Below are 144,179 nucleotides of genomic sequence, written 5' to 3'. Positions count from 1 at the left end.
GAACGTGAAAACAATCTTTCCTGTCGTAGTAGAAGCAACACTAAAATGGCTTCGATATGGACGCAATAGCGACATCTGATGATAAATAACGAAACGAAACCGGATTTCTGCTTTAATCTGTGCCTTCTAAGAATTGCAAGACAAAACAGACAGTTGTTTAATGCAATTTTAGATTCCCCATGTCTCTAGAATTGCAAGGCAAAACAGACAGTTGTGGAATGCAATTTTAGATTCCCCATGTCTCTAGTTACATCTTTATCAACGTCTGTTTTGCCTTGCAATTCTTGGAAGGCACATATTAAAGCAGGATTTCTTATATCCGAAGATTTCAAATCTTCGGATTTCGTGTCTTGATTTATTACCAGATGTCGGTATTGCGTCCATATCGAAGCCATTTTAGTGTTGCTTCTACTACGACAGGAAAGATTGTTTTCACGTTCAGAGCGTTTGTGAATAGCCGCTCCGAAGATTCCTTTTAGTATAAAATACGTAAAAGCGGATACACAAACGCACTGTACGAGAAATCAAATCTTAACTGTCTTGCCCTTTATTTCGGTATACTCTTTATGAAACCAATTCGCTAAGGATTTTTGCTTAGATGCGGAGATATTTTGTGGAATGCAATTTTAGATTCCACATGTCTCTAATTACATCTTTATCAATGTCTGTTTTGCCTTGCAATTCTTAGAAGGCACAGATTAAAGCAGAAATCTGAATTTTGGTTTCGACAATTAGAAATCTTCGGATTTCGTTTCGTTATTTAACTAAAGTGTAAATCAAGTCTATTATGCTTTCCATAGTCTACTTATCGAATTCCATTTGTATTTCTTCTAATGTTTTATTCTTTGTCTCAATAAGATAATATTTTGAAAATAATGTGCCTAGAATGCAACAAAATGAACAGAATAAAAAATATCCATATAAACCTATTAAACTCAACATTAATTGAAAGTTTTTCGTTATCATAAAAGCCACGATCCAATACAAAGTTCCAGTTACAGATGTAGCCAGAAATTTTGCATTTGGTGGGAACATTTCTCCCAGAAAGATAAAAGGTAAAGCTCCAAAACCTGAATTATAACTAATAATATAGGAAATTAGCAGTATTAATGGAAGCAAGTTTAGATATACTGGAAAAGTGTAGAGAGTTTGCAGATAACTAAAAATAGTTAACAGCAATTGAGAAATCACCATTCCTACTCCAGATATTAGTAACAACGTTTTGTTATTAAATTTTGGACCAATCACGGGCAGTATAAAAGAACTAAGAAGATGAAATACACCGAGAATATTAACTGCCATTTCAGGTGTTATAGCGGAACTGAGCTTTCTTGTAAGTTGGACTCCGTAAAATAAAACTACATCAATGCCAGTTAACTGTTGAAGAATTAATAAGGTATTAACTGTAAAAAAAGCCTTTCTCAAAGCCATAGATTTGTAAATGCTAAAAAGATTAACGTTTTCGTCTTTTTCTGTTTTTGTAGGAATTTCAATAAACAATTCTTTCACATGTTTTAGTTCAACTTCTCCTTCAACAAACACCTTTTTATCAAGAAAATTTTCTTTTGTTTTATTAAATACTTCAGATTCTTTGGCTGACAATTTAAATAAAACTAAAAATAAAACTAAATTGACAGCTATTATTAAATTTAAAGTAGTTATTGTTGCAAATAATCCAACTACGTTAGAAAACAACAGACCTGAACAGGTAGAAATACTAATTAAAGAAGATTGTACAATTCTTTTAGATTTATGAACTATTTCCATTAAGTATATAGGAACTATAAAAATTGTACCAGTAACGGCTACCCCAGATAAAAATCTAGCTATATAAAATATTTCTATGATATTTCCAAAAGCTATTAGTATATTACTTAGTAATAATATAAAACCAGAAGTAAGTAAAGTTGGTTTCCTTCCTATACGGTTAGCGAGGTAGCAAAAAATGGAAGTTCCGACAGCCGATCCTAAGGTAAGACTTGATGTTATCCAAGCGCTTTCGTCAACATCAATTGGTCTACCAAACGGGCTGGTTTCATTGCTCATCAATTTTGGAATAGATGTTGATGACCAGGTTATACATGATGCGGCGGAAAATGACAGAAGAAACACTAGAAAAGTAAAATATTGTAAATTATACTTATTGTGATGATATAAGCAAAAAATATAAAAAAAATTACAATACCAACCCACGAAAAATGTATTCATTATAGTTTTATGTAATACCTACATACATATTACAATTGAACAAACGTAGTCTATCAAAAACGAGTACTTTTTTAATGGGATATAAATATTATTAAAAATACATTTATTTGTATGAAAAACAAAACAAAATAGACGTCTTTTCAAATATTGTGGTTATATTCCATTTAGACAAGACAAAAAGCTCGGGTTCGTTGGGAAAAATATTTTCATGAGATTTTTTTGCATAATCACTTTTATTAGATACTCCAAAATAAGTTACAAGAGGTCGCCCAGGCTAACAGTTATTTAAATTTATTTTAATTATTTTATTTAAACAAATTTTAACAATGTATTATTTGGCACTGACAAATTTTTTTTAAGGCGATACAGTTCCAAGACTTAAATTGTGGCAAGCTACAACAACTCGCCAGCGAAATCCCTGTTCACTAAATATATACAAATCCATCTGGAAAATCGCTACATGGAACGTTAGAAGTATGTATGAACCTGGGAAACAGGAATATACAGCAAGAGATGTTGCGACTGGAGATTGATATATTAGGAATAAGCGATACAAGATGGATCAGCTCTGGTGAACTCAATACAGACAATGGACGAATTTATTACTCTGGAAGCAGCGACACTCAACACAGATATGGAGTTGCTATGATCCTCAGTGAAAAAGTACCGAGATCAGTAACAGGCTTCGTTCCGATGTGCAAAAGAATTATAATGCTACAGATATTGACAACCCATGGAAAAATGAACTTAATTCAGATTTATGCGCCAACTGCTGACAAAAATGAAGAAGAAATAGAAAACTTTTATAGCGAACTTCAAAAACCATTACATCTCACAGCATCTAGAGATATAACAGTGATCATGGGATCAATGCAAAAATTGGCGAAGGAAAGTGTTACCCTAATGTAGGACCATATGAGCTTGGTGAACGCAACGACAGAGGAGATCGCCTAATAGAATTTTGCCAGGAGCATAATGTTATAGCCGCAAATTAATTTTTTAAATTACCCAAGCGACGCCTTTATACATAGAAATCGCTAGCTGACAAAGACAACAAAATCGTCAGAAATCAAATTGATTACATCCTAATAAAACACAGATATCGAAACTCAATTCAGGCAGTAAAGGCATATCCAAGAGCAGATGTATCCTCTGATCACAGTCTTCTTATTGCTAGGTTTCAACTTCAACTAAAAAAGACGCAAAAGAGCCGCAACAACAATAAACTTAACATACAGAAACTAAAGTCAGAAGAAACAAAAGAAAATCTGAAACACGAAATCAACACAAATCTAGATAGAAACCCAAGAAATAATTGCAACGTAGAACAGCAGTGGCAATTCAAAACAGCAGTTCAAAACCTCTATATTGGAGCCAAGTAAGAAAGTACTTACAACAACCAAATGTAAGAAAAAATAATGGATGACCGAGGAAATTCTAGAGTTGATGAATGAAAGGAGAAAATACAAAACCATCAATACGATCCGCTATGAACAGCTTCAAAACCAAATAGAAAAATTAGGGAGGCTAAAGAAACCTACTTCTCTGAAAAATGTAAAGAAATAGAAGAACTGCAAAACAGATATGATAACTTTAATCTACATAAAAAAAGTCAAATAACTAGCCGGAGTAGAAAGTAGAAGAACCTCGAATATATTGCTCGACAAAAATGGAAAGATTATATTGGAGACAGAACAGAAACTACGACGATGGAAAGAGTACATCGAGAAATTATTTCATGACCAGAGAGAAGCTAGTACATCTGTAAATGGCCAAACGGGAGATGTAGGCCCAGAGATACCCAAATCAGAGGTTAGTCAGGCATTAAACTCAATGAAAACCAATAAATCTGCTGGTCCAGATAAATTACCAAGGGAGCTATTAAAGTTGGTGAACGAGAAAAACCTAGACATAATAGTAGAAGTGTTCAACGTTATCTATACTACGGGAATCATCCCTAGAGAAATGTTGACATCAGCATTTGTGTGTTTGCCAAAGAAAGTGAATGCCAAAGAGTGCAGTGACTATCGAACCATAAGCTTAATATCACATACCTTGAAAATTCTCTTGAAAATTATCCACGCCAGAATTCACACTAAACTGGAGCTGGATATTAGTGACACACAATATAGGTTCCGCAATGGGATGGGTACCAGAGAGGCACTATTCTCGTTCAACGTGCTGACACAGAGATGTTTGGATGTTAACCGTCCTCTTTACGTCTGTTTTATAGACTACAATAAAGCGTTTGATAAAGTAAAACATGACCGACTCATGGAAATTCTAAAAAATAAAAACCTAGATGAAAGAGATTTAAGGCCAATAACAAACCTTTCTTACAATCAGCGAGCAATAGTACGAATTGAAAAAGAGGTATCTGAAGAAATGGAAATAAAGAGAGGAGTCAGACAAGGCTGCATACTATCAGCTCTATTATTTAACGCTTATTCTGAAGAGGTAATTCGAGAAACTCTGGAAAATGAAACAGTCGGCATAAGATTAAATGGAGTCTTAGTTAACAACATCAGATATGCAGATGATACAGTAATAATAGCCGATAGTTTACAAGACCTGGAAAGACTCATAAGTAAAATAGTAATGTGTAGTAGGGAGTACGGACTCTCGCTCAATATCAAAAAGACGAAGTTTATGAAAATTTGTAAAAACAACCATAATACTAACGAAATCTTGACAGTAGAAGGCCAGCATATCGAAAGAGTAAAAAAGTACACTTACCTAGGAACGCTTATAACAGAAAATAATGACTACACTGCAGAAATTAAAGTCAGAATCGAAAAAGCACGTTCTAATTTTATGAAAATGAAAAAGGTCCTATGTGGCAAAGATTTAACATTAGCTCTTAAAGTACGCCTAACAAAATGTTACGTATACAGTGTACTATACTATGGAGTGGAATCATGGACGTTAAATCTAGACACAATGAGACGACTTAACGCCTTTGAAATGTGGACCTATAGAAGAATTATGAGGCTTTCCTGGGTAGATAGAGTTACGAACAATGAAGTACTGAGAAGTATAGGTAAAGAGAAGGAAGTTGAACTAACAAATAAAGAAAGAAAGCTACAGTATCTCGGACATGTGATGCGGGGCGAGAAGTATGACATCCTGCGACTTATAATGCAAGGAAAGATAGATGGCAGAAGAAGCATCGGAAGAAGACGAATTTCATTGCTCAAGAACCTGAGAGAATGGTTTGGATGCAGCTCAAAACAACTTTTTAGAGCTACTGCCTCAAAAATTAAAATAGCTATGATGATTGCCAACCTCCGTAGCGGAGATGGTACCTGAAGAAGAAGAAGATAACAACTCGACATTAGTCCATACCTTTTAGGAATAATCACAGAAGTATACAGGGATAACACTACTTACCTAAAAATCGGAAATAGACTATCAGAGCCAATAAAAGTAACTAAAGGACTAATACAAGGATGCAGTATGTCACCCTTACTGTTTAATTTATATATTAAGGCAGCCCTCCAAAATTGGAAAAACCACTGCCAGGGAACGGGAATCCCATACGAAATGACGTACTGTTCTCCCTGAACTTTGCGGGTGACCAAGTCGTCCTAGCTCAAGATTTTTATGATCTAGAGTTTATGATAAAGCGTCTATACAGAGAATATGTAAAATGGGGGTTACAAGTCAGCATGAAGAAAATAGAAAATTTAGTTATCAATTAAGATGCAAGGTTTGAAGTATTGATAGACGAGGACGTGGAAATCAAACAAGTAAAAATTTAAATATTTAGGTTCACTAATTGCTAAGAACGGCTTGGGAGAAACCGAAATTAACCAATAAATTAATCAGGGACGTAAAATTGTAGGATTTCTGAACTCCTTATGGTGGGATTGCAACATTTCCAAGAGGAACATATAAAGAATAGGCAAACCATGGTTGAATCAGTTCTTTGTTATGGCTTTGAAGTATGGATAATTAATGCAGACCTGAAGAGAAGATTGTTGGCACTTGAAATGGATTATTTGAGAAGAAGTGCTAGAACATCAAGGCAGGAAAGAAAGACCAACGAATCTATAAGAAATAACATAAATGCTACAGAAAAAAGAATAGACCAGCAAAATTGCCAAAACCAGTTAATTGTTCAGAGTGCTTTTACAAATGTGCCAGTTATTTCAGCGAAAATTGCAGACAAAGACTATGTCGTAATTATTGAAAGTTAGATTATATAGGCGAGAAACATTTTCTTATTGCAGGTATTAAAACAGAGCCACCAAAGAGAGTCGTTGCAGTTCGTCAAAGTTTAAAAAACCCCGTGCATTTTCCAAAAAGTGTTACTTTTCTTTGAATGGTCAAGACATACAGGTACGTGAGAAATTTTTTTGTAAGACACTTTGTATATCAGCGTCGTTAATACAAGATGTTGTAAGAAAAACTAATATTCTAGGCTGTTATGCAAATACGGATAAAAGAAGCAAGCATACACCGCCAAATAAAACAAGCAGTAAAACCAGAAAAATCGTGAAGGCTCATATTAAGTCTTTTCCAACCATGGGCCCACATTATATTCGCCAAAGTTCAAAGTGTAGATATTTGGACAAAAATTTAAGTATAAGAAAAATGTACCAACTTTATATAAATGACTGTGAGCAGAAGAAACTGGAAGGTGTTAGCGAAATTACATATCAAAGAATATTTTCTAACGACTATAATTTAAGCTTTTTGTTGCTAAAAAAGATCAATGTTTAGTTTGTAATAAATATGATAGGGCTAATCCAACTGACAAATCGGATTTAGAAGACAGTTACAGAGAACATCAGAAAAGAAGAGAAGTATGTAATCTTGAAAAATAAAATGACAACATAATTTTGTTTCAATTACTTTCGATCTACAGGCCGCCGGACTACAGATTCCAAGTGGATTGACTGGACAACTATATTATTCTCGAAAATTATGCGTCTTAAATTTGTGTGTATATGAAGCCGCATTACCAAATGCAGCTTACTGTTTTGCCTGGTTAGAAATTAACGGTAGACGAGGAACTTCTGAAATAGGAAGCATTATACTCCCCTACTTATTAAAATGTGTTCCAGAATATGTAAGTGAAATAAGTTTATTTTCTGATACCTGCGGAGGACAGAATCGTAATTAGCATATTGCAGCCTTACTATTATGGGCTGTTTAAAACATAGACCATTTAAATATTACTGAACATAAATTTTTAGCGTCTGGGCATTCCTATATGGAAGTTGACTCTATGCATAGTAGTATCGAAACCACTAAAAAACACAGAAAAAACACTATGGGTTGCCAGATTACTTGTCTATTTTTCAAAATACAAGAAGAACTAAAAATATGAAGGTAGACGATAAAAAAAGTATGTATAGAACCATACAAATGTAAAGAATTTAAATACTACGACTTTTATAATTGAAAGGAGAGACAAACAGAATCTATTTTAATTATGACATATCAACAAGCTTCATTTATATCCTTACTGATACTGCACGACAGTCAACAAGAAAAAAGCATGCCAAATTTTATTGATTTAACTAATACAAGAAATCTCGAAGAACTTAAGCGACTTTATGATGCACATTTGCCAATTAGCATAGCAAAAAAGAGAGATTTGGTACAGCTATGTGATAAGGGAGTGATACCGGAGGAATATAACGGGTGGTATCGTTATTTGAAAACGGGAAATGATGTAACAGACATCTTGCCAGAGCCTGCTTTCAGTGACGAATCGGACGAGAAAGGCTAATAATAATAATAATAATATTGTTATTATTATATTCGAAATAATTTTTTTTTTCTATAAAACTGCCTATCATTCATATCAATAATAACTATAACTACAAACAGCTGTTAATAAAATTTTCAGGGAAAACCAGTTAAATGTCATAAATATCGACTAATACTTTAAAACATTGCTATTACCTAGTAAAAGCCTCATATCTCGATCACAAAACTTTAAAATATTATACTTGGTTTATTATATTTGTGTTAAATATGCTATTTGAACAGTAATTGATTTATTTAGATTTATAGGTAAAACCAGGTAAGTGATAGCATTTCCAACTTAAATTTAGGATGTCAGATAGGTGTCTTAACTTTTTCAAACTAATGACAGAATATCATTTCAGATATATGCATCTTTCACTAGCATACCTAATATCAAAAACAAGCTGACTGCTTAATTCACAATAAAAAACTAAACTTTAAAAACGTTGTTTCTCGATTTCGGTGTTCCGACATTTACCTGGTTTTCGCAGTATACCGACGATATAAAAATAATCTTTTACCATATAAAGTACCATCAATGCGCATGACGGCCACCCTTTTTTACAAAAATCTCTAATTATTTGAAGTTTCCTGTTTAGTTTTAGTTATAAATTCTCCTCTCATTTTTTCTGTTGTATTTAATGTATGCAATATTTCCGTTACAAACGCATCATCTTCTTCCCTTTTCCTTCAAAAAATTTTTAGACAACAATTTAGCTATTAGCATTTCCTTACCTGGCATATATTCTACAGTTAAGTCATATTTTAATAATTTCACCTTCATACGTTGTAATCTATTTTAGGAGAGTCTACTTCTGCTATGCCTTTCTTCATTATCGAAATCAATGACATATGATCTGTGAAAACCTTACAGTGGGTGGATCAAATTATTATGATCAGTCACAAAAGTTTAAGTTTTTCTAATTTGTTCAAAAATTTTATAATAAAATCATATGCTGCTATACAATTTAAGGTATGCCAATATATTTTGTCACTAATAACATTACTTTTTTGACGTTTACAGCTCTAGAATGGTCAATTGTGTCAAATTACGTGACAACATACACATTGTGGTGAATTTGCGCTTGGAATTTACAACTGAATTTTTATGTTTTTGTATTGTTTTTGAAAGATTAGTATCATTTTATCTTTGTAGTATGTTTTATTAATGTATTAGTGGTAATTGTGAGTAAAAAAAACTATAAATTTTAATTTTAAAGACATTTTCAAAACATTTCGATTTTTGAGAAGAAAATCATAATGGGTAAGGCTAAAGATGTCCCTGTATGTAAAATGGTGGAGATAAAGACACTTTTATTAAATAAAAAGCTTTCCTTCCCAACGTCAGATAGCTCAACAATGCCAAGTAGTGCAAGCAACAGTGAGCAATATCAAGAAAAAAATTGATACCAACAAACCCCTGACTCAACAGCGTGCCCAAAAATGTGGTCGAAAGCGTGTCAGAGACGAAAGAAAAATGAGATATATCTTCGTAAACAATAAAAAGAAGGCAAGAAGAATCCTTACGGAACTTATTCGTGAAGCTGGGGTTTCTGACAGTCCGCAGAAGGCTTGCTAAGCAAGGTTTCAAATCATGTCGCCCTGCTAAAAACCCAAAGTTCAGCATCGCAATGATGAAAAAGAGACTAAAATGGGCCAAAGAACACCAAAATTGGACAATTGAGGATTGAAATAAGGTAAATTACGTCACTACTAAAGTTTAAATCCCTATAACGACTGTTTTTATCCTTAAAAAAATATCTTATAGTTTTTTTTATTCACAGGTTTGTTTCTTCGATGAGTCTACAGTGAAGATACTCATGGATAAGTAGGCCTTCTTCCGAAGGCGAGTGTACATTGTGAATGGAATGATGAATTAACATCAGTATATTGAAGTTCTGCAAAGAAAGCTCATGCCACAAATCAAAAACTGGTTTGACGAATCGGAGGATTTTACCTTTATGCACAATTCAGCACCGTTCCATAAGGCAAAAACAGTGACATCGTACCTGAGAAAAAAGAAAATTAAAGTACTGAAGTGGCCAGGTAATTTCTCAGACCTCAATCCCCTCGAAAATCTATGGGAGCTTATGATGAGGGGGATTGCCCAGGAAACTGTCACAAATAAGCAGCAGTTAATTGAGAGACTTATTGCCACCTGGCACAGAAACAAAATAAAAGAAGACTGCCTGAGAAACACTCAAAGCATGCCAAGGAGGATCAAAGCTGTCATCGAAGGTAAAGGAGGTCACACAAAATATTAAAAAAAAATTGTTATTTAAGATCAAAGAAAAAAATATTTTAAAATTTTGTAGAAGGCCGTGTCTATGATCTATTTTTTATATTATATTCACATTATTTGACGCTTATATGCAGTTTTATTCTTTATTAAACAGCAAAATACAAAATTTTTTTAGGTGATCATAATAATTTGATCACCCACTGTAACTTCTCTACCACAAATATAATTATGAAATTTAGTACATGAAAATAGGATTGCAATTAGTTACTTTTTAATCTGGCTAAATCTGGTTTCATAATCGGTTAAAGATCTAGAAGCAAAAGATACAGGTTTAAGATTTTATAATAATGCACATCCAACACCATTTTGACTTAAATCTGTTTGTATTATTGTTGGATTATTTTCATCAAAATTTGCAAGAACTGTTGATGAGCAAATTACCTTTTTTATTAAATTAAATAAGTCTGTATGACTTCTAGTCCACATCCAAACTGTATTCTTTTTAATAATTCTTGTAATGGAGCTGGCACATCCTACAATTTTGGTATAAAATTGTGATGGTAACTTATCATGCCCACTATGCTTTGACACTCTTTTTTATTATCGTTTTCTTTTAAATTTACAAGAGCTTTAACTTTATCTAAGTCAGATCTTATACCATCTTTATCGAATGTATTTCCCAAAGATTTTACTTCAGACATTCTAGATTGTATCTTATTAGGATTAAATTGTACTCAAATATTTCTAGCATGTCTTAATACTTTATTAAGGATTCTATTATATTTTTTGAAACTATCTACAAATATTAAAAGATCATCGAAATAAATGAGACATCCATCACTATCATCAAAGTTTTTTAAGCTAATTCTTAAAAATAAAATTCAGGAGCAATATTTAGTCCGAATGAAAGTCTATAAAATTTCCAAATTAAAAAAGGAGTTCCAAATGCACAAACTCTACTGGACCTCTCATCAAGCTGAACTTGATAAAATTCCTCTATAAAGTCTAACATAGAAAAATAACATTTGTTTTTTAACTTACTGCATATCTCTTCAGTAGTAGGTATTAAACAATATTCCTTTTTAAGTGCTTGGTTTAAATCTTTAGGATCCAAACTAATCCTTAATGTTTTATCAGGTTTTTCAACTATAACCAAATTGCTCAATCACTCTGTACACACACACACAATCACGCTAAGCGATCAACCCAACCTCTAGGAACATGTGTATACCATACTAAGCATGGGATCCACATGTCCGAAGATCAAACCGGTCACACTTCGCTAGTCGAAGTGGTACCTATCTGACCCCCAGGTTTTTCCACCACCCCTCCTCATCGTGTGACATACGTGAGGAGGCTTATGATCTTGAAAGTTACTAGAGTTGCCTTGGGTAATGAGACCACTCCCGTTTTTAATTATTGTGGTTATGCCACCTAACTGTAGGGGTAGCCACATCTAGGCTTTTCTCCCTAATTACTTTACTGACTCTATAGATTTTACTCTAACTGCACTTCGGGACTTGAGTCCCTAAAACAAAAAGAAAAAGTAGCGTGTGTTCCGTCCATGGAGTCGACAGCCTGAGCTGTCGACTTCATGTTCGGAAAGAGTGTGTGCTCGATCACTCAGCCGCCGATTTGGCAAAAGTAAATTTTGTTCTCCTCGCCGGCTGGGTGTCCGATGTGGGTCCGGCCACTGAGCCCATGTTTGCCGCATATGACCTCAGTGCTCGGGTGTCGCGAGAGGATCAGTATCACTTGATCCGCCTTAAGGGCCTATTCCGCATCAGCGGTATATAGAAGGCCTGAAGGGTCTTCTATATGGAGAATTAAAGTGAGTTTACGTTAAAACGTTTAATGATTAAAATTGACTAAAAACTAACTGAATTTAAGAGAAAACAACCGATTTTTTTTTTTTTTTTTTTTTTTTGTGGGGTCTTCTGGGGACTTTAAAATGCCGGCACAATTCTTACCCTTTTATTTCTTACATGCTAAATTGTGTGGGTGGGTTGGGGTGTGCATTGCAGGGTGTATACGGCCTCCACACACCCCGGTGTATAGTGTCCTTATCTAAGTGCCTTGGCACCTGTATCCTCTCGCCAGAGTCCTAAAAGAGAAGGATTTTTTTGGTGGTTGTTTTCTGATGACTGCATTCTTTTGTTTAGACGCCTTTGCGACCATCTCATTCTTCATTTATTAGTTTGGGACCCTATATCCGGCTATTTGCTGTTTAGGTCTTCTGTGTACCGTCCTGGTGTTTGCGTTGTAGTTTGTCAGCTCTCTCAACATGCTACTTGGGTGGTTATTTAGTCCATTGAAAAGTTCGTATGCCTTTTTGTCCATTGTGTGTAGGATCCTTGTTTGTCCTGAGTCTCTGTATAAATTTCTCAGAGGTACATATCTTGGCAGATTCAGTGCGTCTCTTATTAGTTGATTTTGCGCTGTTTGTATTTTCTTCCTGTTAGTTTTACAGGTGTGTCCCCACGCAGCGGAGGCATACGAGAGGACTGGTAGGATAATGCTATTCGCCATCCTAATTTTGGTTTTGAACCTTAACTTGCTTCTTCTGCCAATTAGCGATGAGAGCTGACTTTTCAGCGCTTTGGCTCTATACGTTTGCTGATTTATGTGCTGCGTAAATGTAAGCTTTTTGTCGAGTAACACTCCTAGGTATTTGGCCTCATTTGTCCATTGTACTGGGGTGTTTCCAATTGTTAGTTCTTGATTCGGTACACTTTTTCTGTGACTAAACATTACAGCCTGTGTTTTATCTGGGTTTATGGCTATTTTCCATTTGATGCACCATCTTACGAATCTGTTGAGTGCTCTCTGCAGATGATTAGCTGCATGGTTTGGATTTCTCCAGCTAACAGCTATTGCTGTATCGTCAGCGTAAAGACTTAACAGGGATCCTGGTTCTTTTGGCGTGTCGGCCGTATAGATGGTGTACAAGTAAGGCGACAAAACAGCCCCCTGAGGCACACCTGCCTCCAGGGTCCCGACCTCGGACAGGGTTGCCCCTGTCCGAACTCTGAACCTTCTGTTGGCTAGGTATGATCCAAGGAGGCATGTCATCGCCTCGCTGTATCCCATGGTGTTCATTTTATAGATGAGTCCATCATGCCAGACCCTGTCAAATGCTTTACTGACGTCCAGAAATGCTGTTGCCGTGTACATTTTTTCGTTGTATCCTTTAGTTGTGAATTCTGTGAAACGTAGAACTTGTAGTTCGCATGAATGTTCGCTTCTGAATCCAAATTGAGCTTCTGGTATGGTGCCTAATGCTTCCGATTCTTCATTGAGTCTTTTTAATATAACTCTTTCCGCTATCTTGCTTATTGATGATAATAAGCTGATAGGTCTATAATTTTGCGGAAAAGTGCCATCTTTCCCTGGTTTTTTGATCATAATTATATGTGCCTCCTTCCATCTGTCTGGGAAATATCTTAATTTGAGCATGTTGTTTACTATGTTCGTTATGTAGACAATAGCTTTGTTGGGTAGGTTTTTGAGTGCCCTGTTTGTGATGTTGTCAGGTCCTGGGGCTTTTTTGGCATTTGATAATTTTATCAGCTCTTTGATTTCATCGGGAGATGTGTGAGTTATACCAATTCTACCCTTTCTTCTCTTTATTCTTCTAGCTGTTCTTTCTACCTCTTCTTCGAAGTCTATGTCTTCATTGGGGTTTTCGTTGTTTCTGCATGCCCTTTCTAATTCGTCCTTTAGGACTTCAGCTTTGTCTCTCTCCGTATGAACAATCCCGTTTTCTCCGTGCAAGGGAGGTATGGGTTTCTTGTCCTGTCGGAGTATTTTCGATAATTTCCAGAAGGCGGATTTGTTTGGGTCTAATTCTTGGATATAGTTGTCCCAGCTTTCGCTTCTATGTTCTCGTAGTTGTCTTTTAACTTCCCTATCTAGCTCATTTGCAATCCTTTTATCTTCTATAGTTCTAGTGCGATAGGCTCTTCTTCTTTTTCTGTTTTTTTCTTTTATTAGGTTTTGTAGTTCGGGACTTATATCTCCGAATCTTCCTTTTTGTCGGGTAGTATTTTCGGTTTTTGAGCTGGCATCGATAGCATTGTTTATTGTTATTTCTAGTTTAGCTACACTGTCTTCTAATTCTGCGATGTTGTTAATTGTTGGGATGTTACCGATGTTTTCGCTAAAAACCCTTCTGAAGTTTGACCAGTTTGTAATCCTCTTTTGGTGGGGCTGCAAATAGTTTAGTTCTATTGCACCCAGGGTCAGGACGATTAGATTGTGCGTTGAATCGCCTTCATTTAGAGATTGTATCTCGTATTGTTGACCCACGTTGTGTAGGATTGCAATGTCTAGATGTGTTGGGAGTTGTCCGTGGAAACAGGTCGGTCCTGTTGGTCCGATCACGTATGTATTGGGTCTGTTTTCGAGATGGCCGCAAAGTCGTCTTCCATTATTATTGGTTGCTCTGTCGAACCATAGGGGAGATCTCGCATTAAGGTCTCCTATAATAACTGTGGGCTCTTCTGTGTCGAGGATTAGGCTCAAATCTTCGTCGAATATCAAATCGTTTGGTCTGACATAAGCTGACACTATTTTTAGTGTTTCGTTGTTGGCCTTTAATCTGACTAGCGTGGCTTCCATTGTCACCAGTCCATCTGGTGTTGGTATGTGTTCGTGTTCTAAGCCTTTTTTAACTAGTATGGCTGTTCCTCCTGATATCGCTCTATGGTCAGTTCTATAGATATCGTAGCCTGGGAATTTGGTTTTTTTCCTTTCCACTAATTTGGTTTCTTGAAGGGCTACGATATCGAGCTCTAATCTATTGATCATCTCATCCAACAGGTTGAGTTTTTTGAAAATTCCACCGGAATTCCAGGACCCTATGCGTAGATCCTCCGTACGGTTCGCTAGCATTGTCGATTTATTTCACCGAATGCAGTCATCATCTTTGTAGCCCTGTCCATCATGGACATCATCTCCATCATTTTTTTGTTATACTCCGTGTGGAATGTAGCGATGAGTGTGGCTGCGTCATTCATTGTGGGAGCTGCTTCTTCAGGGCTTGTTTTAGCTGCTTGAGCGTAGCTGAGGCTCGTAGATGTTGTTGTTGGTTTTATTGGTCTGCTCGCCGGTTTTACTGGGGCAGGGGTCTTCTTTTTAGGAGCTTTTGAGCATCCTCTGTAGTTAGCCGTGTGCGCTTGATCGCAGTTGGCACATTTGGGAGCCGTTTCTCTACTCTTCTCGCAGTCGTTGCTGAGATGATTTTCACCACACTTCACGCATCTGGAGCTGCAGTGACAAGCCTTGGAACTGTGGTAATATCCCTGACAGTTAAAGCACTGTAGGGTGTCCTTCGTTATTTTAAGTTCGTCTTCGAAACGAACCCTCATGTAGCTTTTCTTATTTTCTGTATGTCATCCTCTTTGAGGGTGATCATGAAGAAAGGCAGTATTTGTTTACCTTCTTTTTTGGAGTACATGTTGCTGACTCTTGTTACGTCAACATCTTTTTGTTTTAATTCATTTAGAATTAATTCTGTATTTGTGCTTGCAGAAAGCCCTTTTAGTATCACCCTCTTTAGTTTCTCACTGTCTATTGGGTAGGCAATATACTCTACCTTCGGTGTATATTCTTCTAGTATTTTAACTACTCCTAGGTAGTCTTCCCTGGCTTTCGTATTTATTACGATTGATCTGCCGGATCTGGCAAATTTATTGTCAGAAAAGATACCCTGTTTAGCCGCTTTCTGCAGGATCGCTTGGTGTTCTGCGACTGTCTTTAGTATGATCGCAGGAGGTTTAGGTCTTTTAACCTCTACAGGTATCTGAGGGGCATCGTTGATTTCTTTATCAACTTGGGTTACCTTTTGTGGCTCCAAGTTTTTCTGGGCTTTTCTTTGCTCACTTCTTCTCTGGGTGTCTTTAGCGGCTTTAGTGAGCGCTTCGTCGTTCCTTTCTTGAATCTTTTGAGTTTGTTTTTCAACAACACTCAAAGATTTTTTTGGATTCTCGCTACTGTTTGTTGGTTTATCAGTAACGGTGCCTTTTTTTGCTTTTTCTTTTTTTTGGACTTTTGTCCATCCTGCATCGTTTTTTTCTGTTTCTTTTTCCTGTGCTTTTTCCTTAGGCTTTACTGCACCTCCAGACGTAGAGGGAGTGGTTTTTTCCATCTTGTGTGGAGTTTCCTTTGGTTTGTGTATCACCCACATTTCTGCATCTCTTTTCTTTTCTGTTTCCATCATTTTTTCATTCCTCTCGGTCAGAGCCATTATATGGCCGACCAATTTCTTAATTTCTTCGTCCTTTGCCTGATTTTCTTTTCTTAACTCAGTCATTTGAGTTAAGAGGTCTTGTATTTGGGCTTGTGCTTGTTTTTCTCTTTGGCGGCTCTCTTTTTGGAGCTGCCTGATTTGCTCAGTCAGTAGATCTACTGACTTATAGAGGCCACTGTCGTCCTTCTCTTTTGATTTTTTACTTGCTTCCTCTTCTTCTGAAGAGTCAGCGGTAGCAGGCCTTTGTCGTTTCTTTTTTTTGCCTACCTCCGGCTCGGCATCGTTGCTGGTGGAGATGATGTCCACTTTGGGGGCTTTCATTTCGATGAAATCTAATGGGGGCGGGGCTTCTGCGCTTAAAACTGCGTCAGACTTGGCGTTCAGTTGTTCGTCCGTCTGAACGTTCAGGGCTTCGTCCAACTGGACGTTCAGGGATTCGTCACCTGCGTGACATCACTTTTTTGGGGGGGTATATCACTCATAGTGCCGTAAGGCAGTGAACATAACTAGTTCACTCCCTGATTTCTCAGGGAGGGATCCTCTTGAAGTTTCTCTCACCTCAGAGGCAGGGGCCGTTTCTGTCCGACTTAGAATACAAATTACTAAGCCTTACAGTGTCATCCCTGTCGACCCACTGAGATGAACCCGTATTTTTCGTAAACACGAAGCTATCAAAAGCCTCCTACGAGGAGCCCATAAAGGCAACCCCTCGAGGTTTAACTTAATGACAGCCTCGCATCCACTCTTCGCTTATTTGAAAAACAAGTGCCTGTGCCACGCACGGTGTCTTACACACCGGGAGCTGAGAAGCTCCGTTGACAACAGGTCAGTTGTCCCCACCTAAGCACACTTCGCTGACTCGCGTCCGTATCGTCCGACTGCTAGAGCCGAACTTGACTGATTGATCCCTCAATCACTCTGTAGGACCCTCACATTTAAATTTAATGCTACGTTTTTCTAAATCTAACAGTTGATTTTCTAATCTTTTGTTAATGGCTTAAGGGACCAAAATTCTCTTTGAGTTTTAGTTTACATTTTTGAGAACATCTACCTAATCCAGTGAATACATACAATTAACATTTTGTTTAATAAAATCTACTTTTGTTATATTTAAATCTATGTTATCTACTCTTTTTATCAAATCTAAATCTAAACATGATTTTAAAGTATCAAACCAATAGGTTTTATTTTAAAGCCCCCATAAGCTTCTAACCTCATTTTGCACTGATTTATCTCATGATTTTTATTAATTTTTTTCAAAAAGTAGATTAATGTAATGTTTACCTGTGAGCCTGTATATTTTTAAATTCTATTCCATATTGCTCAATTACTAACTTTTCAGACCGTTTCTTATTTTCTTATTTCATTTACCTTAATTGGTGTTACCATAAATTCTTCCTGTTCACTGTCCATATCTACTTCTTGAATCTCCTGAACTTCTCTTACGATCCTGTTGTTACACATTTTATCGAAATGGTTGTAATACAAACACTTATTGCACATTTTATCAAATGCTGGATACCTTCGGAACTCATGAGTAAGACCACATTTTCTGCACTGACCCCATTTCCTTGAGTTTTTCTCTTGTTCCGATGTTCTGCTTCTTCCAGTATTAAAGTTGTTGTTTGAAGCTTTTTCTCTTGTCATTTGATGACCATTTTCCCCTTTTCTTCTTCTAAATTTGCCCATCTTCTAGAGACGTTGATAACAATGATAACTACATTGACCTATCTTACTCTAGACACAGCAGCTCGAAATAGATCAGTTGGCGTTAGACCAGTCCACTTCCTAATATTGGCCAGCCAGGATGTTTTAGTACATCCTAATTTCGTAGCTGTGATCCCAAGTATCCTAAATATTGTAGCCCAAATAGCATATTTTTTTCAGTCTTTCTGACGGTGTATCGCTTATTGTAATTTGGGTGTTCTTACTAATAATCATAATTTTAGCCTTTTTGCAATTTAGTTTTAGGCCATATTTATTACATGTTTCTACAACGTTATCCATCATCCTTTGGAGCCCCTGCGCACTATCTGCCAGCAACACAGTACCGTCTGCATATCTAATATTGTTTATAAGTTATATATGTTAAATAATGCTGGTGACAATATCCAACCCTGTCTAACTTTTTTTTCGACTGTGAAGATCTCGGACAGTTCATTTTCTAATGGCACTGTTGCTTTTTGTTGGAGGTATACATAAGTTTAAGATCAGTCGTATATCCTTACCATCGAGTCCTGATGTTTTTAGGATATCGATTAGTTTCCCACGTGAGACTTTATCAAATGCCTTCTAGAAATGAATGAAACGTTCATACACATCGCAGCTGGCATCTCTGGCTCTCTGTATTAGAACTTGCAAACTAAAAAGTGCTTTGCTTCCCCCGTTCCGAGTCCTGCTCTGAGACCAAATTGAACTTCACTCAGGTATTCTTCTACTTTGGTGTATATGCTCGAGTGAATGATAGTAAGAAGTACTTTAAGTACATGGCTCATCAAACTAATTATTCTATGTTCTTCACATTTTCTAGCATTGGATTTTTTAGGAAGTGGAATGAATATTGATAGTAGCCAGTCTTTTGGTAAGTAACCAGTCTCGTAGATGCTGTTGAATAGCTTCGTAAGAGCTGTGATTTAGTGTGCCTCTAATAGCTTTAAAATTTTACCATGCACCTCATCAGGTCCTGGTGATTTTCCATCTTTAATCCGCTTAATATTTATTGATTGTTTCTAAAACTAGTCTATCCCTGATCATTGAGTCTAGAACATCTCCATATTTACAATTTTTTGCCAATTTACGTAAGTTAGTAAGCTAAGTATCAAATAGCTCTCCTTTATCTTGTTTTCTATTGTAGAATAAAAATCTTTCGTAAATCACATTCTTTTTAGGAGTGAAGTACTTCTCTAATTCACCCAATACTGTAACATACGATTTTCTCTGTGCATCCATTAACTTTAAGGTGGTAAACACATTAAGTCATTGATCTCCCAAAAAATTTAACAGTAGAGCAAATTTTACTATTTCTTACTATTCGGCCTTTTGCCACTGACCAAGAGGTAAATTTCAAATGACTGTTTGAATCGCCGAAATTTTCCAGTCACGTTACCTTCAAATGATAATGGTTGAGGTATTCTTAACTCGATATTGTTCTAATTCTAACAACTTCTTGTTTTCGTTTTAGTTTAGAAGTAGCAGGCTTGATTGACCACAAGACTGCCGCATGTAATAATGTTTAATACTGACTGTTGTACATCTTTATTACTTTCTTGTATAATGATAATCTATGTATTCTAAAATGCTTATCCCTATTTCTGCCATGAGACCTCGTGCCACCTGTCCCATGTCATTGTCCTGTCAGGACTTTACATTCATGAGCTACTCAGTCTCATGACATTAATCATTCAAAATGACGTGACAAAACTGTTAAAAAACTAGTCGAAATCATGTGTTAATCATAACTTCTCAGAAATTTTGAATTCAGTGATTAGCGGCGCGTAAGCAAATATATTTCCTTGTTGGTCACTTTACATTGTAACAATACAATATTATATTTCTCCTTATAATAATAAAAATAATACATTAGATCATCAAGCTTATAAAAAGAGTTTCCATAAATCATTATTGCAAATACAATACTCTCCGCAATTAATTCTACGTGTTCGACAGTACGAAAAACAGAACGAAAGGCAACTATCAAGATTCGAAGTTTATTTCTGTGAAAAATTTAATTCCCTTGACTGTCAAAATAACCGAGATAGCCTATTTAATAGCGGAAAAAATCAATGTCCTAACATTATATCGAAATGTGTTTATACAGTGAAATAAAAAACATATGAATCACCAGCTGAGTTAATAGCTGAATCAACGATTACTGCAACTACGCAACAAAGCAAATACTTTCATTTTACAAGCGTCAATAAAAAACTGAAAATTTCGCCAAAGGAAGAACGGAAATAAAAAGTAAACCTTTAAATTTCATGGTATGGAACAGGAATGATAACACAGCCCAACAAAATTAAAAAATTGGGTGCTTGGCAACTAACGAATTTTAAATATTTTTCATGCTTTTCTTTCAAAAATATCCTTTTTTATTAGTTTTTTTTTAAATCGACTGTATAATTTTAACTTTGTTCGAAAAGATATACACAAAGGTATCAGAAGGTCTTACAGTAAATATGATAGATGATATTTTTGTAGACTTAAGACACCAATCGAATATAATAAACGTTCGTACCAGGAGAGGAACAAATGCGGATTCTGATCACTACTGGGTCGAAAGTAGAGTAAGGGCCAGAATTTTAAACATAAAAAACGAAAATGGGTTCTAAACATAACTGAAGAGTTACTAGGCATGGACGGTAAACAAAGAAAAACAAGAGCGAATAACTCGTTTGATAAACAATGAAGAAGAAGATTATAACAGAAAGAAAAAACAGAGCATAAATTTACTGATGCAACAGGGGTATAAAATTCGACAACCAGAGGAGGAATATAAACAAGTACGTAAAAAAAAGAAAATCCACCGCAGAAAGAAGAGAAAAAAGTTGAACAAAGAACGAAAATAACTAAATAAGCCAACAGAGACAAGAAAATTTTACCAGAAATTAAACAAAAGCAGAAAAGAATTTAAACAAAAGATGTGAAGAAATAAGGAGATAATATATTGACAGAACAGCAAGAAAAACTAAAAAGATGGAATTCCTGAATGCAACCAAAAATGATTTAGACTATATTGATATAATAAATGTTCAATAAACCGCCCAAAGTAGCCAGTACGTTATTATCAAGAAACTCTTGTAACACCCGGATAAGTTTCAAAACTTTTATACAATTATTCATGAACCTTTGCGATCTGCTAAAGAAGCACTGTACAATCAGGGACATCAGATTGCGTGAATCAGTTTGTATACAAGATAGCCTAGTACATTTTTGAGGTATAAGTCAACAAGACATATTTTGTTTCAAACTATTTTTGCATATAGGTACACCTTCATTTAATTTACAATTTACAAGTTATTTATGTTACGTTCTTCACATGCCCGAACTCAATTTGTCAGTGCATTACCACCCAAAACACCGATATATCGATTCGGCGTGGCAAATTCTACTGATACGTGTCATATCGTGATAGTTACATAAATGTCTAACGCGCAATTTATAACACAGATTGGTGACATGCAACTAGCAAGAAAAATATCAGTAGCATCTTATCATGCGCACATGTGTCTAAATCAGAAGTAAATGCGTTACCAATAGTGCCATCGACTGCACTATATTACTTTAATTAGTCAGCGTAAAAAGGACTAGAATTTTTTCTGAATAGTCGACTTTAAATACGTTACGATACTGAGTGTTACAAAATCTGTATATTCCAGTATACCAGAAACTACGCAATATTATAAATAGAGCAATTTTCAAATAACCTTTTAGCTTTTACTTTTTAAAATAAATTAATTTTTAAAAACTACTTTTTGCAATCCAAATTTACAATTGGCGCGGTAATTAGGATCCGTACGTTTCTGAAAAGAACATTTTACATACTAAGTGATATAACTTGTTTGGTTTTTGGTGTTTTAACTTCACGCTTATTCACATTGAACCTATACGTACCAGTGGTATTCAAAGAGAAGTATAAGCCTTTCTGTAAAAGCAAATGTTCGAAGAAGAAGGCGAGGTACTTCTGATATCTTTAAGTACTTTTTCTTTTTGCCTTTTCTTTGTTAAATAGTGGGGAGAGATAGATTAATGGAAGAGATAGATTAGTGGAAGAGATAGAATAATTCTCCAAAATGTTGGAACAAGAATCCAACTAAAAAGCAATTTAGCCCAAAGAATAAGTAAGGATACTATTAAAGAGTAGGCAGATAATTTGTTGTATTTAATAACATGCACCTTAAGAAACTCAGTTCTCTTGAAGATTGCTTAGCATATGTCGACGAATTTAATATTTTTAAAAGTTTGTATGGACATTCCAGTAATAATTTTTCAATAAAGAATAATAATTTAAAACCACAAAATTATTTTAATCAATCCTAACAGGCCAACTCAGCCTAAAAACCATTATCGTCTCCTAAATTCTAACCCCACACATACACATTAGACAAATCCCACTTGGCTTTGCTAGCAGAATCGGCGCAATTGATTTAAAACATAGGAGTTTAATATTAGTTACTAAATTTTTAAGTAAGATCGTTAATATTAAAAACCATCCCTTTGATTTTATCCCTTGTTAACTTGTGGAATAAACTTATAATCAAACCTAAAGGTATACACCCATAGGTATACACAAATCAAACCGCTTTAGATGATCGTTTTATATGAGTCAACGCTTTGGGGGATCATCATTTAACAGCGGTACAAACAACAAATCAGCTTCAAGAGGATCGAGGCAATAATGTAAGTGTATTTACAGTTCGTTGAAGATTACATGAATTTGGTTTGCAAAGTTGCAGACCAATAACTGTGCCAAATTACTTCCACGGCACAGAGTGGCTAGACTACAATTTTTCAGAGAACATTTACATTGGAATTTATGACAATGGAGTAATGTTCTTTTACGGATGAGTCGAGATACTGTCTTCACTCATCAGATGGGAGAGAACGAGTATGACGTCGAACTGGAGAGAGATTTGCGGAGTGCGCTTTCAGTCCCCGCGTTAGCCATGAAGGGAGTTCAATGATGGTATGGACAGGAATATCTCGAGAGGCGCACACTGAATTGTGACTTATTGAGGGAGTAACACTCTCCCTTTCAGACCATTTTCTTTTTGTATATACTTCTTGTTTTCGATTTTTCGATACCGACGCCATTTTATTTTACAATACCACACTACTTCGATCCAAGGAAGTTGGTTAGCTTCCTACTTAACTTAGATAAAACCTGTTGATACAAGTGTACTTGGATGAATAGGTGACATAATCATTTCAGTGTTTCAAAGTACAGCTTTAACCCAGTACACTTGGATCGTGTCTACCCGCTTTTAAAAAAATTATATCGTGTCTACAAAAGTAAAATAATAAAATTTAAAAAAATTGTTTATTTATGCTCAAGAAACAAATTTGTTAACAATACATATTAATTAAAAAAAAACCCCATTACGCAAATTACATTAATTAAAACTTTAAATGTCTCAACATAACAAAATGATAATTAAATGAATATTTTACTGCAACCTGAACGAATCCAATTGGCTTTGTTTCGTTTATACTAAAATAACCGTTACAAAATTGTATTTTACATCTGGTACCATACTTAGCAAGTTAATAACATTACGTAGTTTTCCGTAAAGTTTGCATATCCTGAACTCTCTTTTGTTAGCCACTTGAAGTAAAATAATAAAATTTAAAAAAATTGTTTATTTATGCTCAAGAAACAAATTTGTTAACAATACATATTAATTAAAAAAAAACCCATTACGCAAATTACATTAATTAAAACTTTAAATATCTCAACATAACAAAATGATAATTAAATGAATATTTTACTGCAACCTGAACGAATCCAATTGGCTTTGTTTCGTTTATACTAAAATAACCGTTACAAAATTGTATTTTACATCTGGTACCATACTTAGCAAGTTAATAACATTACGTGGTTTTCCGTAAAGTTTGCATATCCTGAACTCTCTTTTGTGAATAACACATCTAGAAAAGCAAGTGAGTTGCTCTTTTCCTTTTCCTTGATGAATTGAATTAATTATTCTTTACTGTTGATGTTCATCAGGAATTTATATAATACTTTTGGTGCGTGAGGCCAAATGAAGAACACATCATCTGCATATCTCCACCATACTCTAGACTGCTGCTCATGTTTATGCACAATGTTTTGTTCTTATTCCTCCATGAAAAGATATGCTAATGATGTAGAAAAGGATAAACCCTTAGTAATAAAATGATAAATGATCCCTTAGGTTAGTATCAACTTAATAATGAAAGAAATTTAGAAAAAAGTAAATTGCAAAAGATAAATACGTCAGGAAGACCTAAAGGAATTTGGGTAATAAAAACATAGTTGTATTGAACTACTACAATGAAATATTGTACAAATTTAAAAACAAAAAATGTCAAAGCGATTTTAAAGGAGTACATAAACGGCATTTTTGATGAGTTAGGCGTCTGAAATTATTAAAAGTACATATTAAGATTAGTAGATTTTGTGAGGTAGAGAAAAACTCTATGAATATACTTCTAAACTACAGCTTCCTAATAAATTAGAGAACAGGTTATCGAAGTTTAAAGAATAGAAGATGATTTACCTAACATAAAACGTCTAGGTAAACTAAACTTCCTAAAAATGGAAATAGCTGCGCGATATGCTCTAATCACTGAAAAACCATCGTTAAAACAAGAATACATCTTACCGGTGGTAGTAGTGTTCATAAAAATAGTAACAGATTGTAGAAATAACTTTAAACTGTTTTATATTTAAAAAATAGGTTTATAATTTAAATAAAAATAATTCTTACGGCTTTCGAGAGTCCAGCTTGACCAGTCAATACTCCAAGGAAAGAACATTTTTCGAAATTATAGCTACGTCCTACTCAACAATACGCACGAAGTGATTCTTCTACGTAATAAAAGCATTCATTGCTTTTATAGTACATAGTTAGCTTCAAATTATGTATCGAAGACTGCAGACGTAATACAAAATTTAGCAGTCATTGTTTTACTTAAACTTATTTAAAAAAGTTCAAAAAACGTCAGCATTTGTCTACGTTGTTTTAGCCATAATTCACGACGTATGATTTCATTAAAAATTATGTATTATATTCCATAATAGACGTTTCAGTACTGAATTATTTTATGCATTATGTAAAACATGGTTGATAATAAGAAAACCGTATGGACCTGTTGTTTCTTTCGTTAAATATATTACTAATATAACCAGTAATAATCACTGATGGTAAAAAAGTTTATTTTTTTCTAAATATATTCAAAGTGTCTATTATGCATCAGTTTGTGAATTTTTCACGTATCTCACAGTTAACCAAAAACTCAGTTCACAATACAATAAATGTGCATGGATCAAGCTTATTTAGGTTACATGTGAATTTTTCGTGCCTTTTTATTACGAGACTACGAGAATTACGAGAAACGTAAAATTTTTTACTATGTGTTAACAAAGGTGCTTTTGTGAAATCTTAATATTGATTTAAAATAGTGAAATGAGTTGAAATTATGTACCTCCAATATTGGAAATTGATATACTAGTTTCATAGCAAAAATGATCATAATTATTTGAAATATGTTCTTTAGACATATTTTAGTAAACTCCAAAGAGATTTAATCCTTCTACATTATGGGCGCACTATTCTCCATGTTAATAACTAATAATATTCATATGATTCCGAATTTTCGTCTAAGTGCTATACTAATCAGTGAAGGCTGAAAACAATTTCTGTGTAGTATTCTTCAGCCAGGAACATTGCCTACGGCCAGGTCCTCTAGGAATATTTTTTCCTTCTATGGTTAGTTTTAAGACCTCAATATCACTAATGACAAGAGATTTGTTTTAGGTATGCAATCTATCTCATCATGATTAATGTCCTCTAATTTTTTATTTTTCTCAAAACTTCATAATTTGTGACGTGATCATTGCTAAGGCCTTAAAGCGGTTTATTATACTTACTTTTATGGTCCATATAACAAGACAGAGTGCAAAGTAGCATTTTTGCAAATTTGAGCATGATTGTCATTATAAGGCTGCGGTTGCTTAAAAAGTCTGTAGTTTGAAGGCAGTTTTCATAGCCATTTCTACAGTTTACAAGTTATCTATAGCGCCCCCAACTATTTAAATTTTATTATTTATTTTATAAGTTTCTCAAATAGAGTTATAGGTAAATGATAAAAAGATTTCTAGTGTGAGCACTTTAACTTATAAATGTTCTTTTACACACAATCCATGTTAAGTTGTTGTAGATATTTATTAAGACAAAGATTGGGCGACCGGTTTCGCTGTTTACAAGTTACACAGTATTCTCGGGCCCTTAAGAAGCTACAGGCTGAAATAGATGATTTATGTAATGTGTATACAACTCAAAAAATTCATTTAAAGTGGTACTAAGATTAAATTTTAAAACTCTAAAATTAAAAAGGCGGCGACGATCATTCGAATGTCATATATTCTTTTATATATATAATATATATTTGTGTTCGTGTATGTGTTTTTACTAAGAGATAACAACCAGTAAAACAAATTAATACCTATTTTAATGCATTTGAACAGTCTTCAGTATATATTTTTCGGAAGATATACATAAGTTGCATACAATAGAACTCATAGGCAACATTTGTCAAAACTCAGCTCTATACAGGGTGGTCCTTAAGTAATTGTACAAAAAGAAACAGTAGATTCTACACTTTAAAATATTAAGATTTAAACCAAATTGCTTTAATGAAATGTTGATATTAAGAAAGATACAGGGTGTTAAAGTGCAAATTAAAATTTTTATTTTTGGCTATAACTTTCATGCTTTGATACTAGTGAGAAGACACCTTATTTTAAGATTTCATTAGTAATTTAAGTTAGAAACAAATTGATAATTGGTCTTACTGACCAGATTTTAATGTTTCTTTCATGTTGTAAACATTTATGCATAAAAATTTGGGTACTTTTAAATATGAGAAATTATAATTTGATGCACATTTGGCATAAATTTGCACTTAACTTTTTGGCTCTTTGAGTTACCTGTATTTGTGATAAAAAATATTAAAGATACATTATTTTAACAAAAAAAAGGTATACCTATTAATAACTTTAAAACTCAACAGTTTTCGAGATAATCGCATTTTACAAATCAGCTGCATAATTCTGATTTAAGGCAGTTACTACAGGCAACGAAGGAAAAATGGACAAAACAGTAATAAATCTAAATTTTGGTATAAAATACCTTTAACTAAAGTTAATAGTTAACGAAATATTAAATAAAATAAATATATCAGCAGGATAATTAATAATAGGATTTAACAAAAAACAGAATAATAGAATTTTACATCAAACATTTTATGTTTTATTATTAAGAAAAAGTTAAACTAAATAACAAAACTTTTTGTTAAAGTAAGTGTTCGATATGTCCACCATTTATATTATTTCATTTGTCAATATATTCCATAAAAATCATCTCATATTAAATAGCATCATTGGTTCTAAAGAAACTGCTGCAGTATTTATTTCTTCCCATAGTTGGTTGCAAATGGTTATGGGATTTTTTAAAGACACGTTGTTTTAATATGCCCCATATACCAAAATCAAGCGGATTAAATTCTGGGCTACGTGGTGGCTATAATATATAATGGATGAATATTATCCTTTTGGATACATATCTAAATCTTATGGTATATTATGGAACTACAATCATATTTATCGCAGAGGTTAAATAATGTATTAAACTGTGATGTATCTCATTCATTGGTTACTTATATACACACGGAATAACCTATCGATGACATTACTTATTTGTATGATTACGTTACAGCTTACGAATAACTATAATTACATATCGAACAAATGGACTATTATGATTAACTAACTAATATTATGCTAAACTAAATTACCTGTGAGTTTACTATATTTATAACAATATCGGTTATTAGGCCAACGTTGATGTTTTTGTAAAAATGCTGAGTCTTTAAGGTTAGATTTGTAGCAAAAGTATTATGAAACAAGACACATATGTGTTATTCAATACTTGTGCTTTAGTTTCTAATTATTGTCCTAATAAAAATGGGTAAACAATTTACGTAATAAATAATAAGTATTATTTTGGGATTTTTTATAAATTAAATAATTATATCAATATCTCACCACATTGCCAAGGAATATGACTGCCTTGACCAATCAGACGTTCAGAAAAGGTATATTTAACTATGTTTTCACTGCCTTCTCTCTGAAATGTGGTGGTGTACCATCTTACATAAACCACATATTTTGGGTTTTCAGCATTTTACAATAGGGAAAAAGTAATACAACGCCAGTAGGTATAGAAACTTAAGAAGCGATAGAAAAGGAAAAACTGTATACATGATGACGGCCAACTTCTGAATACGGACACGGCACCTAAAGGAGAAGATGAAGAATATTTTCTCCAATAAGACATTTAGCAGCTATAACAAAAATTTTGTAATGTTACGTTATCATCTTTGAGTTGTTTTAATAAGAATAACCTAAGAATTATGCTTATCTACAGGTATTCAGTACTTTACCGTACAAATATCACAACTAAAAATTATTATCCAGCTTACTTATAAAATGCGATTTTCTCAAAAACGGTAAAATTTTGAGGTTACTAACAAGTATACCTTTTCTTTGTAAAAATATTGTATGTTTAATATTTTTTTAACACAAATAGAGCTAACTTAAAGAGCAAAAAAGTTAAGAGCAAATCTATGCCACACATGTGGCATATGTGGCGACCTCTATCAGTTACATTAATGTATGTATAAAATTATAATTTATCCTACTTAAGAGCGTCCAATTATAAATTTTTGTCCAAAAATATTTACAAACTTAAAAGTTATAGCTAAAAATAAAATTTTAAATTTCTACTTTAACACTCTGTATCTTTTTCAATATCAACATTTTATTAAAGCAAGTTGGCTTAAATCGTAATATTTTAAAGTGCAGAATCTACGGTTTCCGTTTGTACAATTACTTAAGGACCACCCTGTATATACCAGTTAACATAAAACTGAAACTGGTTCTTCCGAAACACATTTGACGTTATATAGCTAACTACTTTTGTATCAATTTTATACTATTTTTTAGACTTTTATACTACTTTTTTGTCAATTGATATTATATACTATTGCTAGCTAACCTTTTATATTTTTATATTTTTGTATAACTGACTATTAACTAAGCCCTATATACCATTGTTCAAAGTAAAATACTTGCACGTCACGATTTATACAAAGTGACGCCACTTGTATTTAAAATCGTCTAGAACGTCAACCTTAGAGTTCAAATGTTTCTAACACAGCTAATAATACGAAACCCATACGGAACTGCTCGATCTTTCATGGGCGTCAACATGGTGTAATAATCAGAAAAATTCTTATATTGAAAATTTTAGAATTATATTGATTAAATAACCAAAAACATTTGTTATTATTAATAATATAAATTTTATGAAATAACTCTTCAAGTCTAATATTGCACAAAATAATAATTTTAATTAAATAGATTAGATAATTGTACACAACTGATACCGGAATACTTTAAATTTTATTGACAGTTCAGCGTGTGGCAAAAGTGTATAAAGTGTTGCCGCTTTTTTATAGTAAGAATTTTGTTTATGTATTGATTTCTTACACAATTTGGTCATAATATAATATATATTAATAAATTATATTTATAAATACATATTAAATTTAGACTAATAGCTTTAAAAACTAATTATTGTTGTATATTGTGACTGTGCTATGTCAAAACAAATAAATAGTCTGTAGAAAGCAGAGAAAACTGATAAGCTTTCATATAAGATAGATAATTTTGAACCCGCCATTATTGAAGAAATAATGGCGGGACGTCTTTACTATTACAGCTCTAAAAGAGGTAAGTTTAAAATTTAGAATATATAATTTTGTATTAAAATGTTTTCTTATGTATTTTAGTGTGTTGCAGTAGTCATGAAGCTAAGTGTATTTACTGTTAATATAATAGTTTGACAAATAGTTGACATTTTAAAAATTCCTCATTTACTAACTATTCTGATGTTTTGGCAACGCTGTGGGGTTCTGACGTCGTAAATCTTGAATGAGGTGCAATCATTTTTATGTGAAAAATGCTATATATTCTTAGTACCTATCACTTTAAATGATTTTTTTTTTTAGTTGTATACACATTGGCTTACAAACAGCGAATCTATATCTTCTATTTTGCCTTTAAGGACCGGTTATAATATTTTTTATTGAGTTCCCCTCACTATATATGTTCTAGATAAGACATTTTCTGGTGTCTTAACAATTCTCTATCTGTGTTGACTTTTCTTAGTAATTCCTCATAAGTTTTTCTTGTTGTCCAATGTATCTTAAGCATCCGTCTATGAGTCCACATTTCCAATGTTTTAATTCTGTTCATGCTCGATACTTTTAGTGTCCACACTTCTGCTCCATTAAAAAAATACAGACCAAATATAGCGCTTTCTTGTACTCTAACAGCACTCTAACATTATTGGTCTTTGTTCTAAATCGAGATAAATGCTGCAAAGCAATGTCTTTATTTTCATAAAAATAGTTTTATTCATTGCTATTCTGCGTTTTATTTCTGTAATGTATTCCTCTTTAGGACTGTTGGACATAACATAAAGCTACTTACGATAGGTTTTATTAATTTATTAAGCTTTATAAGAATTGTATAACTTAACCTTAATTCAGTTCACATGTAGTCCATGACCTAAATCTATTGTCATGTGTGGTTGTCATGTCACTGCTGTCACTTAAGGTTCCGTTTGCCAAGTGCAACGTTGCCAAGTATATCCGTACATGAAAACCATACATAACACGTCCCCTTTAATAAAAACAAAATAAACAAAAATTAATTCACATAATATATCATAAGTACATAAATAACAATAATTCACAAATATATCAATAGGTAAATCTATCAGGAGGGCGAATGACTCTACCACTTCTGGAGGTTTTCAAACCAGGTGAAGTACTGTATGATGTAGAAGGTACATTAATGTCATTGATGGGTGATGTTCTATTAGATGTTGAAGGTACATCAATATCTTTGATAGTGTTATTTGTTTTACAGTCCCTTGTATCATCAGGTACATCAGGACAAAAAACTGCTTTCATATTTCCCATACTTGTCCTTCCAGTAGTCACAATATCATTTTCATGACTAGTTTTCACATATGCTTGCTCACAATTTGCATTTGCATGTTGCTGTGCTTCTGACCGTACAGGTCTAAGATAGTGTCTATTACGTCTATAAGCAGTATCATTTACTTTAACCATGTAATCCCTTGATCCTTTCTTTGCCATAACCACTCCAGGGTTCCATTTCCTTTTCTTTTCTTGAAGTAAAATTTGTTGTCCTGATTTTAATTCTGGTAACCTATTTGTTCCTTTGTCATAATAGTGTTTTTGTTTTCTTTGATTTTCTCTCAATTGTGTAAAATATCTTTTATTAGAATGTCTGGGCTTTAGAAATTCCATACTGACTGGTAAGTTGGTTCTGAAATTTCTTCCAGTTAGCAACACACAAGGAGCAGGTAAATTTTGTTTTGGAGTTGTATTATAATCTAATACAGCTAGAAATGGATCTTTCTTAGTTTGTACAGATTTTAAAAACAAGTTTTTTATTGTTTGTATTGTTCTTTCCACCATGCCATTGCTACGAGGATATTGTGGACTTGATGTTGTTACTTCAATATTATATATACGGACAAAATTTAAAAATTCATGAGAGCTGAATGGAGGACCATTATCAGAAAATATTTCACAAGGCAGTCCATTAATAGCAAACAAATTTTTTAATTGTGTTACAACACTGCTAGCCGTTTTGTTCATTAGTTTATTAACAATTGCAAACTTCGAAAAATAATCAACCACAACTAAAAAATCTTGTGAGGCTACTGTCATGAAATCAATACCAATTTTTTGCCAAGGTATTTCAGGTACATCATGTGATTTTAATGGCTCCCTATTGTTGCTCTTATAGCTCATTTGACAAGTCAGACAGTTCAGAACAATGTTTTCTATATCCTTCATCAATCCCGGATAATAAATTGCTTCTTGAGCCTTCTTCTTACATGATACTACACCCTGATGAGACGGATGTATAACATCAAGAAATTCACCCTTCAATTCTTCAGGAATAATTAACCTTTTTTTATAAAATAATACATTCTTTAATAAATATATATCATGTCTGTCAGACCAGAATTTTTTCACCTCAGAAGGTACAGAGCTTTTATGCTCAGGCCACCCATTTAAAACATAATATTTAACTTTTTGTAAAGATGGGTCAGTATCAATTGCATTTTGCAATCTTTTTTCATTTTCTTTTGATGTTGCTACAATAGAATACACTTTTAAATTATTTTCATCATCTATAAAATTAGTATTTATGGTTTTATTCAAAGGATCTCTACTTAAATTGTCAGGAACTTTGAGATTTTTACCAGGAACATATTTGAGTGAAAATTTATATCTCATTAATTGCATTGCCAGTCTTTGGATCCTAGGTGACATTTCATCTAAAGGTTTTTTTAACAAACCTAAAAGAGGTCTGTGGTCTGTCTCTATTTCAAAATCTATGCCATAAAGATAGAATGAAAATCTTTCACATCCATACACTATACCAAGAAGCTCCTTTTCAATGTGGTTATACCTCCTTTGGGTTGGAGTTAATGACACTGATGCAAATTCAATTGGAAACCCATCTTGCGAGACCATGGCCCCCAAACCATATGGGCTGGCATCAACAGAGAGTATGGTCTTTTTGTCAGGGTTAAAATAATGCAAAGTAGTGGCTGACGCCACAAGATTCTTTAGTTTATCAAAACATGCCTGTTCATTATGTCCCCAATGCCACTCATTGTTACTAGAAAGTAAACATCTTAGAGGACTAGTGTGTTCTGACAGGTTTGGTATAAATTTTGCAAGATATACTATGGTTCCCAAAAAACGTTGTAATTCTTTTTTATTACTTGGTGGTGTCATTTTTGTAATGGCTTCTGTTTTATCATGATCAGGTGAAATGCCAATATTACTAATCTGATGACCTAAAAATTTCACTTTTGTTTGACAAAATTTAGATTTTCCTAAATTCAAAGTTAAGCCACTCTGTTTAATTTTTTCTAAAACACATTTCAAATTTTTATCATGTTCATTTTTAGAACATCCAAAAACCAAAATATCATCAAAATATGTTATTGTTCCTGATATACTATCTAAAAGTTCAGACATATATTTTTGAAAAATTTCAGGTGCACAGGTAAGGCCATATGGTAATCTCAGATATCTATAACGACCAAAAGGTGTAGTAAAAGTACATAAAAGTGAACTTTCATAATTCAAAGGCAACTGAAGAAAAGCAGATGACGCATCTAATAATGTGAAATAATTAGCCCCTGAAAGCTTAGCAAATAAAGTATCTTGAGTAGGAATTGGAAACCTTTCTCTTTTAACATATTTATTTAGATACACAGGATCCATACATATTCTAATATCAGATCCCTTATTTTTCGGAACAACTACAATAGGAGTTGCCATTCTGTGGGTTCACTAACTGGTACAATAAGGTTTTTACGTACCATATCATCAAGTTTATCTTTAACTTGGCTCCTTATAGCCAGTGGAATTTTTCGTGTCCCACTTATGAATGGCACTGCATCACTAGATATATTAAAATACCTGTTGACCTTTCCTACACCTGAAAAAATGCTCTTATAACTATTTATAATATGGTTTGTTTCATTATCTATCATACTAACACTAGGCTGATCACAAACAATTTGAAAGTCTCTTGCTGCCTTTAGGCCTAATAGAGATTTTTGTTTATCATTATCTAAAATATAGAACAGACAATCTTTAAATATTTTCTTGAAAGAGCAAGGTATATAAATTTTACCAACAACATTAATAACATGTCCAGTATAGCTAGATAATGAACTATTAGTATTTTCAAGCATTTTATAATCAATATTTAAATTTTTAAAATCACTACTGTTCAATATGTTGACTTCACTTCCAGTATCAACTTTTAAAATACTCTCTTTACCATTAATAATGATTTTTTGGAACCATTCTGAAGAGTTCGGATTAATTTCATTAACAGTCCACACTAGTACCTGTTCATCAGTTAAATCAGTGTCAGAATTGCTACAACTACTATCTTTATCATTGATTTCATGGACTTTGTTGTTATTATCAGGACAAAATTTACAGTAGTGTCCTTTTTTGTTACACAAAGAACAATATCTGAAAAATGCAGGACACTTACCCCTAATATGCTGAAGTCCACATTTATAACACTGAATATAATGGTTACCTGTATTTTTGTCAGTAACTTTGTGGCTTGTAGACTGCTCCTTCTCATACTTTGAACCATACCTTGACTGTCCTGTAGATCCAGGTCTGTTTTCAGGTCTGTTTTCTTCATTTCTTTTCTTCACAACACTAACACTTTCACTTTCTTTGGATATTTCACGTTGAGTAACAGCACTATTTTCCATAGCCCTACAGATGTCTATAGCTTGTGCTAGTTTTAAATCAGAACATTGTAATAATTTTTCTTGAATTCGTAGATCATGTGTACCCAAAACAATCCTGTCCAAAATTAAAGTATCCTTTTCTTTAAACTCACATGTTGATGCTAATTGTTTCAAGGCAGTTACAAACTGATCGATACTTTCATTTTGTAATTGATCTCTTTTAAAGAATTTAAAATGTTCATAAATTAAATTCTTAAGAGAGCTGCAGTATGTATCAAACTTACACAAAACAACATTGTACTTCTGATCATCTCCAACATTTTCATACTCGAAGGTATTGAATATCTTCAGCCCTTCATCTCCCAGCTGATTTAGGAGAATAGCGATTTTTATGTGGTCTGGTTTTTCACTTTTGCCGGAGGCTGTTAAAAATAACTGGAACTTTTGCTTCCAAAATTTCCACTCGTGAGAAATATTATTTCCTTGGAAACTAAACGGTTCTAAGCCTTTACAAGTATCTGTCATCTTGATTCGAGCACAGTATAGCTCCTTTACTTACATATATTTTTTATAGGCTTTTGTCACATGCACCGGCTTTTAACACAACTTAACCTATCGTCACTTTTCCGCTGCCACCATGTAATGTATTCCTCTTTAGGACTGTTGAACATAACATAAAGCTACTTACGATAGGTTTTATTAATTTATTAAGCTTTATAAGAATTGTATAACTTAACCTTAATTCAGTTCACATGTAGTCCATGACCTAAATCTATTGTCATGTGTGGTTGTCATGTCACTGCTGTCACTTAAGGTTCCGTTTGCCAAGTGCAACGTTGCCAAGTATATCCGTACATGAAAACCATACATAACAATTTCCATGTTTGGATCTACTTAATCCGTTATGACAGTTCACAAATATGTAATTTTGTAAACTTTAACAACTTGGACTCCATTTAACTAAAGCCTTGCATCTATATGTGGGTTACGACTTAAGACTAAAAATTTGGTTTTGTTATAATTTCTTTTAATGCCCATTTCCTGTCCTACTTCGTGAATACTATCAAGCAGAATTTATATATCTTTAATATTTTCAGACATAATTACTGTATCGTCTGCGTATCTAATTACATTAAGTAGTTCCCCATTGAGTTTTATTCCATAATATGGCTTTCTCTCAAGTGCCTTTTTAAACAACCGGTCCAAGTAAACATTGAGCAATGTTGGGTACAAAATGCTATCTTGTCTGACTCCTCGTTGTATGGGGATTTTGTCGGTGTAGTTGTCTCCAATTCTTACGGTAGCAAACAAAGAAGGACTTGAGCCAATCCATCTCAGTTGGTGTATCATCTATTCTGCATCATAAGCATTATTACTTTTAACATGTTTTATAGCGTTCTACCTTTGATTTCGTAATTTCTAGGCTATTTTTGAAACTCAATAATAGCTTATGCTATTTTAGAAGACTTAAAGTAATTTAATTTAAGTATGTAATTTTTTCTAGTAAATATTAACCCACTGACACAAACTAGTTTTATTGAGTAGCGACTGCATCATTTAAGCTGTGAGCCACTGTATAAAATATTTACGAAGTTATAATTTATCATTATATTATATCCCTTACGCTCCATGATGTTACAATTATTGTGTGAGTCTAATCCAAATGCTGTTTTAGGCTTAAAATCAAATTTTGACCAATCGCTCCCGCACGACATGACTGTGCTAGGTGCGAGTAGTCACGCTGAATCGGTACCGTTCGTCTCCCTTCTCATTCTTTGGCGTGATTAGAGTATTTCGGATGTATTTCGTAATAATTTAGACTTGTGTGTATTGCAATGGCAAAAAATAGTAAGTATTACTAAGAATGAGTTTAAAACATGTTTGATGGGTGTAATACCCAGGAAAAGTAACACCGAAGAGGAAAATCCTGAACATTCTACGAGCAAAAATGTACCTTCCGTAGGCATAAAATGGACCAAAGATTCATTCGCAAGCAAGAATATTTCGAAAGAATCCAATGGGACTGATGATATCAACGACTTTTTGAGTCCATTTGTTTATTTCGGTCGATATTTATATGATGATTTTTTTTAAATAGGAGCAAAACTAACTTCGCAATACCATTTGCAAGAGACTGGCAAGGAAATAAAACCAGATGTTTCTCCCGAAGGAATCAAACAATTTTTTGGTATGAATGCGGTCATGGGATGTTTTCCCAGTTTTCCCAGGAAGTTTCCCAGAATATACCTTTACTGGAGTGTAAAGTACCGACTACCAATCATAGGTGACGTAATAAATCGAGACAGATTTTACAAATTCAAACAAACTTTCACGTTGTAGATGATTTATCGGTAACTGAAGATATAAAACAACAAAATTGCCTTTGTAAAATTCAGCCGATGATAGATAGAGTAAGAAAAAGATGTCTAGAAATTCAGAGACTACGTGGGACGTCATTTTCAATTGATGAACAAATGATACCCTTTTTGGGCAGGTGTCCAATACGACAATTTGTAAAACATAAGCCGAGACCTGTTGGCCTAAAAAATTTTGTTTTTCTTGTTCTTGTTCCTTTTCTTCGCCTAGTAGAAACCTTGCCTTCGGAAAGTTGTGTCTTCTTTGATAGATATTTTTCGACTTTGTCATTATCTGAAAAATTGCTTGAACTGAAAATAGAAGAAACGGCAACAATTATGCCAAACAGAACAAATGGATGTGTATTTAAAAACGACAAAGAAATGAAAAGAGGTCAGTCAGAAGAATACGTAAGAAGTGACAAAAAGGTATGCTTGACAAAGTGGAAAGATAGTAAATCCGTAATTATGGCTTCCACGGCTTTTGGAGTAAAACATTTACAAAACGTCAAGAGATGAAACAAACAAGAAAAAAACATGTCGAAGTAACTTGTCCAAAAGTTGTTAACATATATAATGAACAGATAGAAGGTGTCGATGTATGCGATCAAATGATTGACAGAACCTTTTTAAAACTCGTAAATGGACTTTTAAAACTATCCTTCACTTATTTGATTTATCCATCGTTAACAGCTGGATGGAATATCGAAAAGACTGTAAAAACAATAAATACAATACAAAAGATATCTTGGACCTGCTACAATTTCGGTTAAATTTGGGTGAATTTTTGATCTGTGGAATAAAAACCAGAAGACCAGAAAGAGACAATGAAGATAACACAGAAGAATCCAGTATCAAAAGGGTTAAGTACGCTTCAATGCCCTGTCATGACAAAAGGTATGATGGGTTTGATCATTGGCCTGTTCATGAAAATCAAAAAAATCCTAACACATGTCGTCTAGAAACCTGTCAAAGTAGATCAAAAATAAGGTGTAGTAAGTGTGATGTTTATCTTTGTTTAAGTAACAAAAAAAACTGTTTTGTTCAATTTCATTGCAAATAACTTTATTCAATAAATTTGGTTTAATTTTTCTCAAATTGATTTCATTATCACAATAATTGTGCTAGCTATCTGTGTGCTACTGTATGACACAATTGTGCTAGTCCTTGAATCCTTTCAAATGTCACTTTGAAAATTATGCGAAAGATTTGACTTCTTATTAAGGTATAAACTAACATTATCCTAAAATTTTAACTCAATATTTAAAATCATTTACGTTCGGGAGCGTAAGGGATATTATATAATATACAAATTTTTGTTCTAAACATAATTTATTTAATACTAAAAAACTTTTTTGACTTTTTTAAATTTGTTCAAATTTAGTCAGAGTATATGGAAAAATTGATTATAAATAACATTTGTTTAATATTATTTATTATATTTTAAATAAATAAATAAAAAATAATATATATTACGAAGGAGACTTAAAAAAAGATTTGTACATCCATAGTTATTAGCTGTTTGATTTGGTTATTATTTAAAATAAATGTTATTGTTTTAAAGATGTACCTCAGTTTAAAAAAAAAATAGCAAATTTGGTCCAGAATAACCCGAGATATGTCATTTTTTTCTGAGCGCTCTATTTTGAAACGGTAGTGTTGGATTTTTTGAAGAGCCCGGCTGACATTTCGGTCGATTAGCCTTACTTCTTTTACTCTAGTCGAAACGCAAAGTACTCACTGTTTCCAACACTTCTTTTTTTTTTTTTATTTAAACACAAAACCACATCAACCGCTCAGGGTTATTAGTGGATATAACAAATACATGAAATATTACATTAAATGAAATTGAATAACTTAATGTCTTTTAAATAGCTTAACACTGTCGAAATTTTTTTGGTGAGAACTGTCTTGAGATCATCATCTGTGAATCGGTGGGATCTTCTTTTTTCCTTGAATTGAGGACAATCAAGTAGGATGTGTTTCACAGTCAGTGGGTTAGAGCATGAAGATAGCTACTCCGCCACTTCTGTTTAAACAGTTTTTAATAATTTTGTTTGCTAAAAGTTTTGTTTAAACCTTTGACTTTTCTTATAAAATATTGATTAATATCAGCCCTTAATGTTGGTAATTCGCGTAACGCTAATTTAAAAAAAAGGTCGTCTTGGCTCGTAAAAGTCCTAGAATATTTTATTTTATTGTATAAGTTCTGTTTTTGCAGATTTCAAAATATTTTTTAGTCATTTGATTTGAACTAAATTCTACGGAGTTATGGTAAATGTTTATAAGCTTAAAGAGTGCTATTTATTATTAAATAATTTTGTGTACATATTTTTAAATTTTTATTTCTATAGGTTAGGTTCTATAGGTATCTCGACTAGCCTTAGAAATTAGCTCATTTAAAAAAAAATTTTATACACAAATTACTTTTCTAAAAAACTGTACAACCGATCTGGCTTATGAGGTATGCCTTATTACTCCGTGCCCTTATATTCAACCTTATTTCAATGAGTCTCTAATATCTGTTTATTTTTAATTACAGATGCGGCGTGTTCAAACATGTTTGGTATAATGGTAGAGCGTGAAAAAAGCAACGCAAAAAAAAAATTTAATAAAAATATCCCCACCGTTAACAACACCAGCATGCCAATTAATTTGAATGATCAATCGGAAGTCGTGAACCAAGAGCTGCTATCATTAGTAATTTTGTCCAACATAAAAAACAACAGTTTAGTAACATTTGAGAATGTTCAACTTAAGGTTATTAACATGTTACCTGATACTGAAAAACCTCTTTTACCTGATCTAAATACATCCAATGATGTAGGTGAGAATCAGATTACTCTTTATTATAAATTACAGCCATTGTCCATTGAACCAAAAACTCACCAATGATAACCAAATTTGTAGCACCTCTTAAAATAATAATTTCAATGAAATTGATGATAGCAATGTCCAGCTGCCACACATCTGTTGAAATCAGCATCATTGAATACCCAGTAAAGATTAAGAAAAGAAAAAAACATTTTCAAGTGCAGGAATCAACTTGGTTTGCACAAAAAAATAAACAATTACGAAAAATAGGAAAAGGATATTTAGGCAGAAGAAAAAAAGAAGGAAAATAAACCTATTAAGAATCAAGGGAACCTCATGCTATGAAACCGAGATGTCAATGCAAAAAAACAGGTGCCATAAAAGGTCTGTCATTGACAAAACAAGACAGACGTCAGATATTTAAAGCATTTTGGAAAATGCCCTTGGGGGAAAAAAGACATTTATAAAGTCACGTTGTTTCTCTCGCTCCCAAATGGGCAGATATCGAAAAAATCTGAGATAACAAAACGGGGACAAACGCTGCAATATTTTTTAAAGGTCAAAGACCAGAATCTTAGAGTGTGTAGAACCATGTTTTTGAATACGCTAGGAATCGGGAGGTGGACAGTTCATCATTGAAAAAACATTTCTGAAGCTCTCGCTCCAAGTATTTAAGAAAAAACTCTTTAGGGCCAGAAAAGTCACTTTATATGCATTGTAAATGCTTAACTGAATTTCTAAACTCATTGCCAGCTATGGAATCACACTACTGCAGAGCTAGCCCCCAAAAGAAATACCTATTAGCAGAATGGAAATAAAAACAATCTCTCTACGAGCTATATGTTAACATGCAAATTAAAAAAAATTAAACCGATATCAATAGCCACTTTTTGCAATGCCTTTAAAAACAAGAAATTTGCCTTGTTTCACCCGAAAAAGGATGAGTGTGAACAACGCATCTGTTTCAGAAATGGAAGTATTTTAGAAGATGAATAGAAAGCACGAGACAGACGGTCCTGCAAGTGACACAGTAGTTTCGTTGATTTTCGCTTCGTAATAAACTTCAAATAATTGGGGAATTACAAGTTAGAAAATTCAACAAAGTTCAAAAATAAGAGTTAAAAGTTAAGTGCATACAGGTGATAGTAGTGAATAAAGGAAATACCATCAGACAAGTAAGATTTAACCATTTTAATAATTTTAACAAGTTTTGAGTAACTAAATAATTGTATGAAAGATTAAAAAACTGGTTTTGGCGAATGTTTTAAGTCCGAGGAGTCGACCCGCTTAGGCATTCCTACGCGTTTTTTGGTTTCTTGGCAGATAAGAAAGTAATTAGTGCCGACAAAAATTAAATATTAAAATAAAAGCCTCATAAGTTTATTACAAAAATCCGGATCCGGCTTTAGAATAAATTAGTTTAAAGTTAAGATTAGAATTAAATTAAATTAAAATAATAAATATTAATTGTTATTGTAATAAAAAAGTTTAATTAATATAGGAAAATACTATATTGGTGTATATTAATATAGAAAATATATATTAATATAGAAGGTAACAAAATCGAATGAACAGCAAAAGAAATAAACCAGAACACGATAACTCATCCGACGAGGAGGAAGCCTTCAAAAGAAGCAAAGCTACGTTAAGAACACCTCCAAAGGATAACATAAAAAATCGCGAAATGGAAGAACTAAAGAAACTACTAGATGAAATAAATAAGGAGATTAAAACGGAAGTAAAAGAGCTGAAAACAAAAATGAAGGAAGAAAATAAGGAGATCAGAAGATATATAAATGAAGTTAAAGAAGAGATAAAACTAAATATTGAAAATACAAATCGTAAAACTGGAAATAGAAAGGGTGAAGGAAGAATAGACAAAAGAGAAAGAAGAACTGAAAAGAGAAAACGAACTAACCAAAACCGATAACAGAAGAATTAAATGAACTAAAACGCTCACTGGAAATATTAGACAAAGAAAAAAGAAAGAAGAATATAATCATTAGTGGAGCAATAATAGACTCTGAAGACCCAAAACATTGAAAGAAGGAATGACTACTATGTTAAAAAATCATCTTGAAGTCAAAACTAATGATAAAAGAGCACAAAAACATGCTTAATTGAACTAGAAAGCGAAGAAGAAAAAACAACAATCTTAAGAAACAAATACAAACTTAAGAATGTGAAGACCGAAAAAATATGGATTACAGAGGATCTCACAAAACGAGAGAGAGAAAATGAAAGCTTCAAGAGATAAAGCAAGAGAAATGAGGGAAAATGGAAAAATGGTCAAAATAGGATACAATAAAATCACAGTAGACGGCAAGGAATGGAGATGGTGCTATAAAGAAGAAAAAGTAGTGGAAATAGCGAGTACAAAAAACTACCAGAGCAACATAAAAAGAACCAAGGAGATATCAAGCAACGAATAGAAAAAGAAGAATTACAAAATAAACCGAACAATGATGATAAATATTTAGTTTTAAGTAGTAATAGGAATAGGATTATAAATGTAAATGATAAGTATCCCATTAGAAATACGACTTGTGATAGGAATATGGGTATTAGGCATACTAACAGTAGTGATCATATTAAAGTTAGGGGGAATATCAAAAATGGGCATAGCATTAGTAATGAAGGTAGGGAAAAATTAAATATTAGCATTAAAAATAAAAACGGTAATAAAATAAATAACAGATATAATGTTAATACAAAAACCAGGGAGCATGAAATCAACGTTAACACCAATAATGGAGAAGAAAAATATAGTAATAAGGAAATATATCTAAACAAGACAAATCATATAGAAATAGCGATATGGAATGTGACATCTCTGACCGGTAAGGAAATAGAAGCTACGGAAGAAATGGAAAAAATTAAGGTACAAATAATGGGAATAAGCTAGACAAAAAAGATAGGGAAAGAACACATCAATATCAATGAGAAATATAATCTATATTATTCCGGAGTACCACAGGGTCACAGAGCAAAAGAAGGAGTCGGTATAATAGTAAATAAAAAAATAGAATTAAGAATAACAAACTGCGAAGCAGTATCATCTAGAATAATCACAGCACAAATTGAACTAAAAGACAAGATAGGAATAATACAAATATACGGACCAACAGAAGGTAATGAAGAAGAGATAATGATAGAATTCTACAACGAACTCCAAAACACATTAGACAAATTAAGAGAGACAAAAGAAAAATAATAATCTTAGGCGATTGGAATTCAAGAGTAGGTAAGGACATTAACAGGGGATTAGGATGCTTTGTACAATATGGGGAAGAAACATTAAATAGAAATGGAATTAAAATGCTGTAATTAAAATGCTGTAATTCTGTCAAACTAATGACTTGATAATAGGAAATACATTCAGTCAACAAACCACTAACGACAAATATACATTTGTGGCTGAAGAGAGAAATGTGAAAAGCTTAATCGACTATATAGTCTATACGAGAAACCTAGAACAAAATATAAAAAACATCTTAACGGAAAAGGAACCGAAACTGTCTACACAACACACGATGGTCACTGCAAAACTGGAGGATAAAAAATTGGAGGAAGTGGAATAAAAGAGTACAAGAAAGTAAATGTAAACAAACTAAAGATAGAAAGTATGCGAGAATTTTACACGGATTAAACTAACAAAAGACTGAGACAAATAGAGTGCCAAAAAGAAACATGGACAATGAAAGCAAGATGGAATGCATACAGTGAAGTATTAAAGTCAACAGCAACTGAAGTGCGTGGAATCAAAAAATATAATAAACAGTTAAAAAGGACAAGATGGTGCAATAAAGAAGTGAAGACAGAAATAAAAAAGAAGAAAATCGCATGGAAAAAATACATCGAAACGGGATTAGAAAAAGATAAAGAAAAATACTATAGGCAGAGACGATTGGTAAAAAAGACAGTCACACAAGCAAAAGCAAAAACATGGAAAGAATTTGGAGAAGAACTTCAGGAAGAATATATAACAAATAATAGAAACTTTTGGAACGACAATACGACACATAAGGCAAGGAAAACGAAAGGAAATAAACGCAGTAAGAGATACTTCAAACCAAATACAAATACGCCAGAAAAAGTAGCTAGGGTATGGAAAGAATATTATGAGAAAAAATTTGATACTGAAGTGATAAAGGAAGACAATATAATCAATGAAGGCGAAGAAAACACAGATCTAGAGCAAATAAGTAGAGAAGAAGTAATGGAAGGATTATCAAATATAAAATAGGCAAGGCAGGTGGAGATGATGAAATTGAAACGGAAATGGTAAAACACATGGGAGAAGAAGGAATAAACTGGATATGGAAAATATATAAAGAGGCGTGGAAAAAAACAAACAATCCCGAATTCTGTTCTGTCCCTCGCTTGCATTTTCCAGTTGCCGACTCCGATATTCTCGGCATCTTGTGTTATTAAATGGCTATCTCCAAAATTAGCACTTTTCAGCTAATAACCAAAATATATCTTGTAAATTTTATCAGCATCTTGTAAATAAAGACATTTCTAAACGAATACAGTTAATAGATTAATATTTTAAACAAAATTGTTTTTTTGCTCTCCTGTAAAATTAGTTAAAATGGACTTAACAGGTTAACACTTTAAGGTGACGACATCTTATTTTTTGTATCTTTTTTTCTGAAAAACTTATCTGTTGACATCAAATACCTAAATAGACAAGTTTTAAAGGTATGAGCAAAATAATAAGTTTGACGTTTTGATTGTTTATTAAAAAATAGTTCCATTAAAAAATTTAAGAATTCCTAGGTGAGAGTATTTTTGTACTACCTTATACGAAATATTTCAACTGTCAAATGCATCTTTACCATTGTGACGATAAAAGATTTATTATTTAATAATTTAATTTTTAATTTAATTTAATTTCTATTTTTAACTTTTGGGTAACCAGCAACCACTGCCCTATAGAATCCAATTTAAGCATTCTTTTTCAGTGGTCGGTATTGGAGATTTGGCATAGTTTTATGGTTTTAAATTGTGGTTAATTTCTATTTATAATAATTACACTAATAAAATGCCAGAAGAAAATAATCATATAAGAAATAAGGCATCAAGCAAAAAGAGTACTTGGGTATTAGAAACATTATCTGATAAAAAAATAAAGTAACAGTTCTGGCATATACTAGCAATAATGGATCAAGGTATTCAAAGTAACATATATCAAGATAAGATCCTATTTTACCTGGATTAACGCCCATTCTACTTCATAAACATAAAACACTTAAATGACAAAAAAATTCGACAGCAATTTACTGTATCGTGTTTAGTATTGAATATCTTAGCTTCTACTGGTTGAAAGGTATTTTACTCTTTTACTCGATATGTTTAATAGACATAATTGTTTACATATTCTTTCGTAATATAAAAACATGAATGGGCTTAATAATATCTAATCATAACATTAAAAATAATATTTAATGTTTTCAAAATAATTATTTAATTACTAAAAAATTGTGCAGTTTTAAAATATTCATTAACTGTAATATGTACCACTACATTATTATAATTATTATGTTTTGTGTAACGATAAGACTACCAAAGAGAATTAAAATACTATTATAAAAATAATACCTCAATCAACCACGGGAGCTTATCGTCTATGCTTCGCCTAACTCAATATCTCAAGTGGGAGTTCGTCTTGTCTTAAACTAGAAATCAAACCATGAACCTTTAGCTGATAGCAAATAAAATAATCTTTAACTTATCATATTTATTAAAAATAGGAAACAATCAACCCTGCTAATGATTAACAATGAATATAGTAAGGGTGATACTTAAGGCAACGATGGCATCAATGGGCTGCTTGCGTGTCCTCCCAATTAGACGGTAGGTTCTCCTGAGATCTGCAGTTATTTCATGTGTGTGTGGCCTCCCAATTAAGTGGTTAGGTCCTCCAATAGATTCGATAAATTTTCAAATATGGCCAGTAAAATGATCATCATCATCATCATCATCATGCAACCTCTTCTGTCCACTGCTGAACATAGGTCTCTCGCATTTTTCGCCACTCTTCACGGTTCTGTGCTTCTTGTTGCCATTTCTTGGATATTCGTCCAATGTCGTCCATCCAGCGTGTTAATGGTCGTCCTCTGCTGCGCCAGTCAATTAGTTTTCTGGTCCATCTTGTGTCTTTCAATCTCGCTATGTGACCTGCCCAATTCCATTTCAGCTTGGCTATACGTTTGACGACATCAGTGATACCTGTTCTTTTCCTTAAGTCTTAATTCCTTATTTTGTCTTTTTTTGTCACGCCGAGAATTGATCTTTCCATGCGCCTGTGTGCCACTCGCATTTTTAGTGCTGTTGTTTTTGTTAGCGTGGGAGTTTCTGCTCCGTATGTCATAATAGGAAGAACGCATTGGTCAAATATCTTCCGTTTCATAGCTATCGGGATGTTGCTCTTAAAGATGTCTCTTAGTGAACCATACGCCGCCCAAGTAAGTGTTATTCGTCGTTGAAATTTGCAGGTCTGGTTGTCCTTGCCTATTCTGATTTTATGACCAAGATATATGTACTTTTCTGTCAATTTTACCACTTGATTTTGGATGATTAGGTGTTCGCTGGGAACTAAATTTGTCATAAATTTGATCTTACTGATTTTCATTTTTAGACCTATTGTTGAAGATACGTTTTCTAATTCTTGTACCATTTGTTGTGCTTCACCCAGATCTTCGGTAATAAGTACTATGTCGTCGGCAAAACGCAGATGATTGAGCATTTCCCCATCTATTTTTATTCCTCTATTTTCCCATTTTAGCATTTTAAAGGCGTATTTGAGGACCATTATAAATAATTTAGGTGAGAGAGTGTCGCCATGTCTCACACTTCGCTTGATATGAATTTCTCTGGTGGTATCATGTAGTTTTACACGCATTGTGGCGTTTTGGTATAATGTTTGTACTAACTTTGTGAGCCGGTAATCTATTCTACTATTGTTCAGAGCAGTCATAATGCTGTCTAATTCCACAGTGTCGAAGGCTTTTTGAAAGTCTACGAAGATAAGTACCAGTGGTCTGTTATATTCTAGCGTATATTCGTAATTATTCGGGTAACCATTTTATTTTAGTAAAATGATACGGCCAATTAATACAGCCAATAAACCGTGAATATGGCCGATAAAGACAGCCAATAAACCCAAGAGAATGTTTAAGACCATAAAATGAAGCTTATAATAATTTTTGCCTTCTTTTATAAATTTCAAAAACAAGCAAAAAATTATATTCCCACTACGTTAGAAAAGCCGATTGACAGAAAGTAGGGAGACTAAACTGAAGTTTGCACAGATGACATAGGTCATAAGCCTATGAAGGAATTAGCTTTTCTGTCAACATAGAACAGAATATGTAGTCTACCGGACAGAAAGAGAGAAGGCAAATATTTATTCTACCGGAAAGAAAGAGAAAGAAAAGGAAGACAGAGGGCATCAACTACTCTTTGAAGAAAAAATAGTAAAAACGAGTCTGAAGGCATGAATTACTAAATTAATAAAGAAATTAAAATAAAATAATTATTTAACTATAAATTAATGAAGATGTGACGTTTATAACGTTACAATTGATTTAAACACTAAATTACTATGAATATGTACTAATATAAACTACTCTTTCGCAAATGACTTTTTTAATCCTCATTAAGTAATATAGGTACTAAAAAATGAGGAGATGAGTCTGTATGAAATGAGGTTGGTTAGTGATTTGTCCTTTTTCTGGAGCATGATTGTATTAGCGACTTTTCCAGGACATAGAAAGTAGCAGAGTTTTAAAGGGGCGTTAATTTTTGCATCAGGTTTTGAGTGATGCTCGGTGGAAGTTATTTCACATTCTGGGAATCTTGTTAGGACCTAGTGAGTTTGAGTTAACTATGTGCCTCCCGTGGAATGTCATGGAAGTTTTGTTAATTGTTGGGGGTTCGAGTCTTATCTCTTGGGTTTATCTCTCAGTAGTATTAGGTATGGCAGCATCGAAACTATGGCCGTTCGAAATAACGAAGATGTATTCTTTAGGCCTTCTGTTGGGTGAAACAGGTGAGAGGGGTTTGATGTCTTTAGTTTAGTTAGGATTTAAAATTTTTATTCAGAATACACCGCCAACTGACTTGTCAAGGCCAGTAGTGACCTTCCGCCATGGTTGACTTTAAGGTGTTTATTTCTAAGCTTAATCTGTGCCGAGATTTAGTTATACGGGTATTAGGTAAAACTGACGATTATTTACAAACGGTTTTTTTTTTAAAACTTTTTTTGAAATTTTTTTGAAACCTGTTGATATATGCAACTGAAATTTGGTGAGTTTTAGAAATAGTTATTACTAACTACAACTAAAAATTTTATATTCATCATTGTTCATCCAGATAGTTTAAATTAAAAATCATTTCTGAATTTCTCGTTTTATTTGTGACAAAAAACTGCTCTTGCTTATTTTTTATATAAGCTACTCAGTAAAATAATACAAAAAATACAAGACAAAATATCAAAAGACCCTAAAATATAACGTCAGAAAGTGTTAATCAAATCAAATATTATAGCCCTAGAACTAAAGGATAAAGAAAAAATACTAAAATACCAACTAAACAAATAACTATTGACCAATTTTGCTGCTATGACCACTCCATCATTCGAGCTATGAGTTCTGCCCATCTTCATTTTAGTCTGGTTATCCTTTTGATAACGTCAGTCACCTTAATTCTTCTCCTGACCTCTTCTTTTTTTATTTTGTATCGTAGAGTTATACCTAACATGGATCGCTCCATTCTTCTCTGTGTAACTCTGAGTTTGGTAGCCTAGGCTTTTGTTAAAGTAAGTGTTTCTGCTCCATATGTCAACACTGGGAGGACGCATTGAGCAAATACTTTTCTCTTCAGGCATGTGTGCAGCTCACTTTTAAAAGTTTCTGTCAGTTTTACATATGTTGCTCACCCAAGACCGATTCTTCTATTCAGTTCATGGGTCTGATTATCCCTGATGATTATTTTATGTTTTAGGTATTTATATCATTACAAACAAATACAATATATCATTACAAACAAGGAAGTATTCATATATTACTAAAAGTAACGAAAAGAATAGTCCATCTCATATCCTGTGTCAACTATATTAGTGTTGTTGATGATTATGTTTATAATGATGTCAAATCATCATTATCATCATCCAGCCTTAAAAATCCACACTCCACCTCTCTTGCGTCGCTCCCATTTAGTTTTTATTTAACCTTCTTAAATCTTCAGTCGATCGTGAAGGTTCTCGACCGACGCTTCTCTTGTATTTTCTTGGTCTGTATTTCAATAATTTCTAGGGAGTTATTCCTAATATTAATTGCTCTGTCCTTCTCTGTGTGACTTTTAATTTGGTACCTAAAGCTTCTGTTAAGGTGAGTGTTTCAGCTCCATATGTTAACACTGGTAGAGCGCACTCACTTTTAAAAGTTTCTCTTAGTTTTCCATACGCTGCCCACAAAACCAATTCTTTCCTTCAATTCAGGTGTCCTTGCCCAGTGTGATTATCCCTGCAAATTTTAATTTCGTGTTCTAGGTATTTGTAAATCTGCGAGTTTTATTTCTTGTCTACCAATAGTGATGTTCTGGTTGGGCATCAAATTTATTATTATTTTTGTTTTTGAGATGTTTATATTTAGATCTATAGCTTCTGTAGCCATAACATGTTCCTGTACCATCTTTCTTGTCATTTTTAGGTCTTCAGCTATTACGACGGTATGGTTGGCGAAACGATGTTTCGATATTTCACATCCATTTTTCTGCCAATCAAAATTCTTAAAACCATGTTCTACTACCGTATTAAAAAATTTAGGCGATATTGGGTCTCCCTGTTCTAACTTTATGCTATTACTGTTAGTACCTATGTAAGTCGACGATATATGTTGCTTGTTGGTATGTATTGTATAATAATTTTGTATATTTATAATTATTTATCCTGCATTGTTTATGCGCCTGTAGTATTTTGCTTTGTCTACTGTATCAAAAGCTTTGTGAAAATCGATGAATATTAGCACTAAAAGTTTATTGCATTCTACTACTTTCTCTATTAGGATTTTTATGTTTTGTAGATAGCCGTAACTTTTTCAAAATTCTGACTGTTCTCTTAGTGGATAGGTCTCCAGTTTCATTTCCATTTTTTAACTATTATTCGCGTAAACAATTTGTATAAAAGGCGTCTTATTCTTCTTTTTATGTAGACATTGTTATAGACTTTTGTGAAGACTCTGTTTTTAAATGTGCCTCCAGTAAGTTGTCGATTATTTTTAATTTTTGTCAGGGCTTTTTTAATTTTTGAGTTGGTTATGTTGGGCACTAGATCTGATTCTTTGTTTATTACCCCTGTTGTAATGAATTTTATTCACACACACGGTACAGGTTGTTGAACGATTCGTTCCGTCGTTTTTGTGGTCTTTCTACTGATCGTCTTCCTATTGGGGAACCGTCTCTTGCTGTCTTTACTACTCTATTTGTTGTCATTCAGCTTACATTATCGTTCCCGTATAAAAGGCTAAGGAGGTTAATCAGTCGACAATTCTCTAAATTTGCTTTACCTCCAGCTTTATGTAGTAGAGTCATTGTAGCGTTGTTCCAGTCTGTTGGAATAGTGGAGCGTGGTGCTTCTCTGAAGGCAGATATTAAAAAATAGTGTTTAATTTTTTTAAGTAATATATTTCCCTCAATTTTTATGACTTTTGACATCTGACTATTTTACCTTCTGCCTTATTATGTATTATTATAGCTTATAGTATTTCGCTGAGGTTCGATTTTTTTTATTTTCATCAGGGCCTTTTTTATTTCTGAGTTGGTTATTTTGGGCACTAGATCTGATTTTTTCTTTATTACCTCAATTTTTGCTATAACTGGAGATTGTGTATTATTATATTTTTTTCGCAATGCAGAACAAAGAAAAACAGGCTTGAAGAGAGGATGAGACACTTCAGTAAATGTGCATTGAATTATTAAAAGCTATGATTTGAATGAACTTTACTTACATGCACGTTACATCTTAAAACATTTCGCCATCTTTTTTGTGTTTACTTTTCAGTACAGCTGTAGCATTTCGATTTACCTTGTATATGTTAAAATACGGAAAAATATTCTTAATTTTTTTGCATCGCTGAGATTGATAACATAAACATTTTTAGTCTCGTTTATAAAACACAGATTGGTATTTCCTTTGATATTGATTCACCTATTGGATATTACGCGTCAAATAAACAGGAATCTTTTCGCTGATGCGGACAAGAGACCGGTTTTGGGAGAATGAATTCACTTTACGATGGACTACGATATGAGTCTGGATTTGGGAGAAATAACTCTCGGCGTGTAGTTCTTCAAAGCCGGCAATTTTTTTGAGTAAATAGGTGAATTTGAGCTCAAGGTGCTATGTGACAGTCTTTGTTGAGTTAGTCAATAACCGATTTGTTATGCTGTGTCCTATGTGAGGAGTTTGTAAAGCAGCGTTTCCAACATTTTGAGAGGTCCCCATGGTTTTAATCAGGAATCGAGCGGCCGAGTTTTGAAGAATGCATTTTGTTGTCATCCAGGATAATCCGAAGCCCAATTCAGTGTTTTACCTCCCCAAGATTTGTTTATTTTGTGTTCCCATGGGACAACCCAGACCATTTGCAATTTGTGTGGGACAGTGTTTTTGATTCGTATCTAATCCCAAGACTTTCTTAAAGGAAATACACCATTCAGTGATACAATGTACTATTTGTTAAAATTTTTCAAGATAAAATAAACATTTTTTCGTTAATAAAAATATTTGCTTATGACAAACCAAAAAATTATGATCAAATAAAATTATAAATTTTATGGATCAACTAATTGGCATATTCTTTTAAATTTAACTTTAATATTGAATTAATATTTCAAAAAGGTTTAATATTTCATTTTGACATATGACAGTCAGTATTATCCTTTTCTGTTATTTGGTACATAACCATAATTTTAATTCTGTTTTGCTTAAAGGTTAACCTCAATGTAAGTAATGTTGATTAAAATTCTGATATTTTGATTTATAATAATTGTTTAAATTGCTACAAATAGCGCCACTGTTAGGTTTGTTGATAAATTTTGTTAATATTATTTGTAATAGGTAACTGTTGATGTGAAGTAATAATAAATATGTAATGTTTCTCTTTAAACCAGGAGTTTAAAATTATTTCTTTAAAAACAATTTTTACCCTTTAAAATTTTTTAGGAAAGAAAAGCCTTTCTTTCTATCCAGTAAGAGAATTCTTTTAAACTGCGTCCAATTTAAATAGTTTAGGAATCTTGTTGTCTTTGTTATCCAGGAAATCTCTGTAAGTATTTTTTTTATTCCTTTCTTTGTAGTTACCCCCTCCAGTCCCTCAAATAAAGACACTCACTTACGACCCGAGCTCTCCAAACAAATCAAGGGTAGCCGTTCGCAAACGTTTCAGTTTATTTGCTTACCTTATCTCGAACCCAGTAATTGCTCAGTCCCCACTTTCAGCTCCATATAAGCAATTATATATTGTTACAAGTGACACCCAATATGGTAAGCAAATTAAATCGTTACACAGCACGCACCCACATGTCGGATTATACTATGCTTTACAGAACGAGAGGTGAAAAATGACGCGCTAATTTGAAATATATTTTTAATTTATATATTCTCCCTACCTTGAAAGGACAAGCTTTCAAACAAACAAAGTATTTTTTTACTAAATATTTAATATAGAACATGATAAAACACTTAAAAATTAAAACAAAGTTCAAAGGTCCATTGACAGTTTAAATGGTAACCACTCGGACCACACCATCTGAGTCAATATGCAATGATTGTGATCCAATTTGTATGTTGTACTAATTCTGCTTCCACTTTTGTCTTTACTGCAGCTTATAAACGTACTCCAGAGACCAACGTTGCTAGAGGTGCTGTCGAAATTGGTAGTAGTTGAAGTGATAAGACTCTATTTGACGGAATATTAGCGATATCAATTTCTGACACGGATTTGATTAATCGTTCAATTAAAAAGTGAGCAGGTACGATAAGAGCAAGGTCAGAAGGATCAGAAGACATGTTACTTAGAGGCCGGGAGTTAACGATTCCTTAAACCTAAGCAAGTATTGTAGAGAAGTCTTTATAAGTTAATTTAGATAGTATTATGACAATACACGTACTAGATGTTTATTCCAGCCTCCCATAGGTCTCCGAAATATAGATAAAAATAAACGAACTAGCAATCATAGCCTGTTATATATCACCTAATATAAACATGACACAATATGCTGAGCGGGTTGAAAAAATCATTGAGGCGTCACAGGGAGAAACAACATATATAATAGCTGGTGATATAAACGCCAAATCCATTCTTTGGGGATCACCAAAAAATGACAAAAGAGGAGAAATTTGGAACGAATGGATCTCCTCCGCAAACCTGACTGTGCTAAACAATGGTAAACCCACATTCGAAAGAGGTGAGTCGCCAAGTCACATAGACATTACACTAGCGCCAACAACTGCGCCAAGAAGATCTCGGGATGGGATGTGCTTGATGATAATATCTTCACGTTTCACAAGTACATCTCATACGAAGTCGGCATTAAGGTCATAACCAGGCACGGCAGGAAATTACTCGAGTTCGATAAGAACAAATTCAGGAATCAGATACGGAACTTACAAGAAGAAACTACCAACTTTAATAACTTTAGAGACAACATAATAAAAGCACACAAAGCGAGCAGCAAATGTAAACATGTCACATACACAATACCATACTGGTGGAATGAAAACATTCACCAAAAGCGGAAAGAATGTCTTAGAATCAGGCGTACGGCACAGATAAATTGGACCCAGCAAGTTAAAGAAGAGTATAAGAACGCCAAAAAGGAACTCAATAAATTGATCAAATGGGCTAAACGTACATGCTGGCAGAACTTGTACGAGGCATTGGAGAACGATATATGGGGCGAAGCATACAGGATCGCCAGTAAGACGCTGAGTTTAGAGACCCCATATAACCTATGCAATGACAAAAGAAGGGAAATAGCGAATACCCTGTTTCCTAACAAGCCTATTAACTACTTCGTCATGAGAGACTATGAGAACTGTCCCAAAGAATTAACGGCGGCTGAACTCACCAGAGCCGCCAATTCCATAAAAATAGGGAAATCCCCTGGACCGGACCGTGTGCCACCAGAGGCGATAAAAATACTAGTGAATGAATGCCCAGAAGCTACTAGAATAGCACTCAATGAGCTGTTAACAAGACAAGAATTTCCAGACCAGCTGAAACTAGCTAAACTTACACTAATACATAAACCCGGTAAAAACCCGGACGAAGCCAATTCGTACAGGCCTACATGTTTATTAGACTGTCTGGGAAAACTATACGAAAATATTGTCAAAAATAGCCTAGAAGATGAATTAAGTGAAAGAGAGACTATCTCCAATAGACAATACGGATTTAGAAAAGCTAAATCAGCCATAGATGCGGTAAAAAGTTTAACTGATACTGTAAAAAACACAAAGAAAAGATGGGCTATACTGGTTATGTTTGATGTAAAGAATGCCTTCAACTCTGCCAACTGGCAGAGCCAGTCATAACAAAACTGGAATCAGCACGAGTGTCAGGATATATTATCAATATCATTAAAAGGTATCTTACTAATAGATACGCTACAGTGGCAAAAAATACAGAAGAGAAGTTAACAGCCGGCGTACCGCAAGGTTCTGTATTAGGTCCGTCACTCTGGAATATATTATAACGGGGTACTAGAAATAGACTATGGTAGAGATACTCTAGCTATTGCATACGCAGATGACCTGGCTATACTAGTCATGACTGACGTGAACTGGAAAATCGAAGATAAAGTCAACACATGCTGCAGAAATGTCAACAGCTGGATGGCTAGAAACGATCTCGAACTAGCAGGAAGCAAAACGGAAGTGGTCATACTAAAAGGACCACGACGAAGACCCGAGATGACTTTTCAAATTGGTAGTACTATTATAATGCCTACAAATTGTGCAAAATACCTAGGCATATACATCGACACAGGCCTAAGGTTCACAAAACACCTGACAAATGTAGTCCAGAGGGCGGAAGAAAGAACGGCAGCCCTACAAAGAATCATGCCGAATATAGGAGGCCCAAGCCGCCAAAAACGAAGCATGTACCTGCAAGTGGTACAGTCTACTCTCCTATATGGAACCCCCATTTGGGCAGACGTACTAAATTACAAAAAGTACAGAGTCATGATAACCAGAGCCCAGCGAAAGCCTCTATTAAAAGTTACAAGTGCGTACAGGACTACTTCAACGATGGCCCTACAGGTAATAGCGGGCACGCTCCCTAATCACCTCCTAGCGTAAGAACGGCAGGCGCTCTATAACTCTCGAGACGGCCACCTACCTCAGGTCAGAGCCGCCATTCGAGAACAATTACTAACAGAATGGCAAGCAGAATGGGAGGCATAGATAGACAAGACACAATGGACCAAAAAACTAATAGCCAATGTGATAGAGTGGTACAAATGTAAGTTCAAACGAGTAAATTTTTATTTTATGCAGTTCCTGACCGGACATGGATCTTTCAGGTCTTACACGTATCGTATACGAAAAACCAGCGATGATAATTGAGTCATATGTAACGTAGAAGAGGATGCGGAGCATTGTATCTTTAGGTTCAAGGTGTCTGCGTCGGAACAACATATAATGCGAACAGAGCTAGGAGAGATATCCTCTGACAACTTAATACGTGTCGCTATAGAAAGCAGAGAGAACTTTGAATTTCTTATAGACCAAGTAACAAAAATTATGAAGAGAAAGTCCATGATAGAGAAAGAAACTGAGACAGGATGAGAGTGATCTGGGGAAATCCACCTCCATTTAAAACTAGTTATCATTGTATATTATGTATGAATATGTAGATATGTGTATATGTGTATTTGTGTGTACGTAGGTGTGTATGTGTATGTACGTATGTATGTATTTACATATGTGTGTAATACACTTGTTATTACATACATATGTATACTTACTTATTGTTACCTAGTATTACCTAATACCTAGTATTCTTATACCTTATTGTTACCTTGTATACCTATACATTCCATATACTCTCCCTCTGGTATTGTTACCTAGTATTACCTAATACCTAGTATTCTTATACCTTATTGTTACCTTGTATAACTTTACATTCCATATACTCTCCCCCTGGTTCCTTACCGCTCTTAGGTAATACCATCGGCAAGGCCATGTCACTATTTTACATACATTTTTCTTCTGGTTCCTTACCGATCCTAGCTAAGAACCAGCAACAAATCTTCATTATCAATTCAGGCAGCGCAAGGCATCTCTAAGTTTTGTTCGCTAACTGAACACGTACGGGGGTGTCTTGACGAAGAATGGGTGGTTTTAGTTGGTAGGCAGGGCAACAGATAGGCATCCGTTTGCAGGACCTCCTCTACACAGGGGGAAATGGGCTCAGATGTTTTCCTCTACCCTGAATCCAACACACGCCGAGCAATGGTATGGTGTTTAGAACATTTCCACCCTCATCAAAAAAAAAAGGTATCCGAAATAAGGCGAATGGGCAGGTATAAACTGCCAATTTAGATCAATATTTGCAGAAATATCAGATATGTGAGCATGATTGGTTTTGAGAAATTTATTTAACTTTCGTAACTTATTGTTAGAACCGACAAAATTTGTACAGTTATCATACGTAATTTGTGCGGTTTCCCTCACCTAGCAATAAATCGCTTTAATGGGTCTAAAAACGACTGAACTGTTAAGTACGTAACAAGCTCCAAATAAGTCGCCTTTACAGCTAGACATACAGACAGACAAACATTTGCCTTTTAAGATTAGTAGTTTCACCCTCGTTTAGTTTTGAGGAAAAATGGGCCCGCATAGTCAACTCCTGTCACAGAAAATGGAATAGTTGGAGTAACACGTGAGGCTGTAAGATCTCCCATTATTGAATATATCTGAGTAAACTTCATACTAAAACACCGTACGCATAAGCATATGTTTCTCTAATCAGAGAGAGCAAATTCTGAGGGCCAGCATGAAAAAGTTAAAAATTAGTTGACCGGAACACCAAAGTCGTAAGCTAATGACACGCAGGTAGTAACATGTAGTGTTTCCTATTAAAATCAAAATGAGAATGATATAATCTTTCTTTTACTCTTATTATGCCCATTTCACCTAAGAAAGAATTAGGGCTGATAAGCTTGCTTTTCGAAGAGAGAGAGAGAGAGAGATTTATTTTTTTATTTCTTTAAACGAGCAGTTGCATCAAAGAAGCTTTCTACTTGAACTAATTTAATCAATCACTAAATGGAGGAACGTTATTCTTCTGAAATAAGGAAACTAGTCTATCTGAGAGAGTTGTCATTAACTATAGTTCCTTGGTTAGACTTAAGAATTTCTTAAATAGATATTTAAAAGGGTTAACTAAAAATAGAGATTAAGTCAAATATTTGGTTTCAGGAAGAACTTTAGGAAGGCAAACTTACGAGCAGGCCAACCATCTTCAGGACCCACCAGGAATGTTGGGCCATGCTGCCAGAGATTACAAGAACCAAGAAGACCAGGGTTGATACCTTGAGATAGAAGATCAGCTGGATTGTAAGTTGTACCGATGTGTCTTCAATTTGCAATTTTCGTTTTAGACTGTAATTTGAAAATACGATTACCCACAAACGTTTTGAGCAAGAGAGGGAGTTTTAATCAAACTTAAGACAATGGTTGAATGTTTCCAGAAAAATATCTCATGAAAATCAATGTTGAAGGATTGGTTTACCTTATATATAAGCTGTGATAAAATAAGGGTACAACAGAGTTCCAGACGTGGGACAGATTTTCTTAAGAGATGCTACTCTAAATTAAGCACATAACAGATTGACTGATGTATGACCGTGATCGTCGACACGTCTAATATATTATGAAGCACCATACGCTAATTTGGTGGCATCAGAAAATCTGAATCTCTCGATAAATAGAATTTTGTAGAATAGTGTGTCTGTGAATATTTAATTCGTTTAAATAAAAAAAGTTGATTTGAGTCCGTCTCTTGAAGTAAAATTAAATTTTTAAATGAAATATTTTTATTAGCAGATAATAAATTAAATAATAAATAAATAATTGTAAATCAACACAAATTATACAACAAAATAGATTATCACTAAAAGTTAATATCACAGTCATTTAATAAATATAATAAATATAAATAAATATAATAAATACTAAAAATAATGATAAATAAAGTTAAATAATATAAATATTAAATTAAAATAATAATAAATTAGTTAATTTAAATAATTTTGGTTGTAACATTTGACGAACCAAATTTACATATTGACAAGATACCTAATTTTACTTTCTCGTAAGTGAAACACTCATTATACATATTGAGTTCAGATTAATTGTTTCTATCAAGCCTCATGTCATAAGTTTAAAAACTTGATCTGTGAGGCCTAAATAAACTAATAACAGACTCATATTTTTTAATCAATTTTGTTCTAATTCATGTTGTATTCCTCCCAAAGTCTTGCCCTTAATTTCTATCAAGTAAGAAAGCATACTATCGAGCAAAATACAAAATATCCAGAGAAACTTAAAATTTCGAGAAATGTCAAGGAGTTTTTAGTAATAGCAAACACAACCAACCAATAAATTGTAGCTGTTAACGAAATTATACTAAATTTTTTTTTGCTTGTAGTATTTCAGTTAACATTAAGAATGGAAGGGGTTTAAATCCAGTACTGTAGATAATAATGTAAAACAATAATAAAAAAAGAGGTAGAATATTTAAAGCAAAAGGTAATGGATAGATACCTTTAATGTATGTAAAGATTGCCAAACAAGCTTGAAAGAATGTTATTCCAAGACCAGAGAAAGTGAATAAAGACTTTCTGCCAAATTTAGGCTTAAGTGCTATAAGTAGAAAACTACTAAACAAGTGGAAAAGCCTTAAAATATTTACAGATACTTCCGAAGTAATATTTGAGTCCAAGTCTTGGAAGAGTTTTATTCCGTAAAACAGTAAAACATCAACTCCAGACAGCTGCTGGATTAAAAAGAGACTGTTAACAATTATTAAAGATTTTTTAAAGACTTTAGATGAGTAAAGACTAAAGATATTAATAGATTCGTCTGCTTGTTGTACAAATTGCATTTCCAACAAAAACTTTGTAACATGTTTTTGATCTTTATTAGTAGCCTTTAGAACTGTCTCTGCGAGTACTGGCTTTTTGCATTTTAAATAAAAATTTATTGTCTCTTTACCAAAGACTTTAAATATTATACAAAACACAAATGATAGCAGAGCTGAACTAAGGCTCATTATGGAAATGCTAACAAAGGGCCCAACAATATTGGAGTACAAAAGACCAGTGCAGACAGCTGTTGATGCGAAAGTAATGAAAAATACTCCTTTTGATTTCCCTGCTACTTCTCCCATATAAACAGGAACTAAAAACATAGATGACGTAACAGTAAATCCTAGAATCAATCTAGCAGAATAAAAGGTCTCTACAGTAGTTCCTAAAGCAATCAATAAATTACCAATAAGTGAGCAAATCACAGAGAATAATAATGTACGTTTCCTTCCTACAGTTATTGCTAGATAGCTGGCGATCCAAGTTTCAACAGCGCAGCCTAACGTCAGCAATGAAACTACCATGTCGCTTCATGAGTTTCCAATGCTCTACCAAATGGACTGGTTTCGTTGTTCACTAATTTTGGCATGGCTGAGGATGACGAAGTTTGAATTGATGCTCCGAGGAACATAATAGGACATGCTTAAATACAAAAATATACAATTTAATTAAATTAAATAACTATTAAAATTGTCTAAAAGCAAGTTTTTTATTGCCACAAAATAATTTTTATATAATATTAAGCGGTTCTTCATAAAATAAAGATCTAAGATAACTAACAGTATTTACGATGAAAATAATAATGCGCAGTGTAAGAGTCGTTTAATTTTATCAACTATTTTCAAAGAAAACAAGACTGTATATTATATACATTAAGGATAAACTATGAAATATACGAGAATCAATGATTTATCTTAATAACAAAAGTGGACAATGAAATCATCGGTTTTTATTAAATATGATAAAAATAATAGTTTATTTGAGTTCCACATAAAAAAGATACGAAAGAAAATTTAAGAGATCCTGACAGCAGAGATAATGTTCGCATATTCTATTCATATATTTATCTCAAAAGTCAAATTATGCAAACCTAAATGGAAAGCTGTAATTAAAACATTTATATTGAATCAATTATGATTATAATTTTTCGACTGTCCTAACAACCATTCAAGTTTCGTCATTTTGTGTCATGTGGAACAATTTCACCCAATCATGTCAACATTAGACTGATAATTGCATTAAGTGCAATTAACAATCCCTATGACAACACGATCGAGTTTGACAACTTCATCCAAATGAATTTCAAAATGTCACGTTTCGGCAATGAGAATGTTCAAAGTATAAATACGCTAATCAAAGAAAAAATTCCCAGAAATACAACCTACAGTCACAAATATATTTGGGGAATATTCATGGAATTTTGCTGCGGACGAGAATATGAGTTGAATGAACATAGAAGCTTAGAAGAATTGGCGTTGATACTAAAAGATTGGGCCGTCAATATGAGAAAGAAAAATATGAGTTCATTTATTTTAATAATTGTACTTTCACTAACTGTACTTTTAATAAATAAATGTTTCGTTATGTTGAGTTATGATTTTTTTTTTTTTTCGAAAAATTATCCGCCGAATATCCCTCGGACATTGATGAATGCCTCATAATTTGATGACAAATTTCTCAAGCACGTTGCTTGGTAACAGCACGAAGCCGAAGGCTGAGCTTTCGATTGTCATGAAATTATCTCGTCTGTTATCAATGTCCTAGGGATATTACTACTGAAAACAGTGAACCTCAAAAATTGGATAATTATTGGTCACTTATGGTAGTTAACTATTTACGATTGATTGATTTACCGCCTCAAATTAGTACTGATTTTAAATCATTATTATCAGTTGACATATAATTTATTTAAAACCTAAGCTACCTATAAAACAGATTAAAATATCGGGCAATAAAAATTGTTGGAATATTTATTTTTATTGTCCTCGATATTTTTATTGCTTTTTTATATTGCAATAAAAAAATGTTATAATTATGTTAATAAACGTAATTAAGGGGAACAACTCAAATATGTTAGAAGGACAAAAATTTACATTAAAAATCAATTTTGTGCTGATAACGCAGGAAAAGTAAAAATACGAACATTTTAACGAAGTCTTCCCCAGAACAGAATTCTTTTTGTTGTAACTTAATTTAAAAAATTCCACAATTTAAAATAAATTAAACAATTTTACTAAATATAACAAACCGCATTTTTATAGAAGTCAGAAACAAAAATAACACTGCATACGTCGACGGTGGTACGTAGTGAGTGGCTTTACAAATGAGGACAAAAAATCGAATTAACAAAGCTTAACTTAAATGCTGATTTAAATAAATAGAAAATGTTCCTTAGCATGGGCAGCATTCGGCAGACTACGAACAGTATTTAAATCAAACTTAGCAAATACTTTAAAGTCAAAAACTTTCGATTAGTACGTGTTGTCGGTACTGACATATAAAACTGAAACATGGGCTTTTAACAAAAACATAGTTCAGCAAGTCCAGTGAAGAAATAAGAAGGCGAACAAAAGTTTTCAGATATATTCCAAAATATTGTCATGTTAAAATTGGACTGAGCAGGACACATAACAAAATGGAAGACAACCGTTAGACGAAGCGAATTATTGAATGGTGACCAAGAGCAAACAAGAGAACTAGCGGCAGACCTCAAACCAGATGGACTAATGACATCAAGCGAATGGCTGATCACGAATGTATGCAAAAAACAACAAACAGATGTGAATGGACATACCTAAGGAAGGATTACATCCGACAATGAATGAAATTTCTGGTAATGATGGTCATTGCATGCTGCATAAGATAGACATCTGGCCTGAAGATAATTTGCTATAGGTACACGGCACATTAAGAAAAGAAGATGATGATGACACATCGCCGATTTGAAGCACGAAAAGAATACGATTTAGATAATCTAGGTCAAGGTCCCCGAGAGTACAAGATAGTACTATTACGAGTATATCCCATCTAATATTAAGAGTCAATGTCACAATTTGCCAGGCGGAAATAACGGCAATACATCACTGCGTGGAAGAAATGGAAAGGCAAAAAGTAACGCACCGTTCAATTGTTATCTTTACAGATAGCCAGGCGGCGCTTGAGGCACTTAATTCTATAGAGGTCAATTCTAAGGGAATTGACTTATAAAAATAATATTATGGGATTGTGTGGAACCTCTAAATAAACCATTTTACCAGGTTACGATAGTCTGGCTACTAGAGCAACAAGATCAATGGCCAAACAAGGTTCACTATTGCCACGTTGATCGGAACTGTTCTGCGGCGTTGCAAAAGCAGTTGCAAGAACGGCTACAAAAAATGGGTAGCACATAAATTTTTGGAATGATGGAGGAATTTACCAGTATAAAGACAGGCGAAACAATTCATTATAGAATATTCGTCAACATTTACAGTAGACCTAATAAGCAAAGACAGGAAAACAGTCAAAAGTCATAAAGGTCTGTTAACAGGCATTGTAAGCTGAATAAATAGTTGGAGCTGATGGGATTGACAGATGGTGAAATATGCAGATTTTTTCACATAGAGGAAGAAACAGCAGAGGACATTTTGTGTCAGTGCGACAGCCTGGCTAATGTAAGGTTTTTTACATTAGGCGAAGAAAAGTAACCACAAAGAGCTACACGGAAGGTTCAGTATGAAAGCTATTGGACCATTTAAAAAAAATCACGCTAGACAATTTTATCTAGGATAAGAGGACCATAATAGATCTGAAAAGGTCGCAGTGGATTAGGCCAAAAACCACATTATTCAATATATCTATCATCATCAGTGGCGTTACAGCTCTTTATGAGCCAAAGCCTTCTTCAGAACAATCCTCCATTCGCCCCTATCTCTGGCAACTCTTCTCCATGCTCTAATTCCGATAGACTTCAAATCATTTTCTAGGTTGTCTTGGTACCTAAGTCTCGGTCTTCCTCTTCTTCGTTGTCCGATCGGCCATCTTCGGTCAAAAACTTTTCTGACTATGGCATCTTGCAAATACAAAAAGCAAGAGCAAAAGCAAAAAAAACACATAAGAGAAATATAGGTAATACATAGTTAAAACAAAGAACTTACAAGACCCCATTTTTATAACAAAACTACTGCTACAAATCAAAAATTACAAAAAAAACAAAGAGGATCTATATATGATTTACTAAAATATATCGAGAACCATGGATAACATCAATACAACTGGAAGAATCGATTAAACAAAGGTCCGGAAAAACAGGAACAGTAATTATATAATTGCACCCTATCTAGTAAGATAATCACCTTAACATGTAAACAAAGACAAATATATTAAAAACATTATTGTGTGTTAGGATACGCGGTGAAGGAACCTGGATAATTACGAAAAGAAAAAGCAGCAAGATAGTTGCAACAAAGATGGAATATTTTCGAAGATGCTGTACAGAACAAAATATAAACATAATAAGAAATGAGCAAAAAGATGGAGAATATTGACATATATAGATGATAAAATAATGAGTGGTATAAATGTAAAGGAAATATCGAGGGAAAGAAAACACTAAGAAGGAAAATACTATCGTGGTTAAGAAACATCTGATAATGGACAGGGTTAAATATAAACTCATTTTGTAAGAAAAGCCGATTTTTTACTTTAAATATTCAGCCAGAATTACTACAGTATATTATTTACAACAATAATTGAAGACTATATATTATCTTTTTAGTTCTTGTTTTGAAAATTCAAAAATGGCATCTTTACTTCCACTTAAACAAAACTATAAATTTTGTTGATTTGACAACTTCACATAATTAAGGTAAACAAGAATCTGCATTGGATACTGGACAAAAACCAAAATCGCTGTCGTCCACTGCGTCAACTAGTTATCTCTTAACTGTCCTTCCAATTGACGACGTCAGCCTTTTTTGGTCACTTTGATTCGGGCATATGCCCTAGGTGACTTAGTCGTTGAACTCTGAATTTGTGCGTATATCATACACAGTCACAAATGCAGAATTAATTTTTATTGGTTTCTCTGAACACACGTCAGCGGCGACGGACAACAGCTGATGTGAACGTTTGATTGCTACGCCTAAAGACGGAAGAGATCGGCAAGCACCGGTCGGCTCCTCAGTAGTTCAATCTTCGTACACGGTATACGATGGACGACGACGATATTCCACTGCTGTGGTGGTATTTAAGACAAAGAAGTAGAAGACGACGTAAAAGACAACATTGGGTGCATCCTATTCTACGAGAAAGATTTTTAGCGGGAACATTTGAAACATTAATGGGTGAATTAGTACTTCCGAATGTCTATTTCTGCTTTTAATGATCTCTTTGGACGAATTACAATGGACATATTAGTTCAAAATACACGATTCAGGGAGTGCATTTGTCCACAACAAAGACTGTCCATATGTTTAAGGTAAATTTTTTTGTTTAATTCTAAAACTAATTCTTTACATTGCTTTGTTTACATTGTTTTAAATTAACAAAATAAATTTTACTAAGCAGTAGTTAAATGAAACACAAATTCAATTTTTGAATGTACGTACATTAATAAATGACTAGAGTCCTTTAAAATATATATCCAAGTCCTGTGAATTTGGTGATTGTACAGTGGATGTTGTTGGTGAAGGTGGAATCCGTTGAGAATGATAAGATGATTGAGTGGTTGGTGATAGAGATTGTATGAAATTTGTCGTTTGCTAGTTGGCTTGATAAGATATTTGAGAGGTGGGCGCTGGTGATGGTATGACAGCTGTCGGCTGCTGGTTAACTGGATTTTGTGTATAGTATCCACGATATTGATCTTGCCAGCCAGTGTTTTGAAAATCATATGTTTGGTAACCTACTCTATTTCGGCCTTTAATTTGTTGTATCAGAGCTAAGACTCCTGCTTAAAACTCTAAAGTTTCATCCATCGTGAACGAATCCACGGCAGGTAGCATTTCTTTGAAAAATAATAAATTATAATTTTCTTTTTCCTGTTTCATCCTAGAGTCCAGATATTTAGCCATCTTGTCATCGATCCCTTTGTCTTTCGTACTCCTACGAGTCGTGTACAAAACTTTTTATTACTACTCGGACAATTTTCTACATGTTCTTTGATGCTCGGTACGGTGCTTGACGTTTGAATTGACTCTTCGGTGGGTCTCAGCTCATAAACCTTGTTTAAAAACATCAATTGCTCTTCGTGCACAAAATTTCGGGACCTTTTAGCGGCAGATCCAGATCTTTTTCTATCATTCTTTTTAGGGTTTAGGGAACTCCATTATTCGTATAGGGTAGGAGTTTCCACTATTAGTAAAATAATAAAAGAAATGAACGCCATTATTTGGAACAGATTACACACAGATTTCATGAAGTTGCCTGATTCGGAGAGAGAATGAGAAGCCATTGCAAATGGATTTGAAACAAAAACTTTCCTTATTGCCGTGGACCGTTGACGGAAAACACATTAGAATTATAAAACCAAGCAATATTGGTTCTATGTTCTTTAATTACAAAGAGTATTACTCTTTTGTATTACTTGCTGTGGTCGATTCAGAATACCGATTCAACTTTATAAGTGTGGGTTCATATGGGAAGGAATGTGATTCTACGATACTAAAGAATAGTATGTTTTGGCAGAAGGTAAATGATGGTTCATTAAATATACCAAAGCCTAGACCTGTACATGAAAATACATATGATGAATTACCGTTTGTACTTATTGGCGACGAAGGCTTTGGTTTGACATAAAATTTTTTAAGACCGTATGGAGGTAAACATTTAAATCATAAGAAAAAAATGTTTAACTATCGATTGTGCCTTTGGTATTCTAGCCAACAAATGGAGAATACTGCATCGGCCGGTAGATCTTCAAATAGAAACGGCGATCGACGTCATAAAAGCTTGTACACTTTTACATAACTTTATTAGAGATAAAGACGGCGTTAATCTAGAGCATAGCCAAAATCCTATTTCTACGGAAAAAGATGAAATAATACTAATTACTATTTAAATGGGCATAAGTCACAATTAAAGGTTAAAATACGTTTATTGACGTTTCAATTTCCACTTCGGAAATCGTTCTCAAAATACAAACAGTAGTAAATTAAACAAATTTTGTTTTTTGTTACTTAGTGAAAAATTCTTCTAATAATTTAATTTTATCTGAGTCACCTATATTGACAATTCAGACATACATTATACATTTTAAAGTAGGCGACATTAAAATGATATTGCCAATATTGTTAAGTTGCGTTCCTGGGACGACTTTACTTATAAGATATTTCATTCGATTACATGAAATCAACTTCAACTTAAGAATATCCGGCAGAAAAGATCATAACATGTAATTCTAAATAATAATAAATTTAATATTCTATTAGAACAAAACAGTATACACACTTTAGATAACCTAAATAGAAATAATGACATTTTAGTGACAGTTGCCAATCTATCAAATAGAAGGGGAATGCAACTGTGGTAATGGATAGAATTCAATATGAAAACAAAATTAAAGATCTAATAATAAGCGGACCTTATACAAAATTAACAAAGGATCCAACAAAGCCTTTGGAAAACAAAATATATAGAACTTTATTCAAGTTTAAAGATTGTTTACCCAGTTATCAGAGAATATTAATTACACCTCATTACAGTAAGACCCCTCATTTTTATGGAGTACCGAAAGTTCATAAAATGAATATACCACTTAGACCCATTTGTAGTACCATGAATTCTCCTTGTAGTGAACTATCAAAATTTTTATTAAATATCTTAAAACCCATTGCAAATAAAAATGACACATTTATAAAAAATACACAACATTTTTTAAATAAATTATCAAATATTGAATTTAATTCAAATAATACTTTAGTAAGTGTTGCGTTCTGCACATACGATGACCTCAATATAACAATTGGGGTCATACTGAAGGGGGAGGGAATGATATTCTGTTCAATCTAGAACTCGTTGGTTTCCCCTTTTCGGATTGGGTATGTATATTCAAATAAAGAAAAGAAATGAAACCCAGTGGACTGTATAAAACTCTATTTTAAAAAGAGGTGAAATTAAACATAAATATACACAACCCAATATACAATTATAACTAAAGAAGGATATAAACTTAAATATTAGTTAACATGAAACAACACCAAAAAGATAACCATTTACAAACCAAAACAAATATGTTGATGAATAGGTTTTAAGAACACATTAACAACAAAGAAATTTAACATTTCGATTGCTGTGGTTGAGTTTGATTAGAAATAAAGCATAAATTGATATTAAACGTTAACGAGTGAAAGATATACGCACATATAATAATATACTTAATCCGTGGTAAAATGAATAAACGTTGTTAATACAGTTACACAAAATGCAATCAAACATAACATAAGTATATGAATTATATTAAACTCAATTCAAAGTATATATTCAAATACAAATACAAATATTAATAAACTCAATTCAAAGTATAATCGGTAATGACAAAATACGAAAAAATAAGAATACAGTAAATATTACATAAAACAAAACAAATGCAAAACGTCCAATTGACAAAGTTCAATCGCGATCGCGGCACATATGCGATAAAGTTCCAAACAAATATCAAATAAATATACCAAATGCACGTACTTTATATATCCAGCAACATAGATTAATGGTGTATTGTTCCTTACCCAATGAAAAGATAGCACTCCGGCTACTTCAAAAGATGTCTTCACCGACAAACAACAGGAACCACAAAATTCCTAGTGCAACTTTTCTGCATCAAACGACTTTCTCGGTCAAAGGACCGATGCCAAGTATCTCAGATACCTTTAACCCAAACGCCCATACACATGTGTGTGGTTTGGGTTTGAGAGATAAAACTCGACTCTTACTATTCTTATCTCAAATACACGTCGGTGTCACTTTGCAGATGGCCCGTCTCGTAGTATGTAGCTTTTTTAACACAGATGCACCTTGTACATGGAATCTTGATATACGGGGAGAATCAAAACTACCACAAAGTCTGTTAATATTATATAAATGTTTATATATCGTTGCGTAACTGCAACAGTAAGTTTTGACATAAATAGTTTATTTACGAATGTGCCATTAGATAAGACTTTAAATATAGTCAAGACAAAATTAGAGAGTGATGATACATTGGCAAATAGAACAAGACTAAATATATCAGCTATAATGGAGTTAATAACATTATGTACTGATAATACATATTTTCAACTAAATAATGAATTCTATAAACAAAGTTTTGGACTAGCAATGGGCTCTAGTTTATCTCCATTATTAGCCGATATATTTATGGAAGATTTTGAAACAAATATTATTTCTAAACAAGATTTAAAACCATCAGTATGGTGGAGATATGTAGATGATGTATTCTCAATATGGCCTCATGGATCAGAGTTGTTGGACACATTCCTAAGTGATATAAACGATAAAGAAGAGACAATAACATTTACCATGGAAAAGGAATATAATAACACATTACCTTTTCTGGATGTTTTAATCTCTAAGAACGATACTGGATACGAAACTCAGGTATATAGAAAACCAACACATACCAACAGATATTTAAATTTCAAATCAAATCACAATATTAATATTAAAAAGGGAATTATTAAATCCTTATACGATAGAGCCAAAATTACTTGTTCTAACGAAAATTCGTTCTTGGAGGAAAAACATTTGTTAACATCTGTTTTATTAAAAAATGATTATCCTTTATCGTTTATAAATAAGGAATTTTCAACAATCGATCGAATAGAACAAAACAACAAAAAAGAACGAGATCCTACAGCATATACAAGGAATAATATGAGGAAAATAACAATACCATACATAAAAGGATTATCGGAAAAGCTTAAAAGGATAGGAAATAAATTCAACATTTCAACAACATTCAAAACAACAAACACGTTGAGATCTATTTTGTCCAAAACCAAACCTAACAATGAACAAGAAAGGACAAGGAATTGCATTTATAAAATACCTTGTGAATGCGATCAGTTTTATTTAGGTGAAACATCAAGGCCATTAAATGTTAGAATAAGTGAACATCAATCCTATATTAAAAATAGAGAATTTGATAGATCTCAAATATGTAAACACGCATGGGATAATGAACATAAGGTTCAATGGAATGATTCAAATATAGTCCTAAAAGAAACGGATGGTAAAAAGAGGAAAATCAAAGAAGCGGCTCTAATTATGCTAAATGAGACCAATTGTATCGCGAATTTCTCGGCAGAATGTAGTAGGATCTGGTTACCCATATTGAAAGTTATTAAAAGGAAAATACCAGTATTGGTAAGTCAGTAACATATAGAGAATACATCATTTATGTTTTTTAAATAACAAACATATAAAATCGGAATTTGGTGTTTATTAAAGGTAAACTAAATGCACGATCAAATACTTACCATGTCGGGATAGTATTATGAGGTTTTTTCCTGGTTTTTCCCTCATAATTTACTATGGAATCACTAACAGGACAATTTTACTGTCATCATGGCATGTATTTGTCTTTTTAAAGACGAATTACATGTTATGATCTTTTCTGACGGATATTCTCAAGTTAAAGTTGATTTCATGTAATCGAATGAACTATCTTATAAGTAAAGTCGTCAGAGGAACGCAACTCAACAATATTGGCAATATCATTTTAAAGTCGTCTACTTTAAAATGTATAATGTATGTCTGAATTATCAATATAGATGAGTCAGATAAAATTAAATTATTATAAGAATTTTTCACTAAGTAACAAAAAACAAAATTTGTTTAATTTACTAATGTTTGTATTTTGAGAACGATTTCCGAAGTGGAAATTGAAACGTCAATAAACGTATTTTAACCTTTAATTGTGGCTTATTCCCATTTAAATAGTAATTAATTTAAAATGCCACAAGAAAATAGCTTCAGAACAATATTATGAAATAACACATCTCAATATACAAAGTAGAGGTGGTCCTAATGTGAATGTGATTCGAACAGCATTTGCCGATTACTTCGTGTCTGATATTGGTTCAATACCTTGGCAGGAAGCAGCTGTATGAATATGTTTTTACCTAGATACTATTTATATACTTCCCTAGACATCCCTTAAAATTTATACATCCCTAGAACTTGACAAAATAAAAGTTTTGACAGAAATCCAAATACAGGTAGTTTTTTGTATCGAGTTAAAGAAAAAATAACCTTTATGTCACTTTAAACAAAAATATTTCTATACATTGATTAACTTATAGCTCACAAATTTCTAAAATAATAGAATAAGTACCTATATTCATGTCAAGAAGAATGTGCTTTCATCGTATACCTACCTACTTAGTAAATAAAAAATAGTAAATCAAAAATTTAAACAAACTCACCAAATTTTTTTCTTTCTTATTCTTCAAGTTATTCAAACTCAGGATTTAATATTGTACATATTTCGAGCCATGTTGCTAATCTTAAGTTTTTATCTTTATGTCCTTCTGACGTTTTGTCCCACAAGACAGTTTTATTTTCGATAAGTGATATCGATGCAGACGTATCTAATATCATTTTTCACGAGCGTAGAAGCCGAAATGATGTTTGCAGGGTAATTCGCGTGGACCGTGGGTTAAGAAGGGAAGTACATCGGTGCCGTCTGATCGGCAGACCCGTTCACATTACATCCGACCCGGGCGTTTAGACGGCTCTTCGCAGTGGCAAAACGCCCGTCTAGAAACTCGGTTCCGTCCTTTTTCTCGGAACCGTCTTAATGTGAACAGTGTCATTATTGTATTGTCACTGGCATATCCGTCTCGTCAGACGGGCCGAGAAAACAGACGGTCCGTCATAGTAAGAACGGGCTCTTAGCCTAAGGTTACATTGGATGCGTAAACGTGCGATCTTCTACACGTGCGCTCACGTATGTCAAGGTCTCGTTCAAAAACTTCTAAACCCCATTCCACCCAAAAAAGAAACCTTGCCGCCGGATCAACCCAAAATCTTTCTACCTTTCATTAAAGGTATCACTGACAAGATCAGTAGAACTCTTATCCCTCTTAATATCAAAACCATCTTCACCACTCACTCCAAATTGTCCAATCTCGTCAGATCCGTAAAAGACCAAATCCCCAATGAAGACCATGGTGTCTACGAGATACCTTGTTCCAGTTGCCCACGTACATACGTAGGACAGACAAACCGACGAATCTATAACCGTATTTACGAACATTCTCTATCAGTCAAACATTCCGATACCACTTCAGCCCTAGCCCAACATCATATTCAGACAGGCCACAAAATAGATTTCGAAAAAGCAAAAACCATCGCTCGCATCCGCTCATTAAGAGCGAGAATCATTCGTGAAGCTATCGAAATCGAAAAACGGCCTAACAGCTTGAACACGCGCGATGACGCGAAACGTTTGCCGGCAACATGGCGACCCCTGCTTCAGCGACCTCCCGCCCACACCGCTCAGGCCACGTCAGTTCAGACCACGTCAGCGCATACCGTTCCCGCGCATACAGCGAGTATAAAAGCAGCCACACAGGGTAAGACTGGTTGTCACTCGACACTGAGGAGTAGGCAGATTAAGACCTCAGTGCCGAGAGACAGTTCTTGCAATATAGAACACGATACTGGTACGTCTCGAGTGAGGGGAGTAGGCAGATTGAGACCCCGAACTCGAACCGAACCGTATCACTCTTGATAATGGCTCCAAAATGGGTGCCGAAACGTCGAGTTTTAAATTTTCAACGCAGTTCTTGCCGAGAACTCAGTAATTTTCATATATATATATATATATATATATATATATATATATATATATATATATATATATATATATATTTATATATTTATATATATATATATATATATATATATATATATATATATATATATATATGAGAAAAGATGAAGAAGGTGAATATGCGGCCCTTTTCGAACAAATAAAGAAGCAACCAGCAGATTTAGAATGTCATTAAAATTTGAATATTTACTCGAAAAGCTTCACCGCAGACTTGAGAAATACTCGAATTTTCGTAAATGTATCGAATCTGAACAAAAATGAATGGTAACCCTTAGGTAATAAAGTATAGATAGGTAGTAATATTCCTTAACCATTTATTTATATTTTCTTAATAACAACATAGTCTTATGTAACAGTGTGCAAAAATCGAGTTGCATTTCCCTACTGTTCGCTGTTGAATGAAGCATTCCACATTTCGGGGTACTCTGTACTATTAGAGGTTATTGAAACCGATGTCCCAGTAGAATCTGCGGAGTAGGAACGGTAGCTTGATGTGGATTCGAGAGTTGACCCAAACCAGACTACATATTAATTTGTTCGTTTAAAAAGAGTTGCTGAATATTCACACGTATTTGCAAATTTCTCACAGGTGTAAGTTGTTTAAAATGTGGTAAAATACGCATTAAAAAGTGGTAATTACTATCAGTAGCAAGTGACGATCGTACCGAATACGTTTCTAGCTTTTGTTGCTTAAAATAGAAAAGTTGTTCATATATATTATCGGTTTTTGTCTCTTAATTGGTTTTTGTGCTCATTTACCATTTTTATACTGCTAGGAGTTCGGAAATTGTCTGTCTCATTTACTGTTTCAAACTCTTCTACATCTGTCTCATCTTTGTCAGCCTGAGTATCATCGTATATGGTGTCATTAGAGTCACCATCATGTCCAGTATGTGTTTCCTTATGTTTTACTCTAATCGTTATATTACCCTTCGATGGTCGTGCAGCTAAATTATCTTTTAGAAAAACCATCATTTCAAAGTAGCTTTTTAGTCATTTAGAACCATTTAGCTTTTTTTGAAATTCCTCCAGCGTCTCCTAAACGACTGTTCTGTACTTTTTATAATTGTAATCCACAAGGAAACTAAGTTACTGTAGCTGGCTGTATACCATGTATCACAAAAAATGTGTTAAAATTCTTTATAAAAGGTATATAATTAAAAAAACCCAATCGGGCTATGTCATGAAGACAAAACGTTTTCAGAATCTATATTCAATATCTAGGTGTACATATTTTGAGCCACTAAATATCTGGGTAAAAACCCCTTAAAAGTTATAGGTTACAATTTAGTTTACATTATTTAATCTTATATATTAGGATATTAAAGTTACCAGTAGATTTGATAACATGGTAACGTACGACTCCACATGAAGTTGCTGGTTCTGAGACAAAGTGTCTACGAGGACTTGATGATAGCAATAGATTTACTAGGGAGGTACTATCTCTCCCATTTTGGCCTGTTATGTGATGGATCATTTACTGGATATGATGATCCCAGAATTATCCTTCTATATTCATTTTGTAAAAAATATGTGGATGACTTAATCCTTGCTATTCCTAGTAATGGTTCCACAGAAATTCTACAGGTATTTAATAGTTATGACCCTCTACTAGATTTCACAATCGAACATGAGGATGATCTAGGGTCAGTCCCCTTTCTTGATACCCGGTTCATCAGAACCCATAACAACTCCCCGATAATCGACTGGCATAGAAAACCTTATAGTTCTGGACGTTTCCTTAACTATTGGTCATATCATCGTCATTCAATAAAAATCAATTTACTAAAGCAAATGAATGCTAGAATTACAGCTATCAGTGATCCCTCTTTTCATCAGAAGAACCCGAGAATCCTTTTTAACCTTTTTATCGACAATTCGTACCCAAAACACCTTGTCACCAAGATATTATTCAGTTTGCCCCGAACATAGTACGCCAAAATGATGAGTTACAAATTACTGTCATAAGCAGAGAACCGAATGCCAATTGCATATACAGACTGACAAGATTGTTCAAAGATAACACCAATTTAAAAACAGCCTTTAAAACCTCATTAACTTCAAGATCTATATTTTACAAAGTTAAAAATAAGAATGACATTAAGGATTGTTCCAACGTTGTCTACCAGATTCCATGTAACAACTGTAATTTGGTATATATGGGACAAACCTCATGCAAATTAGGTAGTCGCTTAATTAGTCACCGGAGTGGTAGCAGATTATATCCTGAAAGATCTGCTCTTGCGGAACATGTTTACAAAGAACATCACAAAATGAATTATGAATCGGTCAGAGTTTTAGCTACAGAGTCCAACTATACTAAAAGACTATTCTTAGAAATGCCATTCATTTCTCAGAATGCCAATGCAATGAACAAAAGGAGTAATACAAATAAATTAAGCACTATTTACTCCTACTTATTATATTCGGATAACCATTCTCAATTCCAATTATGTCTCAACAATTGATTCATTACAAAATTCCAGCTTTCAGTAATCTTAAAATATTTAGTATACACCTATGGTTTTGGTGTCATTTGGAATGTCCAGGAATGACATCTATTCTTAACCTCACAATACACAATTAGCCGGCACACGTGGCTTTTAAACTGTGTTTAATTGTCTCTTTCTTATGTGTTAGTGTATAGAATAATTTGTCAATTTGGTCTTCTACACCATGTATTTTTTAGTATTTGACAAATCTCAATAACGTAAGTTCTAAAACCTTTACACCTTTTAATATATGAGGCGCTCCGTGGACAAACGGCGAATACGCCAAATCGGCATTTTGAGAAAAACGCGATTAAAGTTGAAAAAGTGTTTTTAATTCAATAAGGGCGAATATACACGTCATCAAAATTTTGTAATGCGGTTATGTAAAAACTATTTTTTTTATAAAAAGTTTTGCTTGTTAAGCAAATAAGATCACCCCATCTAAACCAAAATTATAATTCAGGATATTGAAAAAAGTTTTATTCAAAGGATATGATATAAAAAACATTTTTTAATAAAAAATTGTTCTGTTTAAGATAAATCAAAAACTAAAAAAACACCAAACAATAAATTATTAATTCAAGCAAAAATCCATAACATCATCCTGACTTTCTCCAGTTAGCGTTGCCAAATTGGTTTGTGATTCTTGGAGAGAGATCAGCTCATCAAAGAAACTCCTATGATGAAGCGGTATGTATGGAAGAAGTGACTTGATGTCTTTTATTTTTTCCTCTGAAAGTTTTATAGGCTGTTGGTATTTAGGAGACAAAACTGCGGCAGATAAATCAAACAAATGGCGTTGATATTCTCCTACTTTTCCTTTCTGCAAAACAACTTGTTCGGACAAAACATTTTGGTACGTTGGTTATATGAAAAACCCTTGTTTGAACAACTTGGAGTAAAGAAATACTTTACCATCTTTAAAACTAGCAGTTGATTTTCTTTTTGTAATTAACTTCTGAAGAGCAGTGAAATCAAAAAACATTGATGATGTCATTTTTACTACTTTGAATGGTCTGACCTTCCTTGATGAACGAATTAAGTCAATATAGTGGTCTTCAGAATAAACATCAATATTTCGAAGCCTTAACTCAATGTGACCAAAATCCCTGTCACAAGGTAATTATGAATGTCCAGGAATCATAAAGTAATGTTCTATGAAATCAAATTTTAATTCATGAATTTTTTTCAAACAAGCTAAAACAATGTTCATATTTTTGTTCTGGCCGCCACAATTGTCACTAAATAGCACAACTTTTTTGACTTGATGATCCATAGAATCAAAGTAATGGGACAAGCAACTTGCTATTTCATATGAACCACGACCTCCAGTACTTTCATTCCACATGTACATAACACATTTTCCAGATTTAACATCATGGACTGCAAAATTGTAGGTCCAAAGCTTCCTTTTGTAATACTGTACAGATGTCGTCAGTTTAGGGGTAGGGAGAGTTTGCTGCAGATCTATACAAATTGCTGAAACTGAGTCTTCATTATTACTTTTATAACTTTTAAGTATTTTTTGAACTGCTTTGGCTCGTCTTAAATGAAGTTCCTTGGCAACTTGTAATTGGTTACGTTGTAAATCATCACAATTTGAAAGTTCCATATCTGTTTTGTCACAAAAATTACAAGTATCCGACTTAGGAGGGTTGAAACCAATATTGAATTTTTTATTAAATGTGTCACGATAGAACCGTGAGCTGACAGGTTCAATTAAAGGGTGATTTTCTGTCATCCAGTCACAGTACAGGTCATACAACTTGTTTATGTTTAAGTCTGTGGAAAGGTACTTTCGGTAAGGGCTTTTTGCTCTGCTGTAATGGCTTGAACATTTGGGTAAACTATTTACATGTAACATTACAGTTTCTTTCATTTCTACACTTACTTTGTTAACTGGATTTTTATTTCCTCTTCTGTCCAATTCTACAGTGCCACTTGTGGATACTTTATTCAAAACAGTTCGAACCCTCTTTTCAGTGACACCATGAATCGCATAGAATGCTTTTCTGCAGACTTTAAATTCATTGCTTTCAAAAAGTACACTGTACTCAATACTACGTAACTTTCGACTAGGTCGATTTTTAATGCGACAACGGTTGACAGAAACAGATTTCACTCTTTTAGATAAGTAAGTGTTTTGTAGGTTATACTCAGATAATTCCCAAAAGTTTTTAAAAATTATACTAATTTTCTCCAAACCTACTTTCTCAAAACATCCACAGGAACAGGGACTTCCCACAGTCCGCTTAGGCACAAGTTTTCTGTTTTTAATGGTGCTGTATTCTTCACCTGAGTTTCTTTTAACTTTATTCACATTCTTTTGCCACGTGTCTTCAGTTTTCGACCTTTTTCTAGTGTAGCCTTTGTTTTGGTCTTCTGTAAACTCGCTTTCTGACATTGTAGCAGTAAAATTTTAAATTTATTAGTAAAGTAACTCAAACTATTCAAACTGATCAAAATAAAAACTACTTGTTTTGACAAGCAAAACGACACTGTAGCTTAAAACGGTAAAAATAAGACGGAAATCACGGAAATTTTATTCAGAAATTTGGCAAGACAGAAGTGGGAGGGCTAGCTGTGTACCGACGTAGCGGTGGCGTATTCGCCGTTGTTCCACGGAACATTTACCATACTTTTTAAGATTCATACAGTTTGCTTCCGTTAAGTCAACCTATTATAGTTCTGAATAGAAAGGACGAATAAACCATGTTATGGTGGTACATTGTTCGAATAATGATCAGGCTATCCATTGCATTAAAAAAAAACTGTAACTGGCGTATTCGCCCTTTTTCCTCGGAGCGCCTTATATGTTTCGAGGATGCTTTACTAATAGTCGCACTTTATTTCAGTTTTTCCTGATGATGAAAAACATTTTCGAAAGCTTAAAACTTAGTTAAAACTGTACAATTATTTCACCGCTGCTTATCCCAATAAACCTCAAAGAGCTCCGTTTATATATATATATATATATATATATATATATATATATATATATATATATATATATATGTATATATATATATATATATATATATATATATATATATATATATATATATATGTATATATATATATATATATATATATATATATATATATATATATATATATATATATATATACTAAGGTACACTCGAAGAGTGGTGGGTTTTTCGGTCAAAGTGGAGAAATAAAAGACAAAGAGGTGGCTACTTCATCTATTTATTGAAGACGTTTTGCTTTCTGTTCCAGAAAGCATCATCAGTTTATCTAAAAAGAAGAATATGAAACCAAACATCCATAGAGAAGTTAAAACATGTGTGTTACCTTACAAAGACATGTAGCAGTCATTGATATTAAAAATGTGAAAAAGCTTACGATACTGAACATTTAGAGATAAAGTTGTATAAACAATTAATTGGAACTAGGTATAGTTTACAAATTAACAGAATTAGCACAGCAAAAGAACATGTGATAATCATACATGTATATAAAAAAAGTTATTATGAAAACTTAAGTAAAAAAACATTAAGACTTTGATGTGTAAAGAACTAGAGAAATCATGAGAATGCACTTTCAACAATTTATTTATAATCAGTTAAATTTTAATTTTGACTTTAGGTAACATTATTGAATTATTTAAAATTAAAATATAGTATTAAAGATAAAAAATGAAGTTACCAGTCTTTAGCTTACTCAATCTCGCAGGTAAATGAATTAACAGGTTTAAAACCCACGCAAACAACGTGAAAAGACATTTCCTTGAGGTCAAAATGACAGAACAGCAAGGCGAAATACCAACCTCTAGTACAATAGAGCGGTACAGTCAAAGAGTATGATAAATTTGGTTGACAACTTGTCGTCAAAAAGCCAAAAAATGAAAGAAAAAGGTGGTTAAGATGACGCGATTGATTTGTTAACCAAAGAACAAAGCATGCGAGGTCAATCCAAAATATCATATATTATAATATTTACGTTGTCACTGGTTATCCAGCCAACAGATGAAGATTAATTCAACTTCCACAGTCCAAGGTTCATAGCATTTGGAACTGTAAATGAAAAAGATTCTATGAATCAATTTCAATTTTAAATTTTACCAAACAAGTTAATCAAAGAAAACAATTACTTTATGTATGTAAAAGTGATATTAACCAAATAGTTAATAAAGTGTAAGTTGATGGATCTAAGTTAATAAAGAAAGAATAATTTATTTTATTTTTATTTTTATTTGAATTTATTAAATATGAAAATATGATAAAAACACCTTAAGGGACAATTTAAAGTAAACAACATATTAAGCCTAATTCTGCAAAATTAATGCATGATAAATTTGGCTCAAGTTACTAATGTCAGTTCTCTTATTAAGAGTATTTGGGTGTTTTAGTATTGAACACATTTCTAAAAACTGTTTTTTGACGAGATTGCGTTCAGTGCCAAGAATTTTAACTTCATTAAAGTTCACTTCGTGCTTAGAGTTAATAGCATGCTGGGCAAGAGCATAAGTATGCTTAGATAAGTTAATATCACTGCGGTGTGTCGTAAGACGTCCTCTCAGTGATCTCCCTGTCTGACCGATGTAACATGAGTCACACTCAGCATAAGGTATATGATAGATTACATTAACTTGTTCCAGAAGGGACAGAGGTGTTTTAGTTTTACAAAACAAATGAAACAAATCTGAAAACAGGTATGACTTGTCTGAAAAAAGAAAGATAAGGATATATGCAAGGTAAAAAAAAAGAAAAGCGAAGCGCAATGTAGCTACTGCTAAGGAACGATTGTCTGCATAGCTGTATAAAGAGCTGAAAGGCTATTAAGAACCGATGTTGTAATAAAGCAAAGATGGTATGAGGACTTTAGAAAGTTGTTAAACGAAGAACACAAATAGGATAGAGAGGATGCGAGATCGCAAATACGAATATAATACCGGGGATAGCGAAAGAGGAGGTTACGGATAAATAATGGTAAAGCAGTAGAAACTGATGGAATATCTGTGAGGGTTTGAAAAGCTATAGAGAAGTAAAGGGTTGATGTTATATTTTAAATGATGAGTAGGATATATGAGGAAGAAAGAATGCCCAATGCATGGAGAGAGAGAGTGTGATTGTATAAAAATAAATGGAACATTCAGGACTGTAAGAACTGTAGAGGGATAAAGATAATGTCACAAATATTTCTAGAGCGAATATTAAGGAGAAAGAGAAACACAGATCACTAGGAAAATTGCGACAGTTGACAGAGAAGTATGACGAGAACAAATGAGAGCTACAATTGCTATATATATATATATATATATATATATATATATATATATATATATATATATATATATTGTTATGATGTATTGTTTGTTTGAATGATGAGCAATGAGTATTTTTTAATAATATAGGGTTTTTATCGCGGTTCTCAAAGAATTAGTTTGTAAGTACTTTTTTAAATTATCTTTATTATATCTATTATGAAACACACATATATATCTAACCTAGCCAATGTAAATTTAAAATAAACTATCTTTAAATTGAAATTCTTATGAAACTAATTAAATTCTATAGACAATGTAAAATTTAAACAAAATATCTTTAAAATTGAAATTGTTATGACACTAACTAAATTATATTAACAAAATTTTGTATCTTTCTGTCACTGAATGCCTAAATGAACTGTTTTCCACTATATAGATTATAATCACCACTCAAATGTCTTCTTCTCAGCTTCGGTTATCCCTGTTTTTGTGAAATTACTTTTTCCAATTATCAGCTTCCACCAATTTAAGATATTTTTCTTCACAGCATTTATAAACCACCAAGCAAACCAGCAAACAGCATTTATATTTATTCTTCTTTTCAATATACCAATATCCAATTATTATAAGTTGATTTATACTTATCTCCAATCATAATATAATTTTAATTCCTTCCAATATCCATCCAATATTCTTCTAATATACTTTTATAATCTTCAATAATTATTTGTGTATAATTATAAATGTGCATTAAAATATATGCATAATTTTTAATCTTCATTTAACTCACTATAATAAACAATTGGACTATTTGTAACTGATTGACTGACTCCAACTAACTTTCATATTTCTTACTAAACTTTCTGACTGCTTGACTTAAACTTTCTGACTGCTTGACTTAAACTTTCTGACTGCTTGACTTCAACTTTCTGACTGCTTGACTTAAACTTTCTGACTCCTTGAATCCAAATCACCGGGTATTTATATCTTTTTGGATGTTCCAGAACCATCTCGTAAGAAATCATGTTCCATTTGTTCTATTAAATACCTGTCTGAATTTTCTGGAACAAACCATTTCGCAAACAAAGCCATCTCCGGTGATCTAGAGAATTCCTTACTTATCTATCGAGAATTTTGTTGGCATTTAGGCTTTTCAGATCAGAGTATACATTTAAATCAGTAACTTATATAAATTAAACATTTTAATTTAATAAATTACACATTTTAAACAACATATTATCATTATAACCTCACTTTATATTCGTAATTATTCTTAAACGTCACTTCAGAGTATGTATATCTGGTTGCCTAGTCACATGGCTCACTTAAATATATCTACAACATCATAATTACTAAAAAAATACTTTTTATATGCTAATTTTTTAAAAATGCCCTCACATAAATATATTTTTATTAAATTCTCTAGTATATAACTTCTTAAAATAACCAAATACTTGTTATATCTAAAATTATCTAGTATATAACTTATAAATTATTTTCTTTAAACACCAATCATATCAATACCCCAAAATAATATTTAAAATAAATAATTTACTTATTATTTCTTTAAATATTAATTTTCTTATCTACATACCTTAGTAAATTAATAATTCAATTTTTTTTTTATTTAAAATGTGTTCTATTAGATACATCCCTGTTCACTGTCTATGTCAAACTGTCATGTCAAATGGAAGTTTTGTGTTTATATTTTTGTGTTTACTACATTTTACCATGGATGTTAGGATACAAATCTAGGAATTATTTCCATTCAAAAGGCTTTCATCCATATAAATTGGTAAGTTTTACACTTTATTATATTAGAAAGACATTTATAAAATCAATTTTGTATCTAACCCCAAATTATGATTTTTAGGGTACAAAATAATTTCCATATGTACAAGACTACAAGTATGATGTCAAATTGATTCACAATAATGAAATCTACCATTTATTTAACAAATCAAGTCTATTGAATAAAATGGATATATTAGTAACAGTTGTTATTATTAATGTTAAAAGTATAGAAAACATTATTCATTCTCTTCATAATACTTAAAAATGTCGTTGATATGGAACATGCCTCGTAGTCTGTTCTCTGCATCTATTAACACATAACTATTTAGTCCATTCTGATTTTCAATTCTGTATGGACCTTCAAACATTGGTTGTAATTTCTTACAACGATTTTCTTTAACATTACTTTTTCTAAGTAAACGAATTAACACTTTATCTCCCTTTTGAAATGTGATTGGTTTTTTTATTTTTCGATTTTGTCTTCTGATATATTTTTCAGCTTTCCTCCTAATTCGGTTATTCACTTTCTGCATTACTTGTTCTAACATATCCTGATTATATTCACTAATCCATTTTCTGTTTCCTATATGGCCAAACATTAAATATTCTGGTTCTTCCTCTGTATTTAAATTATGTGTATTATTTAAAAAATATTCTACTTGTGGTATATGTTGCTGCCACGTTTCATGTTGATCTTGGCACACTATTCTTAAATATTTTATAACTTCTTTAATATATCTTTCTGCAGGATTTGCCTGAGGATGTCTGATACTTGTAAAATGAATGTTGATTCCCTTTTTCTCACAAAATGCTCGAAATTTTTGGTTGTTAAAATATGTAGCATTATCTATTATGCAATTTCTAAATGGTCCTATTTCTTCGAAAAATTGATTAATATATAATTTCAATGTTTTAACATTTGTTCTAGAGCAGGGATATAGTTTAATAAATTTTGTATATAAATCAACTATCACTAGTATATGCTTTTTTCCTGTTGGACGGAACTAAATTTGAAATAAAATCCATGGACACTGTATTTAGTTTTTCATATACAACATTAGATCTATATGTGTTCTGGTTTTTGAAATTCTTTTCTTTGTTTATTTGACATATTTGGCATTAGGTAGTAATTTCTTTTGCTATACTTATGTCATTCTTTGCAAAATAATTGTCCCTAAATAGCATCCATAGCTTTCTTGAACCAATATGCATGTAACTATTATGTAAATTTTTCAATATTTTCCTTGCTAAAGTTCTAGTTATTACATATACTTCTATGCCATTTATTATTTTATAATAAACTCCATGTTTCTTAAGGAATTTTTGTTTTTCACTCAAATTGATCTGATCTCTTATAATTTCTTCTTTAGAATATAATCCTGTACTTTCTACTAATTGGTTTAATCCAATTTTTATTGTTCGCTGCCCTTTTTGTGATGTATTTTCTAACCTTGATAAAGCATCTGCCACTATATTGGATTTTCCAGAAATGTATTTGATTTCAAAGGAGTATTCACTCAATATTAGACTCCACCGATGTATTCTACTGTTTCCATATTTGTTATTTAATATAGATGTTAAAGCTTGGTGATCTGTTTCTATTGTAAATTCATTACCCAACAAATAAAATCTTAATTTTGTGACACAATGTATAATACTTGCTAGTTCTAATTCTGAAACTGAGTAACCCTTTTCATGTGGCTTTGTAATTCTTGAAATGAATTGTATTGGGTATTCGACCCCATCATGTATTTGTAATAATACCCCTGATAATCTCTCTATGGATGCATCTGTTCTTAATATGAATGGCTGTGTGTAGTCAGGATAATATATTTTTAAATTTGACAGAAAAATGTTTTTAATTTCTTGGAATGCTAGTTCTCTTCTCTGATCCCATCTCCATTTTACACCTTTTCTCAGTAGTTCAAGTAATGGAATTTCTTTTATACTTAGATCTGGTATCATCCTTTTATAATAATTAATTATTCCAATAAATCCTCTTAAAGTTCTTAAATTGTGTGGTGTTTTATATTCCTGAATGACTTGTGTCCGTTCTGGATCCATTTCGATTCCCTTAGTGTTAAGTTTATAACCTAGATATATTACTTCTTTTTGAAAAAATGTACATTTTTCTTGATTTATTTTTAGTCCAACTTTGTCTAATCTATTTATTATAATTTTTAGGTGTTTCTTATGATCTTCAGCCGTTTTAGAAAAAATTAAGGTATCATCAATATAGTGAATTACAAAATGTTCATATTGATCCAAAATATCATGAAGACATCTACATAGAGCACTGCAAGATGATTGAAGTCCAAATGGTACTACTTTGAATTGATATACTACTCCATCTATCTGAAATCCTGTATACTGTCTACTTTTTCTTTCTAGAGGTATTAACCAAAAGCTATGCTGTAAATCAATTTTAGTGAAAAATGACATTCCTGTAATTCTTCCTAGTATTCCATCTATACTCATCGGTGCTTCAAATTGCTTTTCAGTGATCTTGTTAATATTCCTTGCATCCAAACATAACCTGATTTCACCTGATCTTTTACGTACTACTACTATTGGGTTTATGAAACGTGTATCTGCCTTCTCAATGATTCCATCTTCTAACATATTATTAATCGTTCTGTTTACTTCTTCTCTGTATTTATATGGTATTGGGTATGATTTTGTTTTAAAATCTTTTTCTTCTTTAACTTTTATACTATGGATATAATTTTGTGCAATTCTATTTTCTTTATTGACAAGTCCCTTGTGTTGCTGCAATATGGAAACGACTATTGATTTATATTCTTTAGGGCAATTAACTTTTATCAGATCTTCTTCTTTACAAATAAAATTATTCTTCATTATGTACTCATTATTCCTTGCTTCCAATTTTACGCACTCCACCTCGTAGACATCCATCTGCTTAAAATTTCCATTCCTTAAATATTCACTACAATAATTATTCTTTACATTCTTTTGGGACATTTCCCTATCATCAAAATACATTTCTTCTTCATAAACATCATTATTTTCTTTTAATAATATCCTATCAACTCTTATTCCTTCTTCCACCTCATCTTTCTGCATAAATTTAATTATTTGCCCTTCCAAAGTTACCATTTTTTCTTCAAAATCTATCTTTACTTTCTTCTTTTCCAATTCATCATTTCCCATTAATATATCAACACATAAATCCTTGACAATAAATCTTTGCATATTAATTTCTTTATTAAGAATATTAATTTTAAAATTGGCTAGTTTATCAATTTCACCCAACTTCTTATTATTTGCACCAACAATTTTAATTTTTGGAATCTTTATTATATCTGATAGTTTTAATGTATTAAAAATAAAATTCTCCGAGACTAAAGTACTTTCTGAACCAGTATCTATCATAATTTTAATCATTTTATTGTTGGCCAAAGCATTTATATAAATTAAATTAATAGATTCAATAATTTTATCTTCATCAAGAGAAATAAATTCAGAAGGTTTTTCATAATAGCAATGGCCTAACTTGTAATTCAGAAAGTTTACTGAACAAAATTTTGATTATTAGAATTGTCAGATTGTATCTGACCATTTGGATCTGATGTCTTTCCCTACTATGACTTCTACTCACATTTTCCTGCCTTGTACTACTTCGTTCCCTGTCTTCGCAGCTTCTATTCCTTCGAACACAATTTACCTGTCTGTTATAGTTAGGTCGCTCTGTATTTCTTCTATTGTTAAAATCTTGTCTATTATTATTAGTACTGTTATTAAAATGTTGTCTATTATAATTAGTATTATTATTAAAATTTTGTCTATTATAACTAGTATTGTTATTAAAGTTCTGTCTATTTTGATTACTGTTATTATTATTAAAATTTTGTAAACTATCACCATACCTAGTATTATTGTTATATGATTGTCTATATTGTTGATTATCATTTTTATTATATTTAAAGTTATTATTGTTTTTTTTGTTGTTATTATTATTACTTGTCATATTACCTCTTTGTATTCTTTGAATAAAATTAATAAAACTCTCTATTGTTTGAATATTTTGTACAGTTACTGTTTGCATCAAAATGTCTAGATACTTTTAAGACCGTTTCATCCTCTCTAAGCGGTGGTTCTAAATATTTTGCAACTGTTATCAGTTTCAATGCATAATCTACCATATTTGATTGTAAATTTTGATTATACTTTCCAAAATATAGAATTTCTCTAAACTTAGCTTGCTCTAGTTCACCCCAATAATAATTTAAAAATTTATTTTTCAATGTTTGAAAATTATCTAAATCATTTTCAATACTAGCAAACCAAGTTGCTGCATTGTCATTTAATCTCATTCTAATATAATCTTTAATATCTTTAATATTATTCACAAATCTTAATTTATGTTTTAAACTATTTATGTATACTCTAGGATGCAAATTTTTTATATTACCAGAGAATTTAATCCCAGTCTCATTTGTTAAATTTAAGTAAGGTCTCCCTATGTCTCTCATTTGTGAAATATCATCTATTCTCGGTTCCACATTTCTTATTTGATTACTATTTATTTGGATATTTTGTTGTATATCCTCTAATTTTTCTTCTGCGTTTCTCCTGTCTTCGTTAATTTTTACTTCTAAGTTACATTTCTGCAACTCTATTTTCTGTTCTATATCTATCTTATTATCTTGAATAATCCTCTTTACTTCTGTCCTCTCATTGTATATCCTTTTCTTGTAGTCATTCCGTATACTTTTTATTTCATTTGCTACTTTTTTCTCTGCAGCTTCAAGTTTTTTATCCATTTGTTTTTCCATTTGTTTTACAATTTTATTATTTTAATCTTCTATTTTCTTTTCTAATTTTCTATGATTATCTTCCAATTTCTGCTCCATTTTTTTCATGTCTTCTTTGACTTCTTTTGAATTCTGTTCCATTTTTTGTTCTATTTTTCTCATGTCTTCTTTGATTTCTTTTGAATTCTCTTCCATTGTCTTGTTCATCTGCATCATTAATGACATCAAAGCTGCCATATTGACATTTTCCTCTCTTTCTGGATTCATTTCTGCAGTATCTTGTGGAACTTGAACTAAACTCTCCTCTTGTATAGGTTGTGTTTCTACTTCCACATCTTCTTCATTCTTTTTGCTTCTTGTACCTTTCTTTCCTTGAGACATTTTGAGACTTTACTTGTTCAAATATAATTAAAAATAAAATCTATAATTTTTTCTTTCTACTGATAATTAATTTAATTATATGAGAGCACTTATCTTCCCAAACTAATTCTTTTAAATAGAGAGCCCCGCGGTGGGCGCCAAATTGTTATGATGTATTGTTTGTTTGAATGATGAGCAATGAGTATTTTTTAATAATATAGGGTTTTTATCGCGGTTCTCAAAGAATTAGTTTGTAAGTACTTTTTTAAATTATCTTTATTATATCTATTATGAAACACACATATATATCTAACCTAGCCAATGTAAATTTAAAATAAACTATCTTTAAATTGAAATTCTTATGAAACTAATTAAATTCTATAGACAATGTAAAATTTAAACAAAATATCTTTAAAATTGAAATTGTTATGACACTAACTAAATTATATTAACAAAATTTTGTACCTTTCTGTCACTGAATGCCTAAATGAACTGTTTTCCACTATATAGATTATAATCACCACTCAAATGTCTTCTTCTCAGCTTCGGTTATCCCTGTTTTTGTGAAATTACTTTTTCCAATTATCAGCTTCCACCAATTTAAGATATTTTTCTTCACAGCATTTATAAACCACCAAGCAAACCAGGAAACAGCATTTATATTTATTCTTCTTTTCAATATACCAATATCCAATTATTATAAGTTGATTTATACTTATCTCCAATCATAATATAATTTTAATTCCTTCCAATATCCATCCAATATTCTTCTAATATACTTTTATAATCTTCAATAATTATTTGTGTATAATTATAAATGTGCATTAAAATATATGCATAATTTTTAATCTTCATTTAACTCACTATATTAAACAATTGGACTATTTGTAACTGATTGACTGACTCCAACTAACTTTCATATTTCTTACTAAACTTTCTGACTGCTTGACTTAAACTTTCTGACTGATTGACTTCAACTTTCTGACTGCTAGACTTAAACTTTCTGACTCCTTGAATCCAAATCACCGGGTATTTATATCTTTTTGGATGTTCCAGAACCATCTGGTAAGAAATCATGTTCCATTTGTTCTATTAAATACCTGTCTGAATTTTCTGGAACAAACCATTTCGCAAACAAAGCCATCTCCGGTGATCTAGAGAATTCCTTACTTATCTATCGAGAATTTTGTTGGCATTTAGGCTTTTCAGATCAGAGTATACATTTAAATCAGTAACTTATATAAATTAAACGTTTTAATTTAATAAATTACACATTTTAAACAACATATTATCATTATAACCTCACTTTATATTCGTAATTATTCTTAAACGTCACTTCAGAGTATGTATATCTGGTTGCCTAGTCACATGGCTCACTTAAATATATTTTTATTAAATTCTCTAGTATATAACTTCTTAAAATAACCAAATACTTGTTATATCTAAAATTATCTAGTATATAACTTATAAATTATTTTCTTTAAACACCAATCATATCAATATATCTATATATATATATATATATATATATATATATATATATATATATATATATATATATATATATATGTATATATATATCTATATATATATATATATATATATATATATATATATATATATATATATATATATATATATATATATATATCTAGATCTTAAGAAGGCGTACGATACAGTTCCTAGACAAGAGCTACGGAGATGTATAAGAGAGAAATAGGTCTCTGAGAAGTACGTAAGCTTGGTGAAGGATATGTATGACGAATCGTACATTAAAGTAAGTGTCGGATTGACAAAAGTTTTTCGGTGATGATTGGTTTGCATCAAGGCTCTTTACCCTACCTGTTTAATTCTGCTATGGATGTACTAACAAAGAAGCTAAGAGAGGGGTCTCCTTGGTTAATGCTCTTTGCTGCGGATATCGTGTTAGTAGAGAAGAGCAAAGAAATATTAAAGGAGAAGTTATAGTGTTGGAGGGCTACTGAAGAGGGATGACTTAAGGTTAGCAAGTCAAAAACGGAGTATATGTGTTTAGGAGAAACAGGAATGGTTGGAGACATCAATTTGCTTAGAAAAAACTTGGTCGAGTGGAAGGATTCAAATAAGCTCCTACGTAACGGAAAATGGGGCAGTAGATTGAGAAATTGCCCACTGAATAGAATCTAGTTGGTTTAACTGTAAGTAAATAAACGAGGCATTCTGCGATCAAAAAATTGAAGAACGGCTAAAAGGAAAGATATACAAAATATTGGTGAGGGCTGCGTTGCTGTACGGCGGTGAAGTGTGGGCTGTAAAGAAGATTCAGATTAGGTAAAGAGTCGAGGTGACTACAGTCTCAAAACAGTTTCAAAAACAAAGATGACAATGGTTAAATGACGTCAGACGTAGAAATGGAAACTATTTGGGACAAATGATAGAGCTGTTAGAAGAGAGCTAGAGGAAAACTGAGGAGAAAATAGAAGAACTGTATGGCAAAGGACTTGATAGGGAAAAGTTTAGGTAAAGAAGACACGATGGACAGAAATGAGTGGAGAAGAAGAGTAAGCAACAGTGACTTCTGAAAACGGAAGTACTAAGGAAGAAGAAGAAGAAGGTGACTGTACACCCTTTAAATGATTGAGTAAGTAAAATAAAATAAGTCTGTATAATTGTTTTTATTTATTAAATTACTATAAAGTGATTAACTTTAGCAAAAATAAATTACATACACTGTGTGTCAGCCAAATGGAATAAATTTGCTAATAAATAAATCAGAAATTGTTCAAAAAACGGTCGAACACGTCGATTAGTATCATTTAGAAAAGCAAATGATTTATTTGTTCAAAGTCGCTACCACTGTCTTAATACTTCTTGTCCATTTAGGTCTTAAAAAAAACCCTTTAAGTAAAAAAAAAACAAAAAATTCTTTACTTTGGTTTAAAACGCCAATGTTTTATTGTTCCATGACAGAGCAGTCAGACAGTAGTTGTCAGTGCTATAGTCGTTTAAATTTCATTAACCGCAAGCCAAAAAAATGGTTTATTTAACAGAAATGTACAAAATTTACAATTATACAGATGATTGGGTATCGAGATAAGATACGGAAGCTATACAGATCATAGGTCTTTTTTTCATAGATGGCAATTTGAACGGCGACAATTATTTATCATTGTTCCAAAATAATGTAGTGCCAACGTTGGCCAACTTGTATCCTGATCCAGGAAACCCACAAGTTCCAGCGAATATGATATGGTTTCAACAAGATGGAGCACCACCCCACTATCAAATCTATGTCCGGCAGTACCTCAACCAAATATTTCCAAATCGGTAGATGGGAAGGCGAGGATCGATGGAATGGCCACCACGACCCCCCGATTTAACGCCATTAGACTGTTTCTTATGGGGATATGTGAAAAGTATTGTATACAAAACTAAACCCACTGACTTAGCTAATTTACGAAGATGAATAACGCTCGCGATTAGATCGATCACATCTAAGATGTTGAGTAACGTTAGAAGAAATCTCTATTCACAGTTAGGGTGTTACCAAGACGTTCGTGGGGAGCATTTTAAACATCTGCTACATTGACAGTATTGTTTAAATTTGTATTATTTAGAAGTTTTTTAATAAGTTATAGCGACTTTCGGCAAATAGATCATTTTCTTTTTTAAATGTGAATTTTTGCATTTTACTTAATATTTCCAAAACAGTCAAAGATAGGTTTAGGATATTGTATTCAAAAAATGTCTAAAATGATCTAAGGAATCCAGAAATTAATTAATATACAGGGTGTTTTATTTAAAATAAGCAAGTTGGTATTGGCCACCGTTATCTGATACACCCCGTATAAAAAGTTTTTATGGAAAAAAATGCGCAAATATAAATACTAATCGACGTATTCGACCGTTTTTTTGAATACTTCCGCATTTATTTATTAGCTAATTTATTCCATTTGGCTGACACACAGTGTATATTTTTATAAATATATTTTACAATATGTACAACTTATACATATATATATATATATATATATATATATATATATATATATATATACACTCTTAGTCTCTACATAATACTAAATACATTTGTTCAAACGTATGTCTTATATAAAAATAAGTTAAAAGTCCTCAGTTATAACAACTACATAATCACAAAAAAATATAAACTGTTTAACTAAAATGTAAATCAAGTCTATTGTGCTTTTCATAGTCTACTTATTGAATTCCATTTGTATTTCTTCTAATGTTTTATTCTTTGTCTCAATAAGATAATATTTTGAAAATAATGTGCCTAGAATGCAACAAAATGAACAGAATAAAAAATATCCACTTAAACCTATCAAACTCAACATGAATTCAAAGTTTTTCGTTATCATGAAAGCCACGCACCAAGACAGAGTTCCAGTTACAGATGCAGCCAGAAATTTTGCATTTGGTGGGAACATTTCTGCCAGAAAGAGAAAAGGTAAAGCTCCAAAACCTGAATTATAACTAATAATATAGGAAATTAGCAGTATTAATGGAAGCAAGTTTAGATATACTGGAAAAGTGTAGAGAGTTTGCAGATAAATAAAAATAGTTAAGAGCAATTGAGAAAGCGCCATTCCTACTCCAGATATTAGTAATAACGTTTTGTTATTAAATTTTGGACCAATCACGGGCAGTATAAAAGAACTAAGAAGATGAAATACACCGAGAATAATAACTACCATTTCAGGGGTTATAGCGGAACTGAGCTTACTTATAAGTTGGATTCCGTAAAATAAAACTACATCAATGCCAGTTAACTGTTGGAGAATTAATAAGGTATTAACTGTAAAAAAAGCCTTTCTCAAAGCCATAGATTTGTAACTGCTAAAGAGATTAACATTTTCTTCTGTTTTTGTTTTTAAGGGAATTTCAATAAACAATTCTTTTACATGTTTTAGTTCAACTTCTCTTTCAACAAACACCTGTTTATTAAAAAAAATTTCTTTTGTTTTAGTAAATACTTCAGATTCTTTACCTGATAATTTAAATAAAACTAAAAATATAACTAAAATTGCAGCTATTATTAAATTTAAAGTAGTTATTGTTGCAAATAATCCTACTACGTTAGAAAACAACAGCCCTGAACAGGTAGAAATACTAATTAAAGAAGCATATAAAATTCTTTTAGATTTGTGAATTATTTCTATCAAGTATATAGGAATTATAAAAAATGAACTAGTAACAGCTAACCCAGCTAAAAACCTAGCTATATAAAATATTTCTATGATATTTCCAAAAGCTATTAGTATATTACTTAGTAATAATATAAAACCAGAAATAAGTAAAGTTGGTTTCCTTCCTATACGGTTAGCGAGGTAGCAAAAAATGGAAGTTCCGACAGCCGATCCTAAGGTAAGACTTGATGTTATCCAAGAGCTTTCGTCAACATCAATTGGTCTACCAAATGGGCTGGTTTCATTGTTCATCAATTTTGGAATAGATGTTGATGACCAGGTTATACTTGATGCGACGGAAAATGATAGAAAAATCACTGGAAAAATAAAATAATGTAAATTATACTTACTGTGGTGATAGAAATAAAAAATATAAAAAAAACTACAATACGGAAAAGGTATTTATCAGAATTTTATGTAATACATACGTATTACAATTAAACACACGCAGTCTATTACAAACGAGTATGTACTTTTATGACATAAATAATAATTAAAATGCGTTTATTTGTAGGAAAAACAAAAAAAAATGGGTGTGGCAGTCCAGTGGGACTGCCGGTGGAAGTTACACTTCTATACACGCATTCGCCGTTACAAATTTATTTGGGAGTCAATCTGCACAATCATTACATATGTAATTCTATAGGTAAGACATAGCAGAAAGAGAAACAGAATTAATAACAACTTACTAACAATGAAGGATTGAATTAATATTTTGATGAAAATGTATATTTTTATTTTCATATATGTATGAAAGGAGTTGAATGCAAAATTTTTTTACACATACTGTGCAGTAAAATTCATTGTTTATTTTGTTATTAATATAATAATACAATACAAATTAAACTGCAATATTCATAATTATTTAAAAATGACAATAATATACATAAAAAAATACACTACAATACAGTGCAACATAATTCCATATATGATAATACAATAAAAATTAAAATGCAATATCCATAAGTATTTAAAAATGACAATAATGTAATAACATTAATAAAAAAGTCCTCCCTGACTGGGAATCGAACCCCGGTCTCCCGCGTGACGGGCGGGGATACTGACTACTACACTACCGAGGACATAACACAAATGTATTTCAAAATTGACAGTTCTGGATCATACAGTGATTTATTGAGATTTGAAATACAAAAGAATAATATATTTATGAACATTTAATAAATAATACAAAACATATCACATAAATAATAATAATAATAAATATTTTATTATATGTATAATATTATATGTATATATATATATATATATATATATATATATATATATATATATATCTTTATATAATATTTATAATATTAAATTATATATACAAAAGGAACATTTTTATATTCGAGAGAGGAAGAGAGAGAAAATATATCTTCTGTCTCTCTCTTACTCATTATCTTACATATTTAATGGTTTCACAGATTCACTCCCATACAAATTTCCAACGTGGAGCGAGCGTATAGAAGTATAACTTCAAAAAGTCCTCCCCGACTGGGAATCGAACCCCGGTCTCCCGCGTGACAGGCGGGGATACTGACTACTACACTACCGAGGACATGACACAGATGTATTTTAAAATTGACAGTTCTGGATCATACAGTGATTTATTGAGATTATTATTTTGAAATACAAAAGAATAATATAATTATGAACATTTAATAATTAATACAAAACATATCACATAAATAATAATATTAATAAATATTTTATTATATGTATAATATTATGTGTATATGTATCTTTATATAATATATAGTATTAAATTATATATACAGAAGGAACATTTTTATATTCGAGAGAGGAAGAGAGAGAAAATATATCTTCTGTCTCTCTCTTACTCATTATCTTACATATGTAATGGTTTCACAGATTCACTCCCATACAAATTTCCAACGTGGAGCGAGCGTATAGAAGTATAACTTCAAAAAGTCCTCCCCGACTGGGAATCGAACCCCGGTCTCCCGCGTGACAGGCGGGGATACTGACTACTACACTACCGAGGACATGACACAGATGTATTTTAAAATTGACAGTTCTGGATCATACAGTGATTTATTGAGATTATTATTTTGAAATACAAAAGAATAATATAATTATGAACATTTAATAAATAATACAAAACATATCACATAAATAATAATATTAATAAATATTTTATTATATGTATAATATTATGTGTATATGTATCTTTATATAATATATAGTATTAAATTATATATACAAAAGGAACATTTTTATATTCGAGAGAGGAAGAGAGAGAAAATATATCTTCTGTCTCTCTCTTACTCAGTATCTTACATATGTAATGGTTTCACAGATTCACTCCCATACAAATTTCCAACGTGGAGCGAGCGTATAGAAGTATAACTTCAAAAAATAGACATCATCATATAACGGGGGTCCTACGGCGATTGTCGCTTCCCGCATTTCAGCATCCATCTTTTCCTATCTCTCCAATCTCCCTCTTCTAAGCCTCTAGATTGCATTGTTTTTGTAATTTCTCTTCTCCAGGAATTTGGTGGTCTTCTTCTTTTCCTTCTTTCTGGCGGAACATACATTAAGGCTTTCTTTGGCCACCGCTCCTCCTCCATTCTCATCACGTGACCATACCATTGTAATTGCCTTCCTTGTATTCTATCTGAAAGAGTATCTCTAATTCCTGTACGGTTTCGTATTTCCTCATTCCTGATTCTTTCCATTCTCGATACTCGACATGACCTTCTAAGATAATCAATTTCCACAACGTCTACTTTATCTCGTTCATTCTTTGTCATCGTCCAACATTCGGCACCATATGTGGTAATTGGTTCTACAATTGCTCTGTATACGCGAAGTTTGGTATGCATCTTTATTTTATTAGACCACAGTAATGAATTCAGTATTCGGATGCACTTTTTCCCTTGCTTTATTCGGTTTTGTACATCTATCTTAACTCTGCCATCTGCTGATATGATGCTTCCTAGATATTTATACTGGTTGCAGCCTTTTATGACTGCGTTTTCAAGCCTCAGATCTGTGGTATTTCCTCCAATTTTTAAATATTCTGTTTTGCTTATGTTTACAGTAAGCCCCCATTCGGCATATTCCTCAAATAATTTTCGATTCATATAATTTATATCTTCCTCATCGGTTGCAACCACCACCTAATCATCTGCAAACAACAATGTATACAGAGTTTCTTGTCCCACATCGATGCCCATAAATCTACATTTATTTCTCCAATTCCTCAATGCTTCTTGGACGTATATTTTAAAGAGTGTCGGTGACAAACAGCATCCTTGCTGTAGGCCTTTAGTGACTTTAAATTCATTTGAGGTTCTGGTTCCAATTTTTACACAACTAACTGCATTTTCGTACAATTTATATATCGCTCGGATATACGTCGAATCCAATCCGGACCTTTTGAGGACCTCAAACATTTTCTTTAACGGGACACTATCATATGCTTTCTCAAGGTCTATACATACCAAATGGGTCTCTCTACTTCTTCTCAAAAAATAGACGTATTTTCAAATTATATTGTGGTTATTTCTCATTAAGAATAGTAGATAACCAAAAATTCTAAAAAAATATTACAGTAGCTTTACAACCATATTAATAATTTTTATACAATTTAATTTTGTAGTCAGTTTACAATATTAGTTACATTATCATTATACAATGTGATACAAATTGCAGTGATGACGTCATCGGCTCTTTTTTAAATGTAACACCCTGTATTTTAGGACATTTTTAGATCGATAAAAATGAGCTGATTTGGATATAATTTGAAAGATATGGGCTAAGAAAATTAATTTTTATTGATTTATAATATTAATAAATTATAAATAAATTATAATAAATAACTTGAAAGTAATCCATTAATTAATACATGACTTAATCTTAAATGTTCGAATTGTAGCCCTTGTTGTATTTGACAGCAACCCAAACGTTGTACAAATTCTTGTAGAACCTTGTTTATACTTTCTTGAGAAATATTGTTTATTTCTTTATGAATTCTTGTTTTTAAGTCTCCAATATTTGTAGGTTTCGTTTTATAAACAACATTTTTTAAATTATCCCACATATAATAATCCAAAGGATTGAGTTCTGGCGACCTCGCTGGTCATTCAAAATTTCGTTTAGGTTACTTCGAACATCTAAAGCATAATGCGCACCATCCTGTTGAAACCATAAACTTTTATCAAAACCTCCAAGATTAATTGTAGTGGGGAATAAATTAACTAAAGTAGGTACGAGATACCCACTTAAAACCTGAAGGTATGCTGACCCGTTTATATTACCTTCGAAACAGTAGGATCCAATGATTTTATTTCTTACAATGCCAGCCCATACGTTTACCTTTTGCGGGTATTTTGTATGATGTTCCCGCATCCAGTTGGAGTTTTCTTTTGCCCAGTATCTACAATTCTGACGGTTGACCTAGCCATTTAATTTGAATGTAGCCTCATCAGAAAAAATAATATTTTGAACCAAGAGAGGGTTTCGGTGGCTATTATCCATCATTATTTCGCAAAATTGTATTCTTTTATCTGGATCATCCTCGTTTAATTCCTGTACAACTGTGCATTTTACGTACTTTACTTACGTGTACGTACTTTGTGTACCGATGTTTTGCAAACATCGAGATCACTACTAACCTTACTAACAGAAGTGTGCCCATCTTATTCAAAAGCAAGTAGAACATCTAATTTTGTAACAGAATTTACAAAGGGACGACCTGATTTGTGTGCATTTTCAACCGTACCAGTTTATCGAACTTTCTTTTCAATATTACTTACTGTTGACTGCGTGATGGATATTTCTGGATATTTATCATTAAATAATTTACACACTTCCATCTGAGTTCGCGATTTGTCTCCATACCCAATCATCATAAGTATTTCAATTCGTTGCTTTACACTCAAATTCATTTCTACTTAAAATTAATTCTAAGCAATAGTACAGAACATTCACGAATTAATACAATTATTGTACTACTTAATTGTTATTGAACGGTACTAAAAATAATTACAGTTTACCAAAAACTAGAAGTAGGTAGGCTAATTTTTTGCAATTGATAATAAATAAAATGAAAAAGACAGTCAAGATCTGATTTCACGTACAAAGCGTCTATGTATATGTTTATACGTATTTCGTCTTAATAAGGCTCATCAGAAAAGATATTCATAGGCGTTCTCAACGTGAAAAATATTCTCCTGTCTTTAAGAAGCAACACTAAAATGGCTTCGAAACGGACGCAATAGCGACATCTGATATTAAATCCGTAATATTGTTTCAAAACACAATTCAGATTTGTGCCTTAATCTGAGCCTTCTAAAAATTGCAAGGCAAAGCAGACGTTGATCAAGATGTTAATAGAGACATGGAGAATATAAAATTTGCATTCCACGACATGTCTCCTCAACTAAGCAGAAATCATTAGCGAATTGTTTTCTTGTACTCATACAGAGTAGATCCGAATAAAATGAAAAAGACAGTCAAGATTTGATTTCACGTACCAAGCGTCTATGTATCAGCTTATACGTAATTTGGCCTTAATAAGGCTCATCAGAACAGATATTCATAGGCGTTCTCAGCGTGAAAAATAAATCTTTCCTGTCTTTAAGAAGCAACACTAAAATGGTTAATGATTTCTGCTTAGTTGAGGAGACATGTCGTGGAATGCAAATTTTAGATTCGCCATGTCTCTATTAACATCTTTATCATCGTCTGCTTTACCTTGCAATTTTTAGAGGGCTCAGATTAAGGAAGAAATCTGAATTGTGTTTCGAAACTATTTTACGGATTTATTATCAGATGTCGCTATTGCGTCCGTTTCGAAGCCATTTTAGTGTTGCTTCTTACAGACAGGAAAGATTTATTTTTCACGTTGAGAACGCCTATGAATAACTCTTCTGATGAGCCTTATTAAGCCGAAATACGTATACACAGATACATAGACGCTTTGTACGTGAAATCAAATCTTGACTGTCTTTTTCATTTTATTTGGATCTACTCTGTATGAGTACAAGAAATCAATTCGCTAATGATTTCTGCTTAGTTGAGGAAACATGTCGTAGAATGCAAATTTTAGATTCCTCATGTCTCTATTAACATCTTTATCAACGTCTGCTTTGCCTTGAAATTTTTAGAAGGCTCAGATTAAGAAGGATTAGAAGATTTTAGAAGGTTCAGATTAAGGCAGAAATCTGAATTGTGTTTCGAAACTATTTTACTGATAATAAATAATTTATTTTCTAGGTTTCTAGTTCGTCAGGTGTGACTCTCGGCGGGAGGTGCTTAACGCAGTTCCTGGCAATGTTATCAGGCCCCGGTGAATTTAAATTTCCGATTTTGCCGAAGTGTTCGAATGTTTGTTGATCCATAGGTGCCCTGATCGGATGTTGGGGTAGGGGTTGCTAGTTCTCTGTTTAGATAGGGTTTTGAATTTTGACCAGAAAGCACCACCGTTACGATAACCATGACTGGAGGTGAAAGCTAGAGATTGCAATTGCTGGATCCAGCATCCAGCAATCCTGCTATATCCAGCGTTTTTTTATATGCTGGATCCAGCAAACCATGCTGGATCCAGAAACGTATCAAATTTTAAATAAGTTACTTTATGTCTTCATTAGCCTCTTTATTTAAAGCCGTGAGTCGGCAACTTGCTCTATCGTGCTAGCAGGTAGGACGTGCCACAAGTGCGATTGAACTGCAATATCGCGTCTCGCGTCGCCCTCTTTCTCGACTGCACCGCCTACGCCTACCCATTGACTCTTAGTGTATGTTCACACAGACTGCTATGGCGCGATCAGCGATGCTATGCTTTGCTATGCTATGCGTTACATAGCAAGCTATTATCTGTGGATGTTTCAATACAATGATATGCTTGTAAGCTAGTCGCCACCGTAGTCTTTTCTGTGTCGAACGTGACGATGGAAAGAAAACTGAAATAAATATTGGCGGAAAAATTCATTGTTAAAGTACAATATTTATTATACAAATAAGTGTTTAAATAGAAAACGTAAATGGGTTCATAAAATTAATAGAGAGAAGGCGACATTTAGAGAGTTTTATTATTTACTTGCCAAACTAATTATGCAACCTGATAAATTTCGAGAATATTTTCGGATGTCTTTTGAAACGTTCGACTCCATTCAGAGAGGTATAACTTCTTACGTAAAGAAAATGCACACAAACTGGAGAAAACCAATAGGCGTTAGAGAACGGCTTACAATAACTTTAAGGTAAGTTTAAATATTACAATAGTATATCCAATATTTTCATAAATCTACCAAAAAGTACAGGGAGTCCCGTTCTCACACGCTCACACTTCAGAGTTAAAAACTTACATAGAACTAATTAGATTTTCTTGGGAAATATAAATAGTGGGGTGTTTATCCAATATGGTCTCCCAATGGTGCAACACTATTATAATCCGTATAAAAAATACACAAGAATAATAGAGAACTGTTTTATTAATAAGATAAGATATACACATCTTTATAGTTGTAAATCAAATAGGGTGGAATCTGAAGTACGTGAACCAAAAGAAATCCCTGCAACTGTACTCATATGGGATTGTTCCTGTTCTTGTTGTTGGTTGTGAACAGTACAATTATACAGAAGCTCTTGCATCTTCCAACGGAACCACATTTTAGTGTCCTTACGCATTATTTTTAAAGGTGGGTAGAAACTCATTAAAAAATTATAATCTTCATCATTATTATGTTTTGAGTCAGTTGCAGAGTCTAGTAACTCTAATTTTTTTTCTTCCAAAGGTATGAATCTCTCGATATCCAAATCATCTGGGATGACGTATTAGGTTGGAGTTCTTCGTTATCTAATGAAATATTGTCGTTAGAGGTTTCCGTATTACCCAGAATATTGTTCAGTTAAAATTCCATTATCTTGTGATAACAGGTCATACTCACCATTAAGTGAATCGCTGTGAACATTCTCAAACATCATATCTTACTTCAGTTGATGGTAGATTACCAGTCATGTTGCGACATGCCATTAAATCTTTTAAGAAAATTAAACTTTTATAATATGTCCAAGTGTGTATTTATAGGAATTGTTTATTAATAGCATGAGCAGCATTTAACTTTTATTGTCTTGATTATTTGGGTATTTTGATAGTGGAAAAATAATTATTATTTATTAACAACATTCGTTAACATTTTCATATAATATTCAGAGTTCTGTTTAAACACAGTTTTGATAACCCATACTAAACTAATCTTTTTGGTGAAGTTTTTATTTTCGGACAAAATGTTTTTCCAATTACAAACACCTTAAATAAGCAAGAGCATATGTAGTAACATAATTATTAATAAACATTAATTAATATTTACTTGTTACTTCTAACTTTCACTGCAACCTCAACCCATAATTTATTGATTATTGTTTATTAATTTTTCCTAGTCCATATCGCCCGCTAGACGTGCGACTGCTGGCGATGGAATCAAACATTCTTGAAAACCAAACCGAAGCGCATACTAGCCGCTATTAGCATCGCATCGCATCGCACTAAATCGCGCGCTATTTGAACAAGGCACTTACGATACAAGTGTTTGATATCATCGCATAGCGAAGCATCGCATCGCTGATCGCGCCATAGCAGTCTGTGTGAACGTACACTTAGACCTCTTCTATTTTTCTAATTTTTAGTTGACTTTCTGCTCTCGCCAGTAAAATGTTTTCACGCCTAATAAGTGCCTCTTTCAATCTGCTGTACTGCCGTGCGTGTTGTTTGGAAACTGAATGGTAAGCAATTTAACTAAATATCTAATAATTTAGCATAATTTATGATTAGATTATCACTTGATGATTTATGTAAGTTAATTGAATAAGAACCGCCAGTCAATAGTAAACACTTCCATCTTAACTATCAACACCGATCTTATCACAGTGCAAGTGCGATCTTTTACAAAAATATTTATTTTTGCCCATTCCACAGCAATTTTTTTGCCAACAACCTTTTTTCTTGCGGTGGACATGGTATCTAGGTCTAGCTTCATCTGAAATCAAAAAATCAAAAATGTTCTTGTAGTTTATAGCTCTGGCTAGTGAATACACAAAGCAATTAAAGAAAAAACGAAATTTGAAAGTTCTAGATAAGTCTAAACACATTTTCGACCCCAATTTTTACTCATTTATTCAAATTTGATTTTCTAAGTATTTTTTTTGTATAAAACAAAAACGACGTAACCTATTGAAAATTCCTTCGTTTATTTACTAACCAGAGGTATAAACTACAAGAAAATTTTAAATTTTTTTATTTCAGATGAAGCTAGACCATGTCCACCGCAAGAAAAAGACTGTTGGCGAAAAATTACTGTGAAATTAACAAAAATTAATATTTTTGGCTGAAATTCTTTTTTCAGAGTACTTCAAGTAGGATATACTTTTATATGTCTTAATTACAAATAAAAATAATTTTTAGTTTCTGAGACATAATTTTTATGTAACCCCTTAATTTTTAGTTTTTTTTTTTATATCAAAACATTTAACAAATATAATTCGTCCAGATAAAAAAACAGTCTATAAAAGGCTGCCAGTGGTCATGCTTTTTCGCTCACACTAAGACTAAGGCTCACATATATCAGGCGTTCTTGTTTTCTCATTCACGCTCACGTTCAGATAGCCGTTGCCATTTACAGTTTGTTTCTTTATCTGGACGAGTTATATCTACACCTTAATTCACAGACGTTTTTTTTTCTTTTCAGATTTAATGCTGCTCCAATTACTCCAATATTAATTAAAATGTCTCTTGAAGATGATAAAGAAATTGTGGGACTTTTTCACAAAACTGGATGAGAGGCGAAGTGCAAGATACTCTTTATGCTCAAAAAAATTGATGATTAGCAACAGCTCAACAACAGGCTTAAAAGGACATCTGAAAAAGATAGACAACGTCTCTTCTTCAAGTTTCAGCACCAGCACGTTTATACTAGCTCCCAATGCCCCCAAAGCAACCTCATAAAAAATTAAGATAATCAGGAAGTAGTTTCGAGCAAAAAGTCGAAGAAGACTATTGATTCCTACTTTAAAAGAGAAAATTCTATGGAAGATATGGTTACTAGGAGGGTTTGCAAAAATGGTTGTAGCTTGAGTTCATTTTGTACCTCACCCGACTTGAGACGGTTATTCGCAAAAAGTGGATTCCAATTACCAACTTCTCCGAAAAGTAAGAGCGATAATTTACAGGTATGCAGAGAAAGTATAAGCAAATTGTATAAAAAAATTGACTAATTTAAAACAAAAAGGACAAAGATTTTCGTTGAGCTTCGACAAGTGGACCTCCCAAAAAAATCACAGATACATAAATCTTAATTTGCACAATGCAAAACATTTTAATCTACGTTTGATCAGAATTGACGGCTCGTGCACTGCCGAACACTGCATTGAGTTAGTGGCAGAACGGTTGAAAATTTTCGTTTAATGATTGAATCCTACACCATTGGTATCACAACCGACGGCGCATCAATTATGGTGAAAGTTGGCAAGCTCGTGCCTTGCTATCAACAACTGTGCTATGCACATGGAATTTATTTGGCTGTAGTAGACATGCTGTATAAAAAGACACCTAAAAGAGAACTAGAACAAGCAGCAATAGACGACACTGATAAATATGAAGGCTAAAATGAAGATATGGAGACAGAGATGAATGGAGAATTGGCAGCAATAATCGAACCAACATTGGCGAGTCTTGTTGAATTGATTCTTTGTTACAGCGATCTACTTTATTAAAAAATCAAAAAGAATACGAAAAGTTGTTAAAACGTTTAAAAAATCACCTACCAAAGACGACATGTTCTTGCAAAAATGTGTCAAGGAAGAGAAAGGCAAGGAATTAAGTTTGATTCTGGACCGCCGCACCAGATGGAACCGTTTGCTCAGTTTGCTGGAACGTTTCTACAGCCTAAAAGCGATAAAGCAGCATCGATAAAGCGTTGATAGATATTGATTCTGCGATAAAATTCTCTGCTGGCGAGTGGTCAATATTCAATGAGTTGATCGCCACTCTTCAACCGGTAAAAGTGGCTGTAGAAGCTCTTTGCAGAAGAAAGTCCACTTTGATAATGACCGACACAACCTTCAAATTTGTCTTAGACAAACTAAATAGTCAGGACTCTAGCCTTAGTGACAAGCTATCGGAAGCACTACACAACAGAACTGCGTAATGGCGCCTCTCTGAAATTACAGGTACATTAGTGTACTTACAAAATCCAAAAAAGTATAACGAAGGACTAAATAATCCTCATTATTTCCCCATGCCGAAAAAGAATGCAATGCGACAAGAGACGAAAAAATTTGTTAAGTCGTATAAATAAACAAAATTTGTTAAGTCGTATAAATAAACAAGTGATCGTTATTATTAACATACGATTAATAACCGATGTAATAAAGAATAATGAAATAAAACATATACAAGTATTTTCAGTAATCGCTTTATTGTAAATCAAGTGAATCATAATTATTAACAAAAATCTGTTTTATTTTTATTGTAGTGCTTTATGATATACAATGTTTTTTTTTGATTACCTGGTGAATACACAAACAAATCTGATGGTTTTCCAACACGAACACAGGTAAGATCTACGGAGCAATCATAACCCATTTGGTGGTGCAATGATTTTATTAGCAGGAGATTATTTCAAACATTGCTAGTAATTCCACACTCAACGCCAGCTGATGAGCTCAATGCATGTTTAAAGTTCTCCAATTTGTGGAAACTTGTCACAGTATTACACTTAAGCAAGAATATGCGTGTCCAGTTGCAAAATGACCAATCTGGAGACATATTCTATAAAAAACTCATTGACAATGGTAATGACAAATTTCCTATAGACACCTTGACTGGTTGCATTAACTTTCCTCAAAGTTTTTGTCAGTTAGCTCGATCAAAAGATAAACTTATTCAAAAGATGTTTCCAGATGTTGCTCAAAATTACAGAAACCATGATTGGTCGAGCGAACGAGCTATATTGGCTGCTAAAAACATAGATGTAAATGAATTAAATTTTAAAATTCAAGAACAAATTACAGGCGAATTCAGGATATAGTTGATTCAATCATTCAATCGTTGATTGAATCAGTTGATTCGGCTACTAACCAAGATGATGTCGTTAACTATCCGCCTGAATTTTTAAACTCGCTGGATTTACCAGGATTGTCTCCTCACAATCTTCAAAAAAATGTTAGGTTAGGTAGTTATAATGTTGACAAATATACCAACCACATCTTTGCAAAGGCACACGGTTAGCGATAAAAAAATTATTGAACAACGTAATAAAAGCAACTATACTGAAAGAAAAGTATAAAGGAGAAGACTTTTTGATACCACGTATCCCAATGATTTCGACTGATGTACCATTTGAATTTAAACGACTACAGTTTCCAGAGCAGCTTGATTTTGCTATCATCATAAATAAGTCTCAGGGGCAATAAGTAATTAGGTGTTTGTGGTATGAATCTAGAAAACCCATGTTTCTCACATGGTCAATTGTATGTTCCCGTGTTGGAAAACCATCAGATTTGTTTGTATATTCACCAGGTAATCAAACAAAAAACATTGTATATCATAAAGCACTACAATAAAAATAAAACAGATTTTTGTTAATAATTATATGATTCACTTGATTCACAGCGATTGCTGAAAATACTTATTTTCGTCTTATTTCATTATTTATTACATCGGTTATTAACCCTATGTTAATAATAATAAATAATTAATTATCTCTGTGTTTTGTCATTGAAGCACCCACTTATTTGTACAATATTTGTCACCTTTAGGTTCCCACTATCCCTTTAGATTATTTTTCAATCAGGTTTGAACCTTAAGTTCCCCTCTTAGTTTAAAGCCCTCTGGCAGATATCCCAGTCGGGTTTTTAGTGGGTCCAAAAGGGTGGCTAAAATTCTGGAAGCGAATATATATATATATATATATATATATATATATATATATATATATATAACCAAACAACACAGTTTATTAGGGCTACAGTCAGTAGGTTTGGCCGGGATGTTATAGAAACACTCTTTTGACTTTTGGTCGAGTTTTCGGAATTCTTTTATTTCTTCTTCAAGACACTGTAATTAGAAGAAAGTGCAAATATTTACAACATATCTAAAATTGTCTTTACAACTTACTAGTCGTTAAGATTATTTTTCTAGAGCTACGACACTCAACATTTAAAACACACATATAAAATATAACATTTAAAATAATGGACTTTACTTTTTAAAATTTAGTTGGAAAGTTAAAATTTTGTCAGTGACATCTTTTCATGGTGTGTTTTGACTGATCCATAGAGAACAGAAAAAAAAACAAAAATAGTGTGATTAAAAAGTAATTAGGAGTTCCTGCTATTATATTACTGGAAGTAGTATCTTAAACTTGTATTGATAGTATGCAACATGTTTTGTATGCTGGTGTATTACGGTGTGTATATGTAAAAGTAAATTTTTATTTTATTTTTGATGTTTTGTCAGTAAGTAACAATAAATGTTGCTCAATTTATCTATGTCTAACTTTTTATTTATACAAGACGTATTAGATTTTATGAAACACATTTCCAAGAAAACACGTTTTGAATGGTTTTTTTCTTTAGCCAGAATACAGGAATCCTCGAAATTAAATTCATGTTTTAAAGTTAATGCTTGTTCTGTGAGCGAACATGCGTTTATCTTTTTGGTTTTTATGTCGCTGAGATGTGATACACGTTTTTACAGTTGGCACACGGTATAGAATAAACAACATTCGATGACTCCTGTATTGTGAAAGGATCCTTTGTCTTTGTGTACAACTTCGATACCGTTTTCACATTCTTAGTTGCAATTTTTAAGGCAATAACATTTTTGAAAATGTTCAATAGCTTAGGTGTGAGAACTGGAATATAGGGTAGGCAACCATACGTTATTTTAGATTGTGGTAGCTCTGATGTGTTCTGTGTCAATGTCTGTGTCAGTTGTCGGACCTCATTCACCTCATTATTATGAAAATTTTGGTTGTCAGAAAATTGCAATGGAAAAGGAGAACCAAAAATGAGTTTATTCAAAGCCCTGTAGGATAGGAGTTCTCTTGTAGTATAGATCTCAACTTTTTTAGTCCCTTGTCCCTGAACTCGATGTGTGATAAGTTGATAACCCTAGTTTTAAGGGCCAAAACCCATTTTTTTTGTCATCTTAGATGGATGTTGAGACTAAAAGTTTATAAAACGGTTACTAAAACAAGGTTTACGATACCACTCCGCCCTTAGCATGCCATCACTGCCACGATGTATAAGCATGTCTAAAAACGGAATCATATTATCAGCTTCTCTCTCAACCGTAAACTTTAAGTGTTCACACTGGGCGTTAAAAGTGTTTAGAACATCAGTTACTTTGTTTTCAGGGACCGATAAGATCAAATCATCTACATATCGTTAGATAAAAGGTATGTGAAAAGGTATCTTTTCCTTACATGTTCTTATGAGTTCACCCAATACAAAGTTACATAGTATGGGGGATATTTTGCTGCCCATTGGAGTGCCAAAAATTTGTTTAAAAAAATTACCATTAAACAAAAAGATGTTAGAGTCAAAAATGAATGTTAAAATTCTTAAGAAATCATCTAAACTGATCTTGGTATGCAGAGAGATGCTGTTCCAGTTATTTTTGATTCTGTTGAGAATAGCATCTAGTGGTAGGTTTGTAAATAGTGACACAACATCTAAACTAATTAGTATATAGTTATTCGGAACTTTAACATTATTAATGAAGTTACTAAATGTGAAAGAATCTCTAATATAGAATTCATTGGATTCGTTGTAGGAAATTGTGAGGATATCTGTAAGGTGTTTAGCAAGTTTACTATTAGGAGCATCAATGAAAGAGACAATAGGCCTCATTGAAAGAGTGGGTTTGTGAACTTTAGGAAGTGTATAAAACCTGGGTGCAACTGCATTGTAAATTTTCAAAGATTTTGCAACTTCTGTTGTTATGGATTTGGAAGAAGCTAAATCCGAAACCAGCTTGTTCGCCTTTTGTTGGAGGGTGCACACTGGACTGTTCTTAAGTTTGATGTAACTTTTTGTATCATTTAGTAAACTATTGCTTTTTTCAATGTAATCATTCTTATACATTGCCACTGTTATATTTCCTTTGTCACTTCTAACAATGTAAATTTCTGGATGTGATTTTAAAAATTGTTTGCACTCATTGTATATTGTATTCAAAAAGTGTCCTTCTTTACTTGTTTTGTGTAGAAAGTTAGTCATAACATTAGTGCTTTGAGATCTCAAGATGTCCTTCTCTTGGGGTTCTAGACCAGAAATAAGAAACTTAATATCTGAGAGAAGAGAAGACATTTTAAAATCTCTAGCACTAGGGAATAGGCAAAATTTTGGACCCAAAGACAAAAGTTTTTTGACATTATAAGGAAAAGTGATGTTAGTTAGATTTTTGAACCATTTTTCTTGGAATGTTATTTTTGAAAATTGATCTACTTTTATTTTGTTATAAATTGATGTACTTTCTTTTCTATGTAAGTAATATCATTTATTGTTACTGAAACTTCCAAGTTTAAGATTTTAGTTTTTAAATTTGAATTAAAGTTTTGAATTTTACTACCTAATTTACTTCCTTTATGATGTAACAAGTTATTGATGTTAAACTTTCAATTCTCTATGTGTGCAGGAAAACAAAGATTATTTCTACATTTTTGAAGGAAAGAAAGAAATTCTGGCTAAAGAAAAAAACCATTCAAAACGTGTTTTCTTGGAATTGTCTTTCATAAAATCTAATACGTCTTGTATAAAGAAAAAGTCAGACATAGATAAATTGAGCAACATTTATTGTTACTTACTGACAAAACATCAAAAATAAAATAAAGATTTACTTTTACATATACACACCGTAATACACCAGCATACAAAACATGTTGCATACTATCAATACAGGTTTAAGATACTACTTCCATTAATATAATAGCAGGAACTCCTAATTACTTTTTAATCACATTATTTTTGTTTTTTTTTCTGTTCTCTATGGATCAGTCAAAACACACCATGAAGAGATGTCACTAACAAAATTTTAACTTTCCAACTAAATTTTAAAAAATAAAATCCATTATTTTAAATGTTATATTTTATATGTGTGATTTTAATGTTGAGTGTCGTAGCTTTAGAAAAATAATCTCAACGACTAGTAAGTTGTAATGACAATTTGAGATATGTTGTAAATATTTACACTTTCTTCTAATTACAGTGTCTTGAAGAAGGAATAAAAGAATTCCGAAAGCTCGACCAAAAGTCAAAAGAGTGTTTCTATAACATCCCGGCCAAACCTAATGACTGCAGCCCTAATAAACTGTGTTGTTTGTTTATATCGACAGTCAATAATATCCAGTATTTTTCTTATATATATATATATATATATATATATATATATATATATATATATATATATATATATATTACATAAATAGAGACAAAGGGATTATCGTCGTAAAATGGGTTTACAATAAAGTGGTATTGTTAGTAAAAGATACAGTAAAATTTCAAAAACAAAAATAGATGTTGCATACCCTTTCATTGTAAAACAGTACAATAAACATATGGGGGATATAGATACGCCTAATACATTAATGAGTATTTATAAATCTCCACACAAAACTAAAAGATGACACGTTAAAATATTTGCCTATATTGTTGACATATGTGTAGCGAATGATTGGTTGTTGTAAAGAATAGACTGTAAAGCTTTAAACATAAAGTTCATACCTCTGAAGATATTTAGGTTGGACATTGCAAAAGCATTATGTTAAGTTGGAAAAGCTTCCACAAGAGAAAGACTAAGATTGCGTCAGAGTGGTTTTCCAAAATAAGCTGTCCAGTAGTTGAACGGCCAAATGATTTAGCAAGATTGGATTCTTATGCACATTGGCCAATACATACCACAAAAAGAAGATGTAGGTATTTCATCAAGGGAGCGAATCGTCTAAAGTGTGAAAAATGTAATGCAAGGCTCTTTCTCATTTAGGAGATAAACTGTTTCAAAGCCTTTCATCAAAAGAAAAAATTGTAAACTGCTTTGTTTCCTAGTCACCATATAGTTGTAATAATAAAAAGTTTTGTAAGTTTTAAAGTTTATTTTGCAGACCTTATTACCATATAGTTATATTCTGTAATTTGTTCCAAGATAATATAATATTTATATATATATATATATATATATATATATATATATATATATATATATATTAATAATATTTGATAATATTTGTTTCTGATATATAAATATCAATATTTGATTATACTTAATATTTAGAAATTGTTTGTAAAAATAACTTAGTTTTTAAAGCCATTTTAAAGTGGTGCTTGATAAAGGTTCTAATACACAATGTTACCTTATAATTACATGTACCAATAAAGGGTTAAGAATATTTAAAAACAGTGATTTTGTTGTTCATGTTGCAATAAGTTTGTTGTTTATCTTCCGATTTTAATTTCGTATATCTTATTTTGTGTATCTTTTTTTCTGAAAAAGTTGTCTGTTAACGTCAAATACCTAAATAGACAAGTTTTTAAGTTATAAATAATGAAAAATAATAAGTTTAACGTTTTGATTATTTATTAAAAAATAGTTCCACTAAAAAATTGATGAATCCCTAGATGAGAGTATTTTTTTACTACCTCGTACTACACATTTCAACTGTCTAACCCGTCTATACCGTTGTGAAGAAAAAGATTTGTTTATTACTAATTTAATTGGTCCATTTTTAACTTTTGACTACATCTAACCAACAACCGCTACCCGATAGTATCCAATTTAAGCATTCTTTTTCAGTAGTCGGTATTGGAGAATTGACCATAGTTTTATAGTTTTAAATTGTGGTTAATTCCAATTCATATTAATTACACTAATAAGATGTCAGAAGAAAATAAGCATACAAGAAATAATTATGCATCAAGCAAAAAAAGTACTTGGATATTAGAAAAATTGTCTGATAAAAAAATAAAGTAACGAGATTACTATCCAAAGTAACAGTGCTGGCATATGCGGAGAGAGTGGTAATAGTTGTTATAATACTAGCAATAATGAAGCAAGATATTAAAAGTAACTTATATCAAGATAAGATCCTCTTTTACCTGGATTAACGCTCATTCTACTTCATAAACATAAAACACTTAAACGGCGAAAAATTTCGACAGCAATTTACTTTCTTGTGCTTAGTATTGAATATCTTGGCTTCTACTGGTTGAAAGTTATTTTACTCGATATGTTTAATAGACATAATTGTTTACATTCTTTCGTAATATACAAAGATGAATGGGCATAATAATATCTATTCATAACTTTAAAAATAATATGCAATATTTTAAAAATAATTATTTAATTGCTAAAAAATTGTGCAGTTTTAAAATATTAATTAACTATAATCTGCAAGACTATTACTATCATGATTATTATGTACTAATATAACTACTCTTTGGCAATTGACTTTATTAAGCAATATAGGTACTTAAGAATATACATACATATAAAGGAGAAATCATTCTGTATGAGTTGAGGTTGGTCAGTGACTTGCCAATTTTCTGGAGCATGATCATATTTTTACTTTTAAGTACAAAGAAAGTAGTAGAGTTTCAAGGGGGCGTTAACTTTTTGCATCAGATTTTGAGTGATGCTCGCCGGAAGTTATTTCACACAGTTTCTGGGAATCTTGTTAGGTTCTAGTGAGTTTGAGTTAACTATTTGGCAACTGGTTTTTTTAGTATGTTCATCCATATGTGCCTCACGTGGAATGTCATAGAAGTTTTGTTAATTGTAGGGGTTTCGAGTCTTATCTCTTGGGTTTATATCTCAGTAGTATTATGTATGGCAGCATCGTAACTAGGGCCGTTTGGAGTAAGAAGATGTATTTTTAAGGCCTTCTGTTGAGTAAAACAGCTAAGAGGGGTTTGACGTCTTTAGTTTAGTTAGGATTTAAAATTTGTATTCAGAATGAACCGCTGACCTACTAGTCCAGTCTAGTAGTGACCTTACGCCATCGGTTGGCTTTGATGATGTTTATTTTCAGCTTGATCTGTGCCGAGGTTTGGTTATATAAGTGTTAGTAAATTTTAATATTGTTCTGAAGCTATTTTCTTGTGGCATTTTAAATTAATTACTATTTAAATGGGAATAAGCCACAATTAAAGGTTAAAATACGTTTATTGACGTTTCAATTTCCACTTCGGAAATCGTTCTCAAAATACAAACATTAGTAAATTAAACAAATTTTGTTTTTTGTTACCTAGTGAAAAATTCTTCTAATAATTTAATTTTATCTGACTCATCTATATTGACAATTCAGACATACATTATACATTTTAAAGTAGACGACTTTAAAATGATATTGCCAATATTGTTGAGTTGCGTTCCTGGGACGACTTTACTTATAAGATAGTTCATTCGATTACATGAAATCAACTTTAACTTGAGAATATCCGTCAGAAAAGATCATAACATGTAATTCGTCTTTAAAAAGACAAATACATGCCATGATGACAGTAAAATTCTCCTGTTAGTGATTCCATATAAAATTATGAGGGAAAACCCAGGAAAAAACCTCATAATACTATCCCGACATGGTAAGTATTTGATCGTGCATTTAGTTTACCTTCAATAAACATCAAATTCCGATTTTATATGTTTGTTATTTAAAAAACATAAATGATGCATTCTCTATATGTTACCGACTTACTAATACTGGTATTTTCCTTTTAATAACCTCCTCTTTTAATATGGGTAACCAGATCCTACTACATTCTGCCGAGGAATTTGCGACACAATTGGTCTCATTTAGCATAATTAGAGCCGCTTCTTTGATTTTTCTCTTTTTACCATCCATTTCTTTTAGGACTATATTTGAATCATTCCATTGAACCCTATGTTCATTATTCCATGCGTGTTTACATATTTGAGATCTATCAAATTCTCTATTTTTAATATAGGATTAATGTTCACTTATTCTAACATTTAATGGCCTTGATGTTTCACCTAAATAAAACGGATCGCATTCACAAGGTATTTTATAAATGCAATTCCTTGTCTTTTCTTGTTCATTGCTTCAAGTTTGGTTTTGGACAAAATCGATCTCAACGTGTTTGTTGTTTTGAATGTTGTTGAAATGTTGAATTTATTTCCTATCCTTTTAAGCTTTTCCGATAATCCTTTTATGTGTTTATTTTTATTTATTTTATGTTAGTAAATTAGTGCGATAAATTTCAGGGGGTAATGTGAGTGGGAGTCAGGGGGAGTGAAAAAATAATGACAGCTTACTAGATAAACATATGTCCGAAAATACTTCGTTTCCGAAATACGGAGTGTTAAAATTGTTCTTACAAACTGATGATTTATCTATTTTTTTGAAACCGGTTGATATATGCAAATGAAATTTGGTGAGTTTTAGAAAGAGTTATTACGTATTTTTTGACTACAATTAGAAATTTTATATTCATCATTGTTCATTAAAATAGTTTCAATTAAAAACCATTTTCTCGAATTTCTCGTTTTATTAGTGACTACTTCACTAGACTATTTTTAACTGATAAAACGTCATAGCAATGCCACGTTTCCTACTGACTTAACTACTTCCTGCTCGAGATTTCTCATCGACAAAATTATGACAGATCCGTCACAAAGATCTCTGGTAATTCTATTGTTGTCAGTTTAACACACGTCATTGAGGCCTAATCAATTTTGAACAGATATAATGAATCCAGACGAAAAATCAAGATTTGCATGATAGTCAGGTGAAGAAATCAAAAAATTGGTTTCGAAAAATGTCCCATTGAACACGCATAGATGCAGAAGCTCTATTTGGACCCAATTTTCGGAGTTCCTACGGATAAGAAATTTTACGTTTGAAAGATGCACTACCATAACGGAACTTGCAAACATTTTGGAGGATTATGCCTTTAACAGGAAAAAGGCAATGACAAGTCGTCTGTAAAGTCAATGTGGAATACTACAGTAAAAATAATACAAGAAAAATATTTTACGGAGTACGGTATAAAAATCGACCCTTTCACAGATATATCTTTCAAATGTGCAAGATCGGCCAGAGATACCAAGCAGAGGCAGCTTCAAAGTGTTCAAAGAAAAACAGAAAATTCTGTTCAAAAGCATTATTCACCGAAAACTATTGAAAATCATCCAAAACTACGACGAGGAAACCCCCGATGGAACAGAAAAAAAGTTTTTCACCTTTGCTCATTTGAACTCGCTTGGAGAGGCAATGAGGCCGCAAACCGCAAGATTTACTTTTTCCAGAATGAATTTGATGTTATGGGAGAATTTACGGGCCGAATTTAATACAACAGCATTTTTTTCCAAAACAAATCAAGGCCGTTCGAAAAGTTTGGCAAGCAACAAATGGCTGGTAAGAAATTCATCAACCGAAAATGTACGCCCAGTTAGATTATTTTTGAAATTAATGGAAAAAAGGGAACCAAAGATTTTATCAGACAGACTCTTTCTACTGTTCAGCCCAACTGGAAGGATGGATCTTGGTTCAAAAACTGTCCTTGGAATCAACACCGTATCTAAGTGGATAAAAATGTCAGCTAAAAAAATTGGAATAGACACAAAAAAAACATAAAATAACAAACCATTCTCATCGATCTTTAGCTGTGTCAGCCTTGTTCAAGCAAAGTGTTTCTGAACACGAGTTAATTAAATTAACGAGTCACTCAAATGCAAGCTCTCTAAAACTATATCTGCAGCTAAATTCCAGTTACCACCAGAAGTTTCTCAAAATCTCAGAACAACTAATACAGTTGAACTTTCGAGTTCCCAAATGCTACAGGTTGATAATACACAAAATCATGCTTTGGTAGAAAAGAATGGACAAACTGAAAAGTGTAAATACGAACTTAAAAGTTCTCCGCATTTTAAAGTTTAATTTGGAGTAAAGAAGTTTACTGTGATTTGTTAAGTGCCATCGCATATAGAGGATTCATCATGTCCGTAACATCAGATGGAAGTTCCAAAGTAATTAGCTCTGTACCACAACATACCAACACATTTAAATCCTACTCAAAAGTTCTAAGCCAACATACATACCCTAGTCCCGCACAAGCGATCGTTTTCTCTTCAAATGATGGATTACGCCTACAGGACTACCTCATACAACCAGGAGCACTTATACAGTTCAAAAACATCTTATTTTCTTCAAGGCTCTCCAATAATCGAGTATGCATGTATCTAGTGAACAAAGAAATTGTGGACAACTTTATGCAGGTATGTGATGGTGTACTATTAATAAATGATAAACCAGTTCAAGCTAGAAAATATATAACTCCAGCGGATAGGTAAGTTCTATCAAATGTATGCCTCTTAATTCCCCATGATATTCTTATTCACGAATTAGAAAACCTAGGTCTCAAGCTATTGTCATCAATGACCTTTACTCGTATTAGCTCTACCTTAGCGGTATTTAATCATATTTACAGTTTTAGAAGACAAGTTTTTATTAACCCTATTATAAATTCTTTACCAGAATCTTTTTTGATTAATTACGATAACAAATCCTATCGAATTTTCTTATCCTAAGATAATCAGTTATGATTTAACTGCAAACAGAAAGGACATAATGCTAATAATTCTAAAAACCCACAAACTCTCAACAATCACCCACACCTCCAACTATTTGAACATCGTTAACCACTCCTTTACAAATGGACACCATAGAAAAACTTCCCAATCAGCAATCTACTTCCCTTAGAAACAGTACAAATTCTGAGCATGTCGAACCGAAAGAATCCTCAGTCACCAATACCATTACACTTCCAGAAAAGAACAGCGCTATACTACTAGATATTACTCAACAGACAAGCCTCAACTAGGCTTGGCCAAGCTATGTTCAACTATGTATGGGGCAAAACCCAAGAAAAGTTCTGTGACTGACCTAAAAACGACAATAGATGAACATTCACCACCTATATCCTTAATCACGACCAATTTATGGATCTGTTAGAAAACGCACCAGGTTCTCTAAATATTATCACCACTATAACTAATTATACACATGATTATACTGGATTACTAGGAATGATTAGTCACTTATTTGTTCACATAACAGATAGATCTCTTAAAATCAAATGTACCAAACTTAAAAAAAAATCACAAAATACCTAAATGACTCTCCACTACCGACAACGAAAATGACGTTTTACTTGACACAGATCCAGAGTCTTAATAAAATTAAAACTTTTTTTATAAGTAGAAAGTAAAAATAGCGTCCTTTAGTTCAATTATTCATTGGAATATAAACGGATACTATAATAACTTACCGATGTTAAAAATTCTACTATCAGATTATCTCCAGATACTATTTGTCTTCAAGAAACGAATCTTGTTTTCATAATTATCAAAGTTTTTCAAAAAATAGATTAATCCAAAGAATAGCAAGCGGTGGAGTGACAATTCTTATAAATAACAAATTAACCGCAAGTAGGTTACCCCTACAAACACATTTAGAAGCTGTAGCTATTTCTCTAGAAGGGACCACAAAAATAAATATTTGCACGATTTACTTACTCCTAGGACAACTAATTGATAAACAGGACTTTTTTAACCTCGTGAGACAAATACCTTCTCCTCGTATTTTAACAGGTGATTTTAATTCTTACAACAGTATTTGGGGTTGTACATATGATGATCAAAGGGGACTTATTATTGAAGAATTAATAGATCAGTATAACTTATCACTGTTGAATGATGGACGCCCTACAAGATTCATTATACAAACAGGCGAATCAACGCCCTTGGACTTAAGGAAAGCGGATAATAACTTCTCTGCATTAATGACATTAAACAGATTAGACTACACTTATAACAGTGATCATTACCCAACAATAATCACCAATAACTTGTTCAAGCCCAAAAATGGAAAGAACACCTCTAAGTGGAAAACGAAGGAAGCAAATTGGACATTATTTGAAGATATCATAGAAAAACATGTCACAAACTGTAAAATTTCCAACAATATTAAAACAGACATCGAAACATTCAGCATCATCTTAGATGCAGCCGAGGTAACCATTAAAAAAAACTGCACTTGTAACAGAACATAAACTAGTTCCTTGGTGGAATGAACAATGTAAGACATCGACCGAAGCTTCCAAAAAACCCTTTAACAAATACAAAAGACATAAAACACTAAACAATAAAATATAATTTGAAAAACTTAAAGCTAAAGCTCAGTTAACAATAACTTCAAAAAGAAATTCGTGGGCTCAATTTGTGTCCAGTATAAACAGTAGGACCTCTATGTCTGAAATGTGGAAGAATGTCAAAAAAAATATCTAGAATATCGGCTTATAACAAAATATATATATATATATATATATATATATATATATATATATATATATATATATATATATATATATATATATATATATATTTAGAGATTCTACAGTATTCACTGCCTTCCCTCGCTCAACCGTTTCCATCTCTCTCTGTTGTTCCATTCTCCATCGTTTAGGCCTCTCTTACTCATGGCGTCGTCTACTTCGTTCCTCCAGGATTTTCGGGGTCGTCCTCTTTTCCTCCTTCCTATGGGGCTCCATTCGGTTATTCTCTTTATCTATCTGCTGTCGCTAGTTCTTCTTACATGTCCATACCACTTTAAACTTTTTTGTTCTATATATGTTAGTATGTCTGTTTCTATTGATGTTCTTTGCTTTATTTCGTTATTACTTCTCCTATCCATTCTTCTTACTCTGCAGCATCTTCGCAGGCATTCCATCTCTGTTGCTACTATCTAACTGCTGTTTTTCTTGTTTATGATCCAATTTTCAGCCCCATATGTCATAATACTTCGCACTAATGTTTTATAAATCTGCGTTTTTGTCTTCATATTTAGGTGTCTATCCCACCATACTGAGTTAAGTTGTCGGATTGCTGTTCTTGTTTGTCCTAATCTTTGTGTAATTTCTTCATCTGTTGTTGCCTTTTTCGTGATTATAAACCCCAGGTATTTGAATTTATCCTTTCCTTTGATTGTTACGTTGTCATCAATCTGTAGATCTTCTATGTCTTCTTCACTTGTAGATAGGTACTCTGTTTTCGCGAGGTTAATATCTAGGCCAGCCTTGGTATATTCTTCTTGTAGTTTCTTCATCATGTAGCTGAGGTCATCTTGGTCTTGTGCAATCACTACCTGATCGTCTGCAAAGCTTAACGTATATAGGTATTCGTTCCGTACCGGTACTCCCATGCCTTCGCATTTTCTTTTCCATGTAGTCAAGGCTTTTTCTAAGTATATTTTGAATAGGGTTGGAGATGTGGAACAACCCTGCAGGAGCCCTTTTGTTGTGGTGAAGTCTCCTATGATTCTTGTTCCCATTTTAATGGACACTTTATTTTCTTTATACAGAGCTTTCGTAGCTTCTATGAGCTCCGTCTGTATTTCTAATTTGTACATTACCTCCCATAGTTCTGACCTTGGTACAGAGTCATACGCCTTTCTCAGGTCCACAAATGCCAAGTGTATATCTCTATTTTTTGCCTTTTTCTTTTCCAACAGTTGTTCCAGTGTGTATATGTGGTCTATGCATGATCTTCCTGCTATGAAGCCTGCCTGATCCTCCCCGATTTTGCCTTTTATTGCTTGCTCTATCTTTTCTCGCAGTATCTTCCCATATAATCTTCCTATTGATAATATTACGCTTTTTCCTCTGTAGTTTTCGCATCGTTTTCTATCTCCTTTCTTAAATATAGATGTCATATATGCCTCCGTCCATTCCTTTGGGAGCTGTTCTCCATTTATGACTTTCTGAAATATCCATTGTATCATCCGGTGTAATTTTTTTGATCCGCATTTTATAAACTCAGCTAAGATGCCTCCAGGTCCCGGTGCTTTCTTATTTTTGATTGCTTTTATGGCCGTTCTCATTTCCCTATCTGTTATTTCTATTTCGTGTTGTGGGAATCTGCTTCGTCTTCGCCTGTTTTCTTTTTCAATGAATTGTGGTCTTTGTTCTGTTAATAGTTCCTTGTAGTAGTCCTTCCATTCTTTGTCCTGTATATTTCCCAATTTAATTTTTTCTTTTGAGTTTTGTTTCAATCCTCTCAGTACTTTCCATGACTCCGAAGTTCTTGTACCTCCTATATATGTTTCAATATTTAAGCAGATTCTTTCCCATTCTTCATTCTTTTGCTGTGTTATTTGTTTTTTCGCTTCTCTATCTTTTTCTCTATATTCTTTATTAACTTCATCGTTGTTTGTAGTCAGCCATTTTCTGTATAGTTGCTTTTTTTCTTCAATTATTCTTTTTGTTGGTTCATTTATTTCATAATAGTGCTGTTTATTTGTTATATGTTCTTTTTCCTTAAGGACTTCGAATGCTGCTTGCTTTATACTCACCTTTATATGCTCGTATATTTCTTCGATGTTGCCGTATCTAAATTCTATTCATTTTTAGTCTAGAAGTTGTTGGTATAGTTCTCTTATTGATTGTTCTTGGAGTAGTTCTATATTGTATTGTTTTTCTCTTATAGTGTTTAATGGTTCTTCTGTGGATGGATGTGGATGGGGTCTTGTTATGTTTCCAATTAATGCCCAATTTTGCTGTCAGTAGTCTATTCTTTCAGTTCCACATTCTGCTCCTCTTTTGACTCGCACATCTTTGATCTTTATTGTGGTATCTTGTTTGATTATTATGTAGTCTATTATCGATTTCAGCTTTCGTGTTTCTTGCGTCCATGTATATTTATGAATATTTTTATGTCTGAAGAATCCGTTGGTGATTTTTAGGTTGTTTACTTTGCATAATTTAATCAGACGTTCTCCATTATCGTTTTGTTCATCCTCTCCAAATCTCCCTACTACTTTATCGTTTTCTTTCCTTCCGGTTCTGCCGTTAAGGTCTCCTGTTATAATTATCTCCACGTTCTTTTAATTAGCTCTATTTGATTTTGGAGTTGTTCCGTGAAATGTTCTTTTTCTACTCTCGGAGAATCGTCTGTTGGTGCATATACTCCGAGTATCACTGTCTCTTTACCGTATATGTCTATATGCATTTTAATTATTCTCTCGTTGATTGGTTCCCATGTTCTAACCCTGTTCTTCCACTTATTTTTGATTAGTATTCCCACTCCTGCCTTTGCTCTACATTCTTTATTAACTCCGCCCCAGCAGTGGATATGGTCTTCTATTGTTTCCGTTCCATTTCCTTTCTTTTTGGTTTCTGTTGTTACTAGTATGTCGATGTTGCTTTCGAGTAAGAGTGTTTAAACTCTTTGATATAACAAAATTACTCAACTAAAGACAGATAATAGAATAATCACAGATGACTTAGAAATAGCAGAAGAATTTAATAATACAAGCAATTATAATAATACTTTTATCAACTTTAAACAGAACGAAGAATGTAATGTAATGATACAGTTTGTAGATAACACAGATGCTTTAAGCTCCAAATTTAATATGAATTAATACAAAGTCGCACTAAACTCATTTAAAGGAACTAGTGAGGGTCCAGATAATATCGCAATGGTTTTTCTTCAGCATTTACCTGAGAACGCACATAATCATCTTCTTAACATATTTAATATTATTTGGACAGAACAGAAATTTCCAACAGCATGGAGAGATTCTATTATAATACCAATTTTAAAACCAAAATATCCCAAGACAGATCCTCAGTCTTATAAACCAATTGCACTAACATGTACTGCATGCAAACTGTTAGAAAAAATGGCCAATCGTCGTCTCCTCTGGATCCTTGAAGATCAAAATATTATTATTCCAGAATAAAGTGGTTTCCGACAAAATAGATCAACTCTAGACAATGTTATAGATATAGAAAGCAGTGTATATGAAGCCTTCTCTCTTAATCAAAAATGTATTGGAATATTCTTCGACATTGAAAGAGCCTTTGATACAGCTTGGCGCCACCATATCATCAGATTACTGTACGATTTAGAAATTAAAGGACACTGACTTGCATTTATAAAAAACTTCTTATATAAAAGGTATATGCAAGTTAGAGTAAATGGTAACTTTTCGTCAAAAGTCGAATTAGAAAATGGAATCCCTCAGGGATCTGTGATAAGTCCTACGCTATTTATAATTGCCATAAATGATGTTCTACGTAATTTAAAACTTCCTCTTAAAGGCCCCTTAGATGCTGACGATCTCGTAATATTTGGTCAAAGCAAAAACTTAAGCAACCTCTTACAACTTGCACAGAGTTTCTTGTTAGATATTGAAAAATGGTCAAAAAAAACTGGATTTATTTTTTCAAAAACAAAAACTAAATATCTAAAATTTTCTAAAAACAAAATCAGTACACCAATCACATTATATCTATACAACCAATGACTACAACAAAAAGATTCGCTAAAATTGTTAGGATTTACTTTTGACAGAAAGTTGAATTAGAAAGAACATATTAATAATCTAACATAAACGTTACAGAAAATTAAATTTGCTAAAAATTCTAGCACACAAGAATTGCAGTTCAGACAGGAGTACATTGCTAATTATATACAGAACTATTATAAAATCGCAACTAGACTACGCGGCTATAGCTTACGACTCAGCATCGAAATCAGTACTTAAAAAGCTCGACACTATTCACAATACAGCACTCAGAATATGTCTGGGAGCCTTTTGTACAACACCGATTGTAGGTTTACTTTGCGAAGCAAATGAGTTGTCGTTAAATAATAAAAGAGCTTACCTTTGTCTAACGTATGCAACTAAAATTAAGGATAATGCAAAAAATCCTGCCTATAGAAATACTTTTACTGATAATTTCCCAAACCTTAATGCAAATCACCGTTCTGTTAAACCTTTCTATAAAAGAATAAAAGACCATTTGCATCTGTTTGATATTGTCATTCAAAAGTGAAAATAGCTGTGATGATTACCAAGCTCCTTAGAGGAGAGGTTACCTAAAGAAAAAGAAGATATTGTCATACCTAAATGTCTTCCATACACATATGACCATAATCCACCTTGGATTTAAAACATACCATCATATAACTTTGAACTTACGTCATTTGACAAAAACTCCACTAATCATGATTTAATTATTTTCCATTTTATAAAAATCTTTAGTCGTTATAAAAATCATACCCAGATATATACTCATGGTTTAAAATCATCCGAAGGTGTGGGAGCGTCTGTAGTAACTCCAGAGAAGGTCCTTAAATTCAGAGTATCTAATGTTAGTACTATCTATACAGCTGACCTGTATGCTCTTTATCGCGCAATAGAACTAATCAATCTGACAACAAACTGCAAATATATTATCTTACCAGACTCACTTAGGACCATACAAAGCATCCGACAACTGTATCCAAAAAACCCGCTTTTAATAAAAATTAAAATGGTCCTTCTTCAGGCTTATATCAATCATAATGAGATAAATTTTATTTGGATCCCATTCCATATAGAAATAAAAGGCAACAAAACTACTGACCGTAGTGCGGAAGACGCGATAGTGAGTGACGTTTCCGAAATCGTCAACACATCGGTATCAACGGATATAAAAGCTGACATAAAAAAATCAATCTTAAGTGCGCGGAAAAATAAATGGAATGTGTCGAATTCAAAATTAAAACAAGTGAAACGCAGCATAGAGACATTGAATGTGTTATCTACGTCAAGAAGCCAAGAAATATTAGTAACGCGCCTCAGACTTGGACGTACTAGGTTAACGCATGATTACGCGAACCTCCGCGATGTGAAACGTGTAATACTAATGTAATCTAATCGTTATGAAAAGGAGACCAAAAAAGTGGCCTCTGATGGTGGACATATCCGGAAATGCGAATGCGCCAAATTTAAATTTCATGACCCTTCACAATAATCATACAGTAGTGTAGGGGTGCTAATTTATCTATTTATTTGTTATATTACATAATAGTAGTATTACACAATATTAATACATAATACACTTTTTTTAACACTAGAACATAATAAAGTTTTAATTAAATAGTAACAATAATAGTCTAAAATGTGAAACAATTGTTAAAAAACTTCAATAGAAAATACAAATAATCTTTCATGTGACAGTTGGGACAAACAATAACATCAGCAATAACATAACCCAACTAAATTTGATTTTTTGAACAAGGAAAGAGTCTCTCTTTCCTTGTTTAATGTGGCCTCTCAAGATGGCACTTCCTGTCTAACAATATTTTTGCCCCCACTACCTTTACATTCCCTCTTTTGTCTTTTTGCTCGATGAATACGACACTAACAATAATGCACAAACTATGTGAATGTCCCCTCTACAATCAACAACGAAGTAACAACAAGATACCAGGAACACTTCTAAAAGCTCTAGGTGCAGACTGTAACTTTAACAATACTCTGAATTACTTGAAAGACATTAATAAGTACCACAATATTTAATAAACCAAATTGTAATGCAGTAATTGCACCTAATGTAATCCATTAATTTTTCGCAAATGGCCATTTGGCCGATGCGATTTTCTAAATAAAAAAATGGACAAACTACTATAGCTTATAATTATTGTACATTTAATATTGTTAACAAATAAATAAAGATTATGTTTCGTCCATATGGTGCATTAATTATCTCGTGAAATAATCTTGTCGAATATCATTCGAGAGAAAATTATTTACCGGCAAAATTTTGTTGTGGTTTTATTCAAGATGTTACCTTTTGGCAATTTTCGCTCATGAAATTTTGACAAAATCACTCGACTGGTGTCTCCATATCAATCGTAAATTTTCTCTTATGATATTGTATACAAAAAAACTGCTCTTGCTTATTTTTTATATGTTACTCAGTGAAATAAAATAAGAAAGACACGACAAAACATCAAAATAGCCTGAAAAATAACGTCACAAAGTATTAAACAAATCAAACATTTCGGTCCTAAACTAAAGGGTAAAAAAAATCGGTTGCCTGAAAAGTCGGTTTTACGGGCGAAGATTTTACGTGACAACGTCTTTTTCTCGGTAGAATATTTATTGATATGAATATTATTAAATTGCACAATAGGAACAAGGAATTGCCGCTATAAACTCAGTTTCTCAACTTTTGTGTCAATCTAACAATTAATCAATCAATCATAGTTTACGATAATGAAATATTAGTGTACAATTATTTACCTTTATTGTTGTAGTTGTTGTAAATGACGAATCTACTCACGAATTGAAGACAAATCTCACGATCTCACGATTAAGGTCTTACATCTTACTTTAAATTTTTTTTTAAATTTCAAGTGTTTCTAATAAAATGCATGGGAGGAAATCAGCTTTTTTTAGATTGTCACCTTGAAATATCCATAAATTGACTGTATTTTTGTATCAAAGTGGGCTACTCCAATTAACTCAATTAATATACACAAAATAATATAAACAAAGCTTAAAAGGTTCTTTATGCTTTGAAAGTGGTTTATAAACAACTGAATTGTAATGTATATTTTACCGCCTTTAATAAATATGAAGTATAGACTAAATTTTGTGTAAAGAACAAACATTCAACAGACCTAATAGTAAAAACATATTGATTTAAATGTGAATTTGAGATAATGTGCTGACAAAATGTTAAATCCTAAGAAAACAAAATTATGTTTTTATGTATATTCATTATACTTAATACTCTTGGGTAAAATACCTCATATCATATATGTCTTTAGACACAGTTAATAATTTTCATTGAATTTTAAACTATAAAGAATGTTTACAATCATTGCTCAATATTAAATGGATAAATCCATAGCAATATTATAAAAGAATATAGGTCCCTAGGTAATTTCCTAAAATTATATCTGATACTGGTGGTTCCCCCTAAAATAGGACACTGTAAGCACTCCACATTTTCACTACAGACACAGCTGACGATACTTTCAACGATTTTCAACTTTAGCGATTCAACGCGCCTAATTCTCTAGTGCCGCGCGCAGCGGACCGATCATGTTTGAGTGGGAGAGAGACGCAAGGCATTCGCCGGTCCGGCGGGTCTCTCTCTCGTTCGGTGACTCACTGTAACAGACGTGAGCGGGCGTTACACTTTTTCTTAAATGACTCCGAGCCACAACCTAATTTAAGACGTTGTCACGTCAAAAAAGATCCTAAAACACCAACGAAACAAATAACTCGTAACCAATTTCTCTACTATGACCACTCATTCAAACTAAACGAAAGAATGATATTGCCCCATATACAAAAAACAATAATTACAGACCATCTCTTATTAATCTCAAATGCAATATATGATTACAAAACAAGGAAATATTCATATATATATATATATATATATATATATATATATATATATATATATATATATATATATATATATATATATATATATATATATTACTAAAAATATGGCAAGGAATAGTCCATCTTATATCTTGCGTGAACTTTATTAGTGCTTTTTGATAATAATGTTTATAATGATGTTAAATCATCATCATTCAGCCTCGAAAGTCCACACTCTACCTTTCTTGCGTCGCTCTCATTCAGTTTTTATTTAACCTTATTAATTGGTTAGTCCATCGTGTAGGTTTCCGATCGACGCTTCTCTTATATTTTATTGATCTGTATTCCAATAATTTCTTTGTCCATCGCACATCCGTTATTCTGGATACATGTCCCCCCATATCCATTTTAGTCTGGGTATCCTTTCGATGATGTCAGTAATCATGGTACTTTTTCTATTGTTTTACTTTGTCTTGAGGCGTTATTCCTAACATTGATTATAGTAAAAGCTTCTGCTAAGGTAAGTGTTTCAGCTCCATGTGTCAACAATGGCAGGACGCACTCACTTTTAAAAGTTTCTCTTAATTTTCTATACGCTGTCCACAAAACCAATTCTTCCCTTCAATTCATGTCTCCCTGCCCAGTGTAATTATCCCTGCAAATTTTAATTTCATGTTCCAGGTATGTGTCTATCTATCTAATCTATGAGGGTTATTTCTTGTCCACCAATAGTGATGTTTTGGTTGGGCACCAAATTTGTTATTATTTTTGTTTTTGAGATGTTTACATTTAAATCTATGTTTTCTATACCCACAAGTTCCTATACCATCTCTTTTACAATTCTTAGGGTCTTCAGCTATTACGTCTGTATGGCAGGCGAAACGTAAGTTGTTTAGGTATTTTCCATCTCTCTTTATTCCCTTTGTCTACCAATCAAAATTCTTACTTAACCATGTTCTGCCATTACCACTAAAGGTATATTGCATTATATGTACTACTTTTTCCATTAGGATTTTTATGTTTTGTAGATGGTCATTAGTTTCGTAACTCTTTCAAAATTCTTCCTGTACTGCCGTAAAAAACTTGCATAAAAGTCTTCTTTTTCTTCTTCTTTTTATGTAGACTTAACTCTGTCTGTTTTTAAAAGTTTCTCCAGTAAGCTGCCGTTGCGTCGTTTTCGTGATCTTAATACTGATCGTCTTCCTATTGGGGAACCGTTTCTTGCCGTCTATACTACTCCATTTTTTACCATACGACTTATATGATTATTCCTGTATAAGAGACTAAGGAGATTAATCAGTGAATAATGCCCAAAATTTGCTTTATCTAAATCTTTATGCAGTAGCGTATAATATACGTATACCATCGTAGCGTTGTTTCAGTCTCTTTGAAAAGAGGCGCGTGGCGCTGCTCTGAAGGAAGATATTGAAAAGCAGTGTTTAATTTTTTGAAATAATATATCTTCTTAAATTTTTATTGCTTTTGACATTTGAGTATTTTATATTCTGCCTTGAACAAAGACAGTAGACGCGATAGAACAAGCAGCAAAACTGAAATGGAAATTGGCTGTACACAATGAACGTCTCAAAGACGGACGATGGAACAATGCCATTGGAAAGTGGCGTCCATATAATGCAAAGAGATCAAGGGGAAGACCACAGATGAGGTGGAAAGATGACATCAGGAAACAAGAAGGTCCCACATGGCAGAGAACAGCTCAAGATAGGGAAAGATAGAGAGAACTGGGGGAGACCTACATCCAACAATGGAAGGATAGAGAATAGGTTCAAAAAAAAATAAATATATTCTGCCTTATTATATATTATTATAGCTTATAGTTTATTTTGCTGGGGTTCGATTATTTTTATTTTCGTCGGGGCATTTTTAATTTCTGAGTTCTGAGATTATATCGAGCACTAGATCTGATCTATTCTTTAGTATTCCTGTTTTTACTGTAACTGGAGATTACGTATTGTTATATATTTCTCGGACTGGAGCACGAAGAAAACAGGTTTAAAGAGGAGGATGAGACACTTTAGTAAATGTGCATTGAATAAATAAAAACTATGATTTGAATAAACTCTATTCACACACGTTACAGGTTGTTGAACGATTTTGCCATCTTTTTTGTGTTCGCTTTGTAACACAGCACGCAGCCACATCAGTCGGATTATACTATGCTTTACAGAACGAGACGTGAGAAGTGGCGCGGTAATTTAAAATATATTTACAATTTATACATGTTTCCTACCTTGAAAGGGCAAGCTTTCAAACAAACAAAGTATTTTCTTACTAAAGAACATGATAGAACACTTAAAAAACAAAACAGTTATTATTATTTTTATATAATAATATTATTGTATTATTTATTTATTATTATAATATAATAATATTATTTTATTTATTATTATTAATAATAATAATGATTCATAATATTTTTGATGTTTATTCACTTGAATATTACTTGGAAGGGAACATACTATGTACTAAAGTTCTTTTCAATGGTCCATTGACAGTTCGAATGGTAAACACTGAGACCACAACATCTGGGCTCATATGCAATACTTGTGTGCCAATTTTTATGTTTAACTGATTCTGCTTCCACTTTTGTCTCTGTTGCATCTAATTAATGTACTTCAGAGACCAGCGTTGTCAGAAGTGCTGTCGAAATTGCTAAAGTCGTTAAAATATTAAGAGTCTATTTGACGGAATACGAGTCATATCAATCAATTTCTGGCACAAATTCGATCGACTGTTCAATTAAAATGTGAGCAGGTGTAATAAGACAAAGTCAGAGGAATCAGAACACATATGACTTAGAGACCGGGAGTTAAGGATTCCTTTAACCTAAGCAAGTATTGTAGAGAAGTCTTTATAAGTTAATTAAGATTATTACAATACACGTACTAGATGTAAATTCATAGAGTTTATTCCAGCCTCTAACAGGTCTCCGAAGTAAGGCGAATGGGCAAGTATAAATTGCCAATGTAGATTATTATTTGCAGAAATATCAGATATATGAGCATGATTGGTTTTGAGAAATTTATTTAATTTTCGTAACTTATTGTTAAGACCGACAAAATGTGTAACTTTTGTCGGTTCATTGAGGGAAATGTGAGAGAAACCGCAGAAATTACACATCTTAAGTAATTTGTGCGGTTTCCCTCACCTAGTAATAAATTGTTTTAATGCGTAACAAGCTCCAAATAAATCGCTTTTACAGCTTGACATGCAAACAGACAAACATATGGCCTTTAAGATAAAGAGTTTCACCCTCGTTTAATTTTGAGGACAAATGGGCCCACATAGTCAACTCCTGTCACAGAAAATTGAAGAGTTGGAGTAATACGTCAGGTTGTAAGATCTCCCATTCTTATACGAGAACACCGTACGCATTAGCCACAATGTTGCGCTAACCACAGAGAGCAAATTCTGAGGGCCACCATGAAAAAGTCAAAAATTAGTTGACCGGAACACCAAAGTCGTAAGCGGATGACACGCAGGCAGTAACATGGAGTGTTTCTTATCAAAATCAAAATGAGAATGACGTAAGTAATACCCGTTTCACCTAAGAAAGAATTAAGGCTGATAAGCTTGCTTTTCGAAGAGAGAGAGAGATTGATTTTTTTATTCTTTTAAACGATCAATTTCATCAAAGAAGCTTTCTAGAACTTTCTAGAACTTTCTTGAACTAATTTAATTAAACACTAAATGGAGGAACGTTATTTTTCTGAAATAAGGAAACTAGTCTATCTGAAAAACTACACACATTGTCTATAAACTTGTCATTAACTATAGTTCCTTGGTTAGACTTGAGAATTTTTTAAGTAGATATTTAAAAGGGTTAACCAAAACTAGAGATTAACACAAATATTTAGTTTCAGGAAGAACTTTATAAAGGCAAACTTACGAGCAGGCCAACCATCTTCAGGTCCCACCAGGAATGTTGGGCCTTGCTCCCAGAGATTACAAGAACTAAGAAGACTAGGGTTGATACCTTGAGATATATGATCAGCTGGATTGTAAGTTGTACCGATGTGCCATCAATTTGCAATTTTGGTTTTAGACTGTAATTTGAAAACCCGATTACCCACAAACGTTTTGGGCAAGTGAGAGGGAGTTTTAATCAATTTTAAGACAATGGTTGAATAAGAGAAACATCTCTCATGAAAATCAATGTTGAGGGATTGGTTTATCTGATACATAAGCTGTGATAAAATAAGGGCAGTTCCAGACGTGGGACAGATTCTCTTAAGAGGTGCTACTCTGAATTTGGCACATAACAGATTGACTGATGTATAACCGTGATCGTCGACACGTCTAATATATATTGAAGCACCATACTCTAATTCGGTGGAATCAGAAAATCCGTGAATCTCGCGATAAATAGAATTCTGTAAAATAGTGTGTCTGAAAGTACTTAATTCATTTAAATAAAAAAAGTTTCTTTGGAAGTGTAACCCCTGGTTTGAATATCAAGAAAAACAAATTGCTCCCTATTTTGTAAGCAATCATTTCTGCATTATATTTTTGTCGGTAATAACAACGGCACCGAGAGGTACAAAAGGGTAAAAATTTGACCATTTTTAGAGAGGATGGATAGCTTAGATACAGTTTTCAGTAAATATGTACAATCCACTCAATAACATAAAAATCCAGAAAGTCTTTGTATTTTCATTGGAACCTAATAAAAGTAATATGAGAATTTAAGTTATGCAGATTGTATAGAACCTTCGGTTGTTTAGAGACCCATTTATGTAACAAAAAGATAAAGGAAGTTTAAAGGTAAATACCGAATAAACTATCTGCAGACTACGAACTTGTTAAAACGTCATCGACGGGAAAGTCATGGCCAATAACTTTGTAAGCCTCTGGATATTCATCCACAGAATCAAGGAATAGTTGATAAAGACAACGTTAAGGGAAAGAAGCAGAAGAATAGTCTCCCCCATGGACCGGTTAAGAATCTGGTCTACGCCACTTAGACGTTAGAAGTAATCAGCTATTTGTTGAACTTTATTTACTTTTCTAAAGTTGGCGAAAGATAAATACCATGCCCACCGTCAATTATTAAACTTTAGAATATTAGTCCTAAATCCTTGTTGTTCCTAATATATTCGCATCTTACTCCTTAATATATTTGCTTTTATCTTCTATTTTCGTAAACATTTTAAAAGTCGTGACATATTATCGTGCACGTTGCGTTTCCAGCACATAGCGTTTAGTTTCCGAAAAATATAATTTAAGTGGTTTTAAATATGAACAACGCACAATGTTCGGAACATAGCGTTTCAGGCACTTAACGCTTCCGTTCAGTATATCCGAAAACAATATTTTACTGATGCCGATGACTACCTAACGAGTCGTAACCGGTTGGTAAGGATAGTGTGCATTAGATGTCCGTCGTTCTCTCCTTGTTGTTTATTTATGAATTTGTTTGATTTTGATACAGAGTATTTAAAAAAATAATTTTCGAGGCTATTTTGTCATTTATGAATGTGTTTTTATTGCTTTGTGACAATTAATCACGGAAGTGATAAACAATTAGGACTTTTGTACGGAAGTGATACCTCCTCTTTATAAAAATACTTTTTGGTTTGATATGTATGGCTTAAATGTGGTATTTTGTTTTTTAACTGAAGCTGAAATTAAATTTAAAACATATTTAAACTGAATCCTATTCATCTAAAATAATTGTTAAATCTATTGATTATTATTAAATTCCTAATTGTTTATTACTTCCGTGATTAATTATCACAAAGCAATAAAAAGACATGCATAAATGACATAATAGCCTCGAAAATTATTTTTTTAAATACTCTGTATTAAAATCAAACAAAGACCTAAATAAACAACAAGGGAAAAACGACGGGTATCTAATTAACATTATCCTTACAAACCGGTTACAACTCGTTACGCAGCCGTCGGCATCAGTAAAATATTGTTTTCGAATATACTGAACGGACACGTTAAGTGTCTGAAATGCAATGTTCCAGACAGTGTGCGTTGTTCATATTTAAAACCATTTAAATTATATTTTTCGGAAACGCTATGTGCTGGAAACGCAACGTGCCCGATAATATGCCACGACCTTAAGAGCCAAGTTGATCAGAGTCCGTCTTTTGAAGTAAAATTAAATTTTTAAATGAAATACTTTTATTAACAAAAACAAATAATAAATTAAATAATAAATAAGTGTAAATCAGAACAATTTATACAAAAAAATAAATTATCACTTAAAGCTAATAACACAGTCAATTAATAAATTTAATAAATATAAATAAATATAATAAATACTAAATATAATGATAAATAGAGTTAAATAATATAAATATTAAATTAAAAGAATAATAAATTAGTTAATTTAAATAATTTTGGTTGTAACACTTGACGAACCAAGTTTACATATTGACAAGATACCTAATCTTACTTTCTCGTAAGTGAAACACTCCTCATACCTATTGAGTTCAGATTAATTGTTTTCTATCAAGTCTCATATCATAACTTTAAAAACTTGATCTTTGAGAACATGACTTTAAATAAACTAATAGAAGACTCACATTTTTTAATCAATTTTGTTCTAATTCATGTTGTATCTCTCCCAAAGTCTTGCCCTTAGTTTCTATCAAGTAAAATCTCAAGAATATTACCCCCAGAAAGCATACTATCGAGCAAAATACAAAATATCCAGAGAAACTTAAAATTTCGAGAACTGTGAAGAAGTTCTTAGTAATAGCAAAAACAACCAACCAATAAATTGTAGCTGTTAACGAAATTATACCAAATTTTTCTTTTGCTGGCAGTATTTCAGTTAACATTAAGAATGGAAGGGGTCCAAATCCTGTATTGTAGATTATAATGTAAGATACTAAGAAGAAAAGAGGTAGAATATTTAAAGCAAAAGGTAATGGATAGATACATTTAATGTATGTAAAGATTGCCAAACAAGCCTGAAAGAATGCTATTCCAAGACCAGAAAAAGTAAATAAAGACTTTCTGCCAAATTTAGGCCCAAGTGCTATAAGTAGAAAACTACTTAACAAGTGGAAAAGACCTAAAATATTAACAGATACTTCTGGAGTAATATTTGAGTCCAAGTCTTGAAAGAGTTTAATTCCGTAAAACAGTAAAACATCAACACCAGACAGCTGCTGGATTAAAAAGAGACTATTAACAATTATTAAAGATTTTTTAAAGACTTTAGATGAGTAAAGACTAAAGATATTAATAGATTCGTCTGCTTGTTGTACAAATTGCATTTCCAACAAAAACTCTGTAACATGTTGTTGATCTTTATTAGTGGCCTTTAGAACTGTTTCTGCTAGTACTGGCTTTTTGCATTTTAAATAAAAATTTGGTGTCTCTTTACCAAAGACTGCAAATATTATACAAAACACAAATGATAGCAGAGCTGAAATAAGGCTCATTATGGAAATGCTAACAAAGGGCCCAACAATATTGGAGTACAAAAGACCAGAGCAGACGGATGTTGATGCAAAAGCAATGAAAAATACTCCTTTTGATTTCCCTGCTACTTCTCCCATATAAACGGGCACTAAAAACATAGACGACGTAACAGTAAATCCTAGAATGAATCTAGCAGCATAAAAGGTCTCTACAGTAGTTCCAAAAGCAATCAATAAATTACCAATAAGTGAGCAAATCCCAGAGAATAATAATGTACGTTTCCTTCCTACAGTTATTGCTAGATAGCTGGCGATCCAAGTTCCAACAGCGCAGCCTAATGTCAGCGAGGAAACTACCCAGGTCGCTTCATGAGTTTCCAATGCTCTACCAAATGGACTGGTTTCGTTGTTCACTAATTTTGGCATGGCTGAGGATGACCAGGTTTGAATTGATGCTCCGAGGAACATAATAGGACATGCTAAAATACAAGAATATACAATTTAATTAAATTAAATAACTATTTAAATTGGCTAAAAGCAAGTTTTTTATTACCACAAAATAATTTTTTATATAATATTAAGCGGGTCTTCATCAAATAAAGATCTAAGATAACTAACAGTATTTACGATGAAAATATTAATGGGGAGTGTAAATGGTAAGAGTCGTTTAAGTTTATCAACTATTTTCAAAGAAAACAAGACTGTATATATACATTAAGAATAAACTATGAAATATACGAGAATCAATGATTTATCTTAATAACAAAACTGGACAATGAAATCATCGGTTTTGATTAAATATGATAATAATGCTAGTTTATTTGAGTTCCATATAAAAAAGATACGAAAGAAAATTTAAGAGATCCTGACAGCAGAAATAATGTTTGTATATTCTGTTCAGATATCTCAAAAGTCAAATTATGCAAACCTAAATGGAAAGCTGTAATTAAAACATTTATATTGAATCAATTATGATGGAAACAGTGAACCTCAAAAATTGGATAATTGGTCACTTATGGTGGTTACCTATTTACGATTGATTGATTTACCGCCTCAAATTAGTACTGATTTTAAATCATTATTATCAGTTGACATATAATTTATTTAAAACATAAGCTACCTACAAAACAGATTAAAATATCGGGCAATAAACATTTTTGGAATATTTATTTTTATTGTCCTCGATATTTTTATTGCTTTTTTATATTGCAATAATAAAAAGTTATAATTATGTTAATAATCATAATTAAGGGGAACAACTCAAATATGTCAGAAGGACAAAAATTTACATTAAAAATCAATTTTGTGCTGATAACACAGAGAAAGTAGAAACACCAACATTTTAACGAAGTCTTCCCCAGAACAGAATTCTTTTTGTTGTAACTAAACATTCTACAATTTAAAATAAATTAAACCATTTTACCAATATAACAAGCCGTTATATTTTTATAGAAGAAGAAACAAAAATAACACTGCATACGTCGACGGTGGTATGAAGTAAGTGGCTTTACAAATGAGGACAAAAAATTTAATTAACCAAGCTTTTAAATAACCAATTTTAATATAAAATGTTCCTTAACATGGGCAGCATTCGGAAGATTACAAACAGTACTTAAATCAAACTTTGCAAATACTTTAGAGGCAAAAACTTTCGATTACTATATGTTGCCCGTACTGACATATGAAACTAAAATATGGGCTTTTAACAACATAGTCCACAAACTTTAAGTGACTTTAAGAGAGCTATGGAACGGAGAATACTCAACATTAAGCTCCGCAGTCGCAAGCCCAATGAAGAAATAAGACAACGAACAAAAGTTACAGAGTAACCCAAAAGAGTGCCGTGTTAAAATGGAACTGATCAGGACATTCAAGAAGAATGAAAGATAACCCTTAGACGAAGCGGATTATTAACTGGTGACCAAGAGCAAACAAGAGAAGTAGCCACAGGCCTCAAACCAGATGGACTGATGACATCAAGCGAATAGCTGGTCACGAATGTATGCAAAAAACAACAAACAGATGTGAATGGACATACCGTCAGATGTAAGGGAGACTTACACCCGACGATGAATGGAATAGCTGGTAATGATGATGGTTATTACATGCAGCATAAGATAGACGTCTGCCTAAAGATAATTTGCCAATGCAGTATAGGTACAGGGCACTATAAGAAAAGAAGATGATGATGACATCACCAATTTGAAGCACGAAAAGACTACGATGTAGCTAATCCAGGTCAAGGTCCCTGAGAGTAGACGGTATATATGTAAATGACATCTAATATTAAGAGTGGATGTCACAATTTGCCAGGCGGAAAAAACGGCAATACATCACTGCATGGAAGGTATGGAAAGGCAGAAAAGAACGCACCGTTCAATTGCCACCTTGGCAGCCAGGCAGCGCTGGAGGCATTCAATTCTGTAGAGGTCAATTCTAAGCTACTATGGGATTATGTGGGTGCTCTAAATAAACGAGGAGACCGTAGCAAGGTTACGATAGCCTGTCTACCAGGGCAAGAAGATCAATTGCCAAACAAGGCTTATTATTGCCATATCGGTCGGAACCGTTCTGCGGCGTTGCAACAGTAGTAGCAAGAACGACTACAAAAAAATGGGTAGCACATAAATCTGTGGAATGGTAGAGGAATTTACCAGGACAAAGACAAGCGAAACAGTTCATTATAGAACATTCGTCAACATTTACAGCAGACCAAATAAGCAAAGACAGGAAAACAGTCAAAGTCATAGTACGTATGTTAACACAGCACTGTAAGCTGAATAGCCAGTTAAAGCTGATGGGATTTACAGATGGTGAACTATGCAGGTTTTTCACATAGAAGAATAAACAGCAGATCACATTTTGTGTCAGTGCGACAGCCTGGTTAATGTAAGGTTCTTTACATTAGGCGAAGCAAACTAACCACAAAGAGCTACATGATTCAGTATCAAAACTATCAGACCATTTCAAAAAGATAACGCAAGAGAATCTTATCTAGGATAAGTGGACCAGAATAGATCTGAAAAGATCGCAGTGGAGTAGACCAAAAACCACATTATTGAATCTATCTATCTATCTATTTTAAGAGGTGGTCAATGCTGCAAAACCGAATCTGACCAAGCAAAAGCAAAAAAAACACAAGCGAGAAATATAGGTAATACACAGTTGAAACATAGAACTTACAAGACCCCAGTTTCACAACACAACTACTGTTAGAAATGAAAAATTAAAAAACAACAGGGATCTATATAGGGTTTACTAAAATATATCAAAAAACATAGATAACAACTGGAAGAATCAATTAAACAAAGGCCCAGAGAAACAAGAAAAATAATTAGATAATTGTACCCTATCTAGTGCGATAAGCACCTTAACATGAAAACAAAGACAAATATATTAAAAACATTATTGCGGACACGCGGCGAAAGAACCAAAATAAACAGCAGCAAGATAGTTGCAACGAAGATGGAATATTTTTTAAGATTCTGTACAGAATCAAGTATAAACAGAATAAGAGATGAGCCAATAAGATGAAGAATATCGCTAGAAAAAGGAATATTGACATATAGATAACAAAATATTAAGTGGTATGAATGTAAAAAAAGATCAAGAGAAAGAAAGCACTAAGAAGGAAAAGACTATTGTGGTTAAGAAACATCCGATAATGAACAGGGTTAAACTTTGAACAGCTAATAAGAACAGCTAAAGACAGAGACTAGTTTGCAATTGTAGTGGCCAACCTCCATTAAGGAGAGGGCACTTTAAAAAGAAAAAAAAGGTATAAATATACAATAAGATATAATAAGAGCCAGTGATAGATAAAAAATACCAAAATGGAGAAACGAAGTAACCAAAACCAAGTTAAAGCGGAGAAATAGGTAACAGATCCACAGCGATAGTTGTAAAATGTGAAACTGAACGATAGAATTAAAACAAAAATTAATGACGATAAAGTGTAACATCGGTTGAAAAAACTTTCCGTGATAAATATTTATATAGCAGATAGTTACACGGTCTTTGGAAACTCATCATGAGGTAATGGTTTTCAGAGAATCTTAACATCTAGTGGATAAAACAGTTCAGAAACTGAAATAAGTTTTAAATCATGGGGAATTATGATGGGGAACCAAAAAAAAGATAGTTTTGAAACATATTGATCAAGTGTACTGGTATTATATGGAACTTAGTAAAATCTAATATAGCATATGAGTCAATATGTTATACCTAACTGCAACCTTATATCACCCGTCGATATTACTTTCAAACAAATACCGCCTTTCATCAAAAACAATAAACAATAAATAGGATATTACTATAATAAAATTCAACTATATTGTAAATGCAGTATGCAAAATAATTTGGAATCTGATTCCATTAATTAACTTAAGCTTTTTCTTCATTAATATAAAAAAAGATAGAAAAGAATAGTAATTTCGTTTTTACATTTTTTTAACACCAGGTTTGGTAACTGTTCTAGTTTGCGTTTATTATAAGAATACGAACAAAAGAAAAATAAATATAAATGAAAGATGGTAACAAGCGATAATTAAGGCAATGAGTAAAAGAAATCTGAGAGAATGCATTTGGATCGAAAGGAGGCTATGAAACTGGAAGGAAAGCAATCATACCAACCTTACTTTGAATTAAGATATAAAAGAAATTCAAAGTGAAATGAAACAATAGCAGTGTGAGTATATCTTAATAAAAATATTTTAAACTTTTATAAAAAGAAGATTTAATTAAACTAAATTAAACTAAATCAAATAAAAAAATAATAAAAAAAAAATATGTAATGGCTTAAAAAATACATAAAAATTTGACAAACAAGATCCAGTGATGACTTAAATGATTCATAGGAAAAATACTCTATCCTGACATATATAATATTTAAAGATATAAAATTGGTTATTTCTATTTATTAAAATTTTTTGGATTATAGTATATTTAGAGAATATTTTGAAAATAAAATGTTTTGTTAATACCTAATAGTGCTCTCCACATATTTAGTGATTTGTAGTTGTAGTTGTCGTTTCAGTGTATGAAGGAATACTTAACAAAAATTCGCACTCTATAGTATAAATACGTGTGGCCTTTATACGTCAGCTTATATTCAATTTGCATTCATTCATCAGAAGGTTGTTGATAAGAATTTTCTTATCGTAATTAAGAGAAAACGGTACAGTACAAGCGTTTGACTTGTTGTTGTTTTTGAACACTAATTTTATGTATATTCTTTTAAAAATATTTATGTTTACACCTGACACAACTTGAACTGTGTGGTATTCAGTATCGCCGCATCCAATATTTAAATTTATTTCTTTATACAGGAACGAAAAAATAGGAACCAAAGAAATAAATAAAAGTTTTCTGAAAAAATAGAAAAAACATTATTACATGGTAACCAACTAGGGGTTTAAATGAGGTAGTAATGAGCAAAATATGACGCTGTATCCTGTTAGCGACACTAGCCTCTCCTACTCAATTCAGACTTTTACCTCCACGTGTTGAAAGCCGGTAACCTGAGCAACTCTGTGGAAGATTGTGGTAATCAAAACCAGTTGGAAGCAGAGTCAGCGCAAACGAGAGCGGGAGAAATGGTCCTTCGAAGAATAGGGGGTTGGGCAAAAGGTTTATGGGGTGTATTCTGTAACATTTCCGTTAAATTTAAGAGGCCTCTAAAATTTAACTTTTAACGGTCCTCTTAAAGTTTTAGGTAACATTGACATTATGTAAATAAATATTATAGAGGACCGCTAAAATATATTTTTTTAGAGGAATCCTCTAAAAGGTTTTTAATCAGATACGGCAACGTCGCACGTTGATCGTGTTTAAACTACTAGTAAGGTAGAAATTGACCAAAAACTAAGTGTCGGAGGCCAAAAACTTAAAACAGAAGAAGAAATTGACAGTCTGCTTGACTTATGAAAATATATTTGTATTTCAGCACAGATCACCTACATTTCAGTTTATTTGTATTCGCGTTGGATTTATTTTCGTTTGAATAAAATTTCAATATGTCTCGTGCTCCACGAACCACAAAAGCACAAAAAGAGTTTTTAATAAGCTTCCTAGAAGAAAACAAAATTCTAACCAGGATTAAAGTAAATCCTAGTGAATTAGGAAAAGTCCATGTGTTATGGGAAAATATGGTGATGGAATTAAATAAAATGGGGCCGCCCAAAACTATAAAAGCATGGAAAGATGTAAGTATAACTCAGCAATATTAAATGTATGTATATATTAGGTTCATTCTTAAATAAGAAGCAAGTGTGCACCACATGGCACATGATTCCCGGAATCAAAAATGTAATTTGTTGCCATGTAATGCAATTATGTGCTTCTAATTTAAAATAATTTAAAAAAACAACAATGTAAGATTTTGTACTTAAACTGAAGAATACCTATTTAAAATGCATAAACTAATACTGTAAATATGTTGTAAATGTAAATATTTTGACCCACTTAAGTATATGGTGTATATATATATATATATATATATATATATATATATATATATATATATATAAATATATATATATCAATTTTATAAAATAATAAATTTTCAGACAATATCAGAAATGAAAACTAAAGCTAAGAGACGTGCTAGAGAGGTGAGGTATGGATGCCAGGGAACTGGAGGAGGAGGTGCTACCAAACCATTAACTCCTTTCGAAGAAAGGATATTGGGTCTACTAGTTTCTGAGCTATCAGTAGAAGGAGCCCAATTATCAGAAGCTGGCGTGGAAATGATTGTTACCGAAGTAAGTTCTTTGTCACTAAATTGATATACTATCAGAATGTGTTTTTGACTGACATATGTGACATATTCAATAAAACATTTTATTTAGATAATAAGGTATTATTACTAAATTGAAATTATATATGAATATATTTCATTTGCTTTTTTTCACTATTTATAGGAAGAATTATTTGAACTGCCAGTGGAAATTGCCTCCACTTCAGGTTATGTACCTCCACAGCCAACTCCCTCAATAGAGCCAAGTCACAATATTGAAAATATAGATAGCCCACCTGCAATATCCACAAGGAGAAGACCTAGAAGAGTGAATAGAGGTAGGGCAGGAAGTAGGGTGACAACTGCTATGGAACTGCATGACCGCCAGTTGGCAAACCTTGCCAGGTCAAATTATGCCATTGCGTCAGCATTGAATAGAGTGGCCAGGGCCATTTTATCATTTAGGAGATGAAAATTACAAAAAAAAAAATTTATACAAATAAATGTTTTTCTTAAAAATTTTCTTTTTTTTTTTCTTTAACTCCTTAGACTGTGTATAATAGGCACCAAATAAACAAGTAAATTTATTTTCTATCACTAAACATCCTGGCGGAAAACAAGGTCAGTTATTTATTTTTTGGTAAAACTTATTATTTTCCAATTAAAATATTTATAAATATGGTTTTATGGGGTTAAACCACAATTATTGGTTGTAATTGTGATGAAATCACATTTTTAATGAATTAATATTTGATGTTTCAATTTTCACTCCAGAAATCATTTTCAAAAAAGGTTTTTTTACAAATTATGTAAAATGTGTATAATCCATATTTACATAATTTGTAAACCTGTTTTGAGAACAATTTCTGGAATTGAAATTAAAACTTCAAATATTAGTAAATGAAAAATGTGATTTTTACCACAACAAATAATTGTGGCTTAATCCAATAAAAACATATTTAACTTGACTATACCAAAAGTAGTTTCAGAACATTGCTAAAATATTTTTATTCATAAAATCATACATTATTAAAATATTGTTGAACAATTGCATCTCGGATTTGTTCTCCTCTTCTGTACCAATTTTGGTCAAATGGTACATTTTCAATTATATTGAGATCATTTTCATCGTCCAGTTCTAAACCTTCTGGAACTTCATCTTTATAAAAATTTGATATATTGTGTAGTGCACCACAACTATAAATAATTTTCCCTGCTTTAATAGGATTATAATTTAACACACGATGCTTTGATAAACATCGAAATCTTGATTTCAGCACTCCATTCAATTTTTCTACTGTATTCCGACTTCTTATAAAATGGTAATTATAATTATTTTCAGGTGTATTTTCTTGGGGATTCTCAAATGGTGTCATTAAAAAAGGTTGCAAAGGGTAACCAGAATCACCGATAAGGAAATAATTAGCATCTCCAATATACAAATTCTGCATTATTGTTTTAATATTTGAAGCTTGCCAAATGGCAGAGTCATGAGTAGATCCAGGAAAACGTGCGTTCATATTTAAAATATTGTACTCACTATCCACAATAATTTGGCAGTTTATACTGTAGTACCCTTTTCTACAATAGTATGGAAGGGCCGGGTAGTTTTCTGGAGGAGATATAATTGCAATATGAGTGCAATCTATAGCCCCCAAACATTGTGGAAAGTTATATTTATTTCTGAAACCATTACAAATAGTATTTCTGGAATGCTCATTAATTGGAAATTTTATCCAGTTTGGTGTTAAATTACTATAAATTATTTCTGTCACTTCATCAATGCAACGACTCATGCTTGGTTGACTTAAAGCAAAATTGTATCCTTGTCCAGAGGATAATTGGTAGCTCCCAGTACCATAAAAGTTTAAAGTAGCTAAAATCTTCAGTTCTTTAGGAATTGCAGATATTCTTTGTCCTTCTTGCATATATGGACTAATCATATCAATGATAATCCTTGCAACATCTTTATTGAATCTAAACAGTTTTTTAAATGTTGAAGTGGGTAGCTGGAAAGGATTGCTCATATCTCGGATTATTCTTTGATTTAATCTGAATTCAGCTCTACAAAAAGAATAAAAAATTTGAATTTTGTTATAGGTGTAACACATGGATTATAAAGTAAACTGAGACTTACCTTTCATTATTATTTATTATTTCATCAACTAAAGCTTCGCCAAATATATCATAAAAAGCCATTTGTCTTTTTTAATTGTTTATCTGCACTATAATATATAAATAACAAACTAATAATTATATAAACCTAACCAAACAAAAATAATCAAATGATATTTAACGGACTGCTAAAAATAAGAGGACAAGTTTTGACATCCTCCAAAATATTCTGTTTTAGCGGGAGTTTTAACGGTTTAGGTTATGATTTTAACGGATGCATAAGTTACAGAATACAAAAATAATTTTAGCGGACGCTAAAATTTTAGAGGCCTCTAAAATTTAACGGAAGTGTTACAGAATACACCTCTTCCGTTTAAAAAACTTTATGTTATGAAAGTACAAAGAAGAAAAGCCGGACACTGTTTAATTCACGACGACCTAGCAAACGACAAAGAAATAACGATTTACGGATCTGCTCATGGAACGTACGAACCCTTTATACTCCAGGCACTCTTAAATTGCTAACACAAGAACTGCTGAACCTACAATATATATTACAGCAGACCCAGCACCCGACATGAGTTTAGCAGTGGTTTTCTAATTAGTAAAAAAGCAAAGCAATTAGTCCTTAACCTTAAACCCATAAACAATAGAATATGTTATCTACGTCTTAAAGAAAAATTCTTTAACTGTAGCTTATTTAGTGTACACGCACTCACGCAAGAAAAGGAAGACGACGAAAAAGATAAATTCGACAACATCTTAGACAAACATTATGATCGATGTCCACGTCATGACGTGAAAAAAATTGCTAAGGACGTTATTGAAAAAATTGGCAAAGAGCAATTTTTCCAGCCAACTAGAGGATGTGAGAGCTTACATGAGGAGTTAAATGATAACGGGTTAAGAATAATAAACTTTGCAAGCGCCAAAAATATGGCAATAGGAGGAATAAGATTTCCCCATATATTGATACACAAAGCAACAAAAAAATCACCTGACAACGAAACCGTTTATCAGATAGATCACATCCTAATAGATGCAAGGCATTCTTCCGACCTCATGGATGTTAGAAGTTACCGAGGTCCAAACATCGATAGTGACCACTTTCTTGTAATGGCAGAAATCAGAGGGAGAATATTAAACTTAAAGAAGGATATACATATAAAATAAGACAGAATTAATGTTGATAATCTGCGCATTGAAACCGTTGCGTTAGAGTCACTCTAGAGTGACTCTAACGTAGAAGGATAAAAGACTTCTGGGAATATTTGAGCCTAAGATACTCCGCAAAATATTTGGAGCTAAGACGATCAAGGGCAGTGGCGCAAAACATATAATATCGAAGTATACCCTCCTTAATGAACCAGATGTCATTGAAACACAGCTACTTAGATGGGCTGGACACATAATACAAATGCCTGACAATATGAATGCTAAAAAGCTAACGACAGGAATACCTATAGGAAGAAGAAGCAGCGAACCCACAAATAAGTGGGTTAGATGGAGTTGAGACCGACTTAGAGATTCTAGAGATCAAAAGATGGCAACAAGTTGCCAGAAACCGAACAGAATGGCGATGATCTACAAAAAATTGTCGAGCCAAAGATAATGATGATGAAACAACTGTTACCACAGTCTCGACCTTTACTATCTTTATACTTTATTCTAGTTTTTTTTGTGTTTTAACTGATGTCGTTAAGCTACAATTGAATGAAACAACAGTCAGTTTTAAATATTTTCTTGTGAAATTAATACTAAAACTCCAATTAACAATTTGTTTCTATATATTTATACCTCAATGTTACTGCCAACTTTTAAGCTTGTGACATAGGTTGCGGATATCTATTTGTTGATTTTACCAGAAGGTCACGTTCAACTAAATTTAACACTGTTTTAAACTGTTTTTGGGATAGTCGAAAATATTGTCTGAATTTTTCATTATCACATTTAGGATGCGTAGGTATGAATTAAGTTACTAAATGTCCCTTCATTATCTCTATTTTTTAATATATTGTCAGTCTGTCTTCTTTTTTTTTAAGTTTTAGTTGTTAGTTCATCATCTTCCTCTTCTTTGAGCAACAATTTCATCAACATTTTTTTCATTATTTATAAGCTCCTTTGTATTTTTAATATAACCTAGAAATCGACGTCGATACCTATTGATATCTACCAGCAAAATGACTAATTCTAGAAAAACCACTCAATCGCTATGGAAGACGTATGGACGTTAGCCGGTAAGTCCAAACGTCTTGGTCTTGTCCAAACGTCCTTACGTTTGTTCAGAGAAACCAGCGTCTTAGCTGGCCTTCCAGTTTACGACGTAAACCTTTTTTGGCCACTTTGATTCGGGCCTATATCCTAGGTGACTTAGTCGTTGAACTCTGGATTTTTGCGTGTATCACACACAGTCACAAATGCAAAATTAATTTATATTTTAACTCTCCCTCTTTGATCTTCAAGTAGTCGGAATTATGCTCAGTAGTGTGGAATTCCAGAAAAAAAATTCTACCGCATCAAAGACCTTCTCTTTAGATCCTTATCTGTTATCGGATATTGGTAATAATCGTAGCCACTCATACCTTGTCCACCACTGCTCGAAATAGTACAATAGTTCATAGAAAACCATGTACCTAAATTTTTAAGCCAGAAGATCCGTCTGCCTCCGGGACCTGTTTTTGGCATTACTTTTCCTTTCAAGTTCAGATGTAACGGTACACAGAGTATGTTATTTTTCATAATATATCTCAAGTACTGAAATTTGCTCCTAGGTGGTGTATTCGTTCTACGTACTACCCGATTAGAAGGCCCATCTTAGATATTTTCAAAATTCTTCCATACAGACACATTTGAAATACTCGAAACTTCTAATCGAATGCATTTATCAGTGTCCATGCTTCTGCTCCAAAGCATGGACACACCGAAGTATGAGAAATACATCACATCAAAGTAGCCATATTTCATAAAAAAGCCATTTCTGGCTTTTTCAATTATACATCTTATTTCCGTCGGATAATCCATTTATCATTGACATTACTTTCGAGATAAGCTTGCTTTAAGGACAAAAGCTCTAAATCTTGGTTTATATATTAAATAACAAACTTTATATAATGTTATTAAATTGGGTACAACACTGTCCACTTATTTAAATAATAATCTCGTAAGTTCCACTTAAAATTTTTTTAATGCGTGCGATAATAAATATGTCAGTATAACTTAATTTTACTGATTAAACAGTAACTTTGGTTTTTACTTTTGACGCGTGCATATTATTAAGAAAATTATCAAAGAGTACGTGCAAGACTCCTCGTTAACAATATGAGTGATCATCGTCATGATCATTGTCGTCACCATACTTGTTTGTTTTAATAAGGAGTTGCATAGTGTTGCTTACTTTAAACCTACAGTATCGGCTTGTCGGCCGTATCCTTTATTCCACTTTTTCTGTTACAGTATTACTTATGTTCTTATACCTAAACATATTGGTCAGTCTTTCTGCATCTCATCTTTTTTTTTAATGGCTCGATGTGATCGAACTATCAATAACAATAGATATAGCGATTGTTAACACATTATTATAAGTAGATAAAAAGAAAAAAGAACAACGAATGAATGTGGTGGAAATGAAAACAAGGCAACCACTGCATCACTGCAACGACTTTTAATCAAAATCTGCAAGAAATTCAGCAATTCTCCGATCGGATCTTCACCAGTAAATAATAATGGAAATCTGTCTAATGCAACATAAAAAGAAGTTACTTTTAAGTGGAAGTAATGCTTAATTGCAATCGTACAACTTACCTAATTTCCTTTACGATGATCGCCAGAGGACGCTTTTATTTATAAATGTTATTAAACTTTGACTATAGATGGGCTTTAATCCAAATGAGAACATAGGTTCCAGTTATTCATTTATTAATCAAGAGCTGATGTGCATAAAACTAAATAAAAAACACTTGACATTCATCATCATCAGTTGGTGCTACAACCCTTCGTGAGCCCTGGCCTGCCTCAAAACATTCTTCCATCCTTCTCTGTTGAGTTTCTTTTTTCTCCATCCAATTACTTCAATATACCTTAAATCGTCCTGCACATCGTA

The 144,179-nt window shown here is 32.6% G+C and overlaps 4 protein-coding genes across 5 annotated transcripts in view; 1 reads left to right on the top strand and 3 right to left on the bottom strand.

Moving 5' to 3' along the window:
- Window positions 1-45,118, bottom strand: part of LOC140435601 (facilitated trehalose transporter Tret1-like) — a 45,353-nt gene extending 235 nt beyond the window's left edge. Inside the window, exons 1-2 of one of the 2 annotated variants that reach the window (XM_072524346.1) lie at window positions 45,008-45,118; window positions 1-2,111 (exon numbers count right to left, since the gene is read on the bottom strand). The exon at window positions 1-2,111 is cut by the window's left edge and continues 235 nt beyond it. In XM_072524346.1, the coding sequence (XP_072380447.1) occupies window positions 802-2,111; window positions 45,008-45,023 (1,326 nt within the window). In that variant the 5' untranslated portion in view covers window positions 45,024-45,118 and the 3' untranslated portion in view covers window positions 1-801. Of the gene's footprint in view, window positions 2,112-24,925; window positions 25,008-45,007 lie in introns of those variants that run through there. The other variant, XM_072524345.1, reaches the window with a different exon arrangement.
- A 45,351-nt stretch (window positions 45,119-90,469) lies between these two features.
- LOC140436804 (facilitated trehalose transporter Tret1-like) lies at window positions 90,470-109,827 on the bottom strand. Its single transcript, XM_072525908.1, has 2 exons — window positions 109,728-109,827; window positions 90,470-91,918 (listed from the first exon to the last, which is right to left on the bottom strand). Exons 1-2 carry the CDS (start codon window positions 109,741-109,743, stop codon window positions 90,609-90,611), a joined length of 1,326 nt encoding a protein of 441 aa, XP_072382009.1. The 5' UTR covers window positions 109,744-109,827; the 3' UTR covers window positions 90,470-90,608.
- A 20,203-nt stretch (window positions 109,828-130,030) lies between these two features.
- On the bottom strand, window positions 130,031-136,314 carry LOC140435600 (facilitated trehalose transporter Tret1-like). Its single transcript, XM_072524344.1, has 2 exons — window positions 136,212-136,314; window positions 130,031-131,708 (listed from the first exon to the last, which is right to left on the bottom strand). The coding sequence occupies exons 1-2, from the start codon at window positions 136,228-136,230 to the stop codon at window positions 130,393-130,395; spliced, it is 1,335 nt and encodes a 444-aa protein (XP_072380445.1). The 5' UTR covers window positions 136,231-136,314; the 3' UTR covers window positions 130,031-130,392.
- An 808-nt stretch (window positions 136,315-137,122) lies between these two features.
- Window positions 137,123-138,464, top strand: LOC140435599 (uncharacterized). Its single transcript, XM_072524343.1, has 3 exons — window positions 137,123-137,432; window positions 137,796-137,990; window positions 138,150-138,464. The coding sequence occupies exons 1-3, from the start codon at window positions 137,244-137,246 to the stop codon at window positions 138,435-138,437; spliced, it is 672 nt and encodes a 223-aa protein (XP_072380444.1). The 5' UTR covers window positions 137,123-137,243; the 3' UTR covers window positions 138,438-138,464.
- Window positions 138,465-144,179: the final 5,715 nt, after the last annotated feature.

This window comes from Diabrotica undecimpunctata, chromosome 3 (assembly GCF_040954645.1).
Source record: "Diabrotica undecimpunctata isolate CICGRU chromosome 3, icDiaUnde3, whole genome shotgun sequence".
Taxonomy (NCBI): domain Eukaryota; kingdom Metazoa; phylum Arthropoda; class Insecta; order Coleoptera; family Chrysomelidae; genus Diabrotica; species Diabrotica undecimpunctata.
This window is presented reverse-complemented; position numbering and strand designations above follow the sequence as displayed.

Excerpts from the sequence above, each read along its gene's own strand:
- LOC140435599 (XM_072524343.1), top strand. The coding sequence starts at position 137,244 with ATGTCTCGTGCTCCACGAACCACAAAAGCACAAAAAGAGTTTTTAATA. Across the intron at positions 137,433-137,795 it reads CTATAAAAGCATGGAAAGAT|ACAATATCAGAAATGAAAAC; the intron begins GTAAGTATAACT and ends ATAAATTTTCAG. Across the intron at positions 137,991-138,149 it reads TGGAAATGATTGTTACCGAA|GAAGAATTATTTGAACTGCC; the intron begins GTAAGTTCTTTG and ends CACTATTTATAG.